Raw genomic sequence first — 119,488 nt, 5'->3', positions numbered from 1 at the left:
TGTTGTCAGTACTCGCTTGCATGACTTGGTGTATTTTAAAACATTCCCATAATTGCCAACACAATTTTTGTTAGAAAACATCAGGTTCGTTATTAATAACCTCAAAAATATTTTTTTTTTTAATCCATAACACCAGAACTTTTCACTTCAAGCACTTGTCCGTGCTAAATTAAAAAATTGTTCATCTGCAATGTCATCCAATGAAAACAAATTACATCTAAGACAATACAAACATGACCTGATAGACAATGGATGCTCATTTTATAGAAATTCAATCTTTTAATAAGGTGAAGATCTGTACTATGCATTAGGGAACTTGTTTTCCTTTAGTTATTCTTCTGGGAATGGAGCACACACTAATTTCTAATAATGCCTAGATTACCTGTATTGAATACAAATAAGAAATAAATACTTAACCTGATAGTGGTCTCCGATAGCATTTGGAAGATTTCTTGCTCATTTTGATAACCAAATTTAGTTTTTGAACATTGCACTAATGATGGTAGCACTTGTTATGTTCTATCAGGGTTTCTACCACTCCTTACTTCAACTCATTTTCACATACAGGGGTGCTGAAAAGTCCCGGGACGGTCTAATAACTTTTGAACTAATTACAATATAAGAACCAAAATTTACATCAAGCTTTTGCTCATATAAAACTATTATTTTATGTATTTCACCATGATATCCTGCTTATGGGGGACGTCCCGCTAGGGGTTGGTGAAAATTCTTAAATAGAAGCATAGGTCGAGTCGTACATCAAATTAAAGCTCTTTTAATTAGAAACATTTTGGCGAAAATCTGACGTAAAACAGTTAACGCATTACAAAATGGCGGACACTCAAAGATTATAAAATACAGAATTTTTCAAATGCAAACATTCTGGTTGTTAGAGAAAACTGAGACACTTAATCTTTTATTTTACTTCTTTTACTTCAAATCACTTACCAAAACAGTTATAACAAATGTTCAAAGTGTTTGCCTTCAGTTTGCTGACAATATCCCAATCGATTGTAGAAAGCTAATATCGCATTGTTTAAAGCTTGGACAGAAACACCCTGAGCTTCTCTTACAATACGGTTTCTCAACTCATCCAAATTTTGAGGTTTTGTTTTAAACACTTTTTCTTTGAGGTAGCTCCAAAAGAAGTAGTCTAAAGGGGACAAATCTGGAGAACGGGCAGGCCATTCTATTGTTCCCCTTCTACCAATCCACTTATGTGGAAAGACATTGTCTAAAAAATGTCTTACATGTACGCCATGATGTGGAGGGGCTCCATCTTGCTGAAACCAGATATTTTCATTAAACAGATGCCTTACCTCATCACATGATCTAATACGGTCACCAAACCCGCGCATCATTAATAAAGTTATTCTTTCTCTCTCGGAAAGCGCCATAGCAAAATAAACTAGCACTACTGAAACTACTTGCAAAATTAGGGCTTGAAGACTTCTAAGTGACTGAGTTGATAAAACAACTGTATCTGTCAGCTGGCAATTTCATTGTTGTCTTTTTGGTCTTGTTTGCTCCAGCTGATTACCTTCCAGATAAGGAAGGTAATAACCTTACCTGCTGATAAGGAATTTCCAGATAAACAATGCGATATTAGCGTTCTTCTACAATCGAATGGGATATTGTCAGCAAACTGAAGGCAAACACTTTGAACATTTGTTATAACTGTTTTGGAAAGTGATTTGAAGTAAAAGAAGTAAAATAAAAGATTAAGTGTCTCAGTTTTCTCTAACAACCAGAATGTTTGCATTTGAAAAATTCTGTATTTTATAATCTTTGAGTGTCCGCCATTTTGTAATGTGTCAACTGTTTTACGTCAGATTTTCGCCAAAATGTTTCTAATTAAAAGAGCTTTAATTTGATGTACGACTCGACCTATGCTTCTATTTAAGAATTTTCACCAACCCCTAGCGGGACGTCCCCCATAAGCAGGATATCACGGTGAAATACATAAAATAATAGTTTTATATGAGCAAAAGCTTGATGTAAATTTTGGTTCTTATATTGTAATTAGTTCAAAAGTTATTAGACCGTCCCGGGACTTTTCAGCACCCCTGTATATATTATTGGATCTGTTGTAGAATAACACCTGTCTTTAGGCTTTACATCTGTATTTGAATGTGGCAACAGCTCTTGTATCAAAATTCTAACTAAACTGACATTTACTTTGATTCGACATTAGCATATTCTGCTAATTAGATTCGGTGATGACTGAATTGAATTCAAACATTTTTAACCATGACAAAAATATCTGTACAGTTGTCTTCCTTCCTTCATGGCACTTAATTGACTCTTGTCTCTAATTATTTCATTCATATTTAGTCAACATTCTTACTTATTTCTGTTGTCAAGAGCTGGCTATTCTAGTAATTAAAGATCACATTAGTGTTTCTGTTCTGAAAAATAACGGTTTAGAAGTACTTGGTTAGCCTATTATAATTTTGCATTATGAAATGTTGTAATGGTTTTGTTATATAAATTCACAGTTCTAATGTACCAGGCATGTTTTTTTTAAGGAAGTACCATTTTATATACAACAAATCAAGCTAACTTTTTATTTTATTTTTATATGAAATCCCGCACTTTTCTACATAGTTGCCATTAATATCAAGACACATATCATATCATATGTAAAATCAACTTTTTGTATACTGTACATATAAGACAACGACCTGATTTAACAACGACTGCAATGCATACATTTTTACATTATTGTTCTTATTGCGGCACTGACCTTTAAGATGCTTCTTCTGATGAATGAGCAAATGATAATCACTGGGCTCTAAATTGTTCCTAGCAAAATACTGCGATGAGATCTTGGGCTCGTTTTGCCACATATGTAGGGACATTGTCATACAGCAAAACACGTTTTTCGATAAAAATGTCATTGAGAATACTTCTTAAAAACTTGAGGAAAGCCTTTTTATAACAACAAAATTGTGAAATGTCTGTTCATTTTCACTTTATCATTCACTCTCTGCACGAAATCGTAGGTGATCATTGAGGGTCATCCAATTCGTTTCTCATCATGAACAATTCTTTTGGCCATCTTTTAAAGCTTGTGCCCATTTGAATTCCATTCCACTATTTATAACAATTTCTCTATACACTTAACCTTTTTTACAGTGAATTTCAACTGCTTTGATATCTTTAGTGCTAAGGAAACAAATAACAGCATGTACTTCACAGTCGGCGGAATTCTCAATTCACAGAAACATTAGAAATATGCATTAACTGATGCAAAAACGATCTTTTTTTCCCGTAATAAAACAATATTTGCATCTGGGGCTTGTTAACAGAAGAGGGTAGCAGTGTGCAAGTGCGGGACACCAATTGCAACATTGCAGCAGATTAATTTTTAAAAAAGATTTCATACATCACTTTAACATTGAGTAATTGAAATCCAAAAGTGCAGTGAATCACATAAAATCCTAAATACTACCTATCCCCTTTAGGTTTTGTTGTATTATTTTGTTCCTATAAACACTTATTATAATGAGATATCTTTATCATTTATATTATCACTATGAAAATATTAAAAGTTAAGCGGTGCATGCTTGACTTTGAGTCAGTGAAGAGGTTTCCAATTCAAGCCACAAATTAAACTTTTAATTACAAATTCCTCCACTGAGGAACTCTTTCCTTGCTTGTGCTCACATTTTTCTATTTAATAATTTTTGGAACTTGTGTCTTCACTAGTTATCATCAATTATTTCAACAACTTGGGTTATAGTGACAACAGAAATCAGAAACAAAACTCACCAGCAACACTTCCACCTTTAAGCTGCCATTAAACATCTACTAAACTGACTCCAGAAGCTTGGAGAACTTCTAATTAAGCAAAGGACTTTTTAGATGTACATTTCCACAATATTTTAGAATTCTTTCATGTCCCGCCTTAACAATAAGTATCTCATGTAGCAGACAAAAGAGCGAACGGAGAGTCTTTAATAAGTTTAGAAAATAAATTGGATTCTTGACTTTAATAATACAAAGGATGCAGGTCAATAACAGTTGGAAAAGTTAATGAGTATTAATTGCAACTGGGTTTGGTATTGAATTATCAGGAGTTAAATTACAATACACAATGAGAAACAAAATGACTGAAAGTGCAACAAGATAGCACCTTCTTTTACTCATTACACAGGAGATAACCCATACAATGCTTTAAATTGAGGCACAACAAAAGTGAATGCTCTGACGCTTTCTGTGGTGTGACAGATGGTACTGTGACGTGCTGCCATGATCTTACCTTCTCTAACTCACTCCGTTGATAGAATAAGAAGGGATGAATTGATGCCTCTGTTTGGGCCAGCTCACTAGAATTGCAACTGTAGTCTCTACTTAACAAGTGCAGTGCCGCTGACATAGTGAGGAATGAAGTGGTCGTGACTATCACTCAGCATGACACTGTATTAACTGGTAACAAAATGGACGGTCGTTCTACTTAAAGCTTGCAAACAATATTACACCCGCTAAGGAGGCTGAATATGTGCATGCAGTGGTCTTGGGGCAGCCCTAACATCGGACCTCAGAACTAATAAAATAATCCCCCGGATTTTAATACACCTTGTCTAGATAAGTGATTTATATCCAGTGTACCAGTGTAACTAATACAATCAGAGAGAACAGTCTCACCGAGTTTGGTACATATTCTTTGTTCTAGAGATTGAACTATATTGGTGGCTAGGTAGGAGTAACCATGAAGTCTCTATGAAGTTGGAAAAGCCCTTAGCAGTCCAAGAAAACAAAATACGGACTTGAAGATATATGTGGTGTCTAGATGAAATATTTAATCTATGATACTCTGATATGGAGTATGAAATTTGAACTGAAATATTGAGGGAGGGATTCTAGAAGGAGATAGGGGAGGATAACATAAAGTTATCACAGCAATAAAATATTAAAATTTGGAATACCGGGTTGTCAAGGTGAAGTACATGGGAATTGAAAAGAATTGCCCATAGAACGAGTGAGGGAAGAAAACTAAGTTAAAATTGTATGTATATTACATAATAAGATGGCCAATTAATTATGTTTGAACCCTTTTTTCCCTTTTGTTCTTTCTGTTCTTTATTTTTGTATGTACTAATACATCCTCCACCTGACGAAGAGGATAGATTCCAATCCTCGAACGTTGGATGAGTCGTCAGCCAAACTTAATCAATGAAAAGTTTCCAAATAATTCACATTCAAGCAAAAATATTAACTCAACTAATTCAAAATATAGACCCAATAGGTACATTTTTATCATATATTACATACTTATAGAACAACTTTTATTCTTTCATTTTTCCGTTATCTCCTAAATTTCAAGATGACAGCCAAAGTTCAGAAAAGGAATGGTTATTTATCAGTTGTTATACAGTGTAGAGCAAAACAAAAAGTGTTTTAGAATTCTCAGGTCATTTACAATAATGTTTGTTTCGATATGTTATTTGATATAACTTATGGTTTTCAGAAAGCAATTCTAAAAAGTTTTTATCTTGTAATTTCAAGATTATGAACTTTCAAAATGTTTGAAAATATTATAACTATATTAACATGCCAACACTGATGGTTATTATCCCATCAATTTTGGGGGAATCAAACATCTAAACTAATCATGCATTCAGTTTGACATTCGAGATGACAGCCTAATGTGAAATCTATCTTTCTTCTGACTGAGACTGAAGAGATATTTTAATTTGCACAAATAGCATTTTTACTTACACTAAAAGCTTAAATTTGGTTCAGTAATTTTTCAGATTTTGATGTCATAAAATTCCTGCTTGTCAGTAAACATATAGTATTATAAATAAATATCTCAATATATGAATATATTACAATGACATGGTCAATTTTGTAATGTGTAATAAAAAGAAATAAGACATTAAAAAGACAATTATGAATATTACAAAAGAAATTAGGTAACATACTGTAACTTTGGAAGTTATAATAAGTTATAAATAAGTACAGTACAAACACAATATTGAAAATAAATTTATTAAACATTAAATGGTAATATTATATCAAGTTTGGTAATGATTCAATACTATCATAGATCTCAAACCCATTATAATACTGAATCTTTTCTATTTCTAGTTTTTGATCTGGTACCTTTCCACAATACTCAAGAGAAAAATCTGGTTTGTAGTAATCAGACAGTTCAAACACTTTATCCTTAGTTTTACCAAGATGCGTAATCTTGGAGGAAGCACTTTTACTTGCAACAATATCTTCGTCATTAATCTGTAGATCAACTAAATTCTTGAATATCTGCTCTGTAAATGGAATGTTGGTTTTCTTAGCAGCCTGAAAATGACATTTTTAACTAGTAGATTTATTGAAAGCAATTGGCAATACATCACTACGTCTTGATTTAAATTTAAAAACATTGTTAAAAGAAATCAAATATTCTGTTAATGTACATAACATTTTAAAATCTTAGCATAGTTAAACAAATGGGATGAAATCATAACAGCATTTCAAACTATAAACTAACTTGAGCAAGATAAACAACTGAACAGAGTTTATAGTCATTTAAATATAAGCTTAAACTATATTACTATGCTAAGCAGTTGGTAGTTGTTACACAAATCTACTACTTGGATAAAAATTAAAAAGAATGATTACTTTTGTATTATTAATTCTATATATCATTATATCATAAGTAATAACTAAATTTTGTATTACATATTTTTCAATATTTCTAAAAGAAAAGTTTTATTTGTATTATAATTTTTGAGGTTAGAAACTTAAAGCTTATTCATATATGTCTGGCAATTATACTACATATGTGATGTAATTCAAATTATATTTTAAGAGAAAAAAAGAAAAAAAGTTGGAAATCATGTTCCATTTTTTTAAAATATACCTTACTAGGATTTCCCCAGGATATATGAATGTTTTGTTTATGTGTGAGTTATTTTCTAGTTTACACATTAAAAATATAATGTTGTAATATAATATAATTTTTATATAAATTTCAAATTTTAGAAAAAAATATCAAAGAATTAATTTAAGATAAGGAAATTTGACGTTATTTATTACAAGCAGCAATCATTATTTAATGGTTGTTATATACTAAAAGTGTAGTAAAAACAACTCTCTTTGCTAAAATAAAACTTGAAAACATGCTTTTTATGAAAGCATGATTGGCATGACTAATTTGATGACCTGGAGCAAAAGAATTTGACCCTTGATTGCTCATTATCCTAAGCACTGATTCTTAATGAATGTGAAAAGTCACTTATCAAAAATAACTCTTGTTTTAAAAATCCAATATCAATATAAAAAGTTTTAATTTTTAACAATATGGTTAACTATATATAACTTATTGGTGAAAAAACAAACAACTTGAATACATATCTTACCTTTTGTTTTAATGTTTCTTTTAGCCTATTTTCTTCCAAGTTAAATTTATGAATATTAACATTTTGAGAAGCAGCTTGTATTTCATTCGCTAACTGCAGAGCGGAACAAAGGCCTGGAGAAGACAAGTCAACATTTCCCGCATGCTGTTCTATGGCTGTTACTTGAAATTCTGGATTCTCTAAAGTATCTGGTCCTTTTTCAATATGAGGATCTAAACAAGATTGTGTTTGTTTGTCTTTATATTTTCTAAATGCAGAATCTGACACACTTCCACGCATCCTTGATATATGTCCTTGTTGAAACTTTTGACAAGTCTTTGGTTGTTGTCTTATAGTCGATTTTTTGCCTTTTTCAGGGTTTCCTTCTGACATAGTAGTTTGAGTTTAATTTTCAGACAAAAACAGAATTCTTAGAGTCACTTTGCCTGCTACTCCCAAACTGCAACTGAAAATATTTTATTTTATAATTTTAACATGAATTTATCCTTGTGTAGAACATAAAATGAAAAGAAAAATTATACTTAAGCACATTGATTTGTCTGATATATAAAAATATATATATACATGCAGAGAGAAGATAATTTCAACATGTCATTCAACTGAGACAGAAGTAATAAATTTATTTTGTTTACAGTGTTTATGCTAGTATGGCCAACCTTTTTCATAGAAAGAAACTACTCTCCGTAATATTACCATAGGTTCAAAGATCCAGGGCAGAGGATATGTTCTTAATATTCAGGTCGTGCATACAGTAAATGTGTTGTTAACCAATATAACATGTACCAACTTTAGGACAAACTGCTGGAATAGTAACCGGATGTGTCTCCTTTAGTCAATTTAATTGGAGAATTAGTTGATTGAAACTGACAATTAAAACATCTTACTAACATTTGTCCTATAAATCAACAATGTACAAAACTAAACACAATTAAGTTTCATTACATTTAGTTAAAAAACAAATAAATTTCAGATTTTGGTGTAACAGAGAAATTTTACATTAAGAATAAATTAAGACAAAACAGAAATAAAGTCAATCTTAAATAGAACTGTATCACTGTGATATACAGTAATTTTAAGTGTAGGAAAATTTACAATAGCTTTTTAAAGAAGTGTATGTATATAGCTAATAATGTGGCTGGGAATATTCCCAGTGGGAAGGAACTTAAGTATGAAAAGGGAATACTGCCAGAAATATTTATTAGGCCCAGAAAAATGTATAAACATTTTTAGATTTCAAGATTTTTTTAATTATCAAGCCTCTTTCATGGTGGAGAGGGTATAGTGGTGGAGGACTTGGCAGAGATAGCCATAACAATATTGGGGTCACCAGTAACTTTGGCTACCACAAAAGGTAAGAAAAACTCCTTTCTTACCTTAGGTCCCCGAGAAAAAGAGGCCAAAAAGAGTGGCCTCCGGATAATACCAAAGTACCAAGGGGCCTTGGTACAGTTTACAGTATGTACAGTCAACATCATTACCTAAATTTTTCATTGTTTCTTAGCAAAGTGCTATCAAGTATACAAACGCCTGGGTAAATCAGCCAGGTGTAAAGTAAATTCACTGTTATATCATATAGGGAAGTGTCATTGCGATGATGGAGAGGATGATCTATACAGGTTGGCATTTCACTCATAAGAATTTGGAGCTACTGCCATGAAAAGAAGCCCGAATATGTCCATTAAGGCGTGACTGTCCAAAAACGTAAAATTGAGTTATAGGATTAACAGCCTAGGGGAAGTAATAACAATTGTGTACTATCTCTCAATGGAACAACTGGAGGCATCTTTCACTCAGCGCAACTGTCACAGATCTAATAATAGACAATAGACAATTTATTGGCCATTAATAATTTTCAATAAAATTACAATAGGCTTCGTCAAATATTAAGGCTTAAATTACTAGCCTAATCTAAAGTTAAAAATCCTTATGAACGATCTCACAGCTAAAATATTCATTAATATTATAGAAAGGTCTATTTTTTAGCCAAGAATACAATTTATTATTAAAGACTTGACATGGTAAAGTTTGAACAGCATAAGGTAACAAATTGAACATTTTAATGCCTAAGGTTGTATGGTAATTCATGGTTTTACCTAATCTAGCTCTATCTACATTTAACTTATCTTTATTTCTTGTATTATAGTGATGAACATCATTTCTTTTCAAAACCATGTGTGACTTTTTTCTTACATCTACTAATACCTCATAAATATACAGATTTATAACAGTTAAAACACCAATATTTACAAACAAAGGTTTACAATGATCTAACACAGGTGCATCCGCTAAAATTCTCACAGCCTTCTTTTGGATTACTAGCACCTGATCAATGCCTGTACCATTACCCCAAATTATTAAACCATATCTAATAATACTTTCAAAAAATGCAAAGTAGGCCATTTTTATATACCTTTGTGATACTATTTTTTTTAAATTACACAATAAGTAAATAACCCTAGATAATCTCTTGCATACATAATCAATGTGTTGTTTCCAAGATAGCCTGTTGTCCACTATTATCCCCAATAACTTAACAAAAACTTCAGATTCAAATATAGGCCTATTAATATTCTTAAGAGTTATTAACATTTGTTTTGTTTTTTCTGCGTTTAAATAGAGACCATTTACATTAAACCAGTTAACAGTTTCATTCATTGTAGTCTCTACCAAGTTGTTTAAGTAAAGCAAATTTGTGTGACTATTTAACAAAGTGGTATCATCAGCATATATAGTAGTAAAACTAGAGACATTAAAACTTAAATCATTAATAAATATAATAAACAAAACAGGACCCAACACAGATCCCTGTGGCACACCTATATTTATATCAGCCACTTGGGAATAAGCTCCATTAACCATAACAACCTGTTTGCGATTTGCAAGATAGGACCTTAACATGTTCAAATTCTTTGCACGAAACCCATAGAATTCCAATTTGTTCACCAGTATATCAGGTCTAACACAATCAAATGCTTTGCTCAGATCACAAAGTGTGATCTGAGCCCAACAATTATTTTCCAAAGCTAAGAGAACATTATTTACAAGAGTATTTACAGCTTTAACCATTGAACAATCAGTGCGGTAACCAAATTGACTAGAACTAAATAATTTGAGATTTTCAAAATGAATACATATTTGATGTTTAAGTAATTTCTCAATTACCTTAGACAAGATTGGTACACATGAGATAGGCCTATAATTATTCGGACAATCAAGTGAGCCATTTTTATACACAGGTACAACTTTTGAAAATTTTAAACATGTTGGAAAAATCCCTTCCAATACACAACAATTAATAGAATATGTCAAAGGCTCAATTATATAATCAATAACAGCTTTAATTAAAATACTACTTAATCCATACACATCTTTAGAATGGGAATTTTTTAGAGATAAAACAATTTTACGAACATCATCTACAGTGACAGGACAAAAAACACACTCCTCAAATGGAGGCAATAACTTATTAAGACATTGATTTGCACTATTCACAGAACTTTTCACTTTGGCACTGATCTCTTCAATAGCTGTCACTAATCCTAATCCTAATCCTGAAAATATATTCAGATGGTTTTTTTTCATTGCCACACTCCCTCCTGTTTTCCTGTTACTGTACAAATTACCTCGGAGTCGGCAGTGTATGATGTTTCCCCAAGCTCCAAATTCTTAATCAACAACAAACACTTGACCTGAAAATCAATTCTAAATATGAGGTTCGAATTGCCTACATTAGGAGGAAAAATTGTAATAAAACTTTAAAATGCATTATTTTCTGCTTTACTAGAAGGTTATTAAAAATGGAATTGACTGAGAACTGACAATACTTTCAACATGATGACTAAAACCAAGAAATTAATAGAGTTGTAAGAGTGAGAATTGTAATGGACTTCTAATTTACCAGTATAGCTTATAAATCAAATGTGGCAAACAGCTCTTCGCAAGCATCCAAATTAAATAGATCAGTTATAAAGATTGATTTTAGCATGGTCATGTTCACACAGATCAATACACTTTATCATCAAATGTTAGGACCTGTATATCTTTCTAAATGCTTAGAATTGCTGGAAAGAAATTCTTTTTTTAAAAATATGTCTCACAACTAAATCTTTGTCAGTTGTGATAGTTTCTGTAGATGGGTGAATTACTTAAAAAAATTGCATTATGCCTTTATTACAGGATGTTCCTAACTTGCACCAAGACAGAAGGCAAAGATTTATTTCACCATCACTATTTTCCATTGTAAATATATATATGTATAAAGCACTATTCCTTTTGTTGTTATTCTCTGCCCAATATGGATACATCTGTATGTAATTATATATGTTAATTGTTCATTAATAAATCTTACAATCCCCCATTTAAGAGCAAACGCAATCGTTCTTGAATCACTTATTCTTGACTGAATATAGTCTGTATTTTCTTTATTATTGATTAAAGTTTCCAACTCATTAAAAAATTAAGCTTTCTATAACCTCTTATTTTTTAATAACACCCAGCTGCTTACTAGAGTCACTTGAATAATCTTTGATGTCATAGTTACTGCCATCCACCTTAACCGAGAGCAGTGACTTGGCCACTCTGTAATAATATTCCTGAATTGGCTCCTTTGAAGTATAAATCATTACTAACTGTTGACCAATTGCCTTTGAAGTATAAATCATTACTAACTGTTGACCAATTACCTTTGAAGTATAAATCATTACTAACTGTTGACCAATTGCTTTTGAAGTATATATCATTACTAACTGTTGACCAATTGATTGGCAGCCATCCATATGAAAAATAGCTATGTGAATACTCTCAGTGCAAGACCAGTGTTTCTGCTATTGTCAATGTTCCCATAACAAAATTCAAAGGTTTTATGTTATTTAGTTAATAGATAGGCCTAGGTATCACTCAGGCTCAAGTAATGTAGATGCTCTTATTTCAGGAACAAGTACATGCAATTATCAATTAAAAATGTAATATGCATGTGATAATATACTATGTTATAAATCTCATTCAAACGTGGGAACAATAACTCATAGATAGTCTTAAAATTTAATTGAATTTGAAGTTAAATATCCGTTGATTAATTACTTGTAAACTGAAACCTTAGGGGAGACTGTAATAAGCGGCCTGTACTCATTATTCAATTTTTATTATTGAATGAGTCGACATATTATCTAATTTCGATGTTGTATAATAATTGTACGTAACAAGAATTATAATACATTACAATTTTTAATTAAACATATTTATCAATAACATTAGAAATTAAAAAACCAACTGTGGCCTATACCTACATATAAGAAAAACGTTACAATATTAATAGCTTGCCCAGATAGCAGTAAACAACTGCTTTTGTGAAATGGAGGAAAGGATTCTCCCCATGGATTCCAGAAGCCAAACCCACATGCTGAACCCACTTAAAACAAATACCATCGCTTTTAAGAAATATATCTCATAAATTCTTCATATTCATCACCATTCTCAAAAATTTAGTTACTTCTTGCTTTTTATTGTTTACATTAAAATTACTGCAACTACTTAATGAATTTAAATCATACCTTAAGAGCATCAGTGAGGTTAACAGCCAGAGTAGCCAATCAAAGTTTCAACATTATTAACGTATTCTGCTCATTCTTCTGAACAAAAATATATATAGTTTTAGGGGTTGGATATTACAAATTGTTTTTTGATAATTGAAATGTAAATGTAAATTTGTGGTTATATTTTTGCACTGTGTGTGTTATTATCTATGATTTTCAGCAGTATCTGCTTCGATAGCTTATCTAAGTGTTTTGCAATCAGAACAGCTTAGTTAAGCTCCATCAACCACCTTGTGCAGTACCCATCACTGCCTCTTCAATAACAATGGTTATTACTCAATCACAGCAAGTTAACTCTAATTAGTTTTGAAAGTTATTTAAGTATTCGAATGTGGATTACATGAGCAGTTAAAATATTATGAAATTAATTTATTCCATTTTAATTGGTCATCGTATTTTATCAGAGTGATAGTAAAGGTTCATTGTGTAATCATGTGTTATTTTTAAATCAAGAAAAGCAATAAAAATTGATCGGAAGTTACCACATGGTATGGAAGTACATACGAAATTTGAAAGTTATGTTTACGTTGGTTTTCTTATTTATTAAACTTATCTTTGTTACCCAGTAGAGATCACTTCTGACTGATTTATACCTTTCAGTTGAACCTACCACTGAGCACAGAAAAAAAACCGATGTGTCACTTAAATCTGGGCAATCTTATGGATGTCCAGGAGCGGCACATAACTAACCGCAAACATCGAGATTCTGGGATGCAAGGGTAATTCGATAGTTTACTGCAGGAGATGACTGTTGGAGTTCATTCCCTAAGTATCAGAGGTTCTTGCTAGCCTCGACAAGGATGTGTCACCCCCTGCCTGCTTTGACTGGAGAGGCTGGTTCAGAGTTGGCCTCCCCTTCTTCCGGAGGACATGACTTTGAGATTAGTGCCCTAATTCCCCTAACCTTACCCATCCTGAATATCATGTCACTCCGAAAGCAGCGCTAAGGTTCTTATAGGACTAAGTGCAATTTATAAGCTTCTTGTCTTAAGAGAACAAAAAAAACTTATCTTTGTTTTTTACACTATTTATTGGTTTGTTGAAAGATTGATTCAATTGCATGCATTATTTTAAAATTTATTTTTATCCACACTGGAAACGAGATTTGAGTTATTAACCTTTTGCTATTGTCTTACTGAAAAAAACTATTTATATGGTTTTAGGTTATGAAAATGACAAATAATGAGTTTTAGAACATTAAAAGTGGAACTACTTTTCTTGTAAGATAGTAAGTGGTACTTTGGTATTATCCGGAGGCTACTATTTACTAACCAGCTTTTCTCACCGGACATCTACAAAAACTACATTATTAGAAAGAACTGACCTTATTTGACTTACTGTGAAAATTACATTTCATTACAACTATCAGTTCTTTTTTTCTGTCTCCTGAAAGGTAGTGATGTCGGGGAGAATTAGGCCACTCTGCTCCTATCTCTTTTCGTTATTGCGCGAGGTAAGTAGGTTTCGATTCAGTTATCATCAATATGTTACCAGTAGTACCAAAGTTAAGATAACCTTTATGAGAGCTCACCTAATCTGAGCTTGAATTTGAAGAAGTGTGCACCGATGGCCAGGGGCATTTCCGATTGCTATTTTCTGACCTCAGATCACGTGCTAGATCATCAACTTTTCCAATGTCAAATCACGTTAGGAATCAACATGCACTTTTGGTAAAATGAAAAACATCAGTTGAGATGTACATTTCCTAAATTCAAGCTCAGATCACACAAATGCTCGTAAATGTCGACTTTAACTTTTTATATTTATAATACATGCCGGTACATATATATAGCCTAATAAAAATTGTAAATAGTGAAAGAGTAGCCTCCTTGCCGACGTCACTTCTTTTGAAATGCATAAAGCAAGAACCAACTGTCGTAAGGACATGGCTCTACTCACAGTAAGTCAATTGAAGTCAGTTCTTTCTAAAAATATACATTTTTACATCCTTGGTAAGAAAAGCTGATTAAAAAAATATAGTGGCCTCCGGATAATATCAAAGTTCATATGGTTATATGAATTTACAATATTAGTTTGTTTTTTCAAGTTATGTTTCCAATAAAGCAATAATGGCTGGAGGCATTTGTGATCAGACCATTTAGAATTTGATGTTTTACTGATTTAGGTACTAGGCTACCTCGAGGAATGTTTTTCATATGTCGCCATCAGCAAGAGCAGCTGCCATAGCCAGCACTGATGTCAGGAAGCACTTGTGTCAGGCTGAAATGAACTTTTATTCTTAGAAGGTCTAAATGAACAAAAATGTCTTTTATTTGGGTGAATTCCCCTGATTTCAGCATTCTTTTACGTATCAAAAGGTGGTATAACGACTAACATAAGAAGCAACCAATAGGAGATTGACTTACGGTCATAACAAGGTTAGGCCTATGTGACACCTGTAAAATAATGAAATATTATTCTGCACAATAGAACTAGTTTCAATTTTAACATTCTATAACTTCGTTATTTGCCATTTTCACCCATTGAAACCTTATATTGTTATGTTCAGGAGGACAATACCAATAGGTTATTAACAAAAAATTTGTATTTTGCCATTCCAGCCCTTAAGTTCACAATTACCATATTAAGTTAATTAAATTGAAGTATCAAATTATTCATTTGGATAAAAACAATCAAACCATACAATAAGACAACCAAATAACTGTGTAAGCCACTTGTTAGTCTATGCAAACCTTGAGACAGATTAACAAACTCTAGCTATATGATTAAGGTTATTCTGTCAAGTTCTTAATGATTCATTTTTTAATGGTACCTCAAAATGTTTTAATAAACCAGATATAAAAACTGGGTGAGAAATAAAAGAAAGTTAAAAATGTATATACTCTACATTGTAACACTGTACAGGGTATATACCTCAGAGGTGCAAAATTATGTAATTTCCCAGTGAACATTACAGAATACTGAGTGTAAGTAAATTGAACATTAACTATTATCACAATCCAAACTTGTGTTTATTTATTTGTCTACTTAACCTCTTCAGGGACGTTTTCAATGAATTATTTTACTAAGCACTTATATTTTTTTTTCTTGTTACATTTGCAGTGAAATACACAAAATTCATGTTTTTTGTTCCAAAAACTGTATTTATATTATAATAATCAGCTAAAATTCATGTGTACTCATATGTGTACAAAGACCCTACATCGATCACCATCTGATTTTTTTTACTACCGTACATGGTCAATGGTTAGTTTTGAGTACATTAATATTTTACAGCATATTTAAATAGATTGAGGTATTATGTGAATTATATTTAGGTTTGTACAAATTAGTTAGAGGTGATTTGTATTTAGAAATATTTTAAACCTTATATTGGATAAATACATGTTTAGTAGCCTACTAATTGTAAAATATTGACCATGTTTGACATTTGGTAACAATTTTTAGGAAATAGAGAAATAACAAATCAGTACGAGAGAAATATTTATTAATTATAGTATACAATCTAGATTTTAAAAATCTGCATTTTGTCAAAATAATAATCTTAGGATTATGTAATGATCATATAATAGTATTATGCAGTTTTAGTTTGCTTTATGAAAGTTTTCCATACATTCTGGGCAGACAGGAACATCACACTTTCCACATTTATATCGGGTTCTGCTCGTGCAGGCTTTGTCCCTGCAGCGGCCAGGATTACTTTTGAAAGGATAGTGGTCTTTTCCATCAAACCGAACATCCTGTAGTACTCCTGGGCGACATCTTTTTTTCAAAGGCGGGGTGATGGAGGGTGGCCTACCAACTTTTCTCTTGTTGCAGGCTGTTTGAATCATTGCATTAGCAATACTGGCCTTAAAATCTACAAAAGGCATCTTTGAGTTGGTTTTCTCCTTAAAAATTATCCAAGCATTTACTGCCGCAACATTCATTAGATAAAAAAATATTCTATGATAGAAGCGTTTGCCTTTAAGAGAGTGGGGGTAGTGGGCAACCATTCTGTCACTAAGGTCAACCCCTCCCATAAACTTATTGTAGATTTGTACACAATAAGGACGGTCTACCATGACATGTTTTTTTCTGTCTTGTCCCATCTTCTAACTAGGTCTGTTGGCTGTATGCCCGCAAACGTTGAGCCAACATAAACAATTCCTGTGTCCTTCCACTGGACAATTGTTATGTTGTCTTCAGATGTAACAACATTCATTGAGCCTCTTTTCATTTTACCAAATTGTTTGGGTTCTTCCAAGCTTGCATCTGCTCCATACAGTCTGTCACTACGAAAAACGCCAACAACCTCAATGCCTTTGCCTTTCAATATTTTGAGCAATTTGTAGTTGGTGAACAGGTTGTCCAAAAACAATTTGTGATTTTTTCCACTGATATGAGAACACAGTCTCAACACAGTATCACTTATAACACCCATATCAGACGTAGATTCTTGCCTCTTTCCCTGGTACATTTCAAACTTACAGACATATCCGTTGGAAGCAGCTAGCACCCAGGATTTAAAACCCCACTTTTTGGGTTTTTTCTTCAAGTACTGCTTAGCTCTTGATCTACCCTTGAATGGAATTATGGCCTCGTCTACAGCAAGAAATTCTGGGGGAGACATGCATGTTTGAAATGTTTCATTAAGGGCTTCAATCACGGGTCGAACTTTGATGAAAAAATCTTTGTTGTCATCAGGAATTTTGTCATTGTCCACAAAATGCAAGAAACGTTTAATTTTTTCGAATCTCTTCAGTGGCATTGAATCAGCTATGAGGTCCATTCTCAATGCAGGTAATGATGACCAATATAGCCTAATGTTTGGATAATGTATGTATGTCATGATTAGGTTTACTGCTAGGAAAACCTTAATTTCTTGGCTACTAACAGTGAAGTCTACTTCTCCATTTTGAGATGCATATCGAGTTGTCTCTCTCGTAATTAGATCAATAAGTTCCTCTGTAAATAAATTAGAAAAGAAATACAGTGTTGATTCAATACCATTAGAATCAGTTAGATTAAAACTCTTTTTGGCCCTGAAATGGTGGAATATTTGCATTCAAATTATTGTCCTTAGCGTCCCAAACAGGATGATTAGCATTGGACTTTTTTTGTCTCTTCTGTCTATTTGTTTTAGGTTTAGAATTTTGAATATGTAAAGTTGTAGCTCGTTGTTGAACAGTAGGTGCAGTACTAGGTGAAATAGGTTTATCAGGTGTTGCTTGTGGTATATCAGGTGGAATGTTGGGTGTAATGTTAGACACTTCATGTACACATTCCGTAATAGAGAGTTGGTGATCGTCAATCTGGTCACTCACACTGTCTTCTAGTAAGCTAATGTTATTTTGCAGGCTTACATTTTGTTCATTGTCATTTGGTGGGTCCACTTCTTCTTCAATGAAGAACTCCAGTATGTCTTGATTGTTAATTTCGAAAGTAGCACGATTTCTTTGGTTGCTTCTGACTTCTTGTAGTACATCTTCATTGTCGCCAGAGTCATATGAATCACTATCATTATCAGAGAATTCTAAATCTGAGCTATTTGGATTCTCCATATTAACTAACACTTGTTCAATAAAGTCTGGATTTGATGCCAAATTCCATGATCTACTCATTTTAGTCACAACTTGAAGGAATAAACACTGTAAAATTGAATGCTTATTCTAGAAGCTAAATTTTGAATTGGGAACTTGCCAATCATACAAATATTTTATTCCATAACTAGGCCTAAGACTTTGCTTCGGATGTTATGAATCAAAGTTCGTACTACTATAAAGTAAAAATACATTTATATTTTGTGTGTTCTTGCATAAGTTGAATAGACGAACTACTATCTAAAAAACTGTTACAGATAGACAGACAATGTCCAAATACTATCCAAGTTAGAGCTAAGTACCCAAATGAGTACATTAATACTGACCTCTATTCGAGCTTTGTACCCAAATGAGTACATTTCAAAAATTACTTATATTTATTTCCCTGACTCTAAATTGGCTTAAATTAGGTAATAATATTGAAATTAATAGTATTTGGCACCTTAATATAAAATTCTTATGCAAGTACTCACAAGATATATAATCTAAAACACTTCACCAAAACTCACGAAACACCAAACACAACTTAACCCAGTACGCCTTCAAAACAACTGGTCCAGCTGACACAGAAAACATGTGTAGCAAAATGTATTCAGTGTAGCCAACTTATGGGATGTTAATGGTTAGTATTGAGTACATTTCTCATAAGATGGCTCTTAAATAATATTGAAATAAAATATAAAAGTTAATGTACCCATATGAGCCTTGCTCCTTGAAGAGGTTAAATTCAAACATGAAACACCGGGCCAACAGCTGTCACAACTCACAAATGGCGTTGATTAAGACAGGAGAGGCTGGAGAGGTAAGAGAGAAAAGTACCAAACCGATTTCAAACGATAATTTTTTAATGTATTCTGTTGATAACTTATAAGACACACTAGGTTTTTCTATTATTTTGCCAGAAACGTATAAACGATTTTAAAATATATAGAGATTACCGTTCGAATACAGAAAGACTGACCATTTTAATGTTTAACTTTAAAAATAACTTGGTCATATTGTGATATATTACCTGTACTGTACCAAGGAATTTTTTTCACCAGCAGGACGTACTGCCGCAGCTCACATTCATGGCCAGAGGCATTCCTGACCAGACCCAATATTTATTTCTGAATCAACATAATTCACGTACACAAAACAAATCAACATGTATGGAGCAAGTAATATTATTAGGTTTGCTTTTTTCGAAGAAGTGCTTAACATTAATAATAGATTTAAACATTAAAGAATTGTGATGATATTTTTTAGTTTTTAATAATGTTGCAGTTTTATTTGTGTCACAGAGTTCAATATATCATCAGAATAGAAAGCAAGATCACTTTGGGAAATATCTGAATTTCTGTTTCTAAAAGGAAAAGGCAGTATGATTATCTATCATTGCCCTTTCGGGGAAAACCTGTAATATTAGGCATGAAATTGTTTAAACACATATGCTTCAATATCAACATTTTGGCATTTTTCATGTTATTCTCCTCTTTAAAGAGGATAATAGCAATAATGCTAATTGATAGCAATGCTATAATAGAATAAAGCTTCTTACAGAACTTTGATTGGTGGTTTTACTGATTTCTAGTAACTGATGAGTTGTAGAATGTTTTAACGAAATCCATATTGGTTAGAAAGAATAATATTGGATGAGTCTACATACTTCAAAATTCTTGTTGAACAACTTTCATTAACAACTTAGATATTGACGAACTAAGACTGATCGGACGCAATCGCATGGAAATCTTGATTTTTGTTGGGTTCGTGAACTACAATAATATCATCATGTTTTCACGTTTTGATGAAACACCCTTGTGAAATACACGCATTGAAAATTAATACCATTACTGAGAGTACTTTACGCCAATACGGTAACAAATCACACCTAGGCTTCTTTTTGATTGAAAGAGTCGTTATAAAACTTCTTATTTAAGAGGGCGATATGTGTTTTAACACCATCAATTGAATACAAGTTCACTGGAGTAGTTACATTATTATCTAGATCACTCCCAGTCAACTTTATTCATTTATTTATTCATCAACGGTATCCACCATTTTTACAATAATAATTAATAATATTTGAATAACACAATACAATATAGGCATACTAATACTATATGAATACACAATAATATATGCATTAAATATGTGGACAACAACTAAGACAAAAAAAAAGTCAGGAGCTGGTGAGCAAAACAGCAAGTGTAACAAGACTAGTGTCCAGACAAGAAAAGAGGGCAACAATCAAAAATAAAACTTGAACGACTATAACAGTAAAATTTTTAAAGCAATAACAAGAGATAAACTTGAAACAAACTATACAAATATGATAAAATTTTTAAAAATAACAAAATTAAATTTCCTAAAGAAATAACAAAAGATAAACCTAGAACAAACTTCAACAACCAAGACAATAACAAACAAACAATAAGTTAGGCATACAGAAAGTAACAAAAGAGTGTAAAAATTTTACCCTAAACAGAAATTGCCATACGTATGATACTGCCATAACAAAAGCCCAACTAGGGTTTCTTATAAATAATTTGAAACAGTTCATTTCTAAATCCAGTTGGCCTCATGAAGAAGTCAATCAGTGGAGCCACGTCACTGCCACAGTGGAGGAGTCTTGGGACTGATGAGTTATACGCATAGTATAAGGGCATGGATCTTCTCTGGAAGATTAAAAGGTTTGTTTCATTAAAAATTTAACAGTCTGGTGTTTTAAGCTGCGGCTAACTACAGTTACAGTCACATCTCATGGAGCAGGATTTAGAAATCAGCTGGATTTGAAACAAGTCAGCGTACGTTTGCGTAATGAGTTTTTTTTAGAATGAGCGCATCCGACGAACTGGTCAAGATACCTCAGATCTTTTGAAGCAAGCTATGAGACAGAAATAACTAAGAAAGCGGAAACACGAGAATAGGGTAGGGAGCCTGTCATGTGATGGTAGAATGCGTTAGCTAGACAAGAAACTATATTTTTATTGTAAGCTATTTACTGCAAATTATAATTTTTTAAACACGAGTAAATTTTAATAGGAATGGCTATGGAGCTTCAAACTTTTACGTCATACGTAGTAGTTTGACCAAATGTAAGCTACTTTGTTATACATATTATGCCAGAAAGTGTCTGAATTATACTAGTTGAAAATATAATATGTGAGACATTTTTAATTATTGCAATAAAACTTACTTTATAATAGATCAAAAGTATATAAACGACAGTAAAACATTTTTAAACATTAAAACCTAATACTTTCCAAGAATGCATTATATTATGGTTTTAGTAGTTGTAAATGTTGTAGTTAAATGATTTTCATAAATTCAGCTGTGGGTAATTTTTAATCGCCGTTGGCTACTCTGGCCGGTCCGGTAAGGATGGATTTATGTTATTTTTGTAACCTTGTCATAACCTAAGTGTCAAGTAATATGATTGTGTGATTAGGAATATAATATTAGCACTGTAACAGTAATAATCGCTTCGTCTGTCTGTATCGTTAAGTGTATTTTTTCCTTAATTGATTAATATTAAATTTTAAAAAGTCGAAAATCATGTTTAATCTTACAAAATCTGTATCCCTGGGAAGGTCCGTACTATGCTAACATTTTTTATTAATTTTAAGGGACAATTATTTATAGATAGTGATGATAACATTTTAATCATAATTTTAAGGGTCACTTATTTATAAATAGTGTTTCAGAGTTCAGTTAGTTTGGAAAACTTATTATTGCAGAGAAGTTTCTGGAGGTGCAGTAGGCAAGCTGAATAATGTTTACTTTAACCACTTATCTAAAACGATTTAATACTCCTAACAATTTCAGTAGTATACAATTTCATTTCCAGAAAGAATTTTTAGCAACCCATATATTGCATGAGGCTATTATTGAGAATTATTAATGTGTTTAAAGTTAGGTCATATTTCAATTAGTTCATCAATCTAGGGCACAGAAATGAATCGGGATATCTGGTTAAGGGAGGATAATAAACTAGAAGAACTAAATATAAGAGGAGGGGATAATAAGGCAATCAACATTCACATGATAAAATGGCAATGAATATGAGTGGTATTGGTAAATTTACCAACTGCAATTGAGGGTAATTTAAGAATTTTTGATACTGTTTTCTGTAGTTTGGCCACAGTTTTAACTTCATTGTGGTGTTTATTAATCGTTACTTAAGTATTGGGGCATCATTTAAAAGTTTTAAAGCAAATTGTCATGAAAACGTTTGAAGAGAAATTTGTTAAAGAAACCTAAAAGTTAGTTTGTAAACACAAAAATATAAGTAAATTATTTTATTATAAACAAACGAGGTAATTCTAAGCAATATATGGGTAAACCTCGATTTTTCTCATATTACAATATAATGTTCCAATAGTCAATTAGAAAAGGAAATGACTAGAATTTCTTGCCGGAAAGCAGTTATAGGGAGCAGGCAACTCATATTACAATATAATGTTTCCAATAGTCAATTAGAAAAGGAAATGACTAGAATTTCTTGCTGGAAAGCAGTTATAGGGAGCAGGCAACCGCGAGAATTACCTATTAGTCATCAGGGGCACTGAAGTGATCTGGGCTTCAAATTTGGAACTACTCGAGTTAATTTTTTTTCTAAAAGAACAAGCAGCGCGAAGCGCTGCGCAGCGGGCAAGCATCGTGTGTGATCTTCGTATATACTGAATTGATTCAGGACAAAGGAATGACACAGATTCCTTTACCAGATTTTTACGGAGATTTTGTATTGGGCGGATTATATTGGTTTACTTTGCTTTCCAGCATGTAATTATGTGTTTAAAATTGTTTTACATACATTACCTACATTATATTGTAATATGTAATAACAATTTATCAGAAATTTGTAATAAAAAAAAAGGATCACGCACGATGCCTGCCCGCTGCGCAGCGCTTCGCGCTGCTTGCTCTTTTAGAAAAAAAAATTAACTCGAGTAGTTCCAAATTTGAAGCCCAGATCACGTCAGTGCCCCTGATCACTAATAGGTAACTCTAAGCAATATATGACCGTCTGGCGGTTGCCTGCTCCCTATAACTGCTTTCCGGCAAGAAATTCTAGTCATTTCCTTTTCTAATTGACTATTGGAACATTATATTGTAATATGAGAAAAATCGAGGTTGACCCATATATTGCTTAGAATTACCACAAACGATAAATAATAGGATGAAATAATGTTTACTAGTCATATATAATCCAAATTGTCAGATTGGTCGAATTGGATTGCACAAGCCTAATTTTTTAACTTGCATTTATCCATTTATATATATCATCTTGACTCTGTGTAGCCTCAGCAATGTCATACACTCACTATAATAATACTGGACCGACAACAAAGACTTTCTGCTATACTGTTCATCTATAAAGATTGCCCAGCCGTCTGTTAACGTTCCACCATTGTTTCATGTAAAGCGCTAAGTTATACAGATGTAACTTATATACCAATGGATTCCTGTACTTATAAATAAGAATTAATTTCTTAAGGTTTATATTCGTAATATTATGCATTAAAAACTGACATTGATCCCAAAGCTGCATGGCACACAGCTGACCGATTATGTAACTCGCCATGTAACTGATACCTTGCTCAGTGTTGTCATGTAATATTAAAAAGATGCAACACATAACACAAATGTTATATGGGTGGTAGTGGTCATTTACTTACATATTTATTATGTTACCATATGTTGGAGCCCTATCTAAGCTTACACATTCAGAGAAGAGGAAGATACCTGACTCCAATGATGATGACTAAAAATAGTAGTAAATACTTATAATTATTGTCATACTTTTTGTGTTTGTATCCATTATATTATTTTGTTCACCAAAGACTGAATACATTTTGTATATTTTAAATATGTTATTACCTCCAGTTTCTAAAAGCTACAATGAGTTAAACTTTGAAAAATAAAACCCAAAAATAAATTTTTTTTAAATTTATAATATATATATATATATATATATATATATATATATATATATATATAAAACAAGGCTCTGATAGGTGTATATTTGTATTGTTTTACAGTGGTTTTCTCTGGTGTTTTATTGCTAAAAAATATACAACACTTATTCCTTTCCATTTGTTTTTAAAAATCTGAAAAATATGCTGCACAAGGACAAATAACAATGCATCATCCTGTTACTCAACTAAACTATAATTCTTAGGGTTAAACAACTATTAAATGATTCTCTGTTGTCATAGGATATATAATTAAAATCATGTTTTTGTTTATGTAGATAAAAATAAAAAAAATAAAAGGTTATTTGTGTTTGGAGATACCTATGTGTTGCATTAGATTATTTTCAGTAGACATATTTAGTTTAATATTACAGAATGGATTTTTGTACATGGTGGCAACGAATTTGAACTCATTACCATTAGGGAGAATTAGTAAAACTAATTAAAAGTATCATGTGGAAAATATTTCACTGCTATTTCAGACTGTTAATGTAACAATAAAACGAGTAATACAAATGATTTTATCACAAATTTAAATGTGAAACCACTGATTTTTAATTTATTGCTACAGAATGACCAGCATAGAAAACTAAGAGTTGAGATTGTGGGGTTTCTGAGGAATCTGATTGTAAACAGACAAATATTCTGATTTATATACTATTACCTAATTAGGTATATAGGGAATATACCAGGTGACATGCAGATATTTATGATTAAAACAAAGTTTAAAATAACAAGAACATAAGTTACAAAACGGTTTTGGAATTTTTTCAAAAAATATTCTATTCCTTGCATAAATTTAATTCTTGAAAGGGCCAATTTTTTAGATGTCAGTAAGGTACAAATCAACCTATCAAAGATTTCATTGTTAACCTACACTCATTGGTACGCACGTGATGATAAATATTTTGAGTATTATTGATGAATAGCTCAATGATTATCTGTTACTAAATGTGACCTGACATTATAAAAATTAACAACTGCATTTTTTTCATTTAGAAAGAGTAAAAAGTAAAATGAAAAGGCTTTTTTGAGATATCTAATGAAGTTTGTGTTAAATCAATCTATGTTCTATTCTCGATCGACACTTGTATTCTTTTCATTGTCAAAAGGACTCAGGCCTTATCATCCTATTCCAGAAATAGAGTATTTTCTCAGTTTAATGGGCTGTAAAAAAATTTTGCAGCTTTTGGTAAGTGTTGTTCAGTGGGAACTCACAGGACCTCACAACATTCTGTAGGCTACACTTTTTGGGAAATTTTAATTTCTTACACTTCCATTTGGAATAATATCAGCACCAGAAGACTTCCAGAGATGCATTGAAAAATATAATTTGGAAAATTGACAAAATTAAGTACGTTTGGTTACATTTTCTTAAAAAGAATATCTGCTGATCCTGAAAAGATCCCTTCTATATATAAGAACTTCCCTAAAATGTGAAAGATCTAGCAAGATTTAATGGAAGTTTTTTTAACCAAATTTTTATCTGACAAGGCTCCAATAATGAATTCTTTCCTAAAGGCTGGTGTTCCTTGGAATTGGGTAATGAACAGCAAGAAGCATGACTGTGATAAAGTAAAATCTATGTTGATTTTATGTTCATGTTTAGCTAGCTATGATATATGGTGTGAATAGAGAAACAATTATCTCATGTGATGTTTCTCAAAAGGGTTTGGGTGTTGTAAAACTAAATCACCAGTTCAAGGAGATGGATCAGCACACCATTGCGTATGTGTCTAGATCTCAAAATTCAGCAGAGAAGAATTATGCTAACATAGATAGAGAAGCACAAGTATGAGCATTAAATAAATTTAAGGGCTTTATAATAAATAAAAAAAATATCATCATGCACACTGATTTTCTGCTTTGTATCCTTGGTGGAAGTAAGTTGGTTTTAATAGAAAAGACATTTTTTGTATACTTCCACATAAAATTTATTAAAATAGCGCTTTCGCCGGTTAAGGCATCATCAGATTGACATTGTTTACAGAAAAAAATATATGTGTAAAATAGAATAAACATATGATAAAATAGAATAAAATTTAAAACTAACTGTAAAGACCAAAAACTAATAAATTATAAAAGAATTATGTAGAAAAATATGGTTTGCAATTCATAATTTTGGAATGGATTTCTTTTTTCACTAGTGGTAGAAAAATATCACTGAAATTTACGGAAGGTTGGGAAATACAATAATTAAAACTGTCATACACGCACTTTCAATTTTATTTCTTTTAGTCCAGGAAGATTCTTTAAACACTACACTAGACGATTCAAAATTTATATGATGATTTTTTCCTTTACTGCATGTTCAACTAATTTAGATTTTTCAATGTTTTCTTTTTTATAATTATAAATATGTTCTTTTACCCTAATTTCCACAGGTCATGATGTTTGGCCGATATACGTCTTGTTGCAACCACAGTCAATTTTATATATCACATTCTTGGTTTCTTGATGTTTGTTTTTCGGTTTTAATTTAGTTAAGTAGCTTCTTATATTATTTTGGGACTTAAAAACAGTGCGGATGTTTAAATTTATAATTATCCTACGAATTTTTTCTGATGTTCCTTTTACATAAGGAATAGTTACGGTAGTGAGATATTTAGGATTGTCTGTTTTGGTAATTTGCTTGCAACTTTTGTTTTTAGCCTTAGCTCGTTCTATAATTGATGGAGGGTAGTTGTTTTTAATCAAAAGTTCTGTAGTATAATTTTCTCCTAAAATTTTATCTTTGTTATCAGTTACCAAATTATTAATCTTCTGGAACAAATTTTGTACTAATCCAATTTTTACATGTTGAGGATGATTTGAATTATAATTAAGGTACTGTCCACTGAAAGTCTTCTTGTAAAATAATGTTGTTTTAATTGTGTTTTCTTTTGTTTTTGTTATCAAAATATCAAGAAATGGAATTTCACTGTTAACCTCATTTTCAATAGTAAATTTTATCGATAGTCTAATTGAATTGATGTGTTTTAAAAATTCGTCTTGGGTGTTAATTTTATTTTCCCATACACAAAAGACATCATCAACATACCGTAACCAAATTTTGGGTTTAATACTCCAATTTTCAAAAGCAATGTCTTCAAAGTGGTCCATAAATATGTTGCTAATTATTGGGCTGAGAACACCACCCATAGGTAAACCGGATACTTGATTGTAAAATTTATCTTTTAACTGAAAATAGTTGTGGCTAACACATACAGTAAGAAGTTCCATTACACAGTTAATAGATAATGTTGTTCTCATACTGAAGTTGTTATCATTAGAAAGTCGTTGTCTAATCAGACACAAAGCTTCAGAGACAGGTACATTTGTAAACAGACTATTTACGTCGTAGCTGACCATAATATCACTGTAATCAATATTAATATTTTTTATTTTATTGATAAAATCTTCTGAATTCTTGATGTAAGAATTAGCTTGTCCAAATAATGGATTAATAATAGGTAACAAAAATTTTGATAACTTTGATACAGGAGAGTCAATGGAACTTACTATTGGCCTAAGAGGAATTAAATCTTTGTGAATTTTCGGTAGTCCATACAAATGTGGTGGCTTTGAATATTGAGGGCTTAATTTTACAATAAGAGGTTTACCTAGTTCATTTTCATGGTTTTTTAATGTCTGTTTTATATAATTTTCTCAATTTTAACTGTAGGATCCTTATTTATTGAAGTATATTCATCACAGTTAACTAATTTATTAATTTTAATATCATACTCTTCCTTGTCCAAGATAACTGTAACTTTACCCTTATCAGCAGGAAGAATTACTATGGATTCATTTCTTAGCGATTTAAGAGCACTAATCTCTGTGAAAGTAAGATTGCTTTTGGGTCTATTTGACTTTTCCAGTGTTTGTCGGATCAAAGCCCGGTAATAGTCTTGCTGTTCAGGAAGTAATAGATTAGCAGCTGAATCTGTTGGCATAACTATATCCACGCATGAAAAGTGTCCATTCTATTTTATTCTATTTTATCATATGTTTATTCTATTTTACACATATGTTTTTTTCTGTAAACAATGTCAAACTGATGATGCCTTAACCGGTGAAAGCGCTATTTTAATAAATTTTATGTGGAAGTATACAAAAAATATCTTTTCCATTAATACACACTGATCACAAACCCCTTTTACAACTCTTGAAAACTAAGCATTTAGATGATATATCACGTAGAATTCAAAGGATATGACTTTCATTATTGAGATATGATTTCACAATTACTTATATATCTGGTAAACAAGCCTCTAATTTCCTCACAATTTCCAAATAGATGATGGAAGATTATTGCCTTGTACTTGTTTAAAATGGGTGTAGTGTGGTTCCTAACAGATACAGATTATTATTTAATTTAAAATATTTTAAAATTACATAATTAATAAATTCAGTACTATTATTTGGCGGAGATTATCCTAAAATACAAAATTTTCTTTCGCCACCATGGGATAACATAGGAAGTTTGGTCTGAATGTGGTTAACAATTTCAAGTACTTGAGCATTCTGATTTCAAAGTATTGTCTGGACAGTGTTATCAACACGCTACAAGCAGTCCCAAATTCTACAAAGCAATGGTGAAGTAGAAGCTTGTGTGAATGTTGCAAAATTGATATTGAATAAAATTGGAGATGACCGATATCTGGCACTTTTAGCTTACTGCACTGGTACATTTCCAAATAGTTTTAGTTTTCCAAAGTTTGTTGATGAATAGAATATTATTGAGTAGGCTATCTCAAACACAAGAATTATTGCAAGAGAAGTCTGATAAAAAAACACAAATGGATTTTAAGTAAACAGTTATATGAGAAGTTATAAAGCATCATATGATAAAATATACTAAGCAACCTCTCTAAATACATTAAAAGTGACGGACCCAGAATGGATAACAGCTCTAAGAAGACGTGGAAAAGGTGGTTGAAGTATGTGGAAATCCTAGATCTCAAGAAATGGGGAAATAAAAATGTTTCAAAAAAGATCAAAGTAATACACAAAGCATTCAAAAACCAAAATTAAAAGAACATTAATTAAACCAAAGTGGCTTGAAGATTATACAACTTGAAAGGGAGATGGTTGTTTTAGAATATGTAACTAAAATAATATTTTTGTATTGTTTTTGTTTATATCAATGGGAAAAATAAATAAATGCTAGTTGTGTTTTGAGATTTCTCTATGTTTCATTATATTATGTTCAGTCATTAATTTAATATTATAGAATGGATTTGAGTAGACTGTAACTTACAAATTATTGGTAAATTTTGAATGCAAATAATGAAAGAAATGGTTTTCAACATAATTTTATGAATTACCACAACTGGAGTGGATTATAAGCTGTATTAAATATTGTATAACAAACAAGTTATACAAACTGAAGTTGACATTTTTGTTTAAACTTAATTTAGACTATAATACAAGCATGTGTTTTACATATAGTCAACATCCAGTCAGCGTGTTGATAAAAAAATTCCTTACCAATGTATTGTAAATTTTCTATTTTCAAGATTTACAGCTTAGTTATTCACATCTGATTTGAATTTTTGCAGCCTAGTGTTTTATTTTTTTTACATTCATTGAACACTAATTCAGTTGTATAAACCTTTCTTATAAGTGTTACTTTGTTATGGTAACAATATTATGAGCAAATTAGCTAACCTACAAACAAAAGAAAGTGTGAATTATTTGGGTACTTTGGGATTATACCGACCACACCCAGACATGAATCGTTATTTCACATTTCGTTTCTACTGATTACTAGATTAGCGTAGAACAATATTTCGTCAATATAAAACAGGAATTGTCTTATCACAAACACCTCCCCATCCTCAGACAGAGGTCAAAGTCGAGCGTCTAGTAGATAACGTGATTGCAGAGTCTCGCCGCCCGTTCAGCTGGTGCATCGCTTTGTTGTACTTCCGTGTTTTTACCTCTACATTTCTCCAAACACAAAAATTCAACAAAAACAAACATTTACCAAACTAAACTTTTTATTAAAAAAAACACTCAAAAACTTGTTTTTATTCTTGATCACATTCCGCCACCCAAAATGCGAGTGCCTCCGGCCATCAGCGCGGGCTTCGGCAGCACCTTCGGTGCTGCCCCGCGCTGATGTCGACGAAAGAAAAACATCCCTCGAGATAGTACCTATCAGTAAAATATCAAATTCTAGAGGGGCTAAATCAGAAATATAAATTGAATTGTAATGGAAAGGCAATGATGTACCGTGCAAATCACGTGATGCCGCGCGGCCTGCCGTAATCAGGATTCTCGAGAAAGATAAGATAACAGCGACAACAATACCGATCACAATACCTGGAAATGCTTGTAAGTTTGTAATTTTGTAATTGAAGAGTTGTTTTTTCGTTCTATCATGTTTGTTTCTATAAATTTCTATTTTTGTGTTCTTCATACTGGTGTGGTCGGTATAATCCCAAAGTACCATTATTTGATTTATTGAAAATGACAGACTATGTTATCAAGTTAAACTCAGTGTTGTAAGTACATGTGTACATAACTAATCACTACTATAATAATATTCTATTTATGATATTCAACAAAAATACTAACCATATTGCCTTTGATGTCATAAATGTTTTGGGACAACAACAAAAAATCAGTCATATTTCCTAAACTGGATGGTTGACTTGGTTTTTCCTCCAAATCTGTTGATTTAATAAATTTAAAAAAGTAATCATACTAATGAGATTATAATATATAGACATAATATTTCTTTCTTGAAAATGTCTATATAGACATGAAATTATAGAGATTAAAAAAATTACTTCTATTTTGTTTGAATCATATATGGGGGGGGGTGGGGGGGGGGGGGGGTGGGGGGGGGGGGGGGTGGGGGGGGGGGGGGGTGGGGGGGGGGGGGGGTGGGGGGGGGGGGGGGTGGGGGGGGGAAAAAAAATTTTTTTTCATGTCAGGACTGCCCTTAATAAAACCAATCTATCAAAGGCAAAGCCCTCAATCAATTATCAATTATTGTTCTCCAACTTCCCGATAAGTCGGAAAATTAAAATTTTGGCACACATATGCCTCATAATTTTAAATATAAAAACTAGCACATTTTCATGAAGGACCCGAACATCTATAGAGGTTTAAATCCTAAGAAGACTATATTGTGTATTTTTCATCGTCCCACTGTCCTAGAAATGTGAAATGTCACACAAATGTACCTAATCAGTGAAGAATTAGATTATTCACTGATTGGCGTGCATCAAGAATCGCTAATGGTCACTACAACCTGCTGTCAGTTCCTTTTGCTGGTGATAGAGCTAAAGATAACAGAGCAAGGGAAGTGTGCAGGATGTGCTACTGTACAAGAGGAGTATCTGAAGGAGAATGGAATAATGTGGCAAGAAATATATCACAAGTATGTGTGACATATGTTTCAATGGCTTTTAATTACAATTAGTTTTACTTTACCCCACACAGTTCAGCAAAACAAAAACATGTTACAAATTGGGTGAAAAAATGGACAATGTTAATTTTGGTACTACCATATTAACATATATTTTACGTTATTGAGGGTAAGTTCATGGCATAAATGCTGAAAAAACGTGTTAGTAAATATATGTTTATATTTCATGTGTTATCATTAGTTTAGTTAATTTATTAATATCTATAACACAAAAATGTCAGGTAAAGTAGTTTAACATATTATGTTGTTAACATCCAATATTTCAATATAAGTTACTCCACTGATAGTACACACTGTAACAAAAGACAGCATCCTTTGAAATATCCTATTTTTTTTAGTAGTTTCATAGAGTTTCATCAGAATACAGCATAAACGGAAAACTAATGAAAATTGCTATGAGCTGCTTAGTGACGTCAACAAGCAGTAGAGTCTTTTCCTAATGTTAAAAAAGTATCTATAGTTTTTCATTTTGTTTGGTGTTTAGTAATAATATTTAAAGGAGTATAATAAGTTGCATTATTATTTTTAATACTAACAGATTTGTTATTTTGAAAAAATAAATACATATATAATTAATCAGCACAACTAACTTCTAGATTAATTTAAGAATTTACGTGTTATTTACAACACATCATTAAACATATTTATTTTGAACTTTTAAACAGTACTGTTTTCTGTGATTCATGTTTACCTATAAGTAATATTATAAACCAAAAGGATACATTTCAGGATAGATATCAGACAATGTGGTTTAACTCCCTCTGGATCGGAAATGCTCTGTTGTAGTCTCGGATGAATGAGTGCTCAACGAGACACTCAGAGATGGTGTTCAAATAACCATCCACTTTAAGCTTCAATTCCTGGTCAGTCAGATTACCTCTGAAACAAACCAAAGTTTTAAGCTTTTTACTTACATTTGAAAATGTAAAAATAACTTAGTAAACTTTAAAAACTGTATGCAACAATGTGTTATATACACTGTCTCTTATACTTAATATTATTAATATAATGTACTATCCCTTTTACTATTTAACATTTCAAAATTGTTTTAAATATTTAAAGTTAATAATAATTATAAATAGTTTATCATTTGAGTTCAATCCAAAAGAAAAATTATAAAATATTGTGTACGAATATGAATTTGGAGAATCTGATAAATTCATAAGTTTCCATGCTAAATTGTCATTCAATTGCCAGCTACTTGAGATGTGTTGATTTTTTTATGAGCTTATGGTGAGTTATCACATTTATAAATAACAACGAGTGACAGTGTGAGAAATATGAAATGATGCAGTTGGTAATGCTCATTGGTTGCGATTGATACTTGTCAATAGACAATAGACAATAGACAATAGACAAAATTCTTTATTAACATGCTCATTGAGGAAACAGTATTAGCGTCATAGTAAACACTACAAGTGTTTTTTTTTTTACAAAATATAAAGTTTTGTAATGATTAAAAGGTTACATTGTAAAATTTAAATGTCAAATACTCTTTGAAAAAAATTCTTCTATGGAGTAGAAGGGCGCGGTCAGCAAGCCATTTGTGTAGTGCTGGTTTGAGTTCATTCTCTCCTTTGTCTCTCAGCTCTGATGGCAGGTGGTTGTGAAGCTTCCTCCCGATGTATGTAGGCTTCTTTTCGAACTGTGACAGTCGGTGGGCTGGAAGGTCATACAAAGTAGTGTCTCTGAGGTTGTACTGATGAAACTTCACCCCGCTTTGGTAGGCCCTCTCTTACTGCATGCATCACAGTTTCTTGAATGTATTGTGATACGATAGTGAGGATCTTATGGGTTCTAAAGGCTTCTCTACAGCTGTTTGGTGGTTGCAGTCCTGCAAAGTGTTCTGACTGCGGTTTTTTTTGTTTTTTGAGAACCCTTTGAAATCTGACCAGCTGATGTTCCTCCCCATGCTACTAAACCATATCTTATGTGAGCCTCAAACAAAGCGAAATAAGCAGCTCTTGTAGTTGTTTCATCAGTAGAAGCTTTGATGTTTTTATAATTGCATAGAGGCTGGAACTTAACTTCCCACAGAGTTTGTCTACATGAGAGAGCCCAGGAGGATAAGTTTTTATCCAGAGTTATGCCCAAAAACTTGACTTCGTCATTCATTGCAACATCTGGTATACATGGCACACATTCAGATCTCCTTCCAAAAGCTATTTTGGGCAGTTTTGGTAGTGTTTACTGCTAAGTCATTGTTATGACAGTACTGATAGGTCATGTTGAGGGATAGGTAGGATGTGATTGCCATATTTTCAGTTGAGGTTTCACTAAACATCAAGGTTGTGTGTCGTCAGCATACATCAAGGTTAAGCATGCATCACCAATGTATTGAGGTAAGTCGTTAGTGAAAAGGATGAAGAGTACTGGTCCAAGAACAGATCCTTGGGGGACACCTCGGTTACAGGTAGGAGACCTAGATCTTACATAATTGGATATTCCAATTTTCTGTTTTGCTTAGCTCAACCAGTTGTTTTCGTCCTCCAAGGTAACTTTGGAACCAATTTTTAGCTGTTCCTGCTACTCCTAAGTTTTCCAGTTTCCGGATGATGAGATCATGGCTAAGACAGTCAAACGCTTTACTAAAGTCTAGGAAAATTCCAGTAGTTAAATTCCCTTCTTCAATACTATCTATAAGAGACTCTACCATTTTTATTATTGCAGTGGTGGTAGACCTGCCTTTAGTAAAGCCATGTTGACAGTTTGTCAGTAGATTATGTTTTTTCGCAGTGGTCCAGTAGCCTTCTGAGAACAATTCTTTCGCACAGTTTTGAGAAAGTGGATACAAGAGAGATAGGTCTATATTTACTGGGATCTAAGTAGCTTCCATTTTTATATTTTGGATACACTTTTGATAGTTTTAGAGCTGAAGGAAATTTACCACTTCTGAAAGACTTATTGAATATGTCGACGAGGGCCAGCTGCAGTGCAAGTTCTTCAGGGCAAAATTTGAGTATTTTTGAAGAAATCTCATCTAAAACCTGATGAGTTTTTTGATTTGAGGTTGTTAATGATTGTTCTAGACTTCATTTTCATTTGTTTCTCGAAAGGTTTATGAGCTGTTTGAAGTGTTGGCTGTACAGGTGGTAAAAAGTTCTTATTATTCCATTATTTTTTTCTAACGTTTTTTCAGCTATGTGTAAAAAAGTGAGAGTTTAGATGGTCTGCTACTTCTACAGAGTTGTCAATGAATTTTTCCATTAACTTCTAGCTTTATTTCGTTCACTGACTTTCCTTTCTTGGACCATGTTGTGTTTATAACTTCCCACATAGCCTTGGATTTATTGTCGGCACGGGCAATGTGGTCTGATGCCGCTTGTTTTCTGAGGAGTTTCAGTCGTAGGTCATAGTTTTTTTTACATCTTATTGACTCTTCCTTGTCATCAATAGATCCTGTCATTTCATATTTACTAAGGGCTATTCAGGTATCTGTCCTTTAGTCTATTGGCTTCTTGGTCCAGCAAAATATTTAGGTTTTAGTTTATGGCGTGTTTTAAATTTCCTCTGAGGGCATGCTGCATCCATGGCAAGTCGTAGAGTAGAGCTCAATCTTTCAAAAAGCTTCGTCAGCATCTTCAGTTTGCAGAATGTTTGACCAGTTCTCTTCCCCAAGTATGCATTTGAGCTCTTGAAGATTTTTTCTTCTGAGGCAGCGACTCATTCTGAGTGGATTATCCTGTATTACTGCGAAGTTGACCTCACAGCTTTGGGCAGTATGGTCTGAGATGCCAGCATGGATAACCTTTGTGTCAAGCTTCTCAGTGTCAATATTAGAACAAATCCAGTCGATAGAGGATTGTGTGTAGTTGGGGTAATTCTGGTCGCTGGAAGTTGTACCCTCTTGCTGTTATGAGAGGCCAGAGTCTCATCTAATAAAGTACTTCTTCTGTCAGGATTTAAAATGTCAACGTTTATGTCCCCATTATACCAAATAGGCTTGGATAGTATAGTAGTATTCTTGTATTAGTGATTATATTAGACACTGTTTCTAGCGCTAAATCAAAATCTCCGTTAGGAGATCTGTATGTACCAAGAATGTGGATAATGATTGTTTAAGCCTGATTTTGATCAGAGCAGCCTCAAGCGTAATCTCTCTGCAGAACTGGACAACAATAAGTTCTTCTGTATGCCTCACAAGGTTTTTGTCAACATAGATCAAGCAACCCCACCTTTCCTATGTTCTGTTCTACAGAAGTGGGCCTTGAGATAGTATCCTGGTGATTACGGTGTTTTCTATTTGGTCTCGTTTAAGACCATGCTCTGTCAGAATCAGTACGTTTGGCTTAATTTTTTGTTGAACTAGATGTTGAAGTCTATTAATTTTATTTGTTTTGAAATTTTTCTTGTGTGTTTTGATGCAGAATGAGGAGACTTGATGGATTTTTAAAAAATATTTTTGTGTGATGATCCTGGATCTCTCTGGCTGTGCTACACTAATATATTGTTGTTCCAGAATATTTTTGTTTTGTATCTTTTCTTTTTTTGATGATTCTCTTCTAAAAAATGAGAGTTGGATGGACATTAACAAGTTTATTTGGTTGATAAAAAAGGTGATCCTGCAATGGTTGCTGGAGTCACTGTCATTGAACATCTCAGTCAGTTTGGAGTTCTTCAGCGTAGTGGTTGCAGTTTTTTTGACGGAGTTTTGGACAGTTCTTAGTTTCCGAGTTTGAGTTGATATTGGATGGTTTTACTGCTGACTTTTGGTTAGATTGTGCAGTTTTTTTTGACGGTGGCTAGTCTGTCGTCCCCTGTGGATTCTTAGTCGCATTTTTATTGTGTGGTATTGGACGGGTTTTCCCAGGCTGATTTTGGTTAGATTAGTATTTTATTAGATTAAAAAATTAGGGTTCTATAGGTTCATTTTGTCTCGGAGTTATTTTTGTCCTGGGGAGCAGCAGTTTGGGGGGAGTTATCTTATTAGTGTTATTAGAGATCAAAGGCATGGATTCCTTATTGGTTTCGAGCTCTGTTGAGTAGATATGCTTGGTATCATACATATGGTTGTATAGATTGTGGGGGGTGGTATTTGGGTTTTGAGGTTTTCATTTTTTGAACTTGTAAGGAAATACTAAATTTGTTTTGGATTTTCTTAGCATTTATTTGTTCCCACCAAAAGGTTTTTTAAGAGGGGTACGGCAAGGTGTAGAATTCCTTGTTTTCCCACTGTTTTTTACTAATGTTTTGTCCTCCTTGTCTGCCAGATTTTTCACCTCTGCTTCCAAAATTTTGAGTTTTTCTTCAAATAAATTCTGATTTTTCCTTAGAAGTCCTATTTCTGCGTGGAAAAAGAGAGGAAGGGTCGAATTTATTGAGTTGGTGTTATGTTCTGTTTGGGATTCAGCGTTTTTCATCAACTTTTTCCTCTTTATAACTTAAGTTTTGCCCTATTTGAGAGTTTTCTTTTCAAAATTTATAATTTCCTTATCGAGTTCATTTATTTTAAATTCATATTTATTGAGAAGTTCTGCTTGCTTTCTGTCGTGGTCTTCAAAAATACTTTGCACTTTGAGAAGATTTTCTTTATCCTGATTCCTTGTGATTCCAGTTCATGCATTTTTTTCTTGAAGTTTTTTCCATGGCAAACATATATTTTTCTTCACAGTTTTCTAATTCTTCAATTTTGGCCTCCATGTTGGTCAGCTTACTACTTAGTTTGGTATTTTGTGATTTTAAAAAATTGTTCTCATCTAACAATGCAGAACCAATTTTAGCAGCTGCAAGTAAGTTGTCTTCAGTATTTTCTGGGTGGGTTAAGTTCCATAATACTTTGTTCAAGTTCTTGGATTGAAGAGTTAGAGCTATTTATTTCCATTTGTACAGGGGAGTTGCGTTTTCGGACTACATATCTGTGAGGAGCTGCATTTCTTGCACATCCAGTTTGTAGAGTCTTTTTTTGAGAGATCTTTCAATTCCTTACTTGATAGGTTGACACAGTCTGCATGGTACCATGTTTTACAATTGCCATTACAAAATATTCCTTTATATCTGACCCCTATTGTACAAACTCCACAAGGATATATAGGCATTTTAAATTCCACAGTCTCTACAGACTGTTTGTGTTTGTGAAATATATTGACACATACACATGTATATGGTCAAATAGTAGTAAGGTTTAAAATGATAAAATTTCAGTTTTTTTTTTCTTGAGAGTTTGGCTGATTTTCCAAAGTTTAAATGTAAAAAATTCCACAGATTGTCAAGGATAATATTAGTGCTCTTGTATAGGGAGATTGTCAGAGTGATGTATTTATATATTAATGAAACTATATAACAATGTCAAATTAGTAAGTAGGGAAACAAGTCGTCAGATTGTTTTTAAGAGAGTCAAGGTTAGAATCAAGGCTGTTGATTGCTGATGGGCTGTGTACACCGCTGTCAGTAGGTCAGGTGTGGAATGTGACGCTGTCAGCACTATCAGCACTGTTTCCAGTTGTCACCATATGAGTTTGAATTTATTCAGTAATTCTAGTAAAGTTTCTTGGTTACATAAATGTAAAATTCATTGAAAATACTTTGTAGTGTGAATAAGCCTTTTTAAATACGATTTCATCAGACTGAAGTTCTTTAAAATGCTTGAGATTTTGATTGCAGGTATGTTCATTGAAGTTACAGCTTATTATTTCTTGTCATGATATTTCTTGAATTGATTAGTTTTTCTTTAAGTTTTATTGTGAAATGGACTTACAGTATTTCCAGGTAAATTGGAAATGCTGCACAGGTGAGTAAATATTTGTTGTTGAAATACACACTTATGAAACACTTTTAACTGGGAGCCACTTCACTTTGACTGTAGTCAGTCAGCCATCTTTTTTCTTTTGTCTGTCAATCCTCACATGTTGTTGCAAATGAAACCTAGCCAACTGCCAGATGTTATGTTAACCCTTTGAACTCTGAATACAAATTTCTGTACTTCCCCAAGCGTGCTAATATCATAAAAAAATAACTTATGATTTGTTTAAAGTTCTATTTGAATTCAGGTTTATAAACTTAATGTAGGACAAAAAATACAAGAATTTTTTTTAGATTTTTATTTCTTTACAAATGTCAAGCATTTTACATGACAATACATACATATCAATATTTATAGATTCGCCAATTTCAAAAGGTTTCCTGAATCGTTTGGCATTGAAACAATAACTGTTTCAACAAAATAAAACTTCTATCAGTCACCTACAACTGTAAACAATGTGCAAACAAACCATTTAACATGCAACACAACACAGAAACAAAGCCTAGATGCCGGTAAGTTGCACTGGCACTCGTCTCATGCGGAAAAACCCATCAAACGCACCATTGTTCAGTTCAAAATGATGGGCAGTAACTACAAAAAACCCGTTTCGGATCGATAACAAAAAGCCAAGAACAATGAATGAAGTGCAGCTGTTGTCTGACATTCAGTCAGTGTTCTAGTGCATTCTATCACCGGTGTTAGAACAACAACTTGTAGAACAACGGTGTATCAACAACTTAACTTACGAATTTTCTGTCATATGCATGGGAAGGGGTAAGTTTATAAGTTACGGTTCAGAAGCCAATAGTCAATTTGGATCGTATAAGCACACAGTCTAATATTTCTTGAAATTTGTAGAAAACCTTCCCTTAACAAAGAAATTGATCATCAGCTGCACTACTTTTGGTGGATATCGAAATACAATTGTTATTAAAAGGGTTAATTTATACAATTTTTATACATTTTTCACTTAAAATAACCATGAGACACGTAAATAAATGTTAAATCAGACCCTATATAGGCCAGATCATATGTTAAATGCCAACCATATACAGGGGTGACTTTCAGTCTGTTTATCTAATTGGTCTGATGGTGTTATAACTATTATTTAACCCATTAGCCACTTAATATTCTTGCGGCTAACCTCCTTGTAAAACTCCAATTAAATATACAAAAAAATACAAGAATTTAGTAGAACTCTCACAAACTATTTCATTTTTATTGCTATTTGGTTGACTGAGCCTTTGTTTGTTAGCTAATGAAACAGGCTATAATAATATACTGTAATTTATAAGCACTAAAGTATATAGAATTTTTTATATTTCGAGAATAATTAAAAAAAACTATTTCTTTTTGTAAATTTTGAAAGTAAGAAATGTTTTTTAGAACAAAACACAATTATAATCTATGATGTTTGGTGCAATTATATAGGAAATTTAATACAGTATTATACCTTCACATTCACATTCTTTTTCTGGGATTAATACATATTTATATGTATATTACACATATTACATATGTAGTTTAATTTTAATATATAAACTTTATTATTTGAGCCCATACTATTGCTGAAAAAAATATTTAATAACGTATGTCGTCATTAGGATTTCGTCTCATGATGGCCGACGCTGGGGTACCAAAACACCGATCAAGCTGATATTTTTATGGAATTAATACATATTTATATGTATAGTACATGTTCTTTAGTTTAATTTTAATATATAAACTTTAATATTTGAGCCCATACTATTGCTTAAACAAATATTTAATTATGAATGTCGTCATCATGGTACTGTCTCTTGATCAGTGTTTTGGTACCCCGTCGGCCGTCACGAGACGGTACCGTGATAAGTGGTCAATGGGTTAAATGTGTCTGATGGTCGGTTTTACATGTATCAAGCTGGAAAAAGTGAAGTTGGAGAATAAATTATTGTTTGCTATTTTTACCCTTTTCAGTACCCACAAATTTCAACCTCCACCAAAACTAGCATGGCTTACGACTTATTTCATTCTTAGGAAACATTCCTCTACCGATCCCAAAAAAAACCAGGTTGTGTGCATATACAGTGAAAATTGGCTCTTGGCTACAGGCTATTATTTTTTAGAGTGTTTACATTAAATTATTTATCAAAACAATTAAAAGACATCAGCATAAAGATTTTTAAAAGTCATTGAAAATTTGCATTAACATTTTTGTAATAAAACAAAATTTAAGATATTTACTATTATTAGTTCTCTTCATGTTCCTACATTTTTTATGAAAATTTTCAAATAACTTACAATTCCAACAACTAAACTATAAAAATATGTGTGCATTTGGCATGTAAAATATTTTCCAAATTTATGTAAAAATATAAAATTACCATTCCGCCTCACACCACATCAAAACATTTTTAATACTAATAAATTCTTGAAATATTTTGGCCTTGTCATGGAGAGTTTTTTCAGTCAACTTGATACGGTGTACAGTAAAAACTTAGATACTTTTAGATGACTTTGTTGTTTATAACCATGATAACAGCCGCCAGTAAGCCTAAGTTCTAAGCAATAAATATTGTTTGTGGAATAATAATATTTTTTATCTCTAGTGAATGCAAATATAAAGCTTATAACAATTATTTGTATATCTCTATTAGAGTAGAAGAGAACAATTATGGTGAAACTGGATGAATTTTTGGCACGGAAAATCTGAAGAAGGTTAATTATAACTAACTTGGACAAAAAAGTGATTATTTTTATACCTCTCTTCAAGTATAGATGACAGACAGGTGGTCAGGCATCTATGGACGGCCGATATAAGGTTATGCCGGCTCAGGTTAACCTTCAGCTGATGATTTTTGTACTGCTCACTCATATTTCCTTTGTTATAAAGTGATTCCAAGTGTCTATTTAATACTGGTACGGTGTTCTCGTAAAAGCTTGCTATTCTGGAACATTATAAACAATTTCAATTAGTAGTTACTTTTAAAATTGTTTAGTAACAACCAATAAATGACTTATACATGAGTCTGGAGTTGTTGAATATTTGTTTCATAAGAATTAATATAAAAAAATTGAAACTTTGCTAGTAGATTAATAATATAATACGTATTAATTTTTTCTTTAACTACTCTTTGGCAATGATTTATAATTTAGTTTAATCTTTCACTCTGGTTTCATTCAAAAAATGTGGTGCAAATATATTAACAAATAAAATTTAAAAATACAATTCGAAAACAGAATTTGTCCACAAAGTTTACAACAAAAAGTAGCATCAAATACAGTGAAATTACAAATAAAGTTAACATGTGTCACTTGAAAGACTACCAAAACAGATAACAGAACTCACTAGCGCTAGATTACGTAAAATAAGGGGTAGTAATTATATCTATAAGAGCCAGATTTACAGGTGGCCATTATGATTTTAGCCCCCATGAGAGCGACATTAAACCTTGTCCACTTTTACAACCTTATTATTAGCCGTACAATTATGGGAGATGATTTAAAGACATCATTAATACGCATCTAAATGCTTTTAATTTAAAAAATATTTTAGTGGTTTATTCACAAAAGATCTCATACATTTTCTTACATCACTGTGGATGAGTATTAATAATATATTTTAAAATAAAACAACTTTCATAACCCTACAACAAAAAATAAGGGCGTAATAGTGCATGAAGTTTAACGTTATTCTTATGGGGAAAATCTCAGTCATTTTTCTACAACAGCTCTTAACTGGATATTGAATAGACTAGTAAAAAATTGTTCCAGTAGGATGTCTGACTTTTTTCTATTGTCTTGCCTGTGCCAGCAAATTTTCCAGTTTTGATTTATATAAATCGTTTGTATTCCTAATTCACATTATTTTTAATTCAAATACTTGATTCAAAATTAATTACATTTTATATTTGAATGCTTCCTTAAAACACATGATTTCAATATAAGCAAAAATATGTTTATTTATATTGTTTAATCAGCGAATGTGGATCCAAAAGCGTTTTACAACAGAAATAATGATAAGTAAAATACATGAACACTTGACAAGTAATAAAACATAATGGTCAAACCTGTGTTCTAACTGTTGTTCATGAAACACAATGCCTGCTTGAGGGCAAACTTCTAAGAACGTGGCCAAAGAACAGCTAATGTCTAACACCAAGTATATCAGTTTCAGCTGAGCAGGTTCTTCATTCATATCAGCTGATATTAAATGGGTTTTCAAATCTTGAAAATACCTAAAAAAAATTATAAATGTATACATTTATTATGACAAGAACCAAGATCTTCCAATCTTATGAATAAAAATGAATCGCAAAATGTGTTGCTAGTGTTAATCTGTAGAATAGCTGGACCAATGCTTATAATTATTTTTTTTATATGTCAAAGTCCGAGGAAGGTTTTGACGAAGACAAAAATAAAAGACGTTTCCTGGAATATTTAGAATTCAGAAAAATAGTATTTACAAAACTTAATCTAAAATTAATTGACATTAAATAGCGGTTGATACTTTCAGCTGTAGTTCACAATAGAGGTAGAAACATTTGTTAACATTAAAATTTTTAAAATACAATACTTAATCAGTGGTGTAATGCGGATTACAAAGACGAACATACATACATCTTTACTACATACATATATTTTTTGTACACATACATATATTTTTTGTACACATACATATATTTTTTTGTACACATACATATATTTTTTGTACACATACATATATTTTTTGTACATATTGAACTAGTGGCGGAATTAAATCTTTCAATTAATTGGAAATACTATTTAAACCCTGCATAATATTTAATATGGCTCTGCATATTAAATGCAGTGGAGACTTGCACTGCAGTAGAGATATACACCAACAAAACCCATCTTTAAGAACAAAGCTATGATGTTTGAATGTATGGTACTCAAAACTAATTGGCTCTTCTGACATTTTTACTGTGGCTTAAGGAATAAACGGGGGGTTGTACACTTTTCCTCTTACACTGGAAGGAAAACAAAAGTGACGTAGATGCTTTTTGAGCAAAGTAGTCTTTTTAAGCTTAAGTATATGTATATAGTTTTTTAACCAGGGTAAAAAAGCAAAACCAATAATAGCACCAGAAATATCCAAGACCGGAAGCAGATTACACGTGCTGGTAGTAGACGCTTTTTGACAGTCTTGAAAACTACACAAGAAAAAAACCCATATACACATATATTTTCTTGATCAGAGGGAACAGTAAACAAATTAGACAGCGAGTGAACTGAAACAGCCAGAACTGACTCTTTTTTTATTATAATAAACGTTTTAATACTTAAATATATACTGTCTACATCAGCACAAAAAGGCAATCTATAACTATGGCACTTAAAATATCTTGGCCAGGAAGTAAATTAAAAGAGCTGAAATGAGACGCTTTTTGATCGAATTAGGTTTTTATTTATATATATTTTTTTTTATCAGGGCACAAGACAAACTCAACTATGGCACTGGAAATACCTTAGACAGAAGGTGAATTTAAACAGACAGTTGATGCTTTTTGGGCGAATTATGTTTCTGAGACTTATATATATATGTCTACTTCTGTTTGAAAAATATCATAGAGCTGTTGGCGAATAACATACCGTTTTTTCCATCGGTCGAGCCAACCGTCACTAACTGTTAATTCATCATTCAATTACCAGTTTAAATTTTCAGAAGCCATGAAGAAAGAGATTAATTTTTAAATATTACATCAATATTAACTTAAAACATTTTACAGTATCAATTAGGATATTCAGTATGGATAAGGGTGAGGGATTAGGGCTGATTCCTGCTGAGATCTCATGGTAGAGTCACCGTCAGGAATGATAGTGATCACTATCTAAGTTATGCAAATTTGGAATAAGGGAAGGTTATCCCTGCTTCAGCATCTACCAGCCAAAACAAACATAGAAGAGTTCTCCATCATGGGTAGTCTTATAGAAACCTTTAAAACTAAGAAAGCCCTATCTATACCAACTGCCAATTACCACCCATAACATTTAACTAGACCTCATATCTCAATATTTGCTGTCGGTCATCCACTGGAATGCTTCTATTAAGTACATATTTAATAAAGCATTTTGTTACCAATTAGTAAAACACTCCAATCATTCTTAAAATCAATTAATTTTTACTTTTTTATTTAATTATTGGATCAGAGACATCAGACAAATCTTCAGTTACCACTGTTTAACATGTTATTTTGTTTATTAAAGTACTGCCAAAATCATGCCAATCAAATTTTCCTGTGGTTCCTGTATCAATGACATCTTTCTAGAAAACAGTATTGGTGGAAAAAATAATGAACACAATCTTTACATTGGACTTTGATATTCTCGTTTTTCTTGGGATGCAATGAGTTGGAGTTGTGATCACTCCAAACTATAATCCTTGGTCTTGGGATTATATTGAACACTCTTGTCCATTACCTAAAACGTCCAACTGATCTAATTAACATCTCATTGCAAATATAAATCGATAATTATTTTTGTTCATCACTCAACACTTTTTTTACAATTGTTAATAAATCTTCTGGAATAAATTGGTGAACCATTCTTTTGCACATGTTGTGATCTTTGTTTATTTTATCACAATTTATACCGAAATTGCTTGTTGAAGTGCATCCAGATTGCTCCACAATGTTAACAGTGCGTTACTTTTAACAAAGAAATCCCAACACAAATCCTAGCTAAAGTGCAGTACAGCAAACAGACTCATCCATTACTTTATGGACAAACCCTGTATTGCAATTATAAATTATTATAAGTCAGTTTGGCTATATATTAGATATTAATTAATCGAAAGTAAAAGAACAAGATTAAAACATAAAAAATTCTTACCTCACATATAAAAGGAACAGATTTTTCTAAGTCATTCATGTACTTTGGTTGAGCTTCAAAAACTCTATCAATAAGTTCTGTAACATCCTTGAAGTTATCGCTGGCATAGATTACGCTTACTTCCATCAATTGTGGCAAAGAAATAATAAAATTGTTATATAGTATACTACCCAGTGTGGTTTTCTTCATCCATGCCATCTACAACAGGATATAATGAACCATTATTAACAAGCAAACGAGTATTGTACAATAAAGCTATGTTTAAACTTACTGCAATATACAGTGTAACTTACAAAATTCAACATATCTTATATTACTTAAAAACAGACTAAATACATGAAAATCCTAGACATAAAGATTCAAACAGAAATACAGTGTTAAGAAAAACTTTTCAACAAAATGACGAGTTTTTTTGTAAAAGAAAAATAAATCCATTTAATATTAAAACTAGATCTGAAAAGCATTTGTAATTGCAACCTTCAAAATTGTAATCATTAGACTATCTGAATCAATCTTATATTCCAAATTTTGATAAGCAGGAGCAGATTTGTTTTTGACCAGCAACATAAAATGGAAATAGTTAGGGAAAGTAGTATCAAAATAGGTAATAAGGTTGCTGATCCCATTCTAATTATTTATTCCTTTCCATCTTATAAAATTATGAATATTCTGTAGGCTTTGCTTTAGTGTCATGGCTGTATGGAGATACCCAGGGTCACTTTAAAGTAATGAGGCTTGCTACAACTTGAAAACCTGATTTTTCATTTTGGAAAAATCGTGTTATTAAATTTTCACAGTACAGTGAAAGCCTGGTATAATTGTCAGCTTTGGATGGTCTACAGCCACAGTGAGAAATAGCAACAATATTCACTTGTTTGAAATCAGTAACCGAACATAACAGTTACTTATTAAAGAGAGAAAGATAAAAAAAAAAAAATAAAACATGACAAATTGAAAGTATTAAAACTATAAAGTACACAAGTACAAATGTTGACAAAAAGATAACACACTATATTTACATTCCTGACGCATTGTGTTATTTAATTGGCTTGACAAAATATGTGACGTAATGTGATAATAGTATATTATTAAATTATTTCCATTAATTGTATATTATAGGTCACTTCACACTGTGTCATGAGTTTATATATCATACTATAAAAAACAAATAAGCAAAAAAGTGTTAAATTTTTATACAAATTCCTATAGGTCCAGTTTAATCTGATTATGCATATCTATTATGAAGTGGCTATACAAATTCCCCCATATCCTGATACGACACGGCTTACCCAGTAGCTATATAAATTCTTACAGGTCCAGTGTAACTTGATTAGGCATTTTTCCAGTGGATATACAAATTCATACAAGTTCTATTCTTAAATCTTAGATAACAGCCTTTTGAACACCCTATAATCATTATACCACTATAGAAATTGGAATAACATGGTGACCACCCTATACCTTCCAATTCTCTATTCTACTTTTAAACCACATATAAACTGTAATACTGTATTTAAACTTTAAATGAAGAGAAACGGTGACAATTTTCCGGTACCAACTGTATTCGCAAGAAGCTGTGACGGCCCAACAAATTTGGCAAATGCAAGAAATATGGTGACGACTCATCACTACCATTTACTTCCTTGTTTATACAAAAGTCTGTCTTTCAATGTATTGACATATCACTGTGTACAACTGATTATTTTCCTTTCCGTGATATCTGTACAATACATATATATACCATTCGAAAAAATAAAAATAAAAAAACAATTACAAACACAGCGCTACCATAGGATAGACTGCAGTCTAACATTGCGGATCTGAGGTCTGCGGTACACAAAATTTTGGTACAAGATGATTTTGCCGGTATAAAAGGGCGGTTCAATACAACCAAAAAAGCATTAATGTGAACTCGACTTTTAACTTTTTTTTAACTACAAGTATTTCAAAGAAATTCAGGAAAACAGATATATTTTTAAAATTATAAGTAATATCTCTACATTCTACTTTTTAAATAATAGAAATGGTATATTATAAAATGGGATACTAGAAAACATTGCATTTATATAAAAGTGCATGGGTATATTAATATTAACCATTATGATTTTTTGTATCACTGAACGATGGAAAATATCCGGAAAAATCCTGTTTTCTTCACAATCCTTTGATTGTCAAAAACAAACCTCAAACAAACAACTAAAAGGGTTGATGCCTAATGATCACCAACATGGTGGTAGTGGGTGAAAAAATAGCTGTCTTAACATTTAAATGTTTAGTGTTGAAAATTATACTGAACAAAGGTGATTTTCAAACTTAACAGATGGTAAAATATACATGACAACAGACTCTTTATACATAATGCGAGGAAAGAGTATTTTGAACTATATATTTTGCAGTATTATTCTTAACTCTTCACACACCCCTAATAAATTCATTAACTTTCCTGTAATGATAAGACAAGTAAACAAAATTTGTTTCTTTAAGTTCAAAGCTAATTTTTATTACAACTAAATTATACAAAGTAAAAGTAAATAAAATATAAAACAGGTCATTTTACTTAAAATTAGCGTATTTATAATAAAAATTAAAAAAATAAAATATTTACAGAACTGTTTATTTCAAATAAATTTCAATTTTCCTACTAAACAAGATAAATATTTCAAACTTATCACAACACTACCACACGATGAAGAATAACAACGAGATACTAGAGTAGACACATGCACGAGCGCGCACTTGTGACAGCTGTAATAGCAGTAATACACGCCACGGACATGTTTGGTTATAACTCTGTAGGAGACGCAGAACTGACGAGCAGGCAGTCGGAGTTAGACAAAGCGCGCTCCAGACACCCTGCTGCTGAGTGAACGTTGTTTATAGATACTTCCTTGGCAACCGCGATAAGCACAGAGCGTGCACAGGCATTTTGGAGGATTTTTGTAAACTAGATGCTCTCCAAGAGGCATAATCTATAATATCGGATATAACTGTATTTGGAGTTTTGGTCAAAGTCTCCCATTATACTATAACCGTCTACGCCATGGGAAGGGTTAAAAGTTATAGAGAAACAGATAGAGTGAATTAGAAGATATTTTTAAAGTGAAGAAACTAAAATATACAATAATTTTATTAGATATTTACTCTCTGCTCATTTATTTTTCAATAAATGCTCTTAATTAAATCAATTACTTCTATTGATTACTTCACCTCGGATTCCTTGGTTTTTGTCAAGCGCATTAATACTAGAAACATCAGCTCTTGAACTTTTTTTAGAGCTTTTAATATATCTCTATCTTGTGGGATTTGGTCCCTGAGATAAAAAGGAGGAGCATTTTGTAAAAATGAACTTAATCCATCCAAAGAGTGGCTGTTGTAGATTGCTTCTGACCAAAATCTGTAAAAAAACATACTTTTAAATACAAAACTAAATATACAAATTGAAAAATATCACACCACACCTGAAGAGAGATTTACCATGAACTGACCAAACTGTGCTTTCATAAAAACAAAAACCACTTAGACTGCATAATTTTGATAAGAGAGGCTCAGAAGACTCATCAGGAGTTGCAGCAATTGCCATATCTAGTTCTCCTGTCTACTACTATCTTTCTTAGTAAAAGAATAATTCAGTTGGATACAACTTTAATACATTAGATGGTGATTCTCCAACACCTAATCAACACTGCTGTTGTCTCTTGGTTTCATTTCATGAGTCACTTGAATCTTCTAGCCATGCAAATGCAGATCCCTGGAATGTTACTGTAATCTAAATCAAATTAATAAGTCCAATCATGTCAGTAAAGATTCTACTTTGAAAATCTTATGTTTCGTAATAAAAACTAATACTCAATTTCAAATTTCAGGTACGTATATATTTCACAAGAATCACTCTATTTGATTTGTTATAAATTGCATACTGGTTTTCATCACTTTAAACCAGGATGGTCAAAGTCGTCTTATTTAAAAAATAACACAACATAAAACTTACTTTAGGTTAAACAAATTAACCTATTTATATGATATGATGAAACAAACAATAAGTTAAAAACCCATTAACTTTCATGAAATTACTTTAATAGGGGATTGTTTGTAAAACCAATCAATTATAAAGTCTTTTGTAACAGTTAATGATTACAAAAATGTTTAAATATAAACAGAGAAATTTAGTATGGTTAACTGACTCTGTACTTCAAACCTAATCTACTAGATATAGTTGAAGACTCGGGGTAGATTAACAGCATCCATTTTAATGAATTTTTACTTTAATCATTATTATGATGTAAAAAAGCAATAATATGTCACTATATATATATTTTATAATTATCAAAATCCAAGTGTTTCTTAAAAATTATGATTTAATAGGTTAATTCCAATATTGTAGAAGCTCAATTTAATGAATATTTTACAAAAGTATATTCACAAGCATATTAGCTTGTTATAAATAGATATAGTTAGTTGATTGTTATCACAATAAATGATGTTTAAGATTCTGATATGGATGACACATGTCACTAAATAGGAATTAATTTTAAAAGCTTGCTCAAATAGTACTGAGATTAGAGATGTATCCGACATTCTATAGTTACAACATTCTATGATTACCACATTGTACCTTCGTTTGTTTCTTTTCTTTTGTATATATATATATATTGTGTATATATATATATATATACTGTGTATTATATATATATATATATATATATATATATATATATATATATAAAGTCAGATGCATTATAATATTATTAATTTTATATAAATCATTGTTCTATATAAAAAAGATTTTTTTCTAAAACTATTCTAAAATATATATTTTAAATATGATTCAATCAAAAAGATAAGTTAACAGTTAGCAGTAAAAGTTTGACGTTCATCAATGGTACATTTTATTAAAAGCCAGTGCTATATTCTTTGAGGCCAAAGAAGTACCAAAGCAAGTTATACTTTATCTTCCTATGCAGAAAAATAATGTTTTCTTTTGTGTGCATCAATTTCTGTACCGCATTACAAAATGTATTTAATTGAGCTAGCAATCGAGTAAATATCCATGAGCCTGATACTTAGAGTACATACATTTTTAAATTATCTGGTAGTAAAAGAGTTGAGATGTTGCCCTTCAAGTAGAATTTTGGAAAACCTAGACTATTGAGAGTACAAATAGATGCTCTTGTTTTCATAAGAAAATTTTATTCAATAATGTACTAAATATTATTGATAGTTTTACTGTATTAATGTTTCTTTTCAGAACATTATTGAACTTATCCTGTCTATAGTATTTTAGCTACTATACACTTAGTACTGTGCTGCATAGTTGTACTTGTGTTATAGAATCTCTGCAGTGTCATAAAATAGATTAATAAAATATCTTTTATTTGTTATTGGAAAATGTTCTGTTAAATTAGGTCTAAGAACTAAACTTAATTAACATAAATCCACATTAGACTTTAATTCTTTTTATTTCTATAAAAAAAGAATTCTACCTTTTCTTAATGGACGATTATAATATAAAATAGTCATACTTCATTGATAAAAATTTGATTTTTTTTATAATTTTGTCAAGATTATTTACCCTTAAATTAGAACAATATTCCTGTGACCTTATGCAATTTAAATTGGCATATATAATTACAGGTACAAGCATTACGCTCGTAATGGTAGGACACAACAGTACATGACAAATAATTGCAAGTCTGAATGTTTGGCTCTATTATTTAATACTAATATAAAGAGATCTCAAATAATAATTTATACACTACTATTCTTGCACGAAACTAATCTTCTGTATTAATGCCAAGTTTAAACAAAATATATCAGGTCTAAGTGCATTAAACAACAGCTTATTTGCCTTTGCCACAACCCAGGCTTGCAATGGTACGTTTTGTACTATAGTAACTACAACTTTACATTCACCATTTTAGTTATATGTTGAATTGAATTTAAATTATAAAATTTGGAAAACTATTGCGTAATATCTGCCCATCTTTAGTTGTTGCTAGCTCAGACAAACAGAAAAACTGCTTTTTAATATAACCAACTGCATTAAAAGTCATGGTGACTATGAGTTTTACAACAATAAAAGAAACCAAGGCTACCTGTGGTATTTTAACTGCAGAAGAGTGATCATGTCATCACAGAGTAGACTCATCCGCTCCAGCCAATCCTCTTTCGACCCTAAAGTGTACTCTCCATCACTATTTTTGCACGGAGGAGGCTTGTACAACGTGTACACAAAGTCCTTATTACACCACCTTTCATCCTGAAAAATTAAATTAAGAATCGTAAAATCAATGAATCAATGACTCTTAATAATATATTTTTCTATCAACATTTATTCTATCTAAATTTCAATAAGATGTTTAACAAGTTCACTTGGTAGATACCTTCCACACTGTGAGACAAAAAAAGTGGGAAAAACTTATTTTCACTGTATCTACCAAAACTGTCAACAATCCATTGGTAGAAGTGAATGTTTTAAATTTTTATCATTGTATGAGATATGCATTGCAAACCATTAGGGTTGAATTATCTGATACAACTGGTTTTTATCAGTAGACAGATAACAAAGTAGTCATACTTGTTATCATCATTCTTACTCAAGGAACCCTTGAACTATTATGTAGACAATTTATTGCAAACATTTGGTATAACTCTAATGTTTGTACTGGTTAGTTAATAACCTCCACTGGATACAATGACTACCTGGATCAAGGCTGTGATCACCTGCTGATCGATGTTTTCCCACTCCTGTAGGACTTGCTAAAGCCGCGCCAGGGTCCCTTCATAGCTTCCTATCAGTCTGAACTGAATCACTGCTCCGTTGATGTTTGATCTGCTCATAATAAATATAATAACATTATATTTATTATTATTATTATTTTATTATTTTTATTATCCTGTGACATTTTCCACTTCACATACTGTTAGTTTATTTTCAATCAAAGCAATTGCTCTAACACACTAAACCGCTGAGAGAGGCATTTGTGTGGAGATTAGTAACTGAACTGACCAGTACAAACATTAGAGTTAGCCAAAAAGTCTTCAATAGCCTGTATAAGAGTTAATAATTATTCTAAAGTAAGAATAATTATTACAAGTATGGCAACTTTGTTATCACTGTCTACTGACAAAATCTGATATATCAGATAATTCAACCCAAATGTTTTGCATGATGTAGGTGCATCTCATATAATGATAAGAATTTAAAACATTCACTTTTACCATTGGATTGTGGAAGGGTTTAAGTAGATGCAGTGGAAAAAGGTTTATCCCACTTTATTTGCTCCACTATGAAATTGAGAGTGACCGTGAGATTGACATTTAATTGTACTGTAGTGAATGTTTTAAAAACATACACAAAAATTAGACTGGTATCTGCATTACTTAACACAGACTGTGACATATAGTACCTTACAATCACTATGATGGTTGTTGGTCAAATTGAACTTTTACTTTGCCGTCATGATTTTGTTAACAAGCCTCAAAAAGTTAAATATAAATTGAGGTCGTATAGGAAAGATTCAGCACATTTACAATGGCGTGATCAACAGTGGAATCACACCACTTATTATAAACGTGCAACGTCACCCATAGGTGAGTCATGGATCAATGATTTTTTTTAATACCTCCTAAATATTATCCAGCTAGACTTTAACTTTGGAAATGTGCTTACAACCACTACTAATCACTTCAAAACATCTGGGCCTACAATAACAGAAATACTGACTGAAAATCATAGTCAATCAAACAAAAATGTAGGCTTTCAAAACAAAACCACACAGTTTAGCACTGTTCTTGCTTTTATAGTTCTAAATTTATCTTCTAAGAATTTATATCAAGATAAACTCCTTTTTTAGAAGTCTCAGCATAAACAGCCAGAATATCTTTAAAAACACATGCATCATTTCTTATACTTAGCCCTTTTGAAACCCTCCTCCCATCTCCTCCCATTGGAGGGGATACCCCCAAACCTAGAATGGATTATAATCAATTCTTTTCTGATAAGAAATTACTCCATCAACTTCATAAAAATTACAATATTCATGTCAATTTCATGTCTTTTCATACAATGAAAATTGACTATTGTCTCCTTGACCACGGTATTACTTACATTAACCAAAGCTAAGGTTCAATAAAAGAGCAGCTGTGTTATCATTTTTAAACTCTCAATCATTTTTATTGATCAATACCTAGCTTCTTCTTCCTCTACTAATTCCAGGATTTACATAGTTTCATTTATTTCCAGTTTTCTTTTAACGACAAATCTTTTTATTCAGAATTACGTAGTTAATTTAAATTATGAGTATTCAATAATAAATTAGTACATGCCTTCATTACCTTGTAGATAAAGTTTTATACAACATGTCATTGTATATCAAAGAGGTACAAAAATTAAACATTGAAGAATCCGGATTCCCAAGATACTTCTTCGTCATGTATCTGATAGTGCATATATGTATATATACATGTTACAATCTTAAAAATAAAAAACTGATCAAACCGCATTGAAATATATGGTGAGATTCTCACTTATAATAAGGAAGTAGAAATAATATGGCAGTAACTTCGTAATTTGCTTTTTTCAACCAAAAAACATTAGATCTATTTTTTAACGAACGGCCGTTCTACTCAGAGAATGAGTTTATGGACTTGCTCCAGTGAATTGCTGAAATTTATTATAATTTTATTTATTGACCATTTGACATGTAACTGTTCTCAAAGAATATGTTAATACAGAAATTGTCTAATTAACTCATTGCAAAACAATATAAAATCTATGTAAGACAATAAAAACATTGTAAAAGAAAACTTTGGGATTATTTGACTAACCTTCCTTTGTATTCCTTCTCTGAATATTTTGAAATCCAAAGAGACTAATTATCTTTTCAGTTTATATATTTATATTTTGTAAGAGTGTTAATGGATTAAATATGATTACCATTTTAAAATATCGTTTAGTGTAGTTTTATTATTACTTATGTGTGGGTTATTGTGTATTTATATGTATGTCTGTGTTTGCATGTACAGTATATGTATATTGTTAGGAATAGTATTAAATATTGCATGTCCAATCGTGATGCTATTCATCTGTACATCATGTGTAAAAATGAATAAAGATGATTTTGATTTAGTGTTATAAAGTAAAGGGGATGAACCTTCAAATACCTCAATTTGATTGAACATAATATACTCAATGTTTATAAAAGTACTAAATTAATTCTTACCAAAGCTGGTATTAATTCTTCATATGAGCTGTCACTTGTTCTATATTTTAACTTCAGTTCTTCAACAGGTTTATTCTCAGGATTCTGAAACTGAGTCAACATAAGCATTTATTCATATTTTTCGTGTCTGTAAACTAAAAAAAAACAAGTCATTAATGTTATCTATCAAAACCTATAATATCAATATATTGAAATGAAATGAAAATCTTCTTTTTATGAAGTTGGGCATATTTTCTCTTTCACTTAAATTTAATACATTATACACAATATTTACAACTTCAAAATAATTTATAACAAATTGGTATCAAGTATTAAAATACTAAATACAAAATAACAATTAAAAAACCAACTAAAAGACTAGTAACATATAGCTAAAATTAGACGAAGTATGTATAACATTCCACATCTGAATTATTTTATGGTTCATCGATTAGATTAGTAATATCTTGTCCTTTTACAATTAGACTAATATTTTTGTAGACGAAAATGATTTTGTTTCTCGATTAATTATATTCCTAGATGTTTTTGTAATTTGTTTAGAAGATTATATTTTATTTACTAGCAGTTCTTTTATTGCATCTAGAACTAGTTTCTTATGGAGTTTAAGAAGTTATATATTCTTTCAATCTGATGTCTGTTTTTATTGACTTGGTCCTGCCAAACAGTTTCCTTGACCGGACATCACTTACTTGCCCTATCGTCATCAGTCACCCAGAAATACAGATTTGAATTTTAATTTGTTGTTTTTAACGGAAATCCTAATTCTTAGTTGAATACCAACTTATCAAGAAATTTTGAGAAATTTACATCAATTGATTCACCACAAATTACATCAAAACAGTCTTCCTTTTGTAAACGGTCATGAAACATTCTATGACCTTGCTCAGAAAAATGCTATATTTAGTTGTTTTGGTATTTTCATTTTTTAGTTATAAATTATAGACATATATTTTTAAAAATCTGAGAAAAATTATGATAGCCAGGCACCATTGTAGATATTGGACTAGAGTGTGTTCAACTCCAAACTTGTCTGGTATTGTTATGAAGTTGTTTCTTACATTAACAGAATCAACAATCTGACTGTTTGTTGGGTTTCGGTCATGAGGGGGTCTTTGGGAATGAACAATGTGATGTCTTGACCAATTTGGGCTCGGCATCCAACATACTGAGGCCTCAACCACTCTGTTTCTAGGTGACAATCCTTTAGGGCTGTCTTAAAGTAGATTCACAGCAAATATGAGAGGAGTGGAGACTGTATCCAGATCTGAGAATAAGTATGAAGCATGTTCAGAAAGTATCACTTCATGTGCAGGAACAAGTGGTAGTCAGACGATGTCAAGTCCAGGCTGTAGAGCAGGTGATCAACTGCTCCCAACGAAATTGTCAAACCAATGTTTGAGTATCACCAGCGGTATGGGGCCAAGCATTGTCATGGAGCAACACAGTTCCGTTACTGAGCATTCTTCTCCGTTTGTTTTGAATTGACTGCCTTAGTTTTCTTAAGGTTTCGCAATACCTTGCTGCATTAATGGTTTCACCTCTTGGGAGAAAATCAATCAGTAAAACACCTTTCCGATCCCAAAAGACAGTGCACAGGATTTTTTTGTGCAGACATTGACATCTTGAATTTTTGTTTCTTCGGGATTGCGTGTGTCGCCACTCCATTGACTACTGTTTGGATTTCGGTGTGACATGATCGACCCAATTTTCATCACCTGTCACAATTTTGTTTAAAAGATCCTCACCATCATCACTCTACCATGTGAGAAAAGTGAAAGCACTTCTTAGTTTTGCGTTGTCAGTGAGCATATTTGTAACCCATCGGAAACACAGTTTGCGATAACCTAAGCGGTTCGTAACAATTTCATACAAAAGAGTGTGTGAAATTTGTTGGAAATTGTCAGATAGCGTTGCCATCTGTTCTCTTGGATTTTCCAACAACTGCCCTTACCAGATCATCGGTGACGAGAAAAGGCTGACCACTCCAATTCTCATCATGCACATTTGTTCAACCGCCATTGAGCATACTAACCCACTTCTTCTCAGGTTGTGTTTGTTGTTATGGGACAAAGGCACCTGAGGAAGCGTCTTCAGTCTGTATTTTTTAGGAGGATCCATTCTATAAATGATGGGCAGGAGGAAACAGCTGAAAACCTGCTCTTTCATTGTCCAGCAAGGGAACGCTATGCAATCCTTGGTAGTCTGGACAAGGGTGGTGAATTTCCTCAGGAAGATCTGATCAGTTGTTTACGCCGTTTTTAGAAATGCTGAAACTGTAAACTGGCTGGCCTCATGGTAAACTTCCGGGGTGAGCAAAAGGCCCTTGAGGTTTAGTGCATCCAAGGGGAAAAAATGGCAATAATAGACTAGAATTGTGTTAATTTTAAACTAAATTTATTTACATATAAATATTACCATTTAATTTAGACATACCTGATTATTACTCATGGTTGCAGTAAATTGTTCTTTGACAGTCATGCTAATAAATGAGCTTTCATTAAGCCATGCTCCAAGCAATCTTATCTGAAATTAAGGACATAATACATTAATGAATAAAAATTAAGTTATTATTAGTGAAACAGCTACTTACTTTAACTTACAGTTAATTGCTCTCACTGGTATTATATGTATAATACCTGACACAAACGTAGATTTTTGGAATGACAGATTAAAGATTTTTGAAAAGAAACCTAAATATTCTTACCTAAACATTTTTGAAGTGATGCTCATCTAAATTAAATTACTAGCAAAACCAATAATAAATGAAAATGATGCCCTGCTCATGTGCATCTTGACACTTCAATGTCGCTGTGACCAAATAGGTGCAACCAGTACCGCATTTCCCTATAGGCCCACTAGGCCCAGGCCTAGGGCGCAATATTTTAGGGGGCGCATAAATTTTAAAGTACACAAAAGAAAAAAGTTGCGGCGGCGGGTGGTGTTGGCGCTCGGCGAGGCGGGTGGCCACAGTCAACTAGGTCCGGGGTTTAAATTGCCAACAACAATGAAAATAACGAGCCTGTTGACCCCAAAGAAATGTTCCGAGTCAATGTGTTTTTCGTAATTGTAGATAGATTATCTACAGAACTCGACAAAAGGGCAAACGCTTACACGGGCGTCGAGCACAAGTTTGGATTTTTGTTGAAGTTGGAGACATTGGAAGACAACGTTATCAAATCAAAATGCAAAGAGCTAGTTGAACTCTACAAAGATGATTTGGAAGAATGCTTCTTAGATGAGTGTGTCCAATTTAAGTTCTATTTAAAAAAGTGAAAACTCAGAGAGGGAAAGGGAAAACGAAAATAAGACGAAACAGAAACCATCCTTCAAGACTCTTCTCCAATTAATTTATGGCAAGAGCTTGCAGCACATATTTCCAAACATGGAAATTGTTTTAAGAACAGTTTTAAGTACAGCTGTCACCAACTGCAGCGGTGAACGCTCGTTTTCTGTCTTAAAACGAGTGAAAAACCATTTACGAAACTCTCTAAGCCAGTGCAAATTAAATGCACTTTCTGTTATGGCGATAGAATCCGACCTCACTGAAAGCCTGGACGTAGAAGAATTAACACGTACTTTTGTTGAGTCAAAGCAAAGAAGAAAATTGTAATGACTTAATGATTTTGAGCCTTTGGTTAATTGGCCTTCTTTTGGGCATTTGGATGTTTGCCCAAAACACCAAACTTTCTTCTCTTGTACAAAGTATTTATATCGAAGCTGCAAAATTAATTTTTTCATCAAATATAATATGTTTCGAATTATCTTATGTGTACTCATGTTATTATTTCTAGCTGTATTTTACGTTTTTATCATTTTTTGATTGAAATCAAATAAAAGACTTTAAAAACTCATATGTTTTAACTTATTTTTACACCATACAAATGACCACTGTTATTATAACAATAGCTAGAATATTATGTTGCAACTGGTTCATTGTTTTTATTTATTCAAAACACTCCTATATTTACTATTGTAATTATCTTTCATCAAAATTACGTAATTAAGAAAATTACTGGATTTCTACGTCAGTGTAATCAGAGTTCCCTAGGGGGGGGGGGGGGGGGGCGCTCTTTGGTCTGTAGGCCTAGGGGCGCCGAATTTGTAAATGTGGCCCTGGGTGCAACATTAAGTATCAACGTTCACCGTGCAGTCTAATGGAATATTCTCATATTACTACCTTTACAGGGAACGTCATGTCTAGTGTCGTGTGGGTTGCGTCAACTGTCCTAGAGACTCAGATGAAGGCACTTAAATTGATTTTACTGAACCCTATCTGCCTTTTTCTACTTCCTTAGCTAATTTTCATATGTGTTTTATTTATCTGTCATGTTTGTATTGCAATAAAATGTTTATAAAAATGTAGGTATGAAAATATAGGTATACTCCAAGTTCAAACCACCTGTTATTTCTTTAATATCAAAGTTATTATGTTTATCAATGGTAAATATACGGTATATATAAAATTTCTTTATTCAATATCGGTTTGATTGTTTTTGTAGCCCGATATAGAACTGTTGCCAGAAAGTAAGTGAGCACTCTGATATATTGGACTATGGCCATTTACATCAAGCTATAACTTTCAACTTATGCAAGAAGGAGCCGTAATTAAATATCGTTTTAATATATTAGACCATCCAGCTTTTTTCATATGAGCTCTGGGCCTTCAATGGCAGGTTTTACAATGAATAATTTAACATTCAAAATTACAGTTTAGTAGTAAAGTGACAAAACCGGTACCCTTTTTTCATTCTTAAAAACACAAAACTTGGTTGTAAATAATCTGCTTCATACGTCTAGACTCAGAGATAAACAAGCTTATGTTTAATATAACTCCCATAATTTTAACTCTATTAGATAGTTTGTGGTTAACGTTCACACTCATATATCTATATTTTTTTTTATCGAAGAGTAGGCAAGCGTCTTCCAACCAGACAGTTTTGTCAACCAGCAGCACCACACATGTCCATATTTTATAAATATAAAATTAAAGGTGATGACAAAATGTATGATCTTATAGTATCATTAAAAAACAATATTTTTAACGCTGTAAACTGATTTTCAAAATGTTATATACTTTTTTCAACGTTCTTTGTCACAGCTTTTCTCAAAAGCGCTGAATTTTCTTGGCTCTTTTCACAAAATGCGACAAGTGCAATCTCAGCTTAACCCTGGCTTATTACAATCATCAATACTTCATATATAAAACAATAGAAACTATCAACATATCTAAGTAAAGTCACATGTTTCAAATTAATAGAAATAGTTTTAATAATTACCTATTGTCATAAATAATTTATTTTTAAACCCCATAACCATTAATCAAACAAAAAATTAGGTACTTTGGGATTATACCGACCACACCCAGACATGAATCGTTATTTAACATTTTGCTTCTACTGATTACTAGATTAGCGTAGAAGAATATTTCGTCAGTATAAAACAGGAATTGTCTTATCGCAAACCCCTCCCCATCCTCAGATAGAGGTCAAAGTCGAGCGTCTAGTAGATAACATGATTGCAGAGTCTCGCCGCTCGTTCAGCTGGTGCGTCGCTTTGTTGTACTTCCGTGTTTTACCTCTACATTTCTCCAAACACAAAAATTCAACAAAAACAAACATTACCAAACTGAAACTAAAATCTTTATTGAAAAAAACACTCAAAACTTGTTTTTATTCTTGATCACACTCCACCACCCAAAATGCGAGTGCCTTCGGCTATCCGAAGCCCGCGCTGATGTCGACGAAATAAAAAACATCCCTCGAGATAGTACCTATCAGTAAAATATCAAATTCTAGAGGGGCTGATCAGAAATATAAATTGAATTGTAATGGAAAGGCAATTATGTACTGTGCAAATCATGTGATGTCGCGCGGCCTGCCGTAATCAGGATTCTCGAGAAAGATAAGATAACAGCGACAAACAATACCGATCACAATACCTGGAAATGCTTGTAAGTTTGTAATTTTGTAATTAAAGAGTTGTTTTTTCTTTCTATCATGTTTGTTTCTATAAATTTCTATTTTTGTGTTCTTCATACTGGTGTGGTCGGTATAATCCCAAAGTACCAAAAATTAGAACAGCTGATAGAAAAAATTTAATTTACATAATACAGAAAACATAACAACAAAACAAATATCTTGAAACCGAGAAAAACACAGTAAATCATCTTTAATGTTATTTTTTACAGTTTTATAAATTTAACTATCTTTTTTAATTTAAAGAAGTTATAACAAATTGTGTTTAGAATATGAAAATATGTGTACAGTTGGTAAAAATGATTTAGTAATTGTTCAAATGAATTATTATTGGTTGAGTATATCTATGGGTATAATATTTAAATATCATTTGATAATTTTGATATAAAAAACTTGATCGACTTATTTTACTCTACCCAATTTTTTAAATCCATGCACAATAAAATAAGTTCCTAAATAGTTGAAACAATATATTTATGAAAGAAATAACAAAAACAAGTGTTTTGTCCAAAATTTATAAAGTTAAAGCATTTAATTTGGGCGGATGTAAACAAGTAAATATTGGCCTCTCTTCTTCATACAGTATGCTTGGCAAGTTTCGCGAAGTCACCTAAAAAAATGTATGGCACTTAAAAAGATTATGGAGTTGATATCACACATAACCTAAAAACATTTTTTGAGGTTAAGAATGCAAATTCATGAATTTTATTTCATAATACTGGAGAAATGGATTTCATCATTGATAATCCTTCTGCTATATAAGAATGTTTTTGTTACAGACGTAAATAAGTATTAATACAATAAATTATCTGACGTATTTCACCACCAAGTCAAACCATACCAACCTGTCATTATTCATACTATCTCTGATGAGTCAGACTCAGATGAGGATGGACACGAAACATGGACAGAAAACGAGACCTCCAACTACCAACAATACAAACAAACTTGCACATATTTATCATAGTTTTAGTTTGGATTGCCAACCTAAACCAAAGAATAGTCTCCAAAAAGACAGTTAATGTTTCTCTACATAACAGAAAGTCTTTACATAAAGGAATCATGACGTATAAAAACGCCAATTCTTTGTTAAAAAATTTTTTCTGAAGATGAATAGTTTCATAGGATTTCGGGCAACTACCATCGTTATATGTTTAAAATAGAACATTTTGTTTCGAGGACTGAAATCGACTCTCCCTCAGGTGTCAAAGAATTGATGGCACCTGGATAAGAGGAAGAGAGTAGATTTGAGTCTTCGAAACGTAGGATTGTAACATGTTTTGTGGTATATAACGAAGAGTAATATCCAAAATTTTATTAGCCTTTAAAAAAAGTAAGAATAATTCACTGATTCTATGCAATTAATATTATATTAGACATACGTTACACACCTGAAATTAATGTTAAATTGTACACACACACACACACACACACACACACACACACACACACACACACACACACACACACACACACACACACACACACACACACACACACACACACACCATATTTGTATAACGAATTATATAAATTATTAGTGTACTGTCTGAAGTTCAAATAACATAATTACCCGAAAAAATTACAATTATGATTATTTACTATATTTGTGTAACTGTTTGTACTATTCATATAACTATGCGAATTTACATCAATAGTTGGCAGCTTTTTAAAGAATGATTTTGATAGACGTAAACATCAACCGGGACTAAACAGAATTATACAAAGCAAAAGAAATAACAGAACAGATTAGAATTAATAATTGATGCAATAAATCAGTAATATTAATAATTTATGAGATATTCAAAAGTGGAATATTCAGTACTGTAGTAACACAAAAACAAACGACTGGAAGAAGAAAGAAGACCGTTTTATCGGGATAGCTGGATAACTCATTGGTAATGTTAAATGATAGCTTGTGTATTACACCTGTATTGTTTTCCTCAAGCAAGTGACCACTGCATAAATACTTAGTTTGAAGTTTGTTTTTGATAATGATTGTGAAGGAAACAAGGATTTTTCCTTCACTTCATATATATGCTAGAAATCTATGGAGTACTGCCGTAGGTATCTGATGGAGGTCGTCGCGTATTTCGGCATTTCAAACGTTGCCCTGAAATTACTGTCACCAAAAAGGAGTTTCTTGACTGACATTTTGAAAAATATTGAACATTTTTACAGTCTTTTTATTCAGGAATGTACAGTCACAGCACCAAGAATGGACTTTTACCATTCTGCGTTACAACGGCTACGAGGGTTCAACTAATTTATGAATTAAGGAAAATATGTATTTAAAATTAAATCTAATAATAAAAATACATGTTTTGTAATATTTTTTGCGTCTATTTTTAATAAAAAACTTATTACTCCAACCAGTTATCTTTCACGTAAATATGTAATAATTTTTTAACAATATTTTATTTATTTACAATCTGTTCAATCTGAGAAGAACAGTAAGTAAATATTATATACAGAAACAACATTAACAATTAAAAATGAGTTAGATAATAACACTAACATAATCCATTCAAGAACCTAAAAGATAGATCCAGGTGATAGCAGGACGATGGAGTCTGAAAACATTTTTAGAATTATCAAGTAAATTTACCGCAAGGTGGTTTCGATGATATTCTAATCTTGAAAGATAATTGCGATTGAATTTGGTAATTTCTTCTTTGACTGTTGGGATAATCAATCTTGATGTAATGTTTTATTATATACATACCATGCGGCTTTTTCAATTTTATTTTCGCCTAAAACCAAACTGATGACCAGTTAATATAGAATCTTCATCGATTATTAATTGTAGTCTTCTCAGAAGAAGCTTTTCACACAGTTTTGTAATAATAGGCTTATTGGTTTGTATGAGATGAGCTGGGTGAGTCGCTTACCTGGTTTTGGGATGACAATTAGCTGGGATCTTTTACATTAAACGGGTATGTGTTTTAGTCTCAGTATGGCCTTAAATAAGAATGTTAAGAATATAACCGCTTTTCTTTTAAGTTCTTTCAATATTTTTCCAGTAATAGAGTCATAGCCAGGAGACTTACGAGGATTGAGATTGTGAGTTATAACTGAGAGAACTTCAGGTGGTATAAATGTTCATAATGGCAAATCGAGTTGAAGATGAGAATCTAAATACTCGTGTATTTTTCTTCGTTGTTTACAAAGGCGTCATTTGATTTGAAAACATTAGTGAAATATTCTGCAAATGCCTCAGATTTGTTAATGTTACTCTTCACCCAGTTTCTATCAGTTTTTTGAATAGGGGAAATGGATATTCTATGCTGCTTAATTCTTTTAGTTACTTTCCATAACGAATAGTCTGTAGCTTCCGTTGCTGAGAGAGACTGTGTATACTCTTCAAACCACTGGTTTAAACAATACTCTTCAGATGTTGAACTGCACTGTTGAAGTTTGTCTTATCATATTTTGGATTTCTACTGTTTTGCCATATTCTTCTTAATCTTCTTTTCTCGGTGATCTTTTCTTGACGTAGTTACTGTAATACAACGTATCTTGTCAACTTTTGAAGAACGGTGTAAGGGTGTAGCCTCTTTGGCAGAACATTACAAACAATCAATACAATAGTCAGTTGCATTTTCTAAATCCTCAATACTTTTCAACGAAATGTTCAAATCCAAACTGTCATTTAATGAATAACGAAATTGAAACCAGTTAGTATATTTGTTATGTAACATCTGATTTGACTTTTTTTAATACTTCTGTGCTTACATTAAGTATTGGTGAATGATCAGAAGACAGATCAAGGCAGGATTTGATATCTTTGTAGTTTTGATTAATAACTTTTGTAAAACAAATCTAACAAATCTGGAATTTTTCACATATCAGTTGACCAATATGTAGGTTTACCTGTAGATAGTTTTATGTAATGATTTAGAACCTTTAATAGTTGTCGTCCTCTAGAAGTGGCCAATCGAGAACCCCATTCCTGGTGTTTCGCATTGTAATCACCTCCTGGTATAAATTTATTTCCCAATGTAGTGAAAAACTGTTCAAATCGTTGTTTGATTATAACACATCTGGGGGACAATAAATTGCTACGAAAATGTAATAGGGCCTAACCAATCTTCAAGAACAATGCTGGAAGCTTGAAGGTGATTCTCTATAAAGCTGGGTAGTTCATAATGTTTAATTGTGTCTTTTATTAAAATGGTACTACCCTTACTTGCAGTGTTGTCAGGATTATTGACATGTTATGATGTGTAGTTAGGAATTTTAAAATACCTTCTGTCTGTGAAATGATTTTCTGAAATAAGTAAGAAGTATAAGTTATGTTGGGTGATGAATACTGAACTTCTTGGCTATGCCGAATCAAACCATTGGCATTCCATAAAGCGATTTTGAGATGAATATTCATTTTAGACGAAAACAATACTAGTCAGTAGATTAAGTAATGTACTAATCTGTTCTGCTTGTTTAGATAAAATATTTTCAAATCGTTCAAAAAATTTTTTTATTGTGTTAGACAAACTTTCAGATTCATCTATGTATCATTTAGATTATTGTTCCCTAGAAGGAAATCTGTCATTCCTGTGATTATTCTGTACGGCTTGAGCGAAGTTTACCCACTTCAGTAACTAAACTATTTTGAGAGGACTGGTTTTCTTTGACATTAGTTGGGTTTTTCGTCAATAATGATCTTAGTTTTTTTTTTCAAAAATCTTCTTTCTAAGAGGAGGGAATTGTTTCTTTTGTATTTATTTATATACAGGACAACCATTGTGGTTAGCTGGATGCTCGCCAGAGCACAAAACGCAAGAAGGGAGTACCGTTGAAGGCTTATTGCAAACATTTGTATCATGATCCTGGGAACATTTAACACAACGAAATGTATTTTGAAAATATGATTTAGTATGTCCATAACGTTGGCAACGTTTACATTGAACGACTTCCTTCTTTTTATTAGGTGGTTCAAGTAAAACTTTAGCGATTAGTAAATACTACATTTTTGAAATATTTCTTTATTACGACCACAAGGCTCTAAATGAATAAAAACAGAGACGTTGGTTTCTTTATGATTCTGTTTCTTACATTGATCAGATTTTTTACTTTGTGCCGTTTTCTTCCATTACTATTTTTAGGTCTTCAATAGAAACAGAGTAAAGCATATTCTTCAGCACATCCCTATACGCTCGTTCTTGTTTTTACTGGTAAGTATGGAGACGGACGTTCAAGTCTATGAGTCCTTCGTTTATTTTCCGGTAATCGTTAGAAGAAGATGGAAAAAATGTAATTGTCTTGATTGACACTAGTATGAGTATTCAGTGTTACTTACCATTGTCTCTAGGGCTTTGATAATCTGTTAAACATTTTTCATTCCTGGCAAAAATATGGAGAACGCTTTGAATCTTTTATTAGGTTTTTAGTGACGATATTTTCATCCATCGATTTTTCTTTGTTAGATGATAGGTAGTGTTTCTTGACTTCACTGTTTACCAATTATCTAATTCGTTACCAGAAATGTAACCATCCGATGAGGTGTACTGATTTAATTCCAATACGTTGGAGTTCTTCCTAAATGAAGAAATGTAATTATAATTATGTTCATGACCGTTCTGTTCCATAATGGAAGAAAGATAAACAAACAGGTCCTACACTTAAAAAATCGGAATATATCAAACGAAGGAATGTTCACAATTGAAACTAAACTAACGCACTGACTTTATATGATTAATTAATCTCGCTTCAATAAATCAAAATATATACAACATAAATAAAATAAAACAAGTACTTGAATGATTTTCCCAGGGGAAAATGGACGTGGTGGTGCTCTCGCAACAATCTACATCAGATAGTGACATTTAATAAATAATTTCCTTATTTTCAACTGTTTTCCTTCGACCTATTTATAAGTTTTCGCCATGTTTCTTTAAAAAATATGTTATTCCGAAAAAAAACTGATTTTACCACCTGGAGGGATTGTACTATAACAAAGCAGACACGTGAGTTTTCGGTTTCCGTGATCTGGCCGGTTATATTCGTTTTTAATAATATATGTATATTATGAATATTGTGCTGATTAGACAAAATCCCGCAAAGATCCCGTCACCTTCACACCATGATTAGCTAGGAAGCTATGTAACACATTAATTAAAATCTTTTTAATATTTATGTAGGAGTATAGGACATAGTGAAGATATTTTAGTATTGGTTCTAAATGCGTCGCTGTATTTAGACGGTAAACGAAAAAGTACTTATAAAAACACGTGATTAATTTTTTATTTTCAAACATAAAATCATTAAGAATTTTACTCATTTTTATTGGCAATCACATGATTAATTTACTAGTCAGTTAAGCTTCTTTAAGTAATTTGTGACTTACCTATATCATGTAATATAGTTATATTCACATGATATGATTTTAATTTAATATATTTTCCGTAAATATATTACGATATACATACATTTCGTGAATTTTATTTATCCAGAGAGAAATACATCACATTTCTAAAAAAAATGTAGAAGTTGCAATGATCAGAAATATGACTAAAAAACTACGTAGTAGTTGCATTTTGACGGCTTTAAATGTCTATGGACAAGTTCATGGCTAACTATCAAGTCTCTCTACTTGTCTGTCTGTCGCCGAGACCTTTTATTGGCCAATGGAGGTTACTGACGTCATAGAAATAACTAGCAGGCAAATTCGTTAATATAACATCTTTCTCTGAACATTTTTGCGTCATCTCATCGTTTCGATTAGTTTTAATCCTTATTTAGTTTTGTGTCCTAATTGAATGCGCCAAGATTTTCTCATTTGTCGCTGTATTCGTTAAATAAGTAAGTAAATTAACATCTTGATATTTGAATTTTAAGCAATTATTATTTACCTCTTTGGCACTTCCGACAGCAGTCCCAAAGAGATCAGGCATTGTTATATCTTTTTGCTCCATGGGACACAGAGAACATTTCTCTAACTACTAAGTGTTTATTAACGTTCTTCTTTGTCAGACTTTACTAATACATTGAAGAGTGATATTCAATATCATTAATTCAAATGCAAAATGGTATATAAGTTACAATAAATTTCACTATCCTTACCTATGCATAAGCTTGAATGGTGTAGCAGAATATTATAACCTACCACTTTGTATTTTGTTGTTCTCAAGTACATCGTTTTTAACTTTGATAAATTTTATTTATTTTGACATTTTCTAAAGTTAAAAAATATAGTTAAAAATAGTCCATGTATCCATCCAAGAAAGGAGCAGTTCTGCCTATTTCACTCTTGGATTGGGTGCAATAACTTACACAATTTAAAAGGTGTTAGACATCAATAAAATTAATAAAGGTTTTTATAATTGCCTCAACAGTGGTCCAACCCTTTATAGGCCTATTTGCAAATATGATTCGATTTTAAGCATGAGTATATTAGTGTAGACTTGAGTAAGTGAGCCCTGAATGTTGCATCAATAATAAATAATTATTGATTTGGTGCATTGTATCAAGTAATAGGCCCTACTAAGTTATAGTTCAGTAGGCTATTGGATTTTTTGCAGACAAACACAAACTAATGAAAAACCGATGTTAACTATTTATTTAGAAAAAAAATAAAGCAGCTCATTCACTTTGGAAAGAAATTAAGTCAGAATATGCTGATTTTTTTATTGGGCGTTTAGTGAATCTCATCCCCCAGGGGTCTGTGGGCACAATATCTTGAAACATACATTAATTAATAGACATACATTTGAAAATGGTGCATGCCCCACCATGGGAATTGGATGATTTAGCGAAACCTAGCTTTCATCAGGATAAGTCAGTATTGGATTAATCTATGGACTTGCTTATTTTGCTATCACGTAAGGGCCGGGAGAATTTCCCTATTTGTTTTGTGTGTCTTTTGCAGGATATTTCGAGAACAAAATGAGCTTTTGACTTAACATTTGTAAAAAGGCATTTAACGTGAAGCTTCATTTATACATAGGCAAGATCAAGTTGGATCAATGTCCATATTTGTCATTTAAAGAATCCAAATGGCTGAGCTTATAGACTATAAAGTTTTAACGTAACTGAAAAAATAAGTTCGAAATTACGGCTGCAGTTATCCTGTTTACCCTTATTCTCATTATGTCATTGATTATTTCTATAAACTTTGCACAACTGCTGACTTCTTAAAACCCTGCAAGTTATTAACTAACATAAGAACAAACATTGTAAACAACCTGAAATTTTACATTTCTCTTATTTATTTTGTGATAGCCTACTTTGCGATGTTCAATTACAGATATATAATCATTCCTTTTTTAAACTTTTGACAGCCACTCTACTAAATATAAAGAGTTGTAACGAAAACAATGTAATTATACAACTTACTTGGAATTTCTCATATTCATAAAAAAAGATGTTATATTGAGTGAAATAGTTAAGATAAAATATACATAAATGGAATCTTTCCGGCATTTGGAATATTCGGCAAGTTCGTGACTGGGTTACAAACTTGTGTAACCTATGTATATGTACTATCTCCGTAACGAGTATAGTTTGAATAAATTAAAAATTATAGTATTTCATAAGATTGCATTACGGGCCTAAAATTGCATAAGCTCATATACTGTATATATTTGAGGGCGAGACAGAGCGGAATATCCTCTCTCTGATATATAAGCAATTTTTGTTAGTATAACAAACGGTACTTTGGGATTATACCGACCACACCCAGACATGAATCGTTATTTCACATTTCGTTTCTACTGATTACTAGATTAGCGTAGAACAATATTTCGTCAATATAAAACAGGAATTGTCTTATCGCAAACACCTCCCCATCCTCAGACAGAGGTCAAAGTCGAGCGTCTAGTAGATAACGTGATTGCAGAGTCTCGCCGCCCGTTCAGCTGGTGCATCGCTTTGTTGTACTTCCGTGTTTTACCTCTACATTTCTCCAAACACAAAAATTCAACAAAAACAAACATTTACCAAACTAAACTTTTTATTAAAAAAACACTCAAAACTTGTTTTTATTCTTGATCACATTCCGCCACCCAAAATGCGAGTGCCTCCGGCCATCAGCGCGGGCTTCGACAGCACCTTCGGTGCTGCCCCGCGCTGATGTCGACGAAAGAAAAACATCCCTCGAGATAGTACCTATCAGTAAAATATCAAATTCTAGAGGGGCTAATCAGAAATATAAATTGAATTGTAATGGAAAGGCAATGATGTACCGTGCAAATCACGTGATGCCGCGCGGCCTGCCGTAATCAGGATTCTCGAGAAAGATAAGATAACAGCGACAACAATACCGATCACAATACCTGGAAATGCTTGTAAGTTTGTAATTTTGTAATTGAAGAGTTGTTTTTTCGTTCTATCATGTTTGTTTCTATAAATTTCTATTTTTGTGTTCTTCATACTGGTGTGGTCGGTATAATCCCAAAGTACCTAACAAACTTTCCCTTGTACATCAGAAATGCATAAAATTAGTGTTTGAACCCTTTAGCTGATTTGCAATAATATATTGGTTTGCGTCTTTTTCTGAGTTTTATAACAATATTTTATTGTGTAATTATTTTTCTGTTACATAATTTTTTGTTGTGTATTCATTTATACCATTCTTAGAAAATCAAATTGAAGTCTATTATTTCAGTCAGAATGAATCCCTTAAATGTGTAATAATGTCACTTTTACAGAGTAACACCTACTGGTTTGAGCTATATCTTTGCTAGTTTTGTGATAGTAGCTTATGAACATTCTTGGTGGCTGGGATGCACCCTGTTGAGACAAAAATAACAACATGTATAGAGTAAATGTTTTACACCTTAAAGGTGTATACCAAGAGATGTATTAGAGGTTCCAGGAAACATTCATTTTAATTAATGTGAAGGATTCAATAAATTTAACTTTATAGTTTGGCGTAAAAGAAAGAGTGTATTGCAATGCTTTGAAAGATTCAAGGTTAGTACTTTTATTAAAACATTTAGTACTAACCAAACTATTGATATTAATGTGAGTCCCCTTTTTGTAGGTTGTTCACTAATTTCCGAGGTAAACTTGAAATGATCGTATGCATTTATCTGTATAAGGTGGAGTTTTAGTTTTAGTTGAGTGTATAATAGAAAGAATATGGAATTGGCATAGTTCTTGAAGTTTCATGAGTGATAACTGATAATAAACTGTGAAACTTGCTCATATGTCTTAGGAGCTCGTGTTTTGGAGTAAGAGTGAAAAAGATGAAATTAACACAATTTAAAATATTTGCTTCATTTTTTTAAAGCACGTTCTTATCATTTGTTTTGTGTATCACACAGAAACTTACTAATAAGTTTAGCATCAATCAAATTTTTTGGGTGAATTTCACCCACTTAAATTTTTCTTTAAAAAGTAGTCCAAATATAGTTTGAATTACGAGTATATCACTGGCATTGATGTTTTGATCATGTACCTAATGTTTAGTATGATTTAGAACTGGATCTATATACATTTTACATTTTTTATCATTTGTCACATCAAAAGCAAGTTTTTTTGGTTTGTTGTCAACATACGTAAATTCTCTTTAATACTGAATGTTTAAAAATAACAGGGTAGGAGTATGCCAAACCATATGTCATAACTGGATTTGCTAAGTTTTAAGGGCATGGCCATTTACTCTATGGTATCTTTGTGGAATGTGGTTTTCCCATTGTTAAAAAATCTATCTGCATTAACTAACTTCTGACAATAAATATTAAAAAGTTGTCTTGCAATCATGCTAGGGGGCTACTGTCCAACCCTCCTCCCCTCACCAACCACAACCTCCACTGTTGGGAGGCAATAAGAATATCCATGATCGCATCCTAGCCATAATCCCATAGAGATATGCACCATTTAAACTGATTCTTGTTTGTGTATTAATAAAATATGGAAAAGTTCAAGGCAGTATCTCAATTAATTTTCATATCCATCAGACAAGAAGAAAAAAAGAGATATTTTACCAGTTCCTTGTGTGATAGGCTTCGTTGATGCCAAGTCAAACATCTCCATACTGTTAAGATATTTTAATTAAATACTTTCATTCAAAAGAGCTCATTCATAAATTAGTTATCCTGCTACTTTTATATTACTAAAAATGCTTGTATTTGATTCTATTATTTTCTTTTTATTTTATTCACCTTATTTGCCTGAAGTTAGTTTTTACAGAAAAATACTGTCAATGTTTTGAGAACAATGTTGTTTGTAGAGTTATTTATTAAAAGTTATTTATATGATTTATATTGATACTTATTGTATTTATTTTTCAGATTTTAGAAATGAAGAATGCAAATATACAAACGTCTTTTGGTACTGTATGAACATTTTTCTTTCTTACATTACTCTGAGTTATATAGTGTTTTGTGATAGTTATTGAGAAATATTTTTTGACACATTTATACATGATTTGAATTTCCTTTAATGTGTTCATTCCAAGAGCTTACGCAGGCTGACTACACCACTGTTTAATCCTTAACTGCCATGCCTGTGTTATCCTGTATCAAACAGCTAACTCGTTACACAATGCCTGGCAACTGTAAGACGATACATTGGCCTCTAGTAGTGATTTTTAATTGCTACTACACTCTGACGATCAACTGAGGGACCATCCCGAAAGCTCATTGGGAAGTTTTACCAGGGACAGAATGATACTGTTTTCTAGTTTTATTCAATTTATTGTGTATTGTAAGTTGCTACTATAATTAGTTTTGTTTCCTATTTTGAAACAAACAGAAAAGTCCCATGTTCTATTCATGAAAAATTGTTGCAAGTTAAATGTACATGAAAAGACTTCCTAATACACCAAATAAAAAGTATAATCAAAACACTTGTTATTATTGGTTAGGGAAACTGAGGCTTTATAAGTTTAAAAAAAGTAGTTTAGACTATTGCCCAAATATTGTTACTCATCAATTTTAAATATACTAGATTTTCAAGCCTTTTTTTCTTTTTCTGTTGTAATTTTCTTTACATAATATAAATGATAAAGAAAGACATAACAATAAAGATATTTTTGAATGATCTTATTCAAGTAAATAGTTTTTAATATAGTTAAAGTCGGTTTATCATCTCTCAGTTCCAATTTTTTAGGTTATTTTTAGCCAAGTTATTCATGCTTATGAAAACCAAGATATTTCATTATCAGCATTTCATACAGAATGATGTATGGTTTTTATGGTGCCTGCCTCAATGGGAGTCAAATGTTACTTTGATTCAATATGATTACTTTATTCAATATGCATTTTATTCTGAATTTTTATATGTAAAGTAAAGATGAAATATTATACGTTACCTGAAATGATTTATCAACTTTGAAAATATGAACAATCTGAACTTACTAACTTTATATGTTTGATTTTTGAGTGATTTACTTAACATTTGTTATTAGAATTATTAGTATTGATAATGTGTACGATTCAGTTCATTACTTATCAATTAGCGTGAGCAATTGTCTTTTGTGTGTGTGTTTGCCTAGCTAAACGTAATATAATAAATACAAGTTCGCGTTGTTTCTCATTATGTAACAGTTTAGTTAAGACAAAAGAAACAATGATTTTGGAATTAAATTATACCCATTGTAGTTTTTTGGTGTTACTTTATTCTGTATCTAAGATTGATCCTTATGTAGTTTTTCTGTCTATGCATTGAGGAATGATTGATTTTATTGTTGAAAGCTTAATTGCAGCAGTTGACTTGTACAAACTTGGACAGCAGGTTAGTGACAATGTATGTTTCCATCCAAGACAATGTAATAAAAATGATAAAGATCTTTTCATAAAAATTTAAACAAGTATTGTTATAACAAATTTATTAGTTGTTATAAGAAGTATTCTAATAAATTATTTTGTTTGAAAGCTTTTTTAGTTATATTGCCGTTTGGGTGTATATTTAGTTATCTTTAATCCTTTATCATACATAGTATTTGAGTTTTTGTTTGAGGAATTTGTTTCAATAACTTACTTAGTTTACATTATTTTGCTAAGGATTTATTCTATTGTTTATTTTACAGAAAACCATTGCAGGATATGTCGGTGTAAAAAAGAAAGAAATAAATTGTTTTCTATATTTGAAAGTGAAGATTTGTTGGAGAAAATTACTTCATGTTTACCTATTACAGTAAGTAGTAAGGTATAATTAGTCTTTACCTTAATTATTAATCATAACTACATACATAATAGAATAGAATAGAATTTATTTTTGAAAATATTACAATAGCACATTATATACATTGGTATACACAATGTAATACATCAATAAAGTAAGTAAACAACCAAATGCATACACAATGTACAAACCTAATGAGCAAACTTAAATAAAAATGTAACATTCTTGTAAATAAAATTAAAACAAAAACACTCGTAAATTAAAAGAAATATTTTCAAAAATAACTAGGGCCTCTAGAGGCAAGTGCCTGTGGAGAGGTTCCTTTTATTACAAAAATATTTTTTAGCTCAAAGAAAATTTCAATAAAACTTTGATTTTTTTATAAGCTCCTAAAAAAATTTATTAAAAGTGTGCTGCTGCAGTTACAAAGCAAATGAAAATCCACTTAAATAAATTCAAACTAAAATTTACTGTTACTTTCTTTAATTAACTAGGAATCTATGCAGAGAAGAAAATCTAATTTATCAAAACCCAATAACCACTTCTTTAATGTTTTTGAAAATAACTTTATATTCTCACAACTAATAATTGAAGAAATTATACTAAACATTTTAGGTCCCAAAAAACAATAACTATTTGAAAAAAATGCTAGGTTAGGCTTTGGAACTGGTATTGGTTCTTGCTTTCTTAATTTGTTTTTGTAATTATTTTTTAATTCTGGTAAATTGCCACTTATGACATAAAATATTTTTAAAACTTTATAAACAAACATATATTTAAGGGGAAGAATATTTAAATCAACAAAAAGAGGAAAAGATTTCTCCATTCTTCGTTTTCGTTTAATCAACCTTATGAATTTCTTTTGTTGAGTTAGAAGTGGCTTTAGATTTGTTTCATAGGCTCCACCCCAACAAAATATTCCATAGTCAAGCCTACTATTGACCAAAGAGAAGTACAGCATTCTTAACACTTCTTCAGTGCAAATGTATTGTAAAAAATAAAAAAATCTTAAAATATTGTTTAGTTTGCGTTTTAAAATTTCAATATGTGTCTTCCAGTTGATTTCTCTATCTAGCATGACTCCTAAATATTTTAAATTTTCGCACTGGATACTACAGCACAGTTCTGTTGGCACTGACTGTTACTACACAAACAATTGACACATCGATACAAAATTGAATTACTAAAAATTTGCTGATCTGTTTTTAAACTAAAATTGATGTACTTAGTTTTCTCTGGGCTTAATAACATGTTATTTTTTGAAAACCACCACTGCAGTGCTTTAAGGTCTGAATTCATCTCTTGCTCTATATCATCCCAATTATTTTTTACATACGGATAAAGCTGTATCGTCTGCAAAAGATGTAATATTTCCATTTAAATTTGAATCACAAAGATCATTTATGTAGATTATAAAAAGTACTGGGCCTAAAACTGACCCTTGAGGTACGCCACATTGTATAAACCCGAAGTCACTTAAAAAGAATTATTAATTTTGACGCATTGTTTTCTTTTTGTTAAAATAGCTAACAAACCAAGAATAAATATTCCCCCGAATACCACATCCGTATAACTTTTGTAAGAGAATTGTGTGATCTACAGTATCAAACGCTTTTTTTAATATCTAAAAAATAAACCACTAACTTTCTGCCCTGAATTTATTCTGTATACACATTATCTATGAAGCTTTTTAATGCTGCTTCAGTATTTAAACCTTTCCTAATACCAAATTGATTGTTGCTGAAAAAAAATTAGTTTTTTTCTAGAAATTTAATTAGCTTTTTCTTCATTAACTTTTTCAAACACTTTAGCAAAGGTAGAAAGTAAAGAGATTGGTCTGTAGTTTATTACAGTCGGGTAATTAGGCCACTCTTATGGTAAGGAATCACTACAGCTGTTTTTAAAATTTCTGGAAAAATACCTATTTCAAAACTTAAATTTACTAAATACAATAAAACGTTTACTAATTTTGGGTTATTTAACTTAATTAAAAAAGAATTGATGTTATCTATTCCTGGTGAAGTACTGTTTTTTAAATCTTTTATTACTGCACTTAAATCTTCAAACAAAGACCTGCCCAATAAACATAGAGTTGAAAGAGTATTTTGTTTCAAAAACAATTTCTATAGCATAAAGAGTCGAAATTTGCAGGTTTGACTCTCTGTATATTTAATTGATTTACTATAGATAGAAAGAATGTATTAAAACTCATTACAAATAACTTTAGAATCATGTACTAAATTACCATTTATATTTAGAGTTTGTATGGGAGTTCTTTTAGCCTTCTGTCCTGTCACCTCATTTAAAGCTTTCCATGTAGCTTTGGAATTACCACTGCATTTCCTAAAAATATTTTCGTAATAATAATTTTTTATAATTCTTATTTCCATTTGTAATTTTATTTCTGTATTTTTTGAAATGTAATTTCAGCTTTTCATTATTTGGATGATTCTTTACTAATTGATACAGTTTGTTTTTATGTATGATTTTTCTGCAAATGTAGTCGTTCATCCATGGTTTAATTTTAGAATAAATTTTTACGATTTTCGGACGTTTGGATTTTACTTTCTGAAATTGATCTTTGAATAATATTATGAAACGTCTCAAAAGCGGTTGATGGGGTTTTGGTCATTATAAACCTCCGCCCAGGTCGAGTGAATCGAGCCGCGCTAGCAGATTGTCATAGTCATAGTCTAAGCGGTATGCCGGTGGGGAAGGATTGGCAGAATCAGCTGTTCCATGACTGTACCTCTGCTCCCACACGCACACGCATGTTCACAATAATTAACTTGTGATCCGTTATGTTGGCGTCTATAACCTCAACGTGAGGTAGCGTTCTGTCTTTGTTTGCTAGCCTTGCATAAACATGATCTATACAAGAAGAAGAGTCAGGTGTTGCTCTAGTTGGCTCGTTTAACAAACACTCGAATCCGTTTGAGGAAAGAATTGAATTATATTAGATCTACAGCAGTATTAATTTCAAGCAAATTCAAGTTGACGTCTCCGATAAAAAGGAAATTCTTTTTTGCATTAAAATTATTACTACTGTAAAAATGAGTATTTAATTCGTTCAAGAAACATTGTTTACTAAAACTATGTAACCTGTAAATGGGGCATACAAACAAAACGTCAAAGATTTAAACTTTAAATCCAATGCTAATATATCGGCTGATTGAAGGTTAATTGGTTCACAGGAAATTATTTCTATATTCGACTTTACGAATATTGCAACCCCCGCCTGCCCTTTGATTGTCATTGAATTTTGCAAAGGTTATGTAGTTGGGTATATAGTAATAATTAAGCTCGTTTTTTGTCATTTATCCATATTTCTGACAGTATAATTATTTCATGGAAATAAATCCCTACTGTTTAATTCTGCAATAAAAAAAATCAAAGTTTGATCTCATACTACGTATATTTTGATGTAGTATTACTAAATTGAATATTTTATCCTCGTTAGTCAATATTCAAATTTGAAAAAAAAAATATATATGTATACTGCCTAAAAGATTAATACTTGTATTGTTGAAATATAATTTAGTAGCAAATTGTTAATATTACCTAATATGAAGAATTTAAATTAAATTATACGCCATCATAACCATTTTAAATCGTAAAAAAAAACAAAAAACAAAACCAAAAGTAACAAAAGTGAACTTGCACATACATTGTTTACAGTTCATTGAAGGTCGTCTTGGCTGGTGATGACTTTTATAGGCGAGTTCTCTTCCTTCCTGAGAAAGATTTTCCCGTTCCTTACCCACAGGAACTTGAAGTCCTTCTCCTTCTGGACCCTTCTCGCCATGGCGTACAACCTCCGTCGGGCAGGGGACAGGGACTCGTTCACGTAAATCGGCCGATCGTCGCTCCTTCCGATGTGTCTGGTTGACAACGTCCTCTTCACGCGCCTCTTCTTCAGGAGTTCCTCCTTGTCAAACCTCCGCACAAATTTTACAATGATTCCCGGTGGGTTGTCTCCGGTTTGCCTCCCAAGCCTGTGGCAAGCGTCCACCATAGCGTCCGAGATCTGCACGTCCAGAGCCTTGCCGACTTCCTTGACAATCCCTAGGACATCTTCCGCAGGAGTTACAGGGATGCCTTGGATCTCCAGACAGTTACATCTGGAGTATTGCTCCATGTCCTCCACTCGCATTTCCAACTCGTTCACCTTCTTTTTTAGCCGATTATTTTCTGTCACCAGAGTTTCTATTAGTTTATTTAATCTCTCATTATTGTCATTCTGGGCTTTAAGAGCTTTTGTATTTTCCACCAACTGTGATTCCAGGGAGTCAAACGCGTCATTGTAACCTTTTTCAGAACTTTTTTGTGCTTCCCTTATTTCTGATACAACCCTCATTATATCCTCCAGAGAAAGCTTACCATCAGCAACTTCAGATTCGAATCGCATACTTCTGCGTCGTGTAGCCGTACAGTCCGTGCACCGCCACACCAGCTCGTCTGCGGTCACACACTCCACATCAGCCTTGCTGTACTTCAGACACGAAGCATGAAAATCACGATTACAATCGTTGCACTGCAATTTTATTTTTGAGCCAATAGCTTTTACGCAAATCCCACAGCTAGACATGATTAATTAGCTCTCTAAATAAGCACTTAACTGTATGGAAATACACTAAAGTCGTAACAGTAACGGGTTGAATCTAGTTTATAGGTTATGTTCAAACACACACACTTTAAATGCACAGTAGCAGGAGCACGCACCAATACTATATTTACTCTTTGAGCGCTCACTCATCGCTGATCATCTTCACAAATTCTAAATTAATTAATACAAATTTAATTGAAAGAAAACAAACGCTGAAGCAAATCTACTTTGAACAGTCTGAATGCAATAATACGTACATATTTATAACAAATAAATATTAAAATTAATATTGATCCTTAATAATTAATCCTTTGTCACAGAAAAATAATTCAGACTAAAAAATTGTATGGTTTTGTAGTAAGTTTCTTATACAATAATGTGAGGTGTTGATTTCATGATTTTGGAAGAAGCCTATTGAGCCACTACATTTTGTAAAGACTTGTGAGATTTAAACAGTGAACTCTCAACCAAAGGTAAATATACCAGAAACTAATTGTTTAAAAAAATGAAGAAAATCTATAAAATGGTTGCTTTTTATTTTGTTGCAGTTCATGTAAGAATATTGAATACAAGCTTACATATGGTAATTCGCTAAATTTGCATTTTGCTTTAGCTTTTTAAACCAGGAATTTTATAAATTAATGTACAAACTACAACATAGCTAACTGTACTTATTGAAGTAATTGTATAAAATATAAATAATGGGTGTAAATTAAAAATTGGTTTGTCATGGTTTATGGATTATAATTATGTTATAAACTATATAATCTGAGGTAATTAGGATAGGAACGACTTTGGATATGACAATATGACTGCAACCTTATTGGGAAGTTTAAATTTCTCACAAAAAAAAATTGTAACACCTTTATGGCTCAAACTGGTTTTTGTTTTTGGCCGCCATGTTGCATCAAATTAGATTATTTTCTGTGGTATTTTCTAGTTACTTGGCATATGTCATTGTTTGAATGTATAAACATCTTCAGAATTCAGGATTCGTTACTATCTTGTCACCATTATGTAGTGGTGATGAGTTGAAAATTTCAGCAATGGTGTTATCAGACTAATCTGGCTCACTATCTTAGTAAATAAAGTCAGTTATGTTATGGTTTAAATTGGCTTTGCCGTGGGTATAAATAAATAAATGGCAAAATAATAAATGGTATGATAGTAAGTAAATAACATAATTTATATATTTAATGCGTTGCATTCAATGTTTTATATTTAAATTTTATTACTATGTTTTATCTATACAAGTTATATTTTACATTTAATTTAGTTTAGGCGTTTTTAACGAATTGACATGTCATCTACTGTAAGGTCATTACTGTTAGATGGTATTATGTGACAACTAGTAAAAATAAAAAAAAATAATGAATTTTCACATGAAGTCATGGCAACTAGTTGCTCTTCTTACTTGTAAAAACAGCCAAATGCAAAGAAATTCTGATATTAAACATGGGGTAACCCCTTACTGAACCAATTATGAATGCTGCTTATGGAGGGGACATTTACTAATTGTAGCTTCTGATGTTTATTTAAAATAATATTCATTGTATTCTGTCATTTACTGAACTTAAAATTACAAAATTACTTATCTAATAATTCATGTGGTTTTTTAAAGATTCATGTAAAGGACCAACTGCCACATAACATATGTGATGATTGTCTGAGTATGGTTGAAGACTACTTTGAACTCGTCAACAAAGCCAAGTCTTCAGAAGAATATTTCTTTAACTATTTAAGAAATAGAGGTGCTGAAAGCATAAAGGTAAGACTAAAATATGGTAAGTTTTCAACTACAACTAAGGAAATTTAAATAATTTTATATTGAAGTATTAAATGTTTTAATAAAGAATATTTCAATAGGCTGTTCATTATATTAATAATATTATTTTAATCTTTAAGTAAATTTGTATTTAAGTGTTAAATATTTTAATAAAAGAATAACTACAAAATTTATTAGGTCATGGTAACAAAAAAATTGAACTTGCATACAACCCTAATATTTCTATGCATATTATGACCCAAGTATCAAGCGCGTAAAAAAGTAAAAAACGCAATAATTAATAAATTAACAGTCAATTATTGATATTTCTTGAAATTAAAACAGCATTAATATGCGATGATGAACTCCTGAAGCCGATGACTAATCTGCATTGTATAAGTACATAACTAGTTTTTCTTGAAATCGTTAGAGGAATTTCTCCTATGAATCACCCGCATTAGACATTCTGAAATATAGAAAGAAAAAACAACACATTTATATTATGCCTTTAAAGTTTTCTCGGAATAAAAAATATAGAATGAACGTGAACTACGTCATATCAAATAATTTTGTAGTAAATAAAATGTTTTAACTTTTACAATAACAGTATAATATTTTGATGAAAAGGGATCTAATATTTTTCTTAGATGAACTAAGTTTTACTCCTTTGGAATCAAGAGATTTTCTTCTGTTTCAACAGTTGAATATAGAAGATGTCCAAAAACTATCATGAAACCACCAAACATGAAAAACTTTGTTTTATTCAGACAGATGTAACATTAACGAAAAACAAATAAGGCTAAGTATGGTTTATAAACATCGATTTGCTAATGAAAGAGACAACCAGCCATGCCAATTGTGTACTCTTAAATATTTACTTTTTTTGGAATGTCTTGTTTGAAGTTTTTTAACCTGTCCCTCTTAGTATTAACCTTCATCAAACAGTTCAAACCGTAGTCAACGCTATTATAATAAGTTATCTTCTGGTGTCAATAAGTATTAAAAACGAGGATTATCCATGTCGTCATAGTTTAAAATTTACGAACACAGTACAATACACTATGAATAAATAATGGAACACACATTAGACAGGCCTACCACACACGAATATTTAACATGTGATTGCACATTAAAAGTACACATTTTTCACATAATTAGAAATTTTGATTGCACTGCAATCTTTTCTCAACCAGTAAAGAACATTCTAGTTGTCTGTTCACTTTGAGTTGCAGAGTCACTGAGGGAGGCAGGGGTGGCAATTCACATCTATTGGTTGAGAAATATTGCTGTGCAATCGAACGTTTCTAATTATGTGAAACACGTGTACTTTTATATGCTCTTTCAATCGGTAGACCCTAAAAGATAGTTTTTAAGGAAAGCTTGCTGATTTTCTCATTAACTTGTAACAATCCCTGGCTTTCAGCCCTATTAATTCAAACAAATACTTAACATAACATCAGGGCTGACACAAGACAGGACAACTCCTTGATGCCAGAAGATGAGTTATCAGAAGTCGAAACTCAAATCAAATCAAATCAAAATGTCTTTATTACGTGAACATTAAGTACAGTAATTTGTCAAAATATAATACATAATGCAAAGTTAGATAATTACAGTTTAATAGTGTCATCATTGTGAGTTTAGGAGGTTTATGCTTCAATTTTTAAAATCACGTGGTTCCAGTGTTAGCAGATTCCAGGAACTCTTCAATGGTGTATACAGGTCTCTTCAGCAAAAACTCTCGAAGTAGGTTCTTTAGTCTGTTTCCTGTCAGGCTGCGGAGGTAGTCTGGTAGAAGGTTTTTAAATTTCCGGCCAATGTATGAAGGTTTCTTCTCATATAAAGCTGTTCTGTGTTGAGGTAGAGTGAGCCTTGAGGCATGGCGTGTGGGGTAATTATGGAGGTCCATGTGAGTCTGCAGATGTAGTTTATCTACGTGCAAGATGGCTTCATAAATGTAAAGTGCAGGTACTGTAAGTATGCCTAGGGTCTGGTAGGCCTGTCGGCAAGTTTGTAGTGGCTCAAGGTTTGCAAGGGTCCTGACTGCCTTCTTTTGGAGTACCAGAACTCTCTTGAGGTTTCCTTGGGAGGTTCCCCAGACTATAAGGCCATACCTAATGTGAGACTCTATTAGCGCATAGTAGGCTATTTTTGCCGCTTCCAGAGAGCCTACCCATTTAATACGTTTAACAACGTAGATGCCTGTACTAATTTTATTGCATATGTTGTTTACATGATCTGCCCATGTGAGTCTGCTATCGAGAGTTACTCCCAAAAACTTGATCTGGTTAGCCACTGGTATATTGGGAATGCTTGCTGGTACCTCTTTCTTCCTGCTAAAGTGTACCTGTGTAGTTTTGTCAGGGTTTATTGCTAAGTCATTTAATTTACTGTAGATTATGGCGCTTTCTAATGATGTGATAGAGTTACTGTACAATTGTTCAGCTGTGTCATTTCTTAGAAGAAAAGTGGTATCATCTGCGTACATTATGCAGCTCGTACTTTCATTTTGAATTAGAGCTGGGAAGTCGTTAGTCAGCAGAATAAACAAACTATAGTAGTGTTGATTACTGTTTAAACGGTTTGATGAAGGTGTTAGTCTTAATTGTCAATTCACAATCCATTGCTATTATAATAATATGGAAAATAAGTAATCCCTTTTTCTCATAATTTTAGTAATATTTTGTGTAATTCAATGTTTTTACTGTTTTTTTTTTGGCAATTATGTTTGTACACAATTTATAAGCTGCATTAATATTCATAATATTCAAGAGTGTCTCTATCAATTGATTTAAATATTTATTGTAAGTTAAGTATCACAAGATCATGTCATTGTATGAAGTAGATCTCTGCATATACCTTAAAACTATTAGCTATTGTTTTAACTAAATATCTTTTTTTAATATTTTGATGTGAAGTACTACTCACATAAAGATTGTCACTATTTGAAGGAATTGGATCCTTCAACAATTTTATTTGTGTCTTGAGTATTCTGAAACTGTTTATACTGTTACAGATTATATAAATCCCAAGCCATTTAATGGTCATAAAATCCCTAAATTATTAAAATTTTGATTATGTAATGTTTTACTCTGTTGTTCTAATTCATCCGTGTCTTGGATCCTTTATCTACCAACATTTCTTTTCTTCCAGTATAATAATATTTAAGATTATATTATAATAAGTTCTTTATTTCTTTACTTTTCAAGTATATTTGTTATTTTGTTTATCAATGATTGTTATATTTGTTTCAGGTTGAGTCAGCACATGAGGTCATAGAAGAAAAGTAAGTTTAAAAGATGTGTGTTATAATTTCTAGAAAATATAAAGATATTCTTAGCTTTGTATTTATAACCACATTTCCATTTTTAGTCCATTATTGGTATTGGATGGTTTGAAATAATAACAGGATAACAGGATTGATGAAATTAACCATTGAGTTGGTATTTGAACTTAATTTTCAATTTTTTAACAACAAATTATTTTGGTAAAACAATTTTTGTTTGTTTTGGTAAAAACATTTGTGTTTACTTTGGTAAAACAATCTATTTAACAAATTATCTCTCCTATTTATCAACCTATTTTCTGAAAGTTAGAATCGTTAGATTTGTAGTTAAATTATCTAATTAAAATTTAATAACTATAATTTTGTTATAATGGGCTGTTTTTAAGATATTTGCACTTAAAGTATTTAAGAAGCCGCTATTTATAAAATATGATATTTTTATGTAATTATGTTTTTATGTCATATAGCTGTATACCATATTTCAATTTATTACAACAAGCTATTTGTAAATTAAAACTACATAATTGAAAAATGCAAAATGGCGGTTGTTTGGGTTATTATTGAGTTTTTGTAAGTTTGCATATATACCTGGTTCAGGCTTGGCTATATTTTGATTCAGGAATAATACCTGGAAAGAGTAGAGAGTTCTGGGACACCCTGTATACACGCACATGCGCATACACACACACACACGACAGACAGACTAATTTTTTTACAAAATCTGCAAATCTGACAAACTGAAGTAGTTTATAACAGAATAAAGTTCTATATGTAGGTATTTTATCACTGTATTTAAGCATAATTGCTTCTGATTAAAAATATAGTATCATCATTTTAAAAGACTAATTATGATCTGTTACTTATGTCTGCCACTGTAATCCTTTACTGTTAGTGCTTGCTAATACCAGCTGCATTTCTGCATGTTGTGACATGAACATGAGTTGCTATCACTGCTAACTATGGTGCAGTTGTCACACAACCAGAGTGTGTGATGGTTACATATTCACAAAATGTACAGCAAAAACTGGTAATTGGCAAGGAGTGTTTCATTAATGAATTAAAACAAAATGAATCCTCTCAATTAAATTAGTTCTAAAAACAAAATAATTGACCAATGTCAAGTACACTGGTTTACTATAGTTTATTGGTAATAGAAAACGTCTTTGGACTGCCACTCTTTAGATGTGTCCCAGCCACATGTGCCTGGTATCCACTCGTGGTGGATGGTGGAGGTGGAAGTGAAATCAGAATGTTCAAAATCTTGTAATGTTGGGTGTCTGGGAAGTTTTAATAACATTTTTAACCCTCGCTCAGTTTTTTTATAGCGATTAAGTGTTCAAGAACAACAAAACTTTATATTTGAGAAATGGTTGAAAAGGTGTATTTATAATACAGATATATGGTCTAATTTTTATAGATAAGTAAATTTGCAATTCAGTAAGAGGTCGCAGGACATGCCAAGAGGGATAATTTTATAGAAGCCGTGAAATAGAATGTATCCAATTGAAGTAATTATATTTGTGTTTTCAGTAATTCAATTTCATTAGACCTAGATGGGTCATTTCAATGTGATCTTTGTGGAATTCAGTTATCGGAAGCCATAGACCTTCACAATCATATACAAGAAAATCACTTCAACCAGTCTGTACCTCCAAATACAGAATTTTCTGTACATAAAATTTGTTCCCTGTGTGGTGAGTGTTAAATTACTTTATTTATATCACTGTAGACAATATAATATTTTAGCTATATGTAATTGAAACATTTGAAAAAGATTTTCGTATTTACAAATTTGATATTAGCGATTTTTCGCTGTCATCTCTAACTATTTTGATCAACTCCATCTTTGGTAAACTATTTTGGTTAGGTTTATGAAGCAATATGTTCTAGTTTTTCCCATAGAACATAGCACATAAAGGCATGTTTTAGTTTGGTTAGTTTTTTCCTCTAAGTTTTAAGTAGTTATGTGAATTTTTTAACTGCTGACGAAGAATCATATCACAGATTTATTGTTAAAAAAATGTTACAGATTGGTTTCCCCCAATACATTAATTAAATTGTTCACACTAATCAGAAACATTCTGTAATTTAGCACAAATCTAAAAGATAGAAAAACATTTAAATGAGTCATATTCAAAATTAACCACTTTTAACATTTATAACACCATTGATATGAATCCCCACAGACTCCATATGTGATCTACATGTCGTTGATGCTGTTTCCTGTGAAATGTATTTGAAGTTAGTTATATGCAATAGTAACTGTTGCACATACATTGAAATTCAATGTCTTTATTATTGTCCTTCACAATTATGAGTGAAAAGAAGGCATTATCATTCTTCTGGCCAGCACCTGCTGACTGTTATTGATAGAACTTCCCACACACGCTATTGTCACTCGCACATTCATCACAGCGTAAAATGGCCAAACCAATCAACTCTCCCATCGACTGTGAAGTACATAGTGTCATTAGATTTCTTTGGATAAAGTAAATGCAATCAATGTAAATTGTGAACTGTGTTCTGTGCAAGAAGACATTATAGACTATACTGCAATTAAAAATTGTGCCAAATGTTCATGAAGAACAAACAAATGGTCACAGAGAAAAGCAAAGTGTTCGACCACTTATCACCTCGCTAAAGAAAAGCAAAGTGTTTGACCACTTCTCACCTCGCTGAACAAATGAATCATAAGGTTAGGGAAAATCAAAGGTTTACAATCACAGTTCTTCCGCAATATTTCCAATAGATATAAAAGCTCTAATGTGAAATTATGACTAAGAAACTTTTAAATCTTATATTTTGTGTCCGATTCGTACCCAAATTTTTGACTGATGAACTCAAAACAAAGAGAATAGGACCAGCCTTAAAGTTTCTTATTCCGTACCGTGAAGAAGATGATATTTTTTAACCTCGTAGCCACTGGTGATGAGAGACGGATCTCTTATCTTATCAGTTTCGAACAAAAAAGACATTCAGTGGAGTGGAGTGGACATTCATTTCTTAAACAACTTCATTCCTTGTACATTAACGTAACAAGAGCCAAGGAGGTGCGCATGGGTACACCAAATTATATGTTAAATTATAAAGTTAGAACAAAACTGTACAAATCGTATTATTATTATTATAAATGCATACATTTATTTCATAATGTTCTAAATGTAATTAATGTGTTATGTAGTAATTAAATTATAAATTACTATTTAGATTAAGATTTACATTAGATATCTCAAATAGGTTCAATGTTATATTTTTCATTTATACCTAAATGTAATACATGACAATGTCTATTACATGTTTGCAATGTGTTTAATGGCAGGATAAAGATCTTGAATCTTGATGACAATTCACAACTAACATACAAAACGTCTCTTTCAGAGTACATAAATGTAGTGATTTTTTTTTTTTGTATTTTCTGTCTCACATACTCTCTGTATTTGAGCTGAGAAAGACTTCTTGGAAAACATGTGTAGTAATCATCAGTATTTGAGATTACGTTACAGTATAGAATTAAATCATCCAGAAAGGTTAGTAAATGATAATTTGGGTTTGACTGGTACAGGAACGATTTATCTTTATTTTGGGGAATAAATGCTTACAGTAGGTAGATAAATATATAAAGAAACTAGGTTTCCTTTGTAATTTAATCTAATTGACCTCCCTCCAATCTGTATGTTTATGTTTTTAATTTACTCTTTCATCATCCAACATCAAGTGTCTTACTAAAAGTGTATGATTGTGCAATTTGTGTAATAACAAAGATGTATGATATTGGGATATTTCTTCACACCATTTCATTCTGTTGATTCAATTTATCCAATGAATTAACCAATGTCATTAATATAATTTTCTTTATTTTTATGACAGGAAATTATTATGTGCTACAGATCTGTATTATTAATAATTACTCTTGGTTGACAAAGTATAGATACCCCGAATTTGAAAGTTAACCATAAATTAACTAAATTACATGAAAAACATAAAACCAATATTTAAAACTTTTATTGTTTTGTGAGGCCTTTCGATAGCGAGGCTATCTTCTTCAGACACATCACAAAAATAAACATAAATTAACTAGTAGAGCTAAATTACAGGAATTGCATTACATTAAAATTTAGCTTGTTCATTTCTTCGTTCAGAAATACAAAGGAAATAATTTACAAACAATAACTTCTAGTTCTTATGTCAATAAATTCAAAAAAGGTACTGGTTTTTGGTGCTTTTCAACCAAACTGCAACTTTGAAAATTCATAACTTGGAAACTTGTGATCCGATTAAGACCATATCATTGTACAAGTATACTGTTTTTGAGTATTACATTTTATAATTCTAGAATCATATGAAAAAATAATTTTTTAAATTACTATCCTAACATGGTGGTTAAAAAAAATTTGGCATTGAATCAAGAATCGTTGCCGGCAACTGCTCATTTGAACTTGAAAACTGTCAGACTGTTGACTTGCAACATTGCCCTGTTGTACCACCCTTTCCTAATTTCTAAAATTAATAAGTGCAAAATGATTTTTAGCCTGTATACAAATTTTAGATGTATATATTAATAGAACTTATAATGACACATTTACAATACATAAACCAAAAAGTTGTAAGCTTATGTAATTTTATTCTGTCTCTTTTAGGTCAGTTGTTTGAATCTGATGAGGTGTATGTTTTGCACAAATGTGAAAGTCAACACAAGTGTGAAATCTGCAAGAAGTTAATGCCTACAAAATGCTTACTCAATAGACACATACAGCATTCCTGCAAGCCTTTATATTACTGTCCTCACTGTCATAAAACGTTTTCAGTAAAGCCTTCATTTCTGAAACATGTTCAGGTAATTTTATAAATTAGTACATAACTAATTATATCCTTGATTATTTATTCATTTTGCTTCACTGAACAACATTTAAATTGTATAATTAATTTTGAGAGTCACTTCTCAAATTAAAAATGTCTTTATTTGTTTATTATTATTAGTATAGAAATTAGGATCTAGCAAGGTCTTGTCTTCTATGTGACATGTTAGTTATGGTACTATATTTATTGACATTTTAAAATTGTTTATGTATCGCAAGTGTATTGGTATCCACAAGACGTTTACTTTATATATGGATACTTGATTGTTAATTGATTTTGATTTATAGTATAAAGGTATTTAAGATAAACATTGTGTTCATTTGAACTTTATGTTTGCAAGCTCTGTAAATGCCTCTCACAATGTAATGTTGCAGATTCACACTGGAGAAGCAAACCAAAGTGATTGTCTTGCATGCAACAGAAAACTTCACACTTCTGGGGAAGTAACTGAGCACACATGTGTAAGTTTTTTTTGTATTATATTGTGATACAAAATCTTATTGAGATAAAGTAATTCATTGTTTGGCTAATTTAGGGAAATTCTAATCAGTCTAGAGTAGACGTAAATTCTAGTTGTCTAATGGGTTCAGTGTTGCTGCAAAATAATCAAGTGAAGCAACGATGGATGTTGCAGCTTCTTAGATGGATAACGGCTGAGTGATTCTCTCCTCACCTACCTGGCTGTGGGTTGTGATTTGGGAAATCACTGTAGCTATGAAACAAAAATGGGTACTGCTCTAAGCCAAGCTAATTATGAATTCATTTAATTATTATTAATTTATTTGTTAAAGGATCAAAATCTCAATGGCAACTCTTCAAAAAAGTACAAATGCTACATCTGCGGACAATCATACAAACGGCAGCTAAATTTGGTAAGTATTAGTGGTTGCTTCATAGGCAATGCATTTATTTGCTGGAATAATGGTAAATGCTTTACACCCTGTTGTTCAGAGGATCACACAGTAATGGCAATTAGAAGATATGAGGCTACTAATGTAGATAAGAAGGCGAACTTGATATTCCTACTGTATAGCAATCACAGTTCCCCTGATTATTAATAGGCTCAACAGTCAAGAGCTCCATTGTGTTAACAATTAGGTAAAAACATGTTGTTACAGTCATCCACCATTACAGTATCATCTGCCCTACACCACAGATCATAACCCTTCTCGTTGATTTGACAATTTTGTGACCAATACAATTGAATTGTATGATATGGTTTGGATTGGTTGGGAAATCGCCCAGGTGCGAGCATTGACCGGTGCCCTCTAAATAGCCAAGCTATAGATAAAAGATTGTTATTCTTTCAGGGTTAAACCAATTCTTACGATCCCTTCAATACAAGTTTGATTACAATTATGAAAAATTATTTTAGCAAAGTATTTACTAATTTTCTAATCTTTGACCTTGTCATATTTAATATGTAATATTGCCGGGAATAGATACTATGGTTAGATGGATGTAGCAATAAAGCTTTGCTGAGAAGACTAGAAGCTTGTAGTAACTGAGCATCACATGACTGACTTTTCATTCACATAATTATTGCTGTGTTGTCCTTCTGTGGAGTGTTGCATGGTCACTGCCGTGTAGGTGAGGATACAGTAATAAGTTTCTTGGTTTATGTCTTTGTTTGAACATCCATTAGCATGTTCTAATGTTTGAACACTGTGTTGTCCTTCTGTGGAGTGTTGCATGGTCACTGCCGTGTAGGTGAGGATACAGTAATAAGTTTCTTGGTTTATGTCTTTGTTTGAACATCCATTAGCATGTTCTAATGTTTGAAAACTTTGTTTGGACTTTTGAGAGTTCTACTAATCTGCTGTTGTTGGTTACTAAAAGGGTCAGTAGGTTGTATGGATGATTTGAATCATTAGAATAATATTTATGGTCTTAGGTTTCTAAGTTTTGTTGACGAAGACAAGGAAGGTGACAGGAGTGGGCCCTTATTTTATTATTGGTTCATGCTAGATGAACTTCTTAAAACCATACTGTGACTGCATTGGTTTACTACAAATATCTAATTTGTTTGATATTTTTGGTTTTCTCACACACAGTCACAGTATGGTTTTAAGAAGTTCATTTAGCAATAATAATAAAATCACTCCTGGCACCTTCCTTTTCTTTGCTGCCATCTTGTTTCTTCTGTAACAATTGCCATTTGCTATTGACCTCTGGTCAGTCGTAGGTGGTTGGTCGACGAATGCAGACCTATTGTGACCTGTACTCTGTAGTTCAGTTTTAATAATTAGTGTTGTGCTTTATTAAGTGCATGTCTTAGAGTTAGTGAAGTTGACACACAACATGGTGGTTGTGATTCCTGACTTAAGCATGTCACAACGCTCTGGTATGATTTGTTTATTTTAACCTAGTTTGTAATTATGTGTTAGTTATTTACCTGAAGAAGAGATCAGATTGCAGATCTCTCGAAACATAGTGTTACTGATTTTTTTGTATCACTGAACAATGGCAAACGTCCGGAAAAATCCTGTTTCCTTCATAAATAATATTGTTTTCTGGGTTTTCAAAGTGTCTTCATAATATTGTGTGTTAATATATGCCTTCCAAAATTAGGAGTGTATCTTAACCCTCCCTTCACTTTTGCAGCATGAACTTGACTTCTGTCTCCTGTTTTCTTTTTTCTCGACATGATTTAATTTTTTTTTTGTCCTCTGTACGTACTTCAGTGATATTTCCTTTACCCAAATATGAAATTGTAAATACAATAATCAACTTTATTGTATATCCATGTTCGGTTTTGCATTGCATAAAGTGGTATACTATTTTCAGGCAAAACATTGCTTACAACATGAACCAAGGGCTGATTGGAAATTCAAATGTCAACACTGTGATGAAATTTTTGAAAAAGAAAGAACTCTTCATACACATTATGAAAAAATTCATAAAATGCCAAAATCCTGGATCTGTCGGTTCTGTGGCAAGTCATTATCAACCAAACTCAGTGTACAAATTCATGAGCGTATCCACACCCAAGTAAAGCCATATGTATGTGAATGGTGTGGAAATGCATTCAGGTAAGTGTAATTTGTGTTCTTGTTTAGTTTTTTAATGCTATTTAAATTTTTTAAAGGCCAGATACAATAGTTACGAGGTATAAAAAATTGTGTGCATTTGGTCTTGTTACAGTGTGAAAAATAACTCCACACCTGCAAACCATGAATTGTTCAAGATAAACAAATTATTTTCATAATAATGTTATTAAAAATATTATTATTATAAACTCGTTTCTGATCCTTGTATCTAAGATTTCATAGTAAAATATTTCTTTTCCTATAAACCAATAAAAATTTGCTTGTTAGACGGGAGCAAAAAACATGTCACAATTGAAAGGTATCAGCTATTTATCCCGGTTTGTGCAAGTGTACCTTTTAAGTGGTCGTGATCACTTATACGTTGACGAATTTCATTGAAAAATTACCATTGCAATTGTTATAAAAACTTCAAAATAGTTAACATTTTGTAAATTTTGCATCGCAAAACAGCTGATACCTTTCAACTGACAAAATGTTTTTTTGCTCCCGGCTTTTTAGCATAACAAAATGTTTTTTTTAGCATACTTCTAAGGTGATTGTGCTTATTTATGTGTTGATGGATTTCATTAAAAAAGTACCATTGGAATTGTTCTAAAAATTACTAAATAGTTGGTATCTTATACATTTTTTATAACTAAACTGGTAATTTTGTTATTTGACTATAACATTTTCAACAGGGGCAACTTTGTTAATATTAAAGCAAATGCCATGGTTTTTATTTTCCTTTTATTTATTACTACGTATGTGCAAAGTATAGTTATCTGCAGCTTTATTAGTTCTGGACATATTAATTTTATCGAAAAAAAATGGGGATTAGTGACTAAACAACATATTATTTTCTCGACCTATAGGGCATATTTTGCTTGGAGTGATGAATACTATCAGCCACAGAAGTTTTTGACACCCTTTTGTGAGCAATATAAGCTGCATAAACTAGTAAAATATTCCTGGTTTATTAATTCAGTAATACAGCCGACAACTAAAGTAATTCTTTCAAAGCAAACTTTTAAGGAGTCGAAGACATCAAAATTTCATTTTAAATGATTGTTTACATAAACTAAACTGTTTATTGTAATATATATGAGGTTTGTCCAAAAAGTATTCAACCTTGTTATGCTGGCTGATTATTATGTCAGTCAGACCACACCAGCAAAAGAGGGCAGATACTTTTCTGACAAACTTTGTGTGTTTGTATGTAAAAAGTTTTATTTTGAATTAAACTGATTGTAAAGAAGTAAAAATATGATTAAATCATCGTACAGAAGGACAAAATAAAATTATTTCTTTTGAATCAGTTTTGGAAAAATGTGTTTGTAATTGCAAAGGGTAATAAGCTTTTTTAAGTTTTTGAAACCATGAAATTATAGTACTTTAAAACATTTTAAATAATTTTACATCTGAATCTTTCTTAAAACTACATTTAAAAAAGATTTTTATGATCAAACGCTAGGATTTTCAAATTTGTTTTTGGCTTCTAAAGTGTAGTGTTATGCACCCCTTTACAGGAACATGTTCTATTCACTGTCACATATGACTGTGGCTATTGCAAGATATTGGTACGCAATGGTAATGCAATTACTTTGTACGTTTTTGTGAAAATTCTTGTATTAAGTTAGTTTAATTTAACAAAGAATACATTTTAGGTGATCTTTGGACTTGTACATTTACTAAAAAAATCAAGGATTTGTGATCATAATAGACATTAACAACATTCCATTTTACATATTAGACAACACTTGGGTTTCCAAGTGGCACAGTGTCTGACATTAAAATTGCCATCACATACCAGTGTTATTGCCCATGCCTCATTTCGTCTGGTTATCCATAGTGCAGTATGCTGATATGGGAATATGGATTGTCTGCACAGTTGCGGCTGGCGACATTTTTTGTATATTATTTTGTGTTCCAAGAAAAAGAAAATAAATTGAACTTTAGCAACTTAAAGATTTGTTCAACTCTAAAATGCCCGTATTGAGATCAAAATTTCTTTAGCAACATTGTGGTTCAATATGCACTTCCTGGTACACCCAATTTTATCAAAAAGTTGTTGTTTATTTAAATCTAGACAGTAAATTGGCTACAACTTAAAAATTTGATATGTGAACATTGTTTTTAATCAAGCCATCAATGTTTTGGATTAAGCCTACACATTGAAAGTGTGCTGTTCAGTTTTCTGTCTAGTTTGTGAGAGAGGGGAGTTTATTATGTCCTTCCCCTCTTACCACCACCCTACCCTGGTTGGATACAACTATTCTGTTTGCCCATCCTTTCCTCATAATCAATCAAATTTGAATGATGATCTAATTAGTAAACACTGTTCACACATCTATTTTTAGAGTATTGTAATTTTCGTTACTATATAGTTGTGGAAAAATCACTAAATAATAATTTTGTTACTGTTACTATGAGTCATTTAGAGCCAAGCTACCATTAACATGACTATTACGTAGTCATGTAATTATTATATCCGTTACAGATAGCAAGGAATAACAAACCTAAGCTAGTTGTTTGTTCAAATGCTTTTTCAACTCCATTTAGTTTTAAATATACATATTTTTGTTGAAAAGATTTAAGATAGAGCTACAAAACTTGGTACATAGTTACTGAACATAACAATCTAATTTAACACATATCTAATGATTTGCTTCCTCAGGGTGCTGGCTCTCAAGGAGTCAGAAGAAAATCTTAAATGAAAGCATAGGTTGGTATGCACATCAAATTATAGGACTTTATTAATAGAGTACAATGTCGTAAACCCGAGCTCAAACGAACACAACCGAGCCAAAAATGGCAGCCGTTCAAAGCCAGTATCTGTCAAATAACTTTATCTCTTAGGCCTACCATGGTTCATTCATGATCCTTGTGTGATTTATTGTCACTCCCTCTCAGTAATGGAACTTATTATTGTACAAAACTATTAATTGGAAGCAGTTTTGCATTATTAACGTTAAAATTAAACAACTCGTCAGTTTATTATTTACACTGCTTAATTGCAAATTCAAGCTATCTGTGAACGACTGGCATCTCTGGCTCGGCTTTCCATTTGAGGTTGGGTTTGCGGTGTTGTACTCTACTAATTAATTAAGGTCTTTAATTTGATGTGGATACTAACATATGCTTACATGTGAAATTGTCCTCTGACTCCTTGTGGCCTGTCCCCCTGAGGAAGTAGCATGGGTCACTGGATATATGTTAAATTATATTTTTTTTATTTCCAGTAACTTTATACCAAGTTTTGTAGCTCTATATTACATCTTTTCAAAAATATTTAAACGTCCTGGGACTTTTTGGACACCTTGTAAGCATATTGTGTGTGTTTATAAAATAATAAATAAATGATATAAAATTAGAACTACTGTTTAAATGAAGAGAAGACTGGAAAAGCTGTGAAATAATTTCAAAAGTATAACTGTATATATGTATTAAAATTAAATGTCAACATTATTGCATGAATATAAATGTATAAAACAGATTATAATAGATTGTCAGTTCATATATTAAATAGATGTCAATATTATCTAAATCCAAGCAATAATCAACATGTCATTGCCGACAGTATGAACAAGCAATTGAAGCAAATGTATAAAAAAACTCTATATTATCTGACCAAACTTCTTGTAGAATACTTTGTGATGATTGATCAGACATACCCGAGCAACCAATAAGTAATAAAATTACAAACATTCATGTGAAATTTTAAAAATGATTGTGATCAAACAAAATACATGACAATGATTCTCTAATGTTTAAATAAACTTTAAAATACTAGATAAAAATATTATATAAGTCTGCATATTTTGGGTTATAACACATGTATACCAGAATCTGGAGGTTATAAAGCAGTTGAGTAACACACTGTTGTACTATTAGAAGGTTGATACTGACCCTGTGGACTTAAAGGTTAAGAACTTCTAGAATTTTAGGAACATTGCAAACTGTAGTAAATTAAAAAATAAAAATGTGTCTATTGTCAGTTTATTGTGGGTTCCTATTAGTGATTGAGTCTAATTAGATGCTTTAGTTGATTGAGATGACAGTTTTATTGAAAAGTAATGTCCATTAATATTTTTATAGGTCAAAAGCCAATCTTATCCAACACCATGCTAAACACACCGGGATCAGGCGACATAAATGCCCAGTTTGTGGAAAGATGTTTTCACGCACATTTTTCTTAAAGACCCACCTGCGGGTTCACACAGGCGAGAGACCCTATCAGTGCGATATATGTGAGCAGAGATTCACCCAGGTGGGTGACATGCGGAGACACCGAAAGCGACACGACAACGCTTCCCAATCTCAGTCACAACCGACCGTCATCATTGTGCGGAGAAGTGGGCAGGTCGCTCAGTCATCTGACCTGCCCGTTGTTGCATTCGACTCCATTCCAATTGAGACTGTCGAATTGAAAATTGAAAGTTCACCAGCATGAAGACGATTTTAATTTAAATACAAACAATAATTTGTGGATTTAAAATTGCATGAATTAACTTTTCTAAGATGAGTTTGAATTTTAGTGTGTGTAATAAACTACTTGTGAAAATAAATTAATTTTATACTGTGTATTTATTGTTAAAACTATTCTCCAGTTTGAAGTATATACCTCTCTTTATAGCTGGACTCTTGACTGTTAGTAGATTAGAGGATCTCTTCACCATTACTTTTAATAGTTTTTGTTACTGTATTGTTCCTTAACATGTTGATTACTGCGGCTGAAAATAATAATGCTATTAAAAGTGTAAGTAAATGGAATTTTTTCTTTTACTATAAGAAATATATGAAAAACAACTTACAGTAGTTACTCAAAATCTTGGTGTGCGATAGAAAAAAACTCTAAGTACAGTAATGATAAAAGTATAATGGGAGATTGTAAAATATTAAAAAATCAAATGTCAACCCTCTATAGTGTTTCCATTTTAAAATCTATTGCTGTTGGTCATCTCTAACAATTATATTACATTTTAAGAATTACCAGAAAAATTGTTAATTATTTACAAAAATCAATCATACAGATATATTTATTGCAGGAAATGATACCAATATTTCCAGTATTCTTTGGTAAAATAAAAACTACAACTAATAAAAAAACTCTTAATTGATAATAATTATAACTAATAAAAATAAAAGTATTTAACTGTTTTTGGTGTAAGAATACTTCAGTAATATTAAGAATACTTCAATGTGAATGTTGGTTGAGTTTCTATTCCACCCTCGGCTTAGTGCAGCTTCTGAAATCTGACGTCATACAGATGCAGAAACAAACGTACTTATAGTATAATGGAGCTGAACTCAATATTCTCAATGAATCAACCCTTCCCACCATAGTTTCATTTGTAAGAAGACGTTTTCCTAAAAACATAAAATGTATTTTATATTTGATTTACTTTTACTGTCGACAAAAAATTACTTTGCATTGGCCTTGTATTAAGAAATACGTGTTATTTTAGGATTCAATCAAAATTAATTTTAAATCTTTAAGAATATCTACTGTGACAAAATGATGATGTTTCTCCTAGTTCAAGTGATAACGATCAAATACTGGTTCCTAACTGAAGGTATAATTGGATTGCAATATGTGAATCATACAGTTAATGGCGTTGTGGTATGTAACCAACCACAGTCGCCTTGAAATGTAAACAATTGCAATATCTGGAAATTATTTCTGCCAAATTAAAAAAATAGGCACTATCTGCCATTGACATGAGTAGGTAACTCCTGAAAGCAGGGGAGGCTAGTTCTGTTCCAACCTCTTCAAGTGAAAGAGGACAGGAGAGACAATATTTCCTCATGTTTAGGCTTGAAAAGACCTTTAATATCAAAGTCGCTATTAGCTCAAGGTAGTCAAAGGTGTTTATGCTTCATCTTTAGTCACATAACTCACAAGGTAACCTAAGTATGACATTTCAGTTGAAAAAAATGGTATCGGACGAAGAACTTCTGTAATTTTGTTCCCTTAATGACAGAGAACAAAATAAAAGTCAGAAAAAATATTGGATCTGACATTTTACAAAATCTTTGGAACCATTGTGCCAAAATTGATTGATTTTTCTCCATTTCTAAAATTAAATCTTCTGTATTTACATCATTGTCAATAAATTAAGACAATTATTTTATTTTTTCATTCTGCTTTTTTTAACTCTCACATTTTATTTCTCTACTAGCACTTAATACAAAATGGTATATATCATCAGAGATCAGAGTGATTTTGAAGTAGAATATTAAACAATAAAGCTCATGTACATATGCACTGTGAAACAGTGATGTCACCAGTGACTCTGGCTAATAGGCTGTGTTTACAACAGTGCCCTAGAACACTTCTGAGCAACAAATTGTTGCCTGGTGTGTGACAACAGTCTGTCACCAGTTACTCGTCGTGTCACTAGTTGCTTTCAGCTAATTAGATACATTTAGTATAATGATCTGCTACTCCATCAGTAACTGGTAACATAACTAGTTGTATTACTAGTTACTCTTGGCTAATAGCGGCTTAAGGGAGTATCACCCACTCCAACAATCATCCTCTGCAGTTAGCTAAGCAATTCATAAGCCCTTTTTAACGTAAGATTTCAACATTTGTAGTTGTTGCATTGCCCAGATTTAAGTGACACATGTTTTTGCTGTACCAAGTATATGTTTTACTGGCAGATATAAACTAGCCAAAAGTGAACACTCTTAGGGAGTTTTAGAACTTACTTTCACCATATATTTTGAATCTTGAAATATTCCAAAAGAAAACCATAATTTACAAACCTAAAATTATAAAATATGTATTATCTTGACTGGCTATAGTGTCAAAGACTACAGACTCTAGTTGTCTGTATCTATTTTTAATTTATCGTGTTTTTTTATATTACAGGAACTTTTATATAAAGATCTCATTCAATCATAATATATAAACATTATTGGATGGAGGTATTCTCTTTATTTTTGGAAATAAGAAAAGTCTCACAGAGCCACATCTGGAGAATAAGGAGCCTGGAACATTGTTACAGTGCTGTTTATTGGCCAAACATTCATGAACAAGCATTGTCATGGTGTAAAAGCCTAAATTATTATGCCGTAAATCCGTGTTTTTCCAGACTGCTTCACGCGTTGAAGCACAGATAGTACTCCTTATTGACTTTGTGGCAAGAACTAATGATGCATTATGCCATTAAAATCAAAGAACACAGTGAGCATAGCCTTCACATTCGACTGCACTTGTCGAGCCTCTTTCGGCTTTGGTGGTTCAGAATGCTTCCAAAAGGATGACTGAGCCTTAGTTTTGACGTCATATCCATAAACTCGTGTTTCGTCACTTGTTATAACAAATTTCAGAAATTCTGCATCATTGTTGACTTCATTTAGTGACTCCTGAGTAACTTTTCTATTCTCCTCTGTTTTTGTACGAAAGTCAACAATTTTGGAACAAATTTTACTGCCACATATTTCAGACCCAAAACATAAAAAAAATATCATGGTATAAGCAAATCAATATGCGAACATCATCAGCGATTTCTCTCATCAAAATACACCGATTGCTCACACCATTTCTTTAAATTTTTCATGTTTTCATCGGTTGTTGATGTGCTGGGATTATTCATTTTCAATGTCTTCACGGATATCTTTGAAACGTTTATACCACTTATAAATCCTTGTTTTACTCATAGCAGACTCATCATGGACCTGTAGTAACATTTCCCACACTTTGTTATACTTTATTTAATTTTTCACACAAAATTTGACAAAAATTCTTTGATCCAATTTTTTTAACAAACGAAAATCACCGACTTCAGTAATCACGTCTAACCTTAGTAGCTGCCACTGAAAAAGTAAACAATGAATAGTTGGAAATTGTATTATACCTTAGGATCATGAGAATCAATATATTTAAAAAATCTGACTCTCAAACCTGTGAAACTTCAAAATTTCAAATCTGTAGTTCATTTCATTCCAGAGATGCCTTGCAGCCAGATAGACATAAATATAAAACAAGTTGATATGAAAATTACGCATCATAGTACTCATTCTTGTAGAAATAAAGTTTCATGTAAAATTTAAAGTCTATATATGAAATCTCATTTGACATATCTCGCCACTTCATACATTTAGATTTATGTTCATTAAATTGGGTCTCATATCAGTAAGTGTACATATCAAGTCACTAGAAAATTATTTATGTGTTCAGATAGTTAGGCAACATATTATGTTAACATGTTGTATGTTTGAATCTCTTATGTGTGTATTGAGTTTATTTACAAATTTATTTATTCTGTTGTTTTAAGTTGCCAACATGGTTACCCATAAGACCAATGTAAAAATATTCGCTAACATTCAGCCAAATCCCACTGAGTGACATGCACCATCACTGAAATCAGTGATCCTCATATAGAAATCAAGGTTCATAGACAATTCCAAGTCTATAAGTCAGTTTGTTTTCGAGATGTCATGCTGACAGAAATGACATTTTTCCAGCCCCACAAGGCTTTGCTAAAACTCAGCCAATTATATAATAACAGTGAATTATACATTTTAATACTCAATGTAAAACTGTATTTTTAAAAAACTAGTCAATATAATGTTTAATAATTACTTTTACTACCTAGAATACTCAATTAATTCACTGGTTGCCATGTAATAATATTAAACCGGAATTTAGACTTTGACAATGCTTGTAAACAAGTCCTCCTGACAGTAATGATTTATTTGTATTTATTACAACAATTCAGAAGACTTCAAATTAAAGCTGTAAACTCATGACAAGGTCACCAATACACTGAAGTCATAACTAATCTTTATGTTTATGAGAATAAAGAGAGTCTTGTCTTGTCAACTAATTATTAATTTTAGCACTGATCAAGCTACTAAATATTTCGAATCTACCAGTTTGTGTCCGGTTGTATTTATAAAATAACTCATTGCCATGGGTGCTGGCAGAAGGGTGCACTCACACCTCCTGTCTCTGGAAAGATTGTCTTACAATCAGAGAAATCTGTAAGATAGAAACATTTATAATATATAACTTGTTGTTCAATTAACATTATTACAGATAGTGGTATATTTAATACAAAAACATTTAGTTTTGTTTGGTTTATTCCACAACATTAGATTGTAGATCATTCAAGATTCAAAATGTCTTTATTAGTCATTAAGCAACATAACAACTTACAATAGACTCCGTTCAAACTATTGGGCAGTAAGTAATAAATAAAAAATAATAATTTTAGAATTAGAGACTTGAGAGCTTGACTGACGGGGCTCATGCTCACTGCTGTAGATATTTGCGGACCTTTTTTTATCATTGTAGTCTTGTTAATTCTACCTTATTGTTAAGCTCAAACACATGTGGGGAATTAGTAATGAATATTCAAAGAACTGACAAACTTGCATTTCTAATTTGTATTACTCACATCCACTCATGTACTGAGTTTTTAAAACTATTGAAACACAACACAGGACAAGCTTTTCTTTATTTGTTTGTACTTATATACAGCCTCAGTAATTTTCACGAATTAAGCCTCTGAAACAAAATCACCATAAAGTAGTGGAAATAAAACTAGTATTCCCATGTAGTCTTTCAATGTTTAAGTTAGCTTGTATTAATAAACGAAACAATATAACCATAACTGTTGTAACTTTTTTGTGACTAGTAGCCTAAGTTAATGTGTTATACTAAAAATTATACAAACTTGTTTTATTATTTCATGTTTCCAGTCCTTCATCAAATTTCTATAAAACTCAATCGCATACTAGCAAAGACTTCTTATGAAATATACCAAATGTTTGTGAAAAACTAACCTATTGTTACCCGTTTAAGTCTTATTTACCATCAGCTGTATATCATTATTGTACCTTGTACATGCAAAAAAATGACCAGAATCGGTTGTTCACATTGTTTAATCTGTATTGGCAATCCATAAGAATAAGAATATGTTTATTGTCATAAAGCTTACACAAGTCATGTATAAAAAAAGCCAATGTGAAAAAATTGAAAAATAATCCCTTTCAATTGACATAAACTACACATATACAAATCTGTATGCTTTAATTATTCTGTTTAATTGATGTATGTACTTAAGTACATGGAAAGTTGATGTGGTGAGTAATAATAGAAGTATTTGCTACTTGTACATTAATAATTTGTTGGAATTTAATCCTTTTCACCTGGGAGCACCCAAAAACTATATTATTGTCTGCAGAGTTACTCACCAAACAAATGGGCGAACAATTTAATGTCCGACGATTCCATGTTTTGAAATAACATGTATCCGCTCAAAATATATATATAAATAAATATACAGCAGTAATAGAAAAAGAACAAAAAACTGTCTGTTCTCTTGCCAAGAGGAATGCTACCCAATGTGTTTTCCCAAACATATTTACAGTCAGGCCCACCCATTATTTTTAATAAGCCTTCCATTATTGTAAATATATAAATCAGTGTTAGCGCAGATTTGTAAATACAAGTATCACTACAAGATCAAAGAAGCTGAAAAGAAAGCAAACAGAAGCTATATTGATGAATCTAGTAACCAGATTCGAGTCTTGTGGAATATTGTAAATAAAAATAAATCTATAGGTAATAGTAATGTGGGCCTAAATGCTGTTACTCCCTGATTATGTAAATACTTTTTTTTTGTAAATGTGGCAAGTGAAGCTAAGCCAAAATCAAGGAATGTAAATATAGGATTAACTCTTAACCAGTTTTTGACTAATTTTAAGATTCCAGACAATGTACATGATTTTAGTTTAAAATGTGCAACTGAAAAAATGCATTTGCTAAACAACAAATTATCTTACATTGAATTTACACTGCAGTCAAATGTCTACTATTTTATTTTATTTATATCATTGTGCTACAATGTAATTGACTTATGTGACAAAGCCTATTGTAACATATGTTATTTAACGGCAATAAACGAATTGATTGAATTGAATGTGCTTTAAAAGTAGTTAGGCAATTTAAAGTGAAAAAAGTATGAGACCACTTTGGCTTGTCCAACACCCTGGTTAAAGAACCCATTGCTTACTTTGTACTGTTTATAGTCAATAGGTGTGTACATCAAGGTAATTTTCCTAATGTTTTAAAAATAACAAAAATCCTTCCTATCTTTAAAAAAAATTAAAAACAGATCAATTAAGCAACTATAGGCCAATAAATTGCACTTGTTCCTCCTCTAAGGTAATGGAAATAATAATAGGTAAGCAACTAATGAATTACCTAGAAACAAACAAGTTGATCATCAATTCTCAATTTTGGTTTTAGGAAAGAGCTCTCCACCATTCATGCCTTAATTAGTTTAGTTGACAAGTTTTGGAGTCCTTTGAAAACAAGGCCTATGCTGCAGTGATGTTCTATGATATCAGCAAGGCCTTTTGGGGGGGGGGGGGGTGGGGGGGGGGGGGGGTGGGGGGGGGGGGGGGTGGGGGGGGGGGGGGGTGGGGGGGGGGGGGGGTGGGGGGGGGGGGGGGTGGGGACACGTCCCAGGCCCTGGAACCAGATCTGTACGAGAAGTTGACCTAGACCCTACTGCTGGACATTACTAGGTAGTCTGCATAATTAAGTGACCAAGAGAGACTTTATTTTCAGGCCGTAAGACTGTAACACAATTGGCAAGTGTTGAATACTGTAGAATAAGTACTGTCCAATACTGTAACTGCTCTTCAGAATACAATTATAAGGTAAGATCGATCAAATACAATACATATGCCGATTACTATAATAAAACGAAATGCATAATTTATTTACGGGAACATCTACTCTGCCAAGGCTAATCCTCGGGATTAACTCATATTCAGGCAAATGCCCACAAACGTAATTAACAATAACGTTTTTGTCAAACTAATCGAAAAAACATTTAAATATGATTATTATTACCATTAATCCTATAATACTAAGTTATACTATAAAATTGAAAAAAAAACATATATTTTCAATATCCATCTAAATTGTACCACTACAGCTAAATAGTATTGTATCCATAATCACATTATTATAATATTGATAGTTATTCATTTTCTTGGTATATGGTATTATAGGATGGTAAGATATTTCGTTTATAATATACCGATTTGTTATAATTAGTAATCGGAATATTTACCTACATTTTTAATAGGATTCCAGATTGTACCCATAAAAATAACACAACGAGTACAATAGTGTCTGAAACCAGTAATGGACAAAATGCACTCCTCGTTTTGTGGACATCATTCTTTCTATGGTGAAAAAATGGTTAATTCAATAACTCCCTCTCAATCTTCTCTTCTTCACTAATGTTGTGATTGCTTCTGTAAAAAATGTACGCTCCAAATGATGACGAAGCGTTTTATAAACGCTATTAACGACTAATTATAAATTATATAAACTAATAACTATTCGTTAACATAACTAACATTTTGTCTATAATCCTTCATTATTCCAAACCTTTGCTTATCCATGTTTAATCCTTAGTTTCCGCCTTACTTAGGGCAATTAGAGGTGACTGATAAATCATGTGACATCGTTGTCAGGCAAGTCCTATCTCACGGTAAGTCACGTGACTACTCAATGTCCAGGAGGCACCATGGTATTGGCCTTGGTATTATCATATCTCTAAAACCATTAACGAAAGGGCTTAATGGGGGCTTAATGAGTTTAATCGGCCAGCCTACCGGCTAAAATAACTTTTATGGCACATAAAGAGTTTTTTCTGCTAATAAGACACTTGGGTGCTTGTCAACTCGTTTTAACGTTAAATCCAAATTGACATTTAATTGGTACAACTTATCGGCCATTCTAAAAATATGACTAATACGCACACAAACGCTTTTAATTCTGTTATATTTTTATTGGCTGCCTCACAAAAAATCATAACCTTTTTCTATACCCATGGTTCAATATTAAAAAGTACACAATTTAAAATAAAAATTTAAAAGCGTTTTGAATTTATATAATCATACCTTTAAAAATGAGATATCTCCCATAACCCTAAGATCAAAGATACGGGGCTAAAAGTGTTTGGGGCCTTTTGACTAAGTTCGTTTCACTACAGCTGGTTTTTTAAGCACGCGAATCTTTTTTGCGTTTATCTTTGAAGCAGGCGAGATGAAGGCGAATCTTATCTTCATACAAAATCTATTCCTGCAATATTGTACTCAAAGTACTCAAATTTGTTGCCCATGTTGCAAGGCACATTACATGATTATTTGGATGTACGAGATAAATAAGTAATGTTACTTTCTTATTCTTATTAATTTTCTTTCTTACTACATAAACTAGCTATATACTTCGTTGAAATTATTAGGGACCGTACAGGTCCTTCTTAAATCGTGTTCTTAGCCCATCTGTCCGTCAGAGCGGTAATTATCGGAAGAAAGGTCCTACAATTTGGGATGTAATACATAGGTTTTTGTTCGCTGGAAGAAATATATTGATTTTGAAGTCAAAGGTCAAAATTAAAGGTAAGAATAAAATTCTATCATTTTTACATTGGTTTTTATGGGTAACCACGATGGCAACGACAACACTCGCAGCATAAATAAATTAGAAAAGAAACTGATTATAGTCACATACATTTAATCATAATGCAATAATACACCTACGTCGACACAGGTTCGTCGGCACTCATATTCGATTTATTAATCATACATACATTTTATAATTTTAATATTAATTTATTTTAGTAGTACAATTGAAGTACGGCATGTATTTGTTTTATTTAAATTGTCAAGTTTACTACACTGAGTTGGTTGTAACATAACATTTTAAAATACATTCCAGTACCCATTCCAAAATGATGTCGTACGGAGAGAGTGGTCATTTCATGAAAAATAGCAAGGAATCGTTGATATGTTGTTTAAAGTATAAAAACCTTCATGAAGCAGTGCAATTAATTAACAATTATATTAACCAATATAAACCAATTATTTATGATGATTGACTCTTGTACTGGTATTGCATAGCATATTTTTTGTAATGTTTTGTAAAGCAGCAAGTTATATATGATAAATTAAATCTACATTTTAAGAACCCTCAAGGATCGTCGCTCCATGAGGTTGATTTCTATTTCTCAATGCATCACTTACTTGCTAGAAATAAATACAGTATCTTACTTGTTTAAAGTTTGTTATTAGCGTTGGATGATTTGAAAGAATTTCCGACATTTTCCATCTTTATATGTTAGAAAAATAGAACAACATTTCGAGTGTTAAAACCTATCCTTTTCAGGTGTAAAAGTCTTGAGACATAAGGTTAAGAGACAAGAAATTTAAGACGAATGTATGTGTGGCGATGAAACTCGCCAGAGTCTGACTTAACGACAGAACGATGAGATAGCATTTACATTAGTGTTGTCCCTCCTTTTACGAAATCACAAAGACAAAAACAACATAACCTAGAGACGAAGCAAAAAGTTTTGAAGTGACTGTAGGTTACCTTGAAACGACAACATTGTACGTCTATCAACAAACCGGAAATTGTTCAGTGAGGGCTTGCACAACTGTCAAAGAAGAATACATGAATTATTCGTAAGGCCTGAAAATAACATAGTGATAAGCCTATTACTAGCTCCACAGTTGTGACGAAGGATAAATGCATCATGGGTAATTGAACTGAACTACGGGTGTGATGACGTAAACACCACGAGCCTGTTAGTATTCCAGAAGTGATCAACTATAAATTCATGTGAAACAGTTATTTGTGCTTGCTCAATCGAACAACAAAAGGCGATCGTATATTTATGTTTATGCCAAGGACGTAGCCAGCGAAGGGGTCTAAGGGGTCCGGACCCCCCCCCCCAATGTTTAACTGTTTCAATTACTTTTTTAGTAATCGAATATTATTATTATTTTAATAATTCAGTATTACTAACATGTACTGTTGAAAGATCGTTCTCAACACAGATACGGGTCAAGAATTTTTAAGGAACAAAATGAGGCCTTACTTTTTTCTACAATTTGGAAAAATATCAGTTGTCTTCACTCCCCCCACCAAATCTTTTCCTGGGTAGGTTCTTAGATTATGTGCACACAACATAACTGATGCACATTGCGTTTTGCTGTCAATCATCACATTATATTATACAAAATACTCACTAACGTCCAAATATATTTCACTTTTAGGAAAAGAACTTTACAAAAATAGCAGATAAAGATGAATGTGTGCAATACAAAATCACATTGATTGTACAATTCAGTTTAATGTCAGCAGTTGGTTACATAAGGGTTAACCACTTAGTTCGTGTTCGACCGTCATGCATCAATAATTATTAAGTAAATTGATTATTCACTTAAAACTGCTTTAACATGATATCCTTTACAGTTGATAAGACTCCTTAAGTAATACGGATAAAAAAGAGGAAGCAGTTTTGAATTGTAATTCTACTGCTTTTTTGGGTAAAAAATGCGATCTCATTTTTAGAATTGTGTACATGACATAACTCCAAATAGTTCATGCCGTACCTCCTGGGTGTGTGGTTGAGAAAAATTAACAAAATAAAAAAATGTATTATAGCCTATATTGTACGTTTGCCAAAGGGACTAAGAAAAAAATTTAAAAGGTATCTCAAGAAATACGCGTGTAACCTTGGGTTTGCGCGCAGTCTGTCGTGAATTGACTGGATTGGCTACAATCTTAAACTAGAATACAAATTTATATTGTTTTGCATTCCTATGTAAAATAAAACAACCGGACTTTAGTAGAATACATACGTTGCAAGGGGCTGCAGTACATTAATGTCGACAATATTCATAAAGCATTGAACTTAAGATGAATCAGGTTATCAAGAAGTTTATTAGTAAAAGTCACCTTTTCGTATTAAGTTTAAAAAATACGAGTTTATTAGTAATTTAATCAGAAAAGTCTGTAAATTTGAAAATCAGAAAGTATATCAATCATAACTAGCAAAAAACAAAATGTTCACTGCACCCGGCTTGTGCAAGCGTGGTCCTTAAAGTGGTCGTACACGCTTATATATTGACGGATTTTCATTGAAACCAAGTTCCATTTTGTTAATATTAAAGAAAACTAATGCATTTTTTTTTAATTTTTCCTCTTATCAATTCAAACCTATTTGCCAAATTTGGTTTCTTTAACTTAACTAGTTTATATAGATAATAATGTTTTTATAAAAAATACAAAATGGTGGTAGCGGCTAAAACGAGACATTTCTTGACCAATATTTATATGACATTTTTATTTCGAAATGATAAGTACTATCACTGAAGAAGGAATAAGTACGCACCCTTTTGTGAACACCTTTATATATATATATATATATATATATATAGTTCTTATATATATATATATAGTAAGAATAAAGACAGAATTGGTGATATTTTTTTAATACGTTTAAAAATATCCCTTCCGTCTTAGGTATATTTCACTTGTGTCATCTATAAACGGATATTGATTAATCTAATCTGTCTAATCAAACTGATGATAAATTATTAGTTTAGAAGATTAATTTGTACAGCACTGCTGATATGACGACTTTAATGTGGGGCAATAATTTTAAATTTTAGAAACTCCAGCATGTTGAAACCTTACATAACAAAATTCGTTATTAGCATATAAAGTGGTTTTAAAATTTGGTCAATGGGTTTAGTTGCAATGTATATGGTGGTTTTGGGTGGCATGATCGGAGAATATGCTCTAGGAATCGTCGTCATGACGGTGATAGCAATTGGCAAATTTCTATTAAATCTAACTTAAATCTTGGAATAGTTTCGATTGATGTGTTTAGCATCAAAAGACACCCACATTGTTTTTGTACTTAATGTACTGTAAAAAGACGTAATCGAGAGCCAGTTCGTGGTCTTCGATATGTCGCAGAATATATGGACTTATATCTCAGATGTTTATGGGCAATTACGCAGAAGTTTAGAAACTATTGTTAATCCGTTGCCATCATTTTATGGATAGAGGAAATGTAATAAACTGCACAAACGCTTGGCGATGGCGTAACCAAGAGAACAGGTGTGGAGCCCTGATATATACACACGAAGGTAAACCACTAAAAGACCCCTTCCTCCTCTTGGACTAGCCTGGAGATGTGTTCCTAATAATTCGACCTCTATACCAGCTTCATACAGGTTCTCATGTACTTCCTGATTCCTTTTACCTGGATCAATGATTCACGATGATCTAGAACTCTAGACGGGTTTACACCTTTTAAGAGTTTATTCGAGTAGAAGGTGAATCCAAAGCTAAAATCTGCTGATGCTTGAAAAATGTGCACTATTTAACAGAATAATACAGAATTTATAATTATAAATATAATTACGCGTTATATTGAGTAAGCCAATTACGAAATTTATGTTTTAAGATGGAAAATTAAGTTTGCTTCATATAACCTCTACATTATCCATTTTTTTCTAAGGAATATTTAAAACTTAACAATTATGTTATAGTTGCCTTAGTTTTTATTTTTGATTGTATTAGTTTACACAAGAGATAACTCATCCTGTTTTATAAATTGAGCTCTTAGATTGCCATTTGTAGAATAAGAGGTTATTTAGCAAATATTAGAACCGCATACATAGACGTTGCGTGGCGCAGCTCTAGCGTCGGGACCTCAGAACTGTCAAATGTTTTAGGTTTACGAGCCACCTACATACAGTAACTAACTGAAATGTTTGTTAATCTGGGCAACTCGCTGCCACTACAATTTCAACTTTCCCACTTTTTATAAACTTCTTGGAAATTTCCGTTTACAACGTTTTTGAAGTGTATGTTTGATTGTGTTGTGTTGATAACATATCATCAGCACTGTACATGAGCAATAGTTCGTAGATAGTAAAAGATAACTGAGCACTCGAGAAAGTTGGGCTTCATTGATTAAATTCATTGAGTAATTTTAAGATGTTATGTTCGTATTGTATTAAATGCGTCCGTAACTAATAGCTAAGTCAACTTAAACAAAATATTTCACTAGTTTTTGGCATATTTTGGTTAATCGGTGTCGCTAGCGATCTAGCGTCGTCCACTTAGTTTTTTTTAAATATTTCGCACAATAATTAAAAAAAACGATACAAATACTTAAACAAACCCTAAGCAAACGGTTCCACAAGGTTTTGGCGCACTTTGATTAATGGGTGCTGCTGGTGTGAAGTGGATCAATGAGAAGTGGTAGCCCCTCTCAAAAAACTATACAACGCCATTTAATTGAAGCGTATTTGCATAAATTTGTTGGGTTGTAATTGCTTGTCTCTTAATTTTTTGTTTCAAATGCTGAGAAGATATGCTGATTCGTACTGATCAAACGAGATTCCAGAATTTACCAGTCCTATTCCAGTTTCAACCGGTTTCTGTAGTCTGACAACATCAGTAAAATCTACCTTTATCTACTTTCTCTCTTGGTATTTGATAAAAAGAACAGAAAGCTTACACATTGAAGGATATATAGCGAGTACCTAATGTCTCGCACGGAGGAACGAGAAATGCACTAGAAGTGTATTAGAATAACAGCGCGATTATACATCGTAACAGGAAATCATCTGTTACTATGTTATAAAACTACACTTATCATTCCAAGCCTGACCATGTGGCTTTATTATTTATTAACAATGCAGAGAGATCTGAATTAATAATTGTAATTCTGTGTTATCGCAAGAAATCAATATTCTAACTCACGCCAAGTTTCAACAATATATCTCAGGTTCAAGTGTATTAAATAAATGTTTATTTCCAACAATCCAGACAGTGCTCGATTTCTAGGACAAGATACGAGTATGTCCTAGAACTGTAACCTCCCGATGAAATCTGTGGAATATGAAATCCTTCCGTGGAAGGGGTCCGGGTGTTTCTCGCCCGAGAAAATTAAAAAAATGGAGGTCTCAAACAGTGATTTTATTCAACTTCTTAGACCAGAAGCGAAATTTTTTCAGGGAGCGGAACCGAAACGTCCGGTGCGTTCCGTCTCCAATCGAGCAATGCGAGAAGGAATAATCATTTAAAGAATCTTAAAATGTTGAATTACACAAAACTGCCATTTAATAGCCTACACGAAAAGAAAATGGTTCAATGAAAAAGTATAATTGAATAATCTATTATTTTTAATCAAGAATGCTGACATGTTGATTGATATCTCTTTACTACTGGTATAGAGAGGAGCTATAGAGAGTCTGCAAATTTTTGAGTAAAACATTGCAGTGATCTAAATGGAGCTTTAAAAATATTATCGTTGAATTTTGGTAATTATAGAGTAATATTTAACCTTAGAGTGTTCCAATAACCGAGGGTCCTTGTGTTTACATTAGTATGATCTAAAATGTTTTTCATTCGAAACTCTTTAGTTAAAAAATAATTGTGTTTCTTCAGGATTGTCAATTGATGTGTACTGGACTCCCGCCTTTGCCCTTGCAAAGTGCATTGCGTAGGCTACATAAGGGCTGACATGCAGATAGCAGAGTTTGTTTTGAATTCTCATAATTTATTTGATACAAGAGATACAGTTTTACACATTCAAGTTTATAACGTTGCGATAAATCTTGTTTTGCTCGGTTAACAGTTAAAAGTTAACCTTAACTCAAATTAATAATTGTTCAAACTAGGTTTAATTTTAATAACCTTGAAATCTTAATTTTAAAATATATTTCACCAAAGTAAAAGTAACGATAATTACGTTACTTAGGACACACTGAGATCTAACGTATGCAAAGATATGCGTCAAGACAATTGTTATACGTACTAACATTTAAAAGCACGCTCCAGAGTTAGCGTGTTAGGCCTAAGGTTTAGGAAGTCGATTATTTAAACTAGCTAGTACAATAGTTGGTAAAACCCTAGCATGTCCCATTTAGATAAAATACATCATCTACTACTCTCTGTGTTGTCAGACACTCACTATATACCGCCAAGAAAGAGTGAAACACGTTCATTTAACTAGATTAATGCATAGTTTTTCTCTCAAACGGTTGTTTTACTACAGGATTTAATTATTTCTTCACTAAATAGGATTTATTGAGATTTTTACTAGTTGACTGAGTTATAAATAATAAGTATATTCATACAATAATTTTTCAAAACTATACGTTTAAACTAATTTGGCTCTTCGTAACTTAAAATATCTTTCAAAGTATTATCACTATTATGTTAATAATGAATTCATCGTTCACATACACATGACAACCAGATCATTGTATTTTAGGGGCCTACTACGTAATTGCTGTGTGTACTAAATAAATAAATAATATCTTTATTCAGGACCAATGTTCAATACTGCTGGCATTTTTATAAACAAATTAAAAGTAAACTAAAAGTTAGTAAAAATAAAAAAATGTAAAAAGATACGAGTGACATAGAATTATATACAAAATTCACCTTGCAAAAGCGACACCTAACTTGCACTAATTTATTTTTTAAATATTTCTATCAAATTATCTAACATTATTGTAGGAATTGTAAATTTAAAAATGCATGGAAAACTATTATACTGCTGAAAACCGATAAACGGGAAACATTTCATTCCTCTTCTTAGGACGCACGCGTGTCACCTGGAAAATGGAATCATCTCTCGTATCGCTCCATGAAATCTAACTGGAAATTCCATGTGAACTAGAAACATCAGCCTGTGATTCATTCATTGATTTTTTCACATGGCAAAATTACAGCATTTCATAAATAAAAAAATGTTCAACCTTTCCTAAATATGAATAAATCGTATCATTCTAACTTTATTAAAATAATTGTTTTAATACGTTACGGTCTGTTTCAAATGAAGGGGTGCCCAATGCATTATTGAACAATCAAACGTAATATTCGGTAGCCTAGTTTATATAATATAATTTTATTTTATATTATATAATTCGGTAAATAAGTTTATATTACGTTGATCAATCCAAATATTAATACACTGTAAATGTTATTATACTTATGATAATGTAGAAAGTCACTCAATCAACCATTCACGCCACAGGCACCACCGCCACCAATCAGCTATGCTTGGCACGTCAAGTTTTTTTATTACTTATAGAAATCTTTCAGCCTTGATTATAGAAGGGTTTTAGCCATTCTTGTTGTGATTTAAACGTTCCTACATTTCCTTTCATTCGACGCTTTCAACCGCCATCTTGAACTCCACAGTTAAATTAAATTTATACCTACCTTACGTATGTTTTTTTAGTGTTTTCATTGGGATTAATTATCAGGTTTGAGGAAAATCTAACACATAATTGGTCGTGACTGGATATTGCGTCACAAACTAGTTTCCAAGCACACGAAATCTCAAATAGCCAGACTGAAACTGGATCTCGTTTATAGTTCGGACAGACAAAAATCGTAAATCTCTCTAGTAATCTAACAAATTAACAGTTTCAGAATTTCGAACATAGGAGTAACAAAATATTCTTAATAAGTTTCAATTTCACTCCAGGCCGTGAAATCACTCCACATACCAACGGACGTATGATAGTTATGTACTTTTCAAATTATAAACAAACTTTACTGGTTTTAGCTATTGTTTAGCCTCCAAGTAGTTTGTTGTGAAAGTTCTAATTTTGCCTCTTATTCTTTCTCTATCCGGTCTTTCATAAGCCTGGGGTCTCGTCCCGCAATAGGATGACTGATGAGCCGATGACGTTCTCAATTCCGATGACCGACTACAATACCGCTGCGTTCCGTCATCATCCAGTGTGCGTTGATACTGTAACCGCCGATCCGAGAATTGAGAAAATGAGGTCTGAAAATAGTGTGGCTGCGGTTTTTTTCTTCCTGTTTATGTAAATTTCCATATAAAGTAAAAATAACATGTTTTTTATAGTTCAGAATACTTGTGTATGACTGACGCTACATGTTGACTACATATTTAACAATTGTAATAAAACTTTGTATTCTTTTGCTATGTTGCTAGATCTTATTACCTTATAGCCAATTATAGCTCACCCGCCCCGAATGGTCTATGAATAATATTTTATATGTTTGGACAGAAACGACCAAATATAAAATAATTGAATCGTAAAGAAGCAGGACTTTGTGGTGTAGTGGTAGCGCACTCAGCCGCCAAGTAAGCTATCCGGGTTTGAATCCCGGTGGAGCACGTACTTTTTAATTAAATTAAAAACAAAGTTAAATTAGGTTATTGCCACATATATACAAAATTTATTGTATTTATACAGTAAATTAAAAGTTTCATTTTTTAGAAAGTTTCCATCTATGACAAATCATAGTTCATAGGTAAGAGATATTTAAACCAAAACTTTCAAGAAATGAAGCATGATTGATTAGTGGGTATGGAATAGAAAATTAAATTACTTAGAAAATGTGACAAAATCGCACTCTAGTTTTAACCTTTTTGGTTAAAATCATCCCTTAAAACATAGATACATTTTTTTTTTGTTATAAAACCGAACAAAAATATTACAAAACTGATTTGTGAAATAAATAATTTCCCTCCAATTAAGTCACATAAGAAAAAAATGTTTGAAAAAGATTACACATTATTTTAAGACGAATATTGACATAACTGTTCAGTGGATTGTTTCATATCCACTTCGGCTGTGGTGATGGAGTGAGTTCTTAGTATTGTTTATGAATGACAGTGATTTCAATACGAGTGATAAGAATGGGGAAAGAACGATAACCAAACAACGATAGAGTGGAGTTTTATAGAACCAAGAGTCGATTTGTAGGCTAATAAGATAAATAAGCATACATCTTATCCTAACAACAATACATTAATCAATAATGTTGACTATACTCGTAGTTGAGCTTCCTCAGAATCATGGCGTTGTTAACAAGTTGCAGAGATTTGGCATGTACTGTTTACGGTACGTTTTTTATTGTATTGTTAGTGTACTAGCATTATATACTTAGTAGTAAACACGATTACACTCCTACTGATAGCGTAAAACATGTGTTGCTACTGTTATAGTAGGTACTTACGTTCTAAGTGTTCTTGTGAAAACGAATATTTAATTGATACAAACCTTTGGTTGTACCAAATATTTATGCTACACTTATTTTTACTGTTGTAATTTGAGTAAATATTTTTTAATTCAGTAAAATAATTTTAGTCCTAAATAATGTATGCAATAGGCTCAATACAATCATAGCCAGAGCCGTACTTAGTTTTTGCGGACCCCGTCATCTCGAGCCACCGCACTATTAGAGTCCCTTCTAATAGGCGTGGCGGGGACCGGCTAGGGCCCCCTAAGACCCCAGACCCCGGTAAAATTTGTTCGAAACCCCCCGATCTACCGGTGCCCGATTACTCGGATCACAAAGACCACAAAGTTAAAACACTGCAATAACCAAACTCTGTTTAACTTTACAATGTATGTATGATGTTTTGTAATTAATACCATCCAATTGAAATATAACTAATACTCGTATTATGGATTCAATACACACCCAATTAAAAATATAATTAATAGACAAAACCACTTTAAATAATTTTTCGTATTTGCCCAAACTATCAATGTTAGCACATAGTACTAATATACGTAATTAGTAATGAAGAACAAGTATCGACTAGTTTGTATCCTCCATCAACTTGTTGGCGACTTTGTGTTACTTTTTTTATTAGGTTCGTACTGCGTATCTCAGTATAGTATTTTTGCCTTTTGCAATATACAGTAGTTGACAATACTTTAAAGTATTAAAAGAGTGTGGTTCTAAATGGAAAGCACATTTAAAATGGTCACCAACTGTAAACTTAACGGAAAACACATAATATGACAAACAATATTTATATTTAGTTTTTAGTTGTTAGATGATAGCTCACCAAGAGATCAATAACTTTAAACCCTGTCTTGTAACAGCAGAATTAAGCGTCGAGATTTTTTAAAATATCTCATTTTAAATGTGTGATTAATACGCAATGCTTCTTAGTAAAAAATAAATATATTACGAAATACATCTCTCTCTCTCTCTCTCTCTCTCTCTCTCCCCCCCCCTCTCTCTTCTCTCCCTCTCTCTCTCTCTCTCTCACTTCTCTCTCTCACACACACACACACACACACAAAAATGATTACTCACTTAAAAAAAGTGTGGTATTTGAGCCGGTTTCATTGGATTATATTAAATCATCTTCAATCATGGAACCAAATAGGAAAACTCATGTTTATGTTCTCTATCGTTTTTTTTTTTTTTTTTTTGTTATCAGAAATGTTGTCTCTATTACCCGCAACATAAGCAAAAGCCAAATATGTTTTTTTGCAAGCGTGCCTCTTTTATTACTTCGCCTACTACTAATTTGTATAACAATTTTTATTTCATTTTTTTAATTTTGTTTTTACAGTATTAACAAAAATTGTTCTCACAAGTTTAAGAAACCATGAATTAATTAATTAGAATAGTATCATATATTAAATAGTAGGCCCTACCATATTATTACTTATTGTACATGGCTGAATATATATATTATATATATATATATATATATATATCCAAATAATATTGATAGATATCAGTTTACTGATAATTAGTTATTAGTGCTAATTTGCGGGATTTAATTCAATGTTATCTAAAGCTTTGCTCTCTACTTCTCAACCATATGAAAGCCAAGTTTCCACGTTTTGTAATCTTATTGCTTCACTATTTGTTTTTACATTACGCTATGTAGCGTAATCTTTTGTTAATATGGAATTTACCATTCTCGGTTATAACTGATCATGAATAATTAAATTCAAAAGTAATGAACATTTACAAAATCATTTTCCATAGTTACTTTTTAATTCCTAAATTTTGCTGTTATCCTAACCAGGTCTGATGTATTTACGGAACCACTCCCACTCGGAGTGCGAGCTAGATGGATCGTTTTTATTATTTCTACTAAACAATGGTAAATGGCTGTAACAATCAATTTATATTGTTATCAGCCATATCGCCCATTGTGACCTTGCACGTCTGCCTTGCGAATGTTACCTCAGCTGTTAGTGTTTGACGTACAAGTTCACAGCTGTGACAGGTATCGCGTTTGTGGGCGTCTCATGCACCAACTTCAGACATTATAAAACATTGTCTAGGCGTCCGTCCGTTCTGGAAATTATGAAAATCGCAGTTAAAATAAAACCATCTAAAATGCATTGTAACATATTATGTGCTAAATAAACAGTAGCTGGAGCATGAATTTTTAACTAGATCCATTCTAAAGCTCAATGTGTTCTTTAAAATGCCAGTATACTCTGTAATTGATTACAGAACACAATCAATTATTTTTGTTTTGGATTTAGAACAAAAATAATCTAAACGTAGATGTAACGTCTGGTTAGTAATTACGACTAGACGACAGAGTTAGCTAGTGTTGCTTTATATCCCATCAATAGTAGTTACTGTACTAGGCCACCGGATAGCGCTGCGTGGGGGGGGTGGGGGGGGGGGGGGGTGGGGGGGGGGGGGGGTGGGGGGGGGGGGGGGTGGGGGGGGGGGGGGGTGGGGGGGGGGGGGGGTGGGGGGGGGGGGCTTCAATAAGTGATCTCATTTTTTTAGCACTCTTGTAATCGATGATATTACATGATGTCATTCATAGTCAGCTGTTTAGGTCTCACATACATGAAACAGCAGTTATGAGTCAGTCAGTGGCAGTACTTCTAATTTGAAACTGATTAACTGGTATTTTTCGGTAAATTAGTGTAAACGAATGGATCAAGATTTCTCACAAAACGTCTTTGAGCCGAATTTAAATGTTAAAACTGCACAGGGTTATGGAATCTAGCATAAATCGGTAAGCACATTTCAGAAGAGGATTTTGTAGAACCCAATAGTGCATTTAATTGTCAACTCAGAAGTAACAAATATGGAATTAGTGTAGGCCAATGAGCAAATACATTAACCAGGAAAATGGTCCAATAACAGCCGTGTGCTTGAAAAAGGATTTCCCCACTAGTGAGCCAGGAGTTCTTTTCGATGTAATGAACTTCTTCCACAACTAGCCTTTTGGTCAAAGTATGCCCCTGTAATGCTTTCAACAGCTGTATTTCGAAATCTGCTGATCTGACCATTGGATCAAGCCATCCTCTCATTGCAATTCTGAGTTATTGTGTATATCCAATCAATCAATACATTAAAACATGTTAGTGCACACAAACTATCCAAGAAGAGTTGGAGAAGAACCAAGAGTCATACAGGTGTTATTAACTTTGCATAGCTACAAAAAAAACCATCTAAAACTGGATTAAAATAAAATATTTTCACTGCACCCATTGTTTGTCATCTGGAAATAACATCACAAGTGGCTTCTCACTGATATCTTTGAGCCATAATTATAAGTAATTTCAAAACAAATTTTGCATTAGGTGAGACCACCTAAGTAAAAGACAGAAATACAGTTCTGTGACTAGAATCTATTGATACATCTGTGTCTAATTGTACTGTACCATTTGAGTCAAAGTAAAGTTCATAGTGTATGAAGAAATGTTCCTCCTAATATTGTGTAATTATTATAATAATTACAGTTTTGTTAGTGTTTAGTGTTAGTCTGGAATAAAATCTAAATTACTATTTCTCAAGTAAACAGAAATATTTTGAGTTATGACCAGGAAATTAGGTGTATGAAATGAGGTGTTTTATCTAGCAAAACACAGGATCAAACTTATTCATAAAAATTACAATGATTTACAAAATGTTTTACAACACTGAAAACAGTAACATTTGTCACAATGCAGTAATACAAAAATCCAGTGTTTTAAAATGTAAAACCGAGAACAAGACACTTTTTTCTCACTTGCCAATTGATATGGCTGCAACTACAGACTCAGAGGAACCAATGAAATAAATTTTATTCTTATCACTAACTAACATACACCCCAGAAGGTATCTGAAACATTGTGGTCACCGGTAAATGTTTTAATTATTGAAAATAATATCCTCAAATCAAGTATCCCTCAAGCCAAAACTTTAGTTAATAAGTTATTCAGAGTTAATGTCCAAATATTATATAAAGAACTAATTTCTTATAAAGTTCAATCTAATACCAAAAATGGACAAAATAATTTACAAGCAAACATCTTCTCAATGAAAGATATGACACAGTATAACCTTGATTAACCCTTTCCATCCCAGACACTTTTTTCAAATTTGTTCCAAAAATCCTAAGTAGTTTTACTAATGACATACCCAAAAATCCCTCTTAGTTAATTTTGTCGTGTTTTACTAGAAAACCCATAAAAAATTTATTTATGAAGCAAATTTATTAGTTTAAGTGTTATTAGCTTCCTAAATATGTTATATATACTATAAAGTAAAATATAAAAGGACATGCAAATATTTACAATAACTTTTTTTTTAATAATATGTACTTACCAAAAAATATTTTTGAGGATTTTTTTACTTTGTTGCGTTGTGGATGGGCATAAAAAAATTATTTAACCAAGATTGATAACACTTGACAAAAACCACATTTAACAGTCTTCAAAAAAAATCCATACTTCACACTGATATGTTGAGAAATAAAAAAGTTCTGGATTTTTTTTTATCACTGTAGTTCGGAGTTTTCCCCAGTTATAACAACAATATGGCATATCATGTTCCACTTCTACATAACATATAGTTCTAACCAAATATATTGAATGTCAAAAGGCAAACAATAAACTATTTCATATTTTTAACTAAAAAAACTCCTAATTCTAACTAAATAAAAACTAAAAATTACCAATCCGTGTCAATAAAATTTCGTTTTTGTTTACAAACATCTATGGAAAGGATAACATTTAGTGTGTAGGCCCTTTTTGCAGTTAACACACATAAAAGTAGACTTTTTTCTTTTCCCTCCACTTCTTGTACTTTCTGCACTGCACACACAGCAGTTTTTTTTCTTTATTTTCTTGTATTTTTTTCAAAAAAAATTATTTTGTACCACCGTTGTTTGCATTAACTGGCTTCATTTTAATAAGTGCCTAGGCCTACTCCTCTCACATGTGCCCATTTAACTGTAAATTCATCCACCAAGTTTGATATGTATTGAAGCCTACTTACAGGATTATCTGTGTTGTTTTTTGTACAATGTATATAAATTTAAGACCATTCTAGAAATTATATTAAATGTAAGTTTCTTCCAAAATGTTATGGTTTTCCTTTCATTGAAATAATGATATAGCATCTGATCATTTCCATCAATCCCTCCCATAAAGTCATTGTACTCCCTTATCATTTTTTGGTTTACTTGTAATACTTATGTTATTACCCCTCTCAACAACAAGCTGGAATGAAAACCCAACAAATACAGCTGATAAAATTCAACACAGTTGATGACGCAACACAAAGAAAAAGAAGTAAATAAGTTGTTGTGCAATAATAAAACATTATAGTGTAATAAATCG

At 32.0% G+C, this 119,488-nt stretch overlaps 4 protein-coding genes across 7 annotated transcripts; 1 reads left to right on the top strand and 3 right to left on the bottom strand.

Annotated features, from left to right (window-relative positions):
- Window positions 1-5,978: 5,978 nt before the first annotated feature.
- LOC124362667 lies at window positions 5,979-16,120 on the bottom strand. Of its 2 annotated transcripts, none has more exons than XM_046817365.1 (3): window positions 15,833-16,120; window positions 7,368-7,812; window positions 5,979-6,306 (listed from the first exon to the last, which is right to left on the bottom strand). In XM_046817365.1, exons 2-3 carry the CDS (start codon window positions 7,737-7,739, stop codon window positions 6,019-6,021), a joined length of 660 nt encoding a protein of 219 aa, XP_046673321.1. In that variant the 5' UTR covers window positions 7,740-7,812; window positions 15,833-16,120; the 3' UTR covers window positions 5,979-6,018. The 2 variants fall into 2 exon arrangements, with proteins under 2 accessions (XP_046673321.1, XP_046673322.1); XM_046817366.1 differs by lacking the exon at window positions 15,833-16,120 and adding an exon at window positions 12,917-13,029.
- Window positions 16,121-16,976: 856 nt separating this feature from the next.
- Window positions 16,977-17,690, bottom strand: LOC124363574 (piggyBac transposable element-derived protein 2-like). The gene has a single exon (XM_046818829.1). It carries the CDS (start codon window positions 17,688-17,690, stop codon window positions 16,977-16,979), a length of 714 nt encoding a protein of 237 aa, XP_046674785.1.
- A 14,887-nt stretch (window positions 17,691-32,577) lies between these two features.
- On the bottom strand, window positions 32,578-61,616 carry LOC124363573 (activating signal cointegrator 1 complex subunit 2). Its single transcript, XM_046818828.1, has 10 exons — window positions 61,493-61,616; window positions 57,106-57,195; window positions 54,673-54,762; window positions 51,544-51,707; window positions 48,659-48,845; window positions 45,452-45,649; window positions 44,988-45,040; window positions 42,670-42,837; window positions 41,362-41,547; window positions 32,578-32,760 (listed from the first exon to the last, which is right to left on the bottom strand). Exons 2-10 carry the CDS (start codon window positions 57,148-57,150, stop codon window positions 32,619-32,621), a joined length of 1,233 nt encoding a protein of 410 aa, XP_046674784.1. The 5' UTR covers window positions 57,151-57,195; window positions 61,493-61,616; the 3' UTR covers window positions 32,578-32,618.
- A 5,677-nt stretch (window positions 61,617-67,293) lies between these two features.
- On the top strand, window positions 67,294-95,841 carry LOC124362666 (zinc finger protein OZF-like). Of its 3 annotated transcripts, none has more exons than XM_046817363.1 (11): window positions 67,294-67,448; window positions 71,882-71,921; window positions 73,621-73,727; window positions 79,943-80,089; window positions 83,341-83,372; window positions 84,903-85,066; window positions 88,010-88,206; window positions 88,604-88,690; window positions 89,021-89,101; window positions 91,017-91,261; window positions 95,354-95,841. In XM_046817363.1, exons 2-11 carry the CDS (start codon window positions 71,891-71,893, stop codon window positions 95,706-95,708), a joined length of 1,446 nt encoding a protein of 481 aa, XP_046673319.1. In that variant the 5' UTR covers window positions 67,294-67,448; window positions 71,882-71,890; the 3' UTR covers window positions 95,709-95,841. The 3 variants fall into 3 exon arrangements, with proteins under 3 accessions (XP_046673319.1, XP_046673320.1, XP_046673318.1); XM_046817362.1 differs by lacking the exon at window positions 67,294-67,448 and adding an exon at window positions 67,534-67,675; XM_046817364.1 differs by lacking the exons at window positions 67,294-67,448; window positions 89,021-89,101 and adding an exon at window positions 67,532-67,675.
- Window positions 95,842-119,488: the final 23,647 nt, after the last annotated feature.

Source organism: Homalodisca vitripennis, chromosome 5, assembly GCF_021130785.1.
Source record: "Homalodisca vitripennis isolate AUS2020 chromosome 5, UT_GWSS_2.1, whole genome shotgun sequence".
NCBI classification, from domain to species: Eukaryota; Metazoa; Arthropoda; class Insecta; order Hemiptera; family Cicadellidae; genus Homalodisca; species Homalodisca vitripennis.
This window is presented reverse-complemented; position numbering and strand designations above follow the sequence as displayed.

Excerpts from the sequence above, each read along its gene's own strand:
- LOC124362667 (XM_046817365.1), bottom strand. The coding sequence starts at position 7,739 with ATGTCAGAAGGAAACCCTGAAAAAGGCAAAAAATCGACTATAAGACAA. Across the intron at positions 6,307-7,367 it reads AAGAAACATTAAAACAAAAG|GCTGCTAAGAAAACCAACAT; the intron begins GTAAGATATGTA and ends TGTCATTTTCAG.
- LOC124363574 (XM_046818829.1), bottom strand. The coding sequence starts at position 17,690 with ATGGACCTCATAGCTGATTCAATGCCACTGAAGAGATTCGAAAAAATT.
- LOC124363573 (XM_046818828.1), bottom strand. The coding sequence starts at position 57,150 with ATGACTGTCAAAGAACAATTTACTGCAACCATGAGTAATAATCAG. Across the intron at positions 45,650-48,658 it reads CAAAAACCAAGGAATCCGAG|ATGGCATGGATGAAGAAAAC; the intron begins GTGAAGTAATCA and ends ATCCTGTTGTAG. Across the intron at positions 45,041-45,451 it reads CTGTTCCTTTTATATGTGAG|GTAATGGACAAGAGTGTTCA; the intron begins GTAAGAATTTTT and ends TGGACGTTTTAG.
- LOC124362666 (XM_046817362.1), top strand. Across the intron at positions 71,922-73,620 it reads AAATATACAAACGTCTTTTG|AAAACCATTGCAGGATATGT; the intron begins GTACTGTATGAA and ends TTTATTTTACAG. Across the intron at positions 73,728-79,942 it reads CTTCATGTTTACCTATTACA|ATTCATGTAAAGGACCAACT; the intron begins GTAAGTAGTAAG and ends GGTTTTTTAAAG.